Source organism: Limanda limanda, chromosome 4, assembly GCF_963576545.1.
Source record: "Limanda limanda chromosome 4, fLimLim1.1, whole genome shotgun sequence".
Taxonomy (NCBI): Eukaryota; Metazoa; Chordata; class Actinopteri; order Pleuronectiformes; family Pleuronectidae; genus Limanda; species Limanda limanda.
In genome coordinates, this window is record NC_083639.1 from 13303393 (window position 1) to 13447571 (window position 144179).

The 144179-nt window shown below is 41.9% G+C and overlaps 6 protein-coding genes and 1 non-coding gene across 10 annotated transcripts; 3 read left to right on the plus strand and 4 right to left on the minus strand.

Annotated features, from left to right (window-relative positions):
* Positions 1–8466: 8466 nt before the first annotated feature.
* LOC132999387 (vitamin D3 receptor B-like) lies at positions 8467–30438 on the minus strand. The gene is made up of 10 exons (XM_061069047.1): positions 29917–30438; positions 29592–29666; positions 18489–18636; positions 17426–17556; positions 15918–16114; positions 14910–15009; positions 14101–14281; positions 12224–12375; positions 10953–11069; positions 8467–10001 (listed from the first exon to the last, which is right to left on the minus strand). The coding sequence occupies exons 3-10, from the start codon at positions 18632–18634 to the stop codon at positions 9748–9750; spliced, it is 1278 nt and encodes a 425-aa protein (XP_060925030.1). The 5' UTR covers positions 18635–18636; positions 29592–29666; positions 29917–30438; the 3' UTR covers positions 8467–9747.
* Positions 30439–38557: 8119 nt separating this feature from the next.
* Positions 38558–38629, plus strand: trnaq-uug (transfer RNA glutamine (anticodon UUG)). Its single transcript has one exon. It is a non-coding gene; the product is annotated as a tRNA-Gln (tRNA).
* Positions 38630–40189: 1560 nt separating this feature from the next.
* LOC133000423 (tensin-2-like) lies at positions 40190–65542 on the minus strand. Its single transcript, XM_061070356.1, has 27 exons — positions 65417–65542; positions 59184–59289; positions 59010–59047; positions 49626–49658; positions 49461–49510; positions 49133–49316; positions 48894–48944; positions 48642–48764; positions 48492–48556; positions 48234–48317; positions 48030–48142; positions 47881–47941; positions 47528–47603; positions 47062–47191; positions 46140–46205; positions 45908–46024; positions 44365–45771; positions 44104–44254; positions 43170–44005; positions 42929–43060; positions 42335–42427; positions 42034–42111; positions 41770–41847; positions 41389–41557; positions 40846–40914; positions 40512–40541; positions 40190–40334 (listed from the first exon to the last, which is right to left on the minus strand). Exons 1-27 carry the CDS (start codon positions 65540–65542, stop codon positions 40190–40192), a joined length of 4611 nt encoding a protein of 1536 aa, XP_060926339.1.
* A 4141-nt stretch (positions 65543–69683) lies between these two features.
* Positions 69684–80267, minus strand: LOC133000424 (eukaryotic translation initiation factor 4B-like). Of its 3 annotated transcripts, XM_061070358.1 has the most exons (15): positions 80203–80267; positions 77672–77821; positions 76760–76965; positions 76008–76124; positions 75710–75764; positions 75341–75559; positions 74998–75132; positions 74618–74785; positions 74205–74508; positions 74011–74099; positions 73588–73843; positions 73422–73459; positions 71655–71784; positions 71200–71272; positions 69684–70211 (listed from the first exon to the last, which is right to left on the minus strand). In XM_061070358.1, exons 1-15 carry the CDS (start codon positions 80213–80215, stop codon positions 70143–70145), a joined length of 2022 nt encoding a protein of 673 aa, XP_060926341.1. In that variant the 5' UTR covers positions 80216–80267; the 3' UTR covers positions 69684–70142. The 3 variants fall into 3 exon arrangements, with proteins under 3 accessions (XP_060926341.1, XP_060926342.1, XP_060926343.1); XM_061070359.1 differs by lacking the exon at positions 71655–71784; XM_061070360.1 differs by lacking the exons at positions 71200–71272; positions 71655–71784.
* A 1624-nt stretch (positions 80268–81891) lies between these two features.
* LOC133000425 (keratin, type I cytoskeletal 18-like) lies at positions 81892–85664 on the minus strand. Of its 2 annotated transcripts, none has more exons than XR_009678195.1 (7): positions 85139–85664; positions 83752–83834; positions 83308–83464; positions 83044–83208; positions 82835–82960; positions 82330–82615; positions 81892–82196 (listed from the first exon to the last, which is right to left on the minus strand). XR_009678195.1 is itself a non-coding variant. In XM_061070361.1 (7 exons), the coding sequence occupies exons 1-7, from the start codon at positions 85601–85603 to the stop codon at positions 82157–82159; spliced, it is 1257 nt and encodes a 418-aa protein (XP_060926344.1). In that variant the 5' UTR covers positions 85604–85664; the 3' UTR covers positions 81892–82156. The 2 variants fall into 2 exon arrangements, 1 of the variants encoding a protein (XP_060926344.1); XM_061070361.1 differs by having other exon boundaries at positions 82395–82615.
* A 10244-nt stretch (positions 85665–95908) lies between these two features.
* Positions 95909–101766, plus strand: LOC132999648 (keratin, type II cytoskeletal 8-like). The gene is made up of 9 exons (XM_061069380.1): positions 95909–96407; positions 98025–98233; positions 98815–98875; positions 98981–99076; positions 99167–99331; positions 99556–99681; positions 99836–100056; positions 100160–100200; positions 100542–101766. The coding sequence occupies exons 1-9, from the start codon at positions 95970–95972 to the stop codon at positions 101210–101212; spliced, it is 2028 nt and encodes a 675-aa protein (XP_060925363.1). The 5' UTR covers positions 95909–95969; the 3' UTR covers positions 101213–101766.
* A 14725-nt stretch (positions 101767–116491) lies between these two features.
* On the plus strand, positions 116492–119748 carry LOC133000037 (intermediate filament protein ON3-like). Its single transcript, XM_061069893.1, has 9 exons — positions 116492–116884; positions 117936–118144; positions 118230–118290; positions 118395–118490; positions 118643–118807; positions 118895–119020; positions 119115–119335; positions 119427–119479; positions 119600–119748. The coding sequence occupies exons 1-9, from the start codon at positions 116492–116494 to the stop codon at positions 119746–119748; spliced, it is 1473 nt and encodes a 490-aa protein (XP_060925876.1).
* Positions 119749–144179: the final 24431 nt, after the last annotated feature.

Consider the following 144179-nt stretch of genomic DNA (forward strand, 5'->3'; position numbering starts at 1 on the left):
GCTGTTTGGATGGAAACCTGCAAAATAGCAGAAAAATGAATAGCTTTAAAAACAAATTCAGTTTATATGAAAGCTTTGACATTTGCAACAGAGGACATTTAAACCAATGATCAAATATGAAAATCACAAAACAGTAATAGGGCTAAGACAAACAGCTACTGTATAAGACACATATTTGTCCTGGGCAGAGTTCATCATTAATTATGACTTATAAACATTATAAATACTTGTGTAAACAGAAACTGTTTAATACGCAAACATCAGAAATCATCATTTATTCAGACATTCCATCTAAACGTCATCTATAATGTTATCAGGGCCATGATAGAAACCACATCACTGAAAAGGCTAAAAGGTGAATAACCCCAGTTATAAATATAGGGCACGGGAAAACACGGAGGAAATGTCTGGCTGTTAATGCGACTTTGCAGCCATTATTTTCCAAGGAGAACACTTCCTTAAACACACACTCATGCACACACTGCCCTCTTCCCTTTGCCTGGAAATTACGGAGGGGACAAGAACAACAGGGCATTGAAAGAAAAGAAAGCTGAGATGTTTTTCTTTCACCTTTTGGAACAATGTTCAGCTCAGGAGAAAGAGGATTACAAAAAAATAACGTCATTTCTGCCGCATTTTCCTCTTTTCTTTGTCTCGTTCTTATCTAATCTGTAAGGTGTGATCCCTTGATCGTGCACTAAATCCCAGCATGCTCTGCTTCTATTCACAGTGAAGGAGCGGCTTGTGCCTCATGAGCATAATCGGCCGGCTTGTTGATTTTCTGTAATTGTGTATTTTCTCTCGGTCTCCAGCAGCTCTGGGAGTGGAGCCTGAGGGCGGGCAGAGAAACATCCACGGGCCGTTCAGGCGTTCCTCACATTCTGGAGCAAAACCGCACAGTGGGTTCGGCCTTAATGATATTTGGATGACTTGCCTAAAAGGGCATCCAACATCCAATCTAGATAAGTGGGCACAGAATCACTAGAAACGAGGAAGAAAAGGTTCCTCTCTCTTTCGCCCCGTGGACTCAACGCATAGCATGAGCTTCCCATTACTGATCCCACTGCGTCCTTCTCTGCTTTGTCGTCTCATTGCGACTGGCTGTTATGTTTCAAATAAAACTCTCCGTCTCTGTCTCACACACACACACACACATGTACAAGAGATATGCACACAGAAAACAACCCGCCCTTGTTATTACTGGAAAGTCACAACTGGCGTCCCCCTGCAGGTGGCCCTGTGCCAGCTGAACAGTCATATCCCGAGCTGGGGCGCAAAAATAAAACAGTCCTTATTATGGTGGCAGGGGCATTTCTTTGAAAAACATACAGTTACATTTCGTACAGAGGGGGCGGCCTATCAGCGAGCATGTGCTGCTCAGAGCTGCAGTATCTGATAACACAAGGGCTCTACCCATACGTATTAATACCCTCCAAGGACAGAAATAAATGCCTGTGTGAGCCTTCCCATTGTTAATGTACACAAATGTGTGTGTCTATGTGTGTGTGTGTGTGTGTGTGTTTGTGTGACTGTATCTGGTACCCATGACCAGCCTCACACAAAAAACCCAACACAGTCACACAGTGTCTTCACGAGAAGCTGTCCCTGTGTGACTCTGGTCACTGAGCACAAAGTTGTGTATCGCCAGAGGAACCACGAACAACCAGAGGTGGAATTATGTGCTAAAATTATCTTTAACTATTTTTCTAATCGCGATAAACCATTACTTTCACAATCAAACAAAAACGTTAAATCTGCACTGACTGATTTTTGGGCTACTTGATTGGGACAAAACAAGCTGTAAGCACAACACTGACATATGCCTTATAAAGTTGTCGCACACATGTTAACAAACACTATTTAACCCGAGTTACATTATCATTCTTTTCGAGTCACGTCTCTCTACTCTGGCATTGACAAGGCTACTTTTTTACCCGCCTTTTAGCTCCGTTTTGGCCTCCACCATTTCCAATTAGAAATATCTGTCTCTTAAACATCTGAATGCCCCCCTGTGTTCACCAACTCTGTGTGTTTGTCATTCGATATGGATCAGATAGAGTACAGTGTGTTCTTGGAGCTTTTCTCTGTGGCTAACTGCTGTGGCTGTAAATAATGATAACAGCAAAGAGCAGAAAACACAACTTAGAACTGAAGGGAACCACAGCCCTGATCAGTAATTGTTGAATATTAAAACTTATAAATGAAACTTAATCAACCTAATTTCTAAAATCAAATCTTTTTTTATATTCTTACATAGCAGTCCACTTTTATTATGATACATTGATTTGACAGAAAATATATAATATTAGATTTCCTCAGCAGTGATGCAGCACCTGCAGAAAAATGCTTCTGTCCCCAGATTTAAAATAAAATAGGTTATTGTTCATGTCAAGCTGTATAAGTGAACTAAATAGCTTGGGCTCAAATCAGTGCCATTTGATTAAAGTAGAGAATAATAGGAATGGAACTTGGCCTGTTTCTTATTGGGACTGTTCCACATGTGGACGTCCCCAGTAAGGGACAATTGCTTCATCTTTGAACACCTGAAGGACGCATGAAACTGCATTTTGGCACTAATGCAGGAATGTGGAGCCACAGATACTAGGCTGTGGAAAACTACCGGGTGTACGGTTTCTTCTTGCTCTGCTGTGAGATAATGCAGCCAGAGAGCCCTCACCTAAGGGATGTTGCTGCAACCAGAGTCTCTCTTCCCTCCATCCAACCTCTTGCACAAACGGTTCAGCAGACTGCTCGAGCGCAAGCTTATCAGCAGGCAAAAGCAGGTCCTCCGCTTCATACTTCATACACAGGGCTGACAATAAACTGTCGCACGATGACTGGATTTTTCTGATAACCTTTTATATGTCCGCCCCGCACACCGCCGCCCGTGCAATCTTGTCCCATGCACGACCAACCGGAGAGATGTGAGCTGAGGTGAGCTCAAATCTCTTCAGACATATTGTATACATGTCAGATATGTCCTGATATGAGTCTGTTGTGTGTCTGTACACACACCACAACCCTGTGGTGAGGGGCCGTGCAGTGCAATCCAGATAAACTGTTCACGGCTGACCTCAGTGTTGAATCAGAGAGGTCATCAGGTCAATGAGGGTGTACTAGCACATATAATGGAAAACAGCGCCCTCTAGTGGCTAAATGATTTTAAAGGTATAAGAATAAAATAAGATACCAACATGGAGAGTGTGACAGAATAAACATAAGTCATACGTCCCAAAACACAATATGGAAGCCTAGTTCAGAAATGTATTTATTTGATATATCAATTCTATTGTCTGAATATCTGTGATTTACACTGTGATGTTACAATAGAGTCCATCTCTGCTAATGTTGCTAAGGAGATAAAAACTAAAAACATACCATTACATTGTAATACAGTGCACTGAGAACATGGCAACCTTAGAACCAACATTGTTTGTTTTCCCTTTGCTCCACAATCAATTCCCAGTCAAAAGCAAAAACTGAATTTTAGAAATCTCTTTTCAAATTTTTCAAATAAGAAAACTGAAATATCACATTGATCTAACTCTGACTCTTGACATTTGAAATGTAGCTCAGGTTCGTCTGATCATATTTTCTGAATGCACATTGATATATTATAGTATATTATATATTATATATTTATTTATATATATTTGAGAATATTATTAAACAACTTCCTTTGTTCTGAATGAGGTTCTGTCTCATCTTAGGCCATGTTGCACTGAAAACATTGTGATAAGTGCACAGTCTAGTTGATCTTTCTTCATACTTTCTACCATTTTATCATGATCAGATAAATCATTTTTAAGAAGTGTTACATTACCTCTGTGCAGTCCACTACTAATTATATTTAGGCTATTATTAGGGTGGATTCACATGGAAAAGATGTAATGCAAACAGTGCAGGGTTATTTCTACCGTACAGGATTACCTGGGTGCTCATGAATGACAAAAAGTAAACATTTGGTCATCACATGTCTACAAAATAAATCAAACTGAATTACAGATAAAAAAGAAAACACACAGAAGCTCACTGCTATGTACAACTGTTTATTTTTGATTTGCAAAACATCTGACAAAAATAACATTACATAAACACCAATTTATAATAGAAAAAAGAAGATCTTTGAAGGAAAAAAATGAGACAAAAGATAAATTGCAATTACAATAGAATTTAGGTGACTTTATTTTTGATAATTGCAGCCATGCTGACCTATACACAGGCAGTGTATGGCTAGTCGATTCATCATTATGCATGTGTTACAAACATTACATTAAGTGCTTTTTGTTGGTTCAGGCATTTCTTTTAATTGAATGTGGCATGATTTGGATTCACAATGCAGGGTTAGAATTCAATGCCTAATTCAAATTTTACTCTCGCTATTTTAAAAAAATAAAATCAATACACGTCTGACAGATTACTAAATTAGAAGCCGACCTCACACTCAGACAAGCCTCCCGTTCAAATTGAGCTGCGGATCATTTGTAGCCAGCTTCATTAAACACCCTCCCCTGCACTAAAAGGGTCATAGTATGGCACATAGCTCTGGGTCAATGGGACCATGGCCACATTGTTCCGTAGTATTCACTGATTCATAAAACTCTAATTTCATTCAGTGTTTACCTGAAGCAGTTTGACATTAATAGAAAGGAAAAAAAAAAGGTTTTATATAACCAAAGTGAGTAGTTGCTCTGTTAAAATGAAACACGGATCTGAATGGAATTAGTTTTTCACCCTATTAAGCATCACTAAGTTACGTTTTGTACGTGCGTGTATTTCTAAAGACACAATCTCCCAATGAGGTTGGTCGCGCCGCCGTCACTGGTGGGAGGGGGGGGCGGCAGACCTTTGCATGATGCCCACATCATGTAGTGTCAAATAACACACGACTAGGTGATGCTCGTGATAATAAAAGCAGCATTGCATGGATACTGAGGAGTTCACCCGTCTCCTGATTCCCCCTCGTTTGACCAAACATTGGCAGGGAATGATGAAGGTGTGGGAGCAGACTTTAGGACAGGAGGAGAGGTAAAGAGACAGAGAGGGCACAGAGGAAATGAGAGGCGAGGGGAAGGATCTACAGAGGAAAAGACCACGCTAACAGTACCGAGTGAAGCGCAAACACACCCCTCGTTTCTCCTGCTGCCACTAAGTCTTTCAGGCTGTTCCCTCCACGCAGCCGCATTCACTGCTGTTCCATTTGCCCTTAGTAACTATACGGACATCTACCTTATCTTTATAGTTCTTAAGGGCAAACTGGAGAGCTTTGCGGAGCAAGTGCGGCTGCGTAGAGGGGCACAGCAACGAGATCAATGACATCTGTTGCTGAGCACTACATAGATGTCCCAAAGACGGAGCAGAGGGACACAAATGCAGCAGAGGACGTCACTTGTGGAGTTAATGCAGCCTCATCCTAGCCAGTCTGAGCCCTGTTGGTCAGAGTGCAGGCACTATATTAAAAAAACACTCCTGGTATTTTGTGCGTAAAAAAAAAAAAAGGCAATGTTAAGTCTGAGAAGAAAAAAAATATACAAAAAAAACAAAAACAGAATGACTTCATTAGCTGGACTCTCCCAAAATCTGAGATATCTCTGAGGTAATCATTGAAGTATGACTCATTAGACAGCAATAAATACCAACATGAATACAAATATTACAAAAAGTAAAAACAGAGGCAAATGCTTAATACTGAAAAAAATCTGAGCTAAGAGAGGTAGGTATTTTAGGTAGATTATGGTGTACATCCATTGTGGACACTCCTTTTTTGTAAGAACTACATTAAATTGATTCCATTACAATCCCTGTCCTAATGGGAGGAACAAAATAATAAAAATAATAATGATAATAAAAAGAAAAAGATGGGAGAGAGCCGACTGATCTCTATGAAACGTTATACATGTTTCTAAAGACAGGATTTGTAATGGCAACGGTTATACAAAGAACATGTCTACTAGCATGATAAACTGTAAAGCTTGCTGGTGATAGTGTACCATGAGTTGCTGCAGGCATTGTTACTGTTGTTAAGTTGCCGATTTTGAGGAAATCTCCTCACGGATAGATCCTTCTCATTTGTAGTTTAAATTTCCACTGACATATGGTTTTCAAGGTCCAGTATTTTCACGAACACGACGCAGCGATTCAATTCATGGAGGCTGAGCAGGCGACCAGGGTGAAAAACTAACAAACAGGAAAACTGCAGGAATGTACCATATTTAGATTTAACCGTGTTATGGGGGAATTTAATGGGGAAAATGACAAGTTACATTTTCAGTCTAAAAAGCAAACAGGGAATTCCCTTGTTATGACGACGCCTAGAGTCAGAATTCCCCCAGCGCGTCACAAATGTACTTTTTCCAATCAGCAGCTATATGATGCATCCTCAACACTCTTTCCTGTTTGGTTTTCAACCCCTCCACCCCAAGAGCAACTCCTCTTTTTTTTATCCTATCATTATATGGCGGGAACTCTGCTCCCACTGTATTAATACACAAATCAACACTGCATCACTATCTCAAAAAAAGAAAGAAAAGAAAGTATAACATAATCAAACCGATGTCTACATACAAGAAGTATGTACTCAGAGAAAAATCAACATGGAAACTCTTCAAATCTTCAAAAGTCAGTGTTCAGTAACCAAGCACATCATACCCCTCATCAAACTAACATACTAACATACTATACATATGAGTGGTACTGCCTACAGACGCTCGAGACTCGACTCCGCAAAGTTCAATCGCAGCAGGGACATTGTGGGACATGTGTATATACACAAACACACACAATATAGTCCCAGTGATTTTCAGGAAGAAAATCAAACTTATAATGATTTCATCAATACAGAAACCTCCCCCCAAAAAAGCTGTCCATGCTATGCAGAGGCTCTGTGTAGAACCCAGACTGTCAGTGAATCCCAGTGATAGCTGATGATCACTGACAGCGAAGAGTTGGAATAAAGCCCCAGTGACAGAGACTGGACTTTAAAAAAAAAACCCAGAACAGATTAAAGCAGCAACTGTCATCTTCTCACAAAGCAGTTGTGAGAACACGTCACGTTGAGCTCGACAACAAAAATATGCACACCCTGCCACTTTCTCTCTTCCTCTAAGATCACAGAGTTACCCTGGGCTGTGGAGATGAAGGAAGCTCGAGTTCTGACACAGGAAGCCCGCGGGGCCAATCACAGGAACCGTTTTAACACACGTCTTCTGACACACGCAGCAAACACAAGACAAAGAATCTGTTAAGACTTTTGTGTCGTCTCTGAGAATTTTTTCATTTAAGCCAGGTTGCTTCACGTGAACAAAAAAACAAAAAACATCCAGCGCTCGGCACGGATTAGACTCAACGCTTCTTTGGGGGGAGTTGTCTTCATACGTATATAAAAAAAAAAGTCATATCGTCTCATTTTACTTTACCAGAATCCCATGTGTACGAAGCCGAACATTACTGGCCTCTAAACCTAAAAGAATTGAAATTCTCTCGGCAGTTTGGTTTACAAGCCATTTAGATGCTGTCTGATGAAGCATAAGCCAAAGATGACTGACAGCGGAGAGTATAGGCATATGAGTTCATATCATACACAAGCTTATCTTCGGAAAGCCATAGACAAATAGCATGAGTTTAGTAGATTATACAATGAGATTACCCAAGGCTGTGGAGTCATCGATTTGATGTACTGTAATGCATCAGGTGTATAACTAGCTCAGTGGTCTATATGGCTTATATTAGAGAGCAGCACGGTATGTTTAGCTTGTCCTCTTTCTGAAAAATTAAAATTAGTCTTATACGTCAAAACCCACCACAACACAAATAATAATCTGACTGAGTCGAATACACAAGCAATCCCATCTGAAGCAATTTGTAGGTCACTCTCACCAAACGACATTATCAAAGTCAAAACAAAGAGCATAGTGTTTTAGAACATCAGGATAATGAATCCAAAAAGGGTCAATATTGTATTTGCATATATATTTTAGAAAAAAATTTGCCTTGAGAAATATATGAGTAGCCCTATGTACAGCGACGGACATATTACATACAGTATACATATATGTTGTGATATGTATATCTATATATCTTTATGTATAGATACACATATACTTGGTATTTACACAATGCGGCCACTAGAGGGCTGCGCAGCATACATCATCAAACAGGAGGGCCTGGGTGTGAAGGTGCACGCACGCCTCCACCACAGCCAGGCCCCCGGACATTCTAGAAAATCCACTTCCCAGTCAGAAAAGAAAGGGGTGTGATATCTGTGGAGGTCTGAAGCAGCTTCCCAAGCCCCCCACCCCCCCCGCCCGCCGAGCTCAATGTTTACTGAGGAGGAACAATTCATGGAATTGTTTCTTTTTTAAGGTGAAGTAACGTAGAAAACACAATGAAAAGCAAACAACTGCCATTACATCTGTAGCTATGCCAATTCAGAGTAAGGTAATGCAGATATATACTGTTTCAACTAAGACAGGCCCCCCCGCCCCCTCCCCTGCTTTGGCCTCCGTTTACTATTCCAGTTAGATTTGGCATTTTAGCCCTTTAAAAATCTGTGATAATATAGATGCTGTATATCAATACATAGGCTTGAGTAAAAGGTGGTATAACAGTGCTTAGGATACATGTGGCAGCAATTAACTATATACAGGGAAACACACAATTTGAGCCAACAGGAGAGAAGAAGAATGAAAATCAGTTTCAAAAGAGAGAAACAAGCCATTATGCAGGCTTAGCTTGATTGACAGTTAGCAGTGAAAAAAGTAACTAACACACTTAGTGGCTAATTCTCACCTCAAAACCTGGCACCCCAAATTCCTATCAAAACCTGACTAAAATTACCGACTACGCTCTGACGGCGGTATAAACCTGTGTTATGACATTTTCCTTCATAGGCTGTGAGGCTAGTCAGACAACTCGCTCCCACGTCGAGAGGCTGCACGTGGGAAAGGACGCGCGGTGCGACACTTTTTTTGTTTGTTTTAGGTACTGGAAGCTTTTTTTGAGAAAGTAGTTGACCATACCCTTTGGTGAAAAGGTGAAAGGCAAGTGTTTGATTTGTATACAGAGTCATTTACATATGCTGCCTTTTGAGAGAAGCAAATGAAAAACAAAATACAGATATATATATATATTTATACATGTATACTTTTTTTCTTTTGAAAACATCCAAAAATGTCAAAGTAATGTGCAGGCACTGCTTTTGCACTGATAAACTGAAATGTCATCTGTACTGTATCTAAATTGATCCATGTAAAAGTTACTGTTTCACAGAGGTGATGTAAATATAAAACAACCCCAGTAAAACCAAGAGGTAGCTCAACTGAATGGCTAGATGAATAACTGAGTGTATGTATGTTGTATTGGTGTGTGCACGGCTTGTGCACTCTAAATGTCCTGGTTTTTGAAGCAGCTGTTTGTTGATTTTTATATACAGAAACAAATACTGTATATAGGCAGAAGTTGTATGTATAGGTTCATTTGTATTATATGAAGGTCCCTTGTTTACTGAGTCTCTTAACACCTGCTCGCTCTCCACACAACCTTGGCCTTTACACCAAGAGAGACTTCTTTAGACATGACACACACACATGAAACCACACACCCCACATGCACACACATACGCTCACACTCACACTCCCCCTCCACACCTCCATTAAGTCCACTCAGCACATTCTCAGCTCCCTCCCTCCATTTTTACCCCCAGGGGTCTCGTCTCCAGCTTCCCCTCGGAGGTTTGATCGAGGCGGGCATCTAGGAGACTTCGCTGCCGAACACTTCCAGCACCAGCGGGGTGAGCTGCATGCTGTGCTCCGGCCGGAAGGAGAGCGAGCGGTACTGCTTGGAGTGCTCCTCGTTGAGGCTGCGCAGGTCGGCCAGCTTCTGGATCATCTTGGCGTAGAGCAGCTGCCCGGCCGGGTGGTGAAGCTGGATGTAGGCCTGCAGGGTCTCAGACAGGCTGTCCTGGAGGGCTTCGATCCGTGCATGATCCTGCACACCTGGGCGGTCTACAGCAGAGGAGGAGACAGACTTGTGAAATTTGATGGTTCAAATAAAATGTTAAATATAACTACCACTCAGTAAAGGCCCAACAGTCCCTTAAATTCAATAAAGCTGCACCAAATGTCACACACTCATTAATATCATTCCCCTAAGTGTGTTGGATTTTTTTCATCCAGATCAATAAATCATTCTCTGAGAAAATGTAGCAAATGTAGAAAAACGTTCTATATCACAATGTTAATCCACCCCCTAATGTGGATCCTTCACGGATAGAGCTCTTCCCTGATCCTTCCACCAAGGTTCATTGAAATCCATTCAGCTGTTTTTGTGAAATCTTTCTTAAAAACATTAAAAAAAACAACCCAACAAACAACATATGGACAGGTGTAGAATTGAAACGCTTCTGTAAAACAAAGGATTTCAATATCTGTGTTGACTGTGCAATAATAATATTTATCCTGGAGTCCAGATGTAACTTAGATAATACTGTATGATCTCTGTGTTTGTATTTCTCTCATGCTGGTAAGCTAGCGTGCTAATTTTAGATCAGGCAAGGCACATCTATGTATTGTTAATGAGCTGCCTCATATACAGAGAGGGATGCAAATATACATTTGGTTACACATGCTTGCTTGCAGCTTGCATAACAATACATGTTTAATATATACACTGTATTTCCTGCAAATGGATACCATACACACAACTATGTGTTCACATAGAAGCTAATACCACGAAACATGAAACCCCTCTCCAAGCTTATGCCTGCACGTCACTGTGACAGATGGTAAAACTGCCTCATATATTATCGAACCAAAAGGTTTCAGTTGATCTTTTGCAATAAAAAACCCATAATGAACATATTCTCCACTTGGAGAAAAAAAAGAAAGGCACATGTGTTCACTCATGCACAATTCATGACGACCGCTCCCTCCTCCACACGTTCGGATGCACAGTACCTGGAGAAAGCAAGCAGATGGCCATCAGCATCACATGTTCCTCCTCCTGCAGGCCGAGCTTCTTCAGGCCCACCTGGAACTTCACCAGAGGCTCCAGCAGCTCCTCAGTGTGGCCCGCTGTGGAGGAAACAACACATCGTTAGTGCCTGCGCAGCGCGTACAACCGGCTCCACACTGTAACGCAAGAGAAAGGCCCTCCAGGGAATGTTAGCATCCCACTAACTCATTAATATTTCATTTGGCCTCATGGAATCATCTCTGGTGAGGATTTTCCTTTGAACGTGTTCTCAGGTCTCAGGTTTGTCGGGAAAATTTGAATAATGATCGATTTATATTCAATTTCTACGCAGGTTTGCTTTCATGTAGATGTGTAAATGAGAGCCACTCGAATACTGATCAGAAGTTTTCTTTGATGTTTATCATTGATGTGCCTCCATTTTGTTATGTTATGGCCGGTTATGAAGTGAACCGTGAGGCTTTCCGAGAACTGACAAGTTTTAGTCATTCTTATTGTATAATTGGCAATGGTCATGTAGAGTTATTTAATACAAGACAGTGATGCAGTTTAATTTGAAAAAGTTGGGGTGAACAGGACAGATTTTCTAGAAAAATATGTTTTTGAGTATCTCATAGAATAACTTTGATCAGTGCAGGGATGTTCTAAATGAAACACAGCTAAACCTAAAACTGCACTAGCACAAGCATTTCCTTATGAAAGTCTGAGGGAAAGGATCCCATGTGAAAGAGCATAAAATATGATGTCGTAAAACTTTTTTATTACCGCGCGAAAAAAACTCTGTATTAGGCTCATGTCTGATGTCATCGACATGTATTTTAGGACAGAGCGTGACAGAGCTGTCTCTCCTTGTCGAGACAGTGGTTGTTTTGTGTCGCAAGCAGGTCAGGAGTGACATTCTTTGCTTAATCCCAGAAAGAGGGGTTTCTTGTTTGAAAGCCACAACCACTAAGACTTCTGCGGATATGTTTTTTGAAGAAATACTTGCATTAGCATTCTTTGCCTACGGGTGTGCACACAGGCCCACAGGCAGTAACATTATCTGTCCTCTCACGCTAATGATCCTGTCACCTCCTTAATGCCTGGCCGCTTCCTTCGAGCTGTGATCAGAAGCGTTAATGTGTAACATGAGCATCTTTTCTTCAATTATCAGCTGAGCAGAATGAGTTGAGCCAGGCCCGAATGTGCACGGCCATAAACACTGGCATGTCGTCACAACAGCTAAACTGTACATGTGGCAGCGTTTCCCACTGACCTTTGGTGACATCACTGATCTGGTATTTAAAGTCAGGGGCACCGCAGCTCCATGACATGTCTTCCAGGTTGAAACTCTGATTTGAGCGCAGCATGATCACCTCGATGGCGCTGGACTTGAGCAGGGCAATCTGGTCTTCTGCAGTCAACTCCCTGCGGGGAAAGAATTCATCTTTTATGTTGGTGTATGATAGCTCTTAAAATAAACACAATAATCTCGTTGTCATCGTCAGACATGGCAGGAAACTGATACAGCAGCAAGTAAACAACAGCGAGAAAATTCAAACCTGGAACCTGCCCACTCTGCATAAATGTGTCAGTTTATCAGTTGTAGAATTCATTTCAAAGGATTGTGCTCATCAATGTTTTACCCACTACAGGTTCAAGTCCAGTCTCAGATGTTGTTAGATATACAGCAGGCAGAAAGAAAAAAACAAACCAAAATCTTTTTTTCTGTCTGCTTCCCCCGGTCGTGATGGACTAGCGTGTACAGATCTCTCATTTGATCAACATCAGTGAAACCGTTGCCGCTTTAAGCATCTTCACTGTCACAGTTAAAATCCAGCAATGTTATGAAATGTCTCTAAATGTTCATGATGTGAAACTAGTGGATTAGCAGGAGCCATGAGCTGGAACCTGCAGATCTCCAGGGGAGGTCTGTGGTGTTTTTCAGGGCTTTGGGAGCAGATCATAAGTGGAAGAACATTCCAATGGTAATCCGACCACGTCCATCACTCGCTGCGAGTGGGAATGACAACTTTCAGGATATACAGGCCCCGACTCGTTTTACTCTTGACTTTGAGGTGACCCCTGAGACACGGAGCTTTTGTCTCAGTCGAGACGCTGAGAGACAAACATGTGAGAGGGCAACGGTTGACATATGTCAGGGAGGAGGGTGGTGAGGCAACAATGAAAAAAAAACCTTGGGGCACCCTTACAATTTTAAGTTAGTAGTCACAAATAACGTGTTTGCTTTTTATCTGAGAGGTATTGCATTCTCCTGAATATCTCGGACTTTTAAGCAAAGATCACATGCTATCACATGGTCTGAAAAACTGTGAGATCACCAGATAAACAACTTGGCAGTGTACGTGCAAAGCAGGTTACTGTTCAGTGCTGTTCAGTACGAGAGGTCAGGCAATCACCTACTAACATACTTTATGGGCCAAATTTCAAGGAAACAACATGAACAGGGCATATATATAGGCTTGTCCAGTGAAGGAACAACATGACATAAAATAATTTTATGTCGCCTGACACAATGTGTCAGCTATCTGCAATAATAAGTCTATCAGTGATCTATGGCCTTTAGACCACAGCCATCACTGTGGCACAATATCGACTAATCAGGAAGAAAAACAAGTCGGTGTACAAAGTCTTCAGCAGACATTTAGGTAAAGAGTAACTCTGAGACATGCAAATAAAAAATACATCAGGTCTGAAAGTTCATCTCCTACATTTGGACAAAAAAAAAGATTTTGTCAGACTACAGCAGTACGTTGCAAGAGCTGCAGTATTCTGAATGCAACCAAAAAATACCTGATCAAAAGGAAGTTCTCTGCAAAACAGAGAATCAAATGTTCACCCTCTCAGTGTTATGTTGGCTATGAGCAGCAGTAGACTGCTAAATGAAAACTGAAAGTCAGGAAATGAACTTTCAATGCAAACAAGTCAAGAGTAAGACTGAAAACAGAGCTGACAACTCCCATTGATCTATAGTAATGCATAGTAAGTAATGTCTACTAACCAACATGTTTTTCTTGCCGACTTGTATAGGATATGTTGTTGGCCTGTGTGCCTACAAGTAAAATGTCCAGACGAGACATGCTGTTTCTGGGTGACATCAGTTATAAACAACACACATGCATGCAGACGCACCTGAACCCAGGGATCATCTTGGCAAATCCTATGACCTTTTGGATGCTGTAGGAGACCAGGTCAGCCAGGTGAGGCAGCATGGAGAAGCTGGAGCCTTCCTCCTCGCTGGAGTCAGGGCTGCTGCCCTGCTCCTGGTACATCATGAGCAGGTTGTTTAAGTTCACTTTGGTGTCTACTGACTCTGCAGCGGGCAGAGTGGAGACCAGGGAGGGAAAATATGAGACAAGAGGAGAGAAGAAAAGAGAGGAAAATGTTCACACACCAAGCCCAACAAAGTCATTCCTCCAGGAAAACACACAACCACACACGGTGTGCAGAAAGAACAGAGGGAAATTATGAACATGGAGAGGGGCCCTGCTGGCAGACAGGATGGTCTGAAAATACGTGAGTGTCAGGTCAGTAGAAGTCAGATGAAAGCTCAGATTACAGCTCTGGCATCATGTGAAGCAGGCAGAGCGAGATTGGGTTGTTTTGAGTCAATTGTGTGTGCTGAGTGTTGGAAGGAGGCCACGTGACCGCGTCCCTCGCTGTGTTTGCTCCATTAGTGATGGATGCATTAATGAGCTGATGTTTACTAGTGGTGGTGTCTGCAGGGTACAGGTTATTCACAGGATTTCCACTGGATTCTCAGTAAAGCAACATAACAGATTACATAAGCAAATATGCAAAGAGCTGAACTGGAAAAAAATAGCCGTCATAAGTCGAGTATTAACCCTTGATTCACTGGAGGAAAACAGTTTTATTATGAGAGTGATCAATCTGTGTTTTTCTGAGTGTAAAGTGAAGCGCTCACACTGTGTGTCTCTTACCTGGGGAGTGACTGAAGGAGTCAGAGGAGGCATCAGAGAGAGAGTGGAGGGACGCGGCTCTGCTGGCGCTACGCGTCACTGGACCCTCACGCACAGGAGGCTAGTCAGACAAGAAATACAGTCACTAAAGTTCTATCTGTAATATACATTTAAACTATATATAATCTAATTGCAATTTAGTGCAATTTTTACATATCTTATTTATCTATTCATTCAATATCTGTAATTTCATCCACTTGCCAACAATATCCCAACGTCTGTTCCACCCGTATTTATCAATTTATTCTTGAACCTATATTATTACAAATGTTTACTTTAACTTTCTACATCTTAGCTTAAATACCCACTCAGGAAACCATAGTATTATAAATAACGTTCCTGAGCCGGATGCTATTAAATTTCGTCCTACTGTGCACTTGTCTTGTGTGTGGTGTGAATGACAATAAAGTTCATTTTGATCTTGAAATAATGGAAACTATTAAGGTGAGGGTGATATTGGAACATTTACATACACAGTAAAAACAAGTATCTTCACAATGTCTATTAACATGCAAAGTTGAGTGTTCATTGTTGTGATTCTAATTTAAAAACAGAACCTGCCGCTTTGACGAATATCTGCTAGAGAAATGGGATTGAATTGCCCAATTTAAGTGTGGCCGTGTGTGAAATTTGTGCAGATGGAAACTAGAAAATGAAAGTCATAACAGAAATGGATTGAGGGACGGCTGGATGGGAGATTTGTGGAAAAGGAGTAAAGGTGATACAGAAGTAAATTCTTATGTGAGGAATCATAACAATGAAATGCTGCAAGTATCCCAGACAGGGAACCTCATGAAGATTTACAAATTCAAATAATATCAATATTGTTATTTTATGGGACATCAGCAGCAATACATTTGACAACACTCTTGTATCTTACATTCGTGTTTATGCCGTCTGTAATCCCATGTTTAAACACATGTTTTTGAGTTGATTTACGACAACAAATGGCCACATTGAGACACGCACCCTGAAGCGGCAGAAGTCAGAGTAGGAGTCGTCATATGTTTTGTGGTGCGCCTCCACCAGCGTGGCGATGACCTGACTTTGCTCATCAGTGAGCCGGGGCCGCCGGGCCTCCTTCTCCGCCTCGCGCTGGGCCTCCTCGTCCTTCCTTCGCTGAATAAGGTCCTTCTTCCTCTGCACTTCCTCATCTGTCAGAATAACTGTGGGGGGGGGGGGGGGGGGATCATAAGGAGTCAAAGAGGGAGAGAGGGTGTTGGAATTAGACAGCAAAAATACACTTTCAGGGAAAAAAACGGGATGAAGGAAACTGTTCTGTGTAAGAAGGACAATAATAAAACATTAGGCACAGGAAAACAAGGGGAATATACAAAAAGCGCGATGATGACAGAAGACTGGTGTAGCCTGGATACTGCTTAGACTTTAAAGCTTCTCGGCACATACTTGTCTTTAACATTGTGATGACAGCTATGTCAATGCGGTGCTGGGTGGAGGGGGGTTGTTATTCTCTGGAGGAAGAGAATGGGAGGGGACAGGTCCATATGGAGACCCCGCTGCATCGAACAAATGAACGCATTGTTTTTGCTCTGCCGGCTCCTTGTTGTTCTAGCCACTGAATTAGCTCATAGAGTCGGAGATAGGGAGAGAAGGAGAGAACTGGGTCTCAACAACATGCTTCTGTTTTTGCAACAGCGAGCGCTGATTCAGAACAGTATATCGCAGTGTCTGTGCCACTGCTCTTGCAGTGTTCCCAGAAACACCCAGGGGAAAAAACATTCGCCTGGAAGCGAGAGGCCTCTCGCTTAGAAGTGGCCGGCGGACAATATCCGGATATCAGGAGAAAACAAGAAAAGATGGACCTGCTATTTACAGACCATGAAAACAAACACGGCAGTGTGGAAAGACAGGGCCTCACTGGATTGTACATAACAGCAGGTGTTTAAACTTCAGATGGAGTATACTTACTGTACACAATGTGGGGAGGCTCAGGCTCCGGTAGTTCAAACAGAATGTGTAAACACTCTAATGGGGGCATAGACCCAGAGACACTGACCCCAGGCCAAAAATTACATAATATTTACAAGAGGGACAATAGGCCCCAAGAAACAGCGAAAAACAGTTGTGTAAATCGTACTTTTAATCCTAGAGAAGGAAACTAGATTGTAGGTCTAACAAGAAACACAGATGAAAATTACCATAATAAACATACAGTAGGTACAATGAACATGTAAACTGACTAAGTGGGAGGCTGATCCTGGGTCAGTTCAGGATACAACATTAACGCATATTCCGAACCTCCAGTTCACCAGAAAACTACTGGTCCAATTACTCAATCAGAGCAAAGTTTGCAAATGAATCATGGGATTTATGATAAGAGCCATAAACTGAACCCAAAGGGCCAAACAAGGACAGAGAGCATCAATAACTTCACTTATTGAATACATGCAGTAAATCACAAGGGTGTGAGGTTAAATTGTTGCCCTGAGGACATGTGGGTCACCTGTCATACTTACATTCTTTCATCATGCCAATGTCCACACAGCGCTTGAGCCGGCATGCCTGGCAGTGGCGCCTGTTGTCCTTGGTGATGGTGCAACTGCCGTTGAATGGACACGTGAATGAGGCCTTGCGCTTCATACTGCGCCTGAGAAAATCATGTCGAGTTTTTAAAAGACACAGAAACGCAGAAAAATAAAACTCTGCTTGAAACAGTGTTGACAACAGATGTGTGCATGTAATTAGTTTTTCACAAAAATCACAACCTGACAGCTTTGACACTGTTTTGCACAAACATAATAATCACGGTAGAGCTGGATAAATATTTTTAAGCCTTGAAGTGAGTGAAGCAGCGAACATATGGATGAGCGCCAAGGAATCTAGCGGTAAATGATGAATCTCGCCAAACAGTGATGCAAAGCACAATGATTTAGTCAGTGATGGAAATGTATGTTTGAACATTAGTACACAGATGTGAGCAAGCAAACACACACACGCTTGGTGAGAGTTCAAATAAGGGCCAGCTGTGAGGCGAGGAAGGAGATCACTACACATCCGTCTTTTTTATCCTCTCACTTTAAATATCAACTCTTCTGAGAGGAGCAGAAACAAACGAATGAATACATCAGACAACCCGTCAGCATCACGACCTGCTCCAGTTTTGTTTTGGTCTGAATTGGAAACGTGTGTTTCTCAACGAGCAGGTAGAGGCCAAGGCTTTAACTTCAGGGCTGAGCTCATTTGTATTCTCTACCTGGTGCCTGAGCGTCAGCATGGACAGTGATGTTGCCAGGTTGTCTGTGTGTGCGTGGGTGTGTGTGTAAAATCTTGCATAACCGTGGGTGGCAATCACATTTAATGGGTGTGCGAGAGTGTGGGTGGCCATTATATATGCAAGTTCCCATCCCCGTGTTTGTATGCTAACGTGTACATGTGTCAATAAGTTGGTCAATATACATATTTTTTTCATCTGGGTTGTATGCTCTATTGTGTTTTACACAGTCTACTTAGTGTGGGTTAGATATGTTAATATGTGTCTGCTTTGCATTGCATCTGGGACTTCACTTTTGCATTTCGTACCTGAAAAAACCTTTGCATCCCTCACAGGTCATGGCGTTAAAGTGGAAGCCGCTGGCTTTGTCCCCGCACACGCCGCAGATACGAGGCATGTTCCTGTCAAACTCCTCAGTGGCCAGAGAGGATGTACTCACAACCGTGGTTTCCATCACTGAACAGATAAGAAAGAGAGAGGGAGAAAAAACATTATTAAAGCAGCGCCAGGTTGTAGAAATGTTCAATTACTTTGCCACCAATAATCACAAAAAAGGAGACATTCTAAATCATGCTGCCAACCTCTAACACATGAAGTAAAATCTGAAAAGATTTTATTAAGTTATATCCGTTCAATGCTGCACTTCGCACGATATCATGCGGTTTTAAAAATGGATTTAAACTATTATGATTGTCTATGTAAAAAACCTTTGCAGAAGTGAGACGCATATCTTTTCATCTGTCTCCATGCCAACCAAACACTGCCCCTTCCTGCAGAACAGATTCCGTCCCGGTCTACCCTTTGGAGGTGAACTCTACTCCAGTGTTTTTGTCCAGGAGCAAGGAACCGGAGCCTTATGAATCGAGTGGAAAAACTCTTGATCCACTCCAAAAATTCTGGATCTGGGTTACAATTGATTACACAGCACTCCAAGTATCTATTTCGCTTAACAGCCTCATGAGAGGGAGGGAAAAAAATGCATGTCACCGCACGGCTAGCATCCTCATAAACAAACAATCACTGTCCTTTTCACAAAGCTCCTTTCTTATTCCTGTCTTTGCTTCCACTGTACAGTCAAAGCAAAGCAAATGATGGAGGCAGGCAGAGAAAGGGGAAGCGAGGACAACGAAACCGATAAAAACCCCAACAAACTCACAAATCAACAGCCAATACGGTGAGGGCCCATGCAGTTGAATAATTTAAACGAATTTGACAGAGCTTTCTATAATTCATGTGTAATTAATGAAACTCGGTTCTACCTCGAAATCGTGTACACACTCTTGTAAATTCAACAGAATAGATTTTTTCTCTTGTTGCTGTTTTTCTACAGCAGTGACCATCATCATGACCAGTGTGCCTTGAAAACAAATTCTGTTCCTGGACAATCCTATTAACGGGATATGTAGTCCTTATTAAAACAAAAGGTCAAAAGAAGAAAGGAAACAAGGGGCTTCAGTCATTGCCTCAGCGCTGCAGGCATCATGGACAGAGGTGGCTCAAGCATCTCCAGCATGTGGACGTCTTGTATCGCAGCACCACATGCTTCAATGCAGAACATCTGATACAACCACCAGTGTGGTACGCTCAAACAGTATGTATGCACGCAACTGGAAGTAGCACCAACTGGCAGCGAATACTTATGAAGGGAACTGAGCAGATGGGTCCGACAGACTTCTGATAAACGACAGAGCACGGAGAACCTTAGAAAGGCCGATGGGAAAACACTTGAGATCGTTTCGCTTTGCCTTTTCCGGTTCCGGAAGCAGTGAGTTCTAGCATGTTGATGTAAAGCAAAGCAGAGGAGTACATTTGTCAATATATAAAGAAAAAGAGATTGAGTTGGTTAAATCGACAGTGTTAAGTGTTTGCACTGCTTTGCAAGCCACAATAAATAAGAGAGACACACTTCAAACTCAAATGGCACTAAGTAGAACACATTCCTCTGCCAAGTCTGTGCAACAATCCCCTTAAATTCATTAAAGCAGCATCATATTTAACAAAGAGGTATCAGTCCTCTAAACGTGCCTGATTTTTTCAAATCAAGATCCATGAATCATTCCGAAAAATCAAGAAAATTGTGAAAAACATCCAATTTCTCCTTGTTATAGAAAGTTAAAAAATAAAATCCTGGATCCGTTCAGTAGTTTTTGTGTAATCATGACCCCAAACAAACATGCACACAACCCCCAACAAACTTTCTTTAGAGAAAGAAATATGGAGCTTAAGGGTAAGAGTCTGTGATGTAGCATGTGTGAGTGGTATGTTGTAAGTGCAAAACCAAACCAAAAGATGACACAAACAAATGATAACACAACCATAAGATAACGTAACAAGAACACAATGCTGGGCAGGTGGGGTTTAAATAATCTTGCGGAACATTGGCAAAATGTTCTATTATACAACCATTCCTCCTCAGCTCCAGCCAATAGAAACCCAGCAACAAAACAACATACAGCGGAACAGCGACAAGGGCCTGTGGCCTCTATAAATACATTTTAACTGAACTTAACAGAACATTTATAGCTGCTGCTGTGCTAAAATTGGTAGAAGCCATGTTCTGTTTTACTGTACAAACTGCCTCTAGTGACAGATTAGGTGATGGTGGGTCCTGAACCCTGCCATTTTGACCCCAACCCGCCCCAGTCTACTATTCTCCTTTCACACATCCGTGGTCTTGAGAGCAGAGGTAAAGTGCACATGTCGGGTCAAAGGTCTTCAAAAATGGCATACCAGTGGATAATTGCTTTAAAGTAATTCCTTGTCCTTATGACAGTGCTACAATAGAGTTTATCCAAAGACGAATCAAGATAAGGCCTCAAAGGCTATTTACTGTATGATAACAAACTTGCCATGCAGGTGATGAAATATGAATGGGCACAGGTTTTAGATTTCAAACACTCACGCTACGCTACCGCCCAGACCTATATAAAGCTTAGCACCAAAAGGAACAGAGTTGAATTGAACAGCAACTTGTTTAGTATCACGGTCGATTTTGTGGGAAAATCAACTCCCTTGTGCTGTTTCAACATGTGCTCCTAACCTTATCTGCCTTCTTTCTCCCAAGAAAATTATTATTTTGGTGGTTTAGTGGTGAGTGTGGTTGTGAGGGGCTGGCCCACGAACACGGAAATCATGGATCAGGTAATGTGAGATATCCTGAGGAAAAATAAAAAGGTCTGGCGTTGGGTTAAATTCTCATGTACAATGTTAAAACAAGGAGTACTTCAGTGCTGCAGGGCATTTTGACTGGTGCCAGACAACCAATCACTAAAGAGCTGTGATCCTACCGAAGCACTTAAAAGTAAAAGTATTTGGGAATTAAACCATTAAATCCTTTAGGCAGGTCGGACAAACTAGCCACAAAATACCTAATGCTACCATGTAGTGAAGTGTTACACAATATAATTAAGGACAGCCTTTTAGAAAGCATAACATTTGTTCTCCAACGTGCAGGCGGACTAATCCGAGCAGGCGTCAAGGTCATCACTCACTATGGAAAAACACCCAATCACCTTACTATATCATCAACTGATCAGTGAGGTCGCTCCTCTGTGATTGCATTCAGCCTTGACAGGCCATTACAGTAAATGCAGTCGTATCGAGAGAGCTCTAAATAATGCATCAGGTTATTAGACCAGATCTGTGCTCATTCCGGACTTGGACACGCAGAGCCAGGGAGATGGTTTTGAGCTTCGACTGAACATGTCGCTCCTGGGCGACACACATATACTGTGTACAGCGTTCAAAAGCATCGATCAGATCTGGCATTTTTGAATTAATGCAGATCAGAATACTACTCATCTTAGTGTGTCACACGGGCAGAAAGCCTAAGGACAAAGCAGGGACTCTGATTTCTAATTTGCTTACAAGGGACAGGCAAATGGATATTTTTTTGACCTTTACATTAACTTCTCTGGACCAGATTTGTCAAGCAACTACAGACACTTTCAGCATTTATTAGGATTTTTCTTCAATTTAATTAATACTAAGTAAAATTAAATATATATATATATATATATATATATAGCAATCTAATTAATGTTTAAAATATCTGAATTATGTTGACAACAAAAGACAGATGGCTGAGGATCTATTTCCAAGGAGGGTGCATTTGGTCGACTGGAAAAGAAAGAACCATAATATGCAGCTGTTAATAAGTAAGTTCATAAGATAAGGTTTATCAATGGCACTAAAAATGCACCCACTTTTAAGTCATATCTCCAATGTAAAATTCAGGTAGCTGCTATAAAAAATGCTTTTAATAAATTAGTATTAACTTTTATTTTATGACTTTTTTTCTATTAAGTTCCCTGATCCTGTATTGAAACATTTCTAACAGCACAGAAGCTACTGGGGTATAGTTTAAACTACAGGAGAACATGAAGAGCAATGAAATCTTTTTAAATAACCAATTTTTCATTAATAAGGGCAATGAAATTTACAAACATTGTTTGAATACAACATGTGCACCATTTTATTATTACAGCTTTACATGTGTTTAATACCTTAAGGAGGTAAGGACCCAACATATGATGCTGGCTAAATCCAATGATGCTTGTCACTGTTGTGACTGCTGCTGTTTTTTTTCCAGGTAACAATATCAAGGACAATAAGGATGGGAATTTCTTACAGCCTTGTTAATGAATGAACTTAACGGTTAACTTTCCAATGATACTAAAATCATAAATCGTGAGATAAAGAGAAGTGTGATCATAAAGTTAAAAAATAAATATTACAAGAAAATTGAAAGCTGAATATTTCTACATAAGATTTGAAAATGGTTATGATGTGCATCAACACATTAAAGAATCTGATACTGGGCGTTGAGATTGACTGTAACATTAGGTGTGTTTTAGTCAAAATGGATGATCACAGTCAGTGACTGGTGCAGGGTTGTTTGTACATTAAAGCAGAGTTACTGGGGGTATTTAAAGTAGTTCATCTCAGCCACATGACTCGTTTGAGTAGGAATAAGCTTCCACAAGCTTAGGGAGACAAACCTCTTGAACATGAACAATCTTTACGAGATCATTAGGATTGTCAGGTTTGGATTATGTTAAATATTATGAAATTCTTGACCTCAGACTTGCAAAATCAATAATTTTTTAAGTCTTTAGAATGCCCTGAACCGCAATAAGAAAATGTGTGTATTTATTTGTGTGTAGGTTGGTTTATGCATGAAATTCATTTTTACATTTGTTATGTTTTCATTCCACCCTGATTAACACTCTGATCTCAGTTTGTGCAAGATAAATTAACTTTATTATTACAATAAATAAAATAAACTACATTAGTGTTATCATTGCTAATGTAACCGTTTTGCAGAAGCACATATACTCTTGCTTCTGTTATCTTCTCACCACTTTGCTATTGAGAAGGTCATACATGTTTTCAATTACCACTCACTACACAGCGAGTATGGATATATTTTCATCCATCGCTCTGTGAATGGCCCGCTTGCTGTTTATAGTCACAGCGAGAAAGGAAATGCCAGCCAACGGGAGTGTGAGTAAAGAGATGCAGGAGAGACTGCAGCCAGGGAGGAGTGGGAAGGAGGGAACGCTGGCTGGAGAGATGGAGTAAAACCGATAGGAATATATACATAGATACAGCGAGTAGGGGAGGGGTGACCTCTTTCACAGTGACTTCTTTTGTCACAAAGATACGACAGAAAAATTGTGTGAGTAGAGGTTGCACGCAGCAGTGGGCCCGAGTGAGGCTGTCCACCCAAACAGTCTGTTTTTGTTATTTTAAAAAGCATGGCTAAAAATATGCAACTTCAATACACGTCTCATCTCTGACAGGCCCTCATTTTGAAAAGCATCAGTGGAAAAAGCAATTAGCTCTTCATGTAGTTGTGATTTATTTCTGGCGTTGCTGCTTCACTCCCATTTTTAAATAACGGAGACGATTTTGGCATGATATGTTGTTTGTGACCACGTTTCATTGTCACAGTGAAAACAGTGTTGATTGCCCGGCTAAATTTTAATATATTTGATATTTGTACATTTTGTCTTAACGTAGGTTTTTATTTGTAAGAAGCCTTCAGGCTCAAGGCTCATCTGTGCCACTTCCAACACATGGGGGTGGCACAAATGGGCGGGCCACATGAAACAACACCGCACCCTCCTGCTCAGCCAATAAATAAGTACGGGACAGTTATTCATTGTTTTTTATGGTTTGTTGTGGAGGATAAATAAAATCGAACTATTTGATATCTAAGGCAAATGTTCTCCTTTCTGTAATCTAATGATGATTGTCTGCATTCAGCAATAACATTTTGGTAGTAGGGAAAACACCCAATGTGATTTCAAAAAGCACAAGCTTACATCTTTAAATGTCTTGTATTGTTCAAACATATTCAATTACAGTAACATTAAATAGAAAAACCTCATAAGATAAATGTTTTAACTAGGAAATATTTCGCATTTTTGACTTAACTATTGATTCTAACTCATTTTCAATTGATTGAGTCATTCTTTTTAGGCTAATCATTTCCACTCCAATAAAAGGTACAATTTGTTACTGAATGAAGATTAGAATTGATCATATAGTGTAAAATAATCCCTTTCTGAATCAGTCAGTTGTAAAATAAATAACCATTGGACGCTAAAGACATGAAAAGGAGAAGCAGATGAGACGACTGGAGTTTGGCAAAGCGAGACATACGGCAGCGGTGGTTGATGAGCAAGAGATGAGGCCTGCTGTAATTATGTGCACCACCACAAACTGACTTTGCTTGCTGCAGCTTGTCATTTTAACTGGGTGGTGAAAGCTGCAAAATAAAGACATTACCCAAATGTCAGTGGCAGAGTTTGGCAAAATGGTCAGGGTGTTTCCCCTTCTTTTACCTCAACACACGAGCGGAGCAAGAACACATGCTACTAAGCATGCAGTGGAGCAGTGACTCATCTTTTCCTCTTTGATTTATTCACATCATGACATGCACGTGTCTCATGATCCCAGGACTGACGTTATAGTCGGTTCCAGGTTGGATTTAAAGACGTAAAATTGTCAAAAGTGTCAAAGCTTAAGAGTTGATAGGTCATCGATTCTGATAATAAATGGTCTGGCTGTTGGTGGTCTGGACTGAATTAAAAATCAACATGTCTGAAAAACCACTTAGCTTGTCATATGACAGAATGTCTTTAAAAAACAGAATATAACCTACACTACACAAACCTGGAGATGGTCCAATACCATTCCTCCCATTTTGATACCTGAAAGCTTTGAAATGAATGCATTTGAAAAAATAACTAATTTAATGTTTCATTCAGCTGTATGCTACTAACCCTAAAGTGTGGGTAACTATCATTGATGTATAGCCTGTATAGGCTCAGGTTAAACCCTTTGAAAAACAAATGCATATAGAGAATGAAAGCCATATAGAATAATTTTTATTATCTAAAAAAGCTTTTCAAAACACTACTTGCCATTGGCAGCACAGTGAAACTGCTGCTGTTATGCAGCAAAGAAGAAGTGATTTATGGGAAAAGAAAATGTGCAGTTTTTTGTGGGAGAAACTAATATACATTATAGACATGGAATCAGATAAGTCGCATACACACCGTTGCCCTACCCAGCATTTTCTGCAGTATTGGAGGCATTTCCGAGCATCTAATAAAAAGTCCAGTGATTAACACGTGTCCCAAATGGATGCCTCTAGCTGGCACCTTCTAATTAGCCAATATTAGATATCAATTGAATGAAGTCTTGACCATAAATGGTGTGAACCTGACAAACTGAGTTAAGTGCTAATGTGAGAGATAGTTACATTTTGTGTTGAGGTGTTGCATGAAGAAATCTGTGTTTCTGCAGCATTGACAGTATCAACAGGTCATCTGTGCTTCTGTAAGATATTCATAAAGACAGACCATGGCAGGAGTCCAGTGCCACTCATAAGGTCACTTATTCCCCTCGCATTTTCATTTCCAGCTGCAACCAAGTATGTTCTTATCAAACAGGAAAGTGGCCATTGTATTTTTTATTTTTTTTGCCATCAGGTGCCCTATTACTTCTAAAGGAGACATAAATGAGACCTCAGCCGTGAAAAAGATTTGGAGGGCGGCCCAGATGTTAGATTAACTTTCATCAAAGTCAATATCAAGCGATTATAAAAACCCACCCTCCACTGAGGCCCACCATCCAACAAACCTAATTAAGTGGTGCCATTAGTGCTCGGGTGCTGAAATGAAATGTGATTGAGGACAGGGCAAGATAAAACAAAGTGGGTAAAGAGGTGGATCTAGACAGCGCTTCAAGTAGTGATCATTTTAACTGCACACAGACGTGCAGAAGAGAGAAGGGAAAGCGGGAAATAAAAAACCTCTGGCATCACGTCCCAAGAATGTCAGCAATGGGCTTACAGACCACATCCCAACACATAAGAGTCAGAGTCGGAATCACATCCAGACCTATAACAGCACTGGAAGAAAGAGAGGGATCGCTGTGGAACGCCTAAGTGAGAGAAGGAGGCCCTCTCTGACAGTCCAATGAGCTCCCTCCATCAATATCACATGACGCAATCCCACAAATGGTTCTGAAATTGTTCCATGCTGCCAAAGGTTTCTCTTAAAGGAAAAAAAAAGAGGGAGAGTGGGAGAAAGATATAAAGGAGGGAGGGAGCGAGAGAGAGAGAGGGGAGAGAGCGAGAAGAGAGAGAGAGAGAGAGAGAGAGAGAGAGAGAGAGAGAGAGAGAGAGAGAGAGAGAGAGAGAGAGAGAGAGAGAGAGAGAGAGAGAGAGAGAGAGAGAGAGAGAGAGAGAGAGAGAGACGTTTTGGAGAGAGTTGGGAGGGAAAAGGGGGGAAAACATAAGACGATGTGTTTTACTGCATACCTCGGCCCGGGTCACTACGAGTACAGAAGAGACATAAAACAAATCAGATCTGGAATGACCCGGGCTGCACAGAGAACTGGGCCACAATAGAAATACATGATTCACACATATAGAAGCACATCTCAGGCCACAGCAGAGGCAGAGGTGAGGGTAAAGAGGAAACTTTTTAAAAGAAGAATGAAGGTGTGGTTCAAGGAAAAAAAAAGGACGATCAAAGCAAACAAGGTCTGAGATGAGTGAGAGGAGAAGTTTAATTCAAATCTGCTTGGTGTTCAACACAAAACAGACAATACATGCGGGAAACAGTAGATAGAGGATAGAGGGGATGGAACAATGGACAAAAAGAGACAATGCCGGCCCAACAACAACAAAGACAACAAACTGAGTCTGTAATGCAGCTAAACAAGTGGCTGAGCAGACTAGTCCAGTCCTGTCCCTTCGCTTCCCTCTCTCTCTCTCATTCACCTTCCTGCAGCCTCCACGGGTCTATTGCATGCTCTTTCCCTATGATCACAGGGAGCATATTACAGCAGCAGTAATAGCACATGACAAGGTGACCTGTGCCCCACACAGGATGGGCTAAACTGGGGTGGGAGGGGGTCCCATGTCCCGTGTCCAACCCTATGGTCTCTGCCGCGCTCTCCCCCCCTGCCCAGGCCCCAGCGCTGGCCTGCAAGGGGAGCGAGAGAGGCAGTGACGGCAACCTGCCCCCTTATGCTGGGCCCCTTGCTGGACTCTGGAGAGGGGAAAGAGACGAGGCAGGGAGAGGCCCACTCAAACACACACTCACCAAAAGTCCTGTTGATATCTGTGCTGAATTTGACAGAGAAAGTACATTCTCAAGCAACACGGAGCGGCTACGCACGGAAAGCCAAACGTGGACAGTTCCCGGACACACGACAGACATGTGGGTGAGGTGGATGCAAATGCACTTAACCCAAACACCAGAGTTATGTAATCGCCAATAATTGCTCGCTCCATTCCAGGAAATACAGGACAATAGTGACATTTGCATTTGTAAGAAATACCAAACTTTTGTACGGCAGAAAAACATGCACTTGTGCTTTCAAGTTCACACAATCAATTTTTACACAGATATCAATAAGGCATAAAGGGGGGGGGGACGGACACAAAAACACCCACTGTCCTGGATATCAAACAGTGACATACATTTTGCTTTTCCCAGAAGAATTTTCCTGCATCAGTCGTGCTCGTATACACAAACAAACATTACCTGTGTGATGTGTTTGGCTTCGATACCATCAACAACAGGAGGTAGAGGAGGACCGAAAAACATTAGGGGGAACTTAACACATCATTAGTCTCAAAAGGCAGCTGAACATATGTGGTAAACAGCACGTACATACAAGTGGGTCTTTACAGCGACGTACAGCAGCCTCTTTCTTTCTATAGGGTTACATGTGAGAGGAAGCAACCAATTACTGCAGTCACGAAAGGGGGGTAGGGGGGCCAGGTACTTCACTGTATAGGAGACATAATGGACTGTACCATCACCACGGCACACAGCTCCGTAAACAAGCGGCCATGGTTGTAGTCAATAAAGACCAACAAAGCTCATTTCGTACAGTTTCCCCATCGCATGTTTATAAACAAATGAACTGGGAAATGATTCAAACGCATGCTTGGCCTTCATGTGAACAAAGTCCCTGGCCCCTTCCCAAATAGTACAGGTTCTAGGAATATGTTTATATATTTATACTACTTGCTGTCAACTGTATTCCGATAGTTTAAGGGATAAGCAGCAGCGAGAGAAAAGCTGGAGCCTGTTTAAATTTCCGCCATGAGAGAGACAGGGCCCTTGTAGTAATTAATGATGTCACTATCAGCCCATGGCTCCGGTCAACGTGACTATGAAGTGCGTGGTTAAGGTTTATAAATACAAAAACTTTTAACTATCTCTACCATCAAATAATCTAGTATATGTATATAGTCAATTATAACACATTTCACTGCATATGCACATACCAATATACAACTAATTCTACCAGCCATACAACTGTGTGAGTAAGTGAAAGTGAATCCATAGATGCTCAGATAAGTGTAATTGCATAAAATCAGTGAGTTACAGTCTGTCAGTCTAACAGGTGAGCTTGTAGTAATACGAGTGATTTAGGTGGATTTTAAAAAAAAGCTATATTATACTTGATTAATTCGGGCTAAAACACACACTATACATACATCAATTGCATTCCATATATATATATACATATTTTTCAGCTCTGCAGACGACAAAACTTTTAAAAAACGTGTTCACATGCGTGTCGCAGTAAACCGTAAGTGCGTCACCAACCCTTTTTTTTTTAAAGTATTTACAGTTGCTGGTACGTGTACTCCTCGGGTTTCTTTTCTCCTGCGTGAAGGCACTGGCTGGAAGCAACACAACCCGAGGGACACACACACACATGTGAATTCAGCCGTACTACAAACCCCCATGTTTGACCTGAAAACAACAGGTTGTGATCGCACCCGAGAGCAACACAACAAAGTGCACATTTGGCAGGTGTTGGTTGGGTCGGGGGGTGGGGGGGGGGAATGAAGAAGACAAACATCTCACCTGCGGTTCTCGCATGCCCTCGTACACTAGGTGAGCCTGGAAAACCTCTGATCACTTCAGCCCGAGTTGTTGATCCTGTTCCACACAACACAGAGAGAAGGCATGTCGCAAGTCAGTGAGCGAGCGAGGGGCCTTTACCCCACTACCTGACCTGCTGCAGTGATGTTTACGTAACTCTCAACTAGTTTCACAGCAACACACACACACACACGGTGCTAATCACCACGCAGGATCTGGAGATTAAATTACACTTTTGTTCTCCCTCTTCACAACAGGCATTCCAATAACTCCACATTGGACTTTTCCGCATTTGGGAGTTCCATACCTCAGCTCAACTTTTCCCCATCGACACCGAGTTGTGTGTAAATCCTCTGGAGTCGTCGTGCGCCGTCGTCGTCTTCTTCATTCGCTGATAAAGTGTGTCCGCTCCATGTTGTTGTCCATGGGGCCAGCTCTGGGACCTCAGTTTCTTCTTCTTCTTCTTCGTGGGGCCAGTGAGAAGACGCTGTTGTACCCGACAGAAAAAAAACCTCAAGCAATGTGACTGGTGGCGGAGGAAGCGTCGGAGTCGTCCGCCCTAGCAGCAGCAGCAGCAGCAGCAGGCTGGTGGTAGCTAACGTTAGCGTGGCGGCGGCTCGAACCCTAGAACGCGGCCCCAAGTTCAAGCAGCTCCACTCGCCGCCCTGAGGAACCGAGGGAACCGAGGGCTAGTCCGACCGAGCCCGTCTGTCAGCAGCGGGGGGGGGAGGGCAACATGGAGGAACACTCTATCACACCTACGGTTGTCCGACGAGCAATAATATCCCTCCTTCTCCAGGACCCAAATAGATGGCCATTACTTTCTTTGTTATGCACCGCCCCCTTTTCTGAGGACCTCTACGGGAAAAGAGGGATTTCCCCCCCAGCCCCTTCGCTGGCCAATGGCGGACGAGGTGGGCCTGTCCCCCGCGTGGCGATTGGTGGCATTTCCGCCCTGCGCGGCTCTGATTGGCCGGCCGCGGTGCTCGTAGGGCGCGGCGACGCCCCTCTCGTACAGGGGTGTGTCGTGACGTCAGAGGTAACGAAGAGGTAAACAACTTTGACCGCGTGAGGTTTAAAGCAACACCCGTTCATTCCCCCGGATCTCTGAAGCAACGGGGGGGGGGGGCGAACACCATCCGCCTGACGTGGCGGCTCATTCGGGGGGGGGGGGGGGCTGTGCCCGTGACCCGCTGTTCTCTCTTTGTTCTGGGAGCAGAATGATACAAAAACACGAATAAACCACCACACCGTCGATGGTGCAGCAGTGGGAGCAGCAGTGGCAGCCGAGCGGTGGCCTAGATTGATAATTCACTGCATCGCCTCCATTCTGCCTTTGACGCTGCGCTGGTGTGCTCAGTGAGGCGGGTGGATCGGAGGGGTGTGTCCGCTCTGCAGCACTGTGGTAGGCTGAGAGGCGATGCCGCGGCATGGCGATGTTGCCATACATTTGCAATGCATGAGGAAACATGGCGTGTGTGTGTGAGCTATAAATAGGCGATTAAACAGATCCACCACTACAGCATCATGCTGACACGACGCACCATCCTCCTGGATGAAAAATACGCATCTTTCTTTCGCATCCACTCATTTGTGGCACTAACTTATAGCACTTTGTAGTTTTGCTTTATTTTTTGAAGGTATTGTGCTCTCTTAAGTCTTGTTTTTCTGGGTTTGCACCTTCGGGGTTGAATGCACTTATTGTAAGTCGCTTTGGATAAAAGCGTCAGCTGAATGTACAATGTGAATGTAAATTAAATGTATTCAAGCGCTCCTTCCGGTTATACATGTGCTCTTATAGGAGCTCTGCCATGTGCTGGAAATGGTGATGTGAGTTGTGCTGGGGCCCGGCGGAGGGAGAGAAGTGGGGTGAAGGTCAGGGGTGTGTCTATAATGTAAACACAGTAAAAGGCTACAGATATGAAGGGGAGAGAGAGAGAGGGCCCCATCCGGTCCCATGTATCCTCTTCCAACTAATAGTTATCCAGCCCTGCTGCAGGCTGAAAACATGAGGTACAACTGAACACATTGTACAGAGAAAACATGCTCTGCAGAGTCTTGTCTAGAAGTTGCTGTAGTATAACATGGTGTTCTAGCAATAAAAATGTATTCCTCCTGGCCTATTCACATGTTTTAAATAGCTTTTATGAATACAGTTTACAGTACAAATAAATTCCTCCATTTTATCTAAAAAAAACACACATTTCCAACTCAAAACAGCAATGCCATCATCAATCCTGAAGCAGGTTATAACTTTTAGCAAAAACACAAAGGCTAAATTGTCGACTGCTCTAACGACATTACAGACTACATGATCAAGCTAGAGTCCCTTGTTTCTGTTCGAATGTGGAACCGGAGCTGTGCTTTCTCACATGATAGTCATCCCCTGCATGGATCTAAACAGTCATCACAAGGTGCTGCAGAGAGTACACACAGTATATCTGAGCTTGGAATGTATTTTGAATGTCTTGTGTTATAACATAAAATGTAATTTCTGACGTTTACCTGGCCTATTCACATCTTTCTTTCTCGCATATAAAAGGATTGCTTTTATTCACAGTTTTACTATTGTACTTTTTCTATTCCAGCCAATCTTATCTGTTTGTTCTGTCTTGATATAATCTTAACCCCTGCTATGTTATTGCAATCATTGCAGTGCTGGGGCTGCTGTAAGTTCTACACTACTTCTCCTTTTACAATCCCTGCCAGCGCTGCCTTCTAGCGCCTTCAAAACTTTGCACAACATACATTCCCCAAATATTCCAGCTCATTCCACATTAGGCAGTTATGCAATTTGTACCCACGCTGTGGCTGAACATTACAAACTGCTCAACAATTAAGGTTACACCATAAAAACCCAGCATGCACGTGCAAATTTCTCTGTCTGCTACAAACTTTAAGTTTTATATCCCGGTTTGAATTCTGTCTCAAACTCAGACTCAACATATCCCGAGCCCTTAAGCACCTTAGACGTGTGTCATAATCTTATTAACTGTTGATTCATGTACAGTAACTGGTAGTAAAGTGTGTGGGTGTTAGGTGCATGCTCATGGAGAGTTGATCCTTGTCCTGTGGCTTGGGCGCTCTCCAAGTCTGGCACTTGCGCTGGATCAAGCTGTTCTGCTAACAGGGATTTATTTGGCTCCACAACACCCATGTCAGACATGTATCCGGGCCCAGCCATTTTGTGTCCTCAGATGCTCCGGCCCTTCCCACCTGAGCTGGCTTGCTGTTTGGAAACAGGAAGGAGGGTGGAAATATTTGACCCACTAAAACTGCACAAGCTTGTATTCGTGGCACTGGTGCAGAAATGTAAATAGCTTGACAGACAGGTCTCATCATGACACATGTCTTAAGGACAGCCTGATTTGTATCAAGTCTATTTCACAGTGTGAATGGACAATACGGGACAGGTGAACCTCACATATTAAAATGCACATCCAAGCAGTAATGTGGATGCAGCTTTAAAATACATCCATTTAAAGTGGAAAACTGGCCGCAATAATCAATCTACATTAATTATTGTAGCTTAAAATATTGAGGAAAATCATTTGTTGATGCAATGTTCTTTGTGAGTGAGATTAGACATGTGAGTATTGTGGGAAATACAGCATCAAATACTGTTGTAGGATGTATGATGTGTGCCACAATATGATGACATGAAGTAAATTAACATAGGGACAGTCTTGGCAGTGTGAGCCACAGAGGGAGGTGTGCCTCCACGATGAACCAAACATGTCCTACACATGTTACAGTAAACCAGCCAGTAGCACTCATTGTGTCCAGTAATATAGCGACCAAGGCCCTCAGGTGCACCCCCCCCCCCTCCCCATCTCAGCCCATATCCTGAGAGCATGAGGGTTGATAAGCGGGCAGATGTCCTGATGTGTACACTCAAACCTCGCCTGCTCCACTCTCTTATGTTCACTGCAATACCACACGCATTCCTGCTGCTCTGAAGAAACCAAGGATATCCTGCTGAAGGGACGACTGGTCTGTTCCACCCATATCTGTCATCATGAGCTCAGCTGTCAGGCTGCTGGTCGAAACCTACACAGACTCACTTCCTCCAGGCCAAACCAGATTCTCTGTAGATTGAATGGAGAAATTTGATCAGCTGTGGATGCCATCTTCTTAACCCCAACAATCCTGTTGATTACCGAGTTCATTTTAAATCCATCACGCTCACGGACCCTGTCTGAACATGTGCAACTGAACCCTGCGCTTGCTGACAGGCAGACTGCTGGTGGTGAAGACAAGCATTTCTGTCCCTCTTTTTCTCAGCACTGCGGACACCCGGGCCCACGCCAGTAGCCCCCTGCTCACGCTTAACAGTGGACCCGCACATTCTCACTGTCATCGGTTTGACAAAGACAACACACCACAGAAACTGAATCTTCATGGAAAACAAAGGAAAAATTATTTCTGGCTTTTATCAGTAGCCTGAAACATTATCCGCAGAAGATTAATCTATCAGTATTTCTTTTTTTGTATAAACATGAGCACATGATAGCAAGTTTTGTAACATTGAATATACCAGTTATTGTTAAAAAATAACAAGTTTTCTGTGGAAAAATATCCTATTGATCATGAATAGTAGTTTTAATCATGAAAACATGTAACCTGGTTTCACGTGGCGGTGAGGCCCTTTAATAGTTCGCCAGGAGGTGAATGAGATGATTGTAGACTTAGGGAAGCAGGCGACGAGGTGGAAGCGCCCTGAAACTCATCAATATACCTTAAGTGGAGCCTGTCAGCACTTTCCAGTTTCTCTGGGTCAGCGATAGGGGGTAATGTTAACACAGAAATCCAGCACGGCTCCACAGATCCTCAGCAGCATCCACATGTGCTGCACCGAGATTATCAGTAGCAGCTGCATCACCGTGTGGCGTCCGAGCTGCACCATCCTGGACTGTAAAGCTGTGCAGCAGGTGATCCAGACAGCATAGGTTCTCACAGGCAATGAACGGGATGTTTACCACAGGAAACACTCGAGGGAGGCCCACAAAATAATGCAGGACACACTCGTCCTGCCACCTCAAACCCTGTAGTCTTATACCCTCTGGAAAAACATGAACAAAATATTGTTTCCAGCTTTCGGCAGGTTCAGGACAGTGTCCAAATGTCCCTCATTCATTCATATCCTTTGTTTACTGTCTCCTACTGTCCTGAACTGTCCTTTTGGTTTATTTTTTTCCCCTTTCAACAATGATTAAAAAAGGTTTAATTGGTTGTCTTGTTTAATTTATTTTAATTATGTTGCTGGTACAGACATAACATATGTAAATGCAGAAATTAAAAGTACTGAGCTGAACTGTACTCTTCATAAAAATTAAATATCCACGAAAAATTGCAGTACCCCTAAAAAATTCCTGTCAATGTAGCGAAGTTTAACCCTTGTTCCAAAGTATAAGTTATGAAGTGTCATTTGATAAAAGAATTTATTCTCAAATAAAGCAGAAAATAAATTGGCCTGTAGTAGTTATGTTAAGACTCTGTTATAATATTAAATGGTTCAAATAAAAGCAACATATTTGGTTTTAAATACTATTAATGATGGGGGAGTTGTTGCTCAAATAAACAGTTGTCGCTTCTTGTCTTCAAAGATTTATGTTGCAGAAGATAAAGAGGATTGTTGAAATTCCTTTGTCTTCTTCAAATATTGACTCTAGAGACCAGTGGTTATTTTTCCTTTTTTTATAATTCCTCAGCAGATAGCCAAGACAGAGTGGACGCTGTTCCTGGACTCATACTGTTTTTTGAGTTATTGAAACCAGATATCGGATGTGCAACAGGACCAGCTCTCAGATTTAATGATGCAGTGAGACTGACAGTGATATTTCATTCACACACACAGAAATATTAAACCCTCCCACTGGCTCTACCAGTCTCTGCTGGGAGCTGCAACGTGGAGACCTTACTCACTGTATGAGGATCAGCGTGGTCCATCAGAGTTCCTCTAGTTCCCCCTTCTGGGAGGATGAGGGACACAAATCATGCCTTAAGTGGAGCAAACAAGCTTTAACAACACCACACAGCTGAATATCGCAGTGTGTTACAGTTTTCAAGATGGCACAGAGGAAGTCAGCCATGAATCACTGAGGGCCTGCCAATGAATGCAATGCAACCGGAGGAGCAAGTCCCAAGAGAATACATATTTTTGCAAACTTGCAAGAATGGTAATGTAGCCTATGATTACAAATCTAAAAATAGACTTTTTAAAACATCATTCCCAACGAGGAGGTTATTTTCACTTGTTTCCATTTGTTTGTTTGTTTATTTGTTTGTTTGTTAGACAGATTATGCAAAGGGATTAGCCAAGAGAGAACACATTACTTTCTTTAACGAGATATAGCTTTTTTATTTTTTTATTCACACTGCATTACCCAGGGAATAATACGTACAAAAGGGTTAGGATTGGCTGCAGCAAGATATACATAGGTTTGATTTGTAAAATGTTTTTAACCTTAATTGATTGCTCCATACATTTGTGATTGTAGAAAATAATTGTGTGTGCAGTATGTGTGTGTTTCCACAGTCCTCTCCGGCAGTGAGTTCAAAATCTCCTCAAGCAGAGTTGTTCTAGAGGTGAACCCAACATCACTGGGGTCAGGGGCGGCTCCTGGTACAGGCGACATAGGCGGTTGCCTCGGGTGAAATCCTCATCCTCTAACTCCGGGACGGACCGGAGGTAGAAGCGCCGCGAAAAGCGGTCCGCCTCATTTCCTCGGCCATGTTCGCACCGGTAGTGTAATGCTGGGAAGAACCGGGAAGCACCACGGCCACACACGCACAAGCACATAATCTCCTGTGGGGGTTGGGGGGCGGCTACAGGCTTGCGTAGGTCAGTCACCTGTGAATACCAGCATCATTTACCCCTGAACCAGCGCGGAGAAATGCGCTCCCTGGGCCGCAGGGATGAGCCAGCCCCACGCCACTACGCTGCCATGGGTGGAACCAGGACACAAGCGGACACAGGAGCTGGGTCCGAACTCATGGGTAAGTTTGGCAGGCTGTCGTGTTGGCAGGACTTAAACCACCTATTCATTGCACAATATCTAGTAATATGTACATCTAAAAACAAAAATGAACCATAACCATTTCAAATTAAATATATTTAAAACAATGAAATTAAATGAAATTAAAAAATTTAATTAAATTAAAAAAATTTAAAAAACTGCGCGCGCACATTCTTCGCAGAAGCCCTTTGCGCACATCCTGCGCAGAAGCCCACTGCGCAGGAATTGGGCGCACAGGTTTTTTTTAGAAATTTTATTTTATTTTTTTATTCATTTGATTTAATTTAACTTTTTTCTTTTTTTTTTATATTTAATTAATTTAAACTTACATAGTGTAATATATTTTGCAATTAATAGGTGATTGAAATCCTGCCAATTTTAAGAGTTCAGTATATTGAACTGCAGTTCTACCTGTTGAACAACTACCACTCTAAACACTAGGCCAAACCTCCTGAAAAAAAACCTGGGGTTTAAGTAATCTCACAACACACAGTAATACTTCAAATGTCTAAGGTTTTTTATAATAGAGGCGTTGGACTAGTGGCAGAAAATTAGACTATGGGCAGAAAAGGTCTCTGGTTCGTCTCTGGTTCGACTCCATGGAGAAACAAGAAAAAAACCAACCTGGACTGATCTGTCCAAAAATCTAAGAGGATTCTCCCTACCCAGTCTAGTGCCCCTGAGCAAGGCACTTTACTCCCCCAACATCTGCTCAGGGCGCCGTACACGGCTGCTCACTGCTCTGTGTGTCCTGCACCAGATGGGTTAAAAGCAGAGGTTAAATTTACCTACAATTGCATGAGTGTGCTTGTGCACGTCTGTGCATGTGTTTGGGACAAATAAATGTATCTTAATCTTAATAGATCAAACACCAAAAAGAGCATGGGTTTGCAGGTGGTTCCATGTGTTCAACCAGTTAATGAGATTTTCTTATTTGGTAAAAGTAGTCTGTCCTGGGCAGAAAGATGCATTGTTTCTTTGTCATTCAAGCCCTGGATTTGGATGGACTGCATGATATTAACACAAAAGACAAAAATAATTGAACTATAATAGTCTTAGAGCAAATTTAATACATCTTAGATACTATAGTTGTTGTAACACCTCAGTGAGGTCAGGGGCAAGCATTTATTCTGGGTCTTCGGGTGACACCCTGGACGCACAGTACAACATCGTCATTTTTTTGTGTGAGAGTCGGCATTGTGCATATACTCCTGCACACAGAAGAATTTCTGATTTCTCTACAGCAGACCAGGTGAAGACCACGCCTGTGACCTGGCAGTCAGCGCTTTTAAAGGAGTGGCAGAAGGAATCAGGTTGACAAGATGGCTTTTATTCTCTGTCCAAAAATTGAACAGGGTGATAGACTATTAAAAAAAGTTTCCTTTGATCCATGCAGGGGAGTGATGCGACGTGAAACCTCAAAGGCAGCATCTCTCTGGGCGCTTGCCTGCAACGCCTGGGTGTGTTGCCACAGGGGGGCGCTGCACTAGTTTTGGCTGTGTACAGGCTCGTCACTGGCAGGAAGAAGAAGAAGGAAAGGATGAATGCTGGATGATGCTCAGAGAAAGTTCAGACACTACGAGTCTTTTCTGCGATGACAGGAGTCTTGGCTGAGACATCGACTTGTGTGTTTGACTACAGAAATCTCCTGTCTTCCCACAGGTGGTCGACTTTCTGTACAAGTAGGTGGATGTGTGCGTTAAAAACGAGCCGAGTCTGGTTCCACTCTGTGACGCCGCTTCTGTCGCGTTACGTTTGGTTATCTGGGTCCGCTTTAGTTAGTTAGCTAACTAATATTAACGAAACACGGTTAGGTAAAGCTTCATAATCCTGAATTCAACAAAACATGTTGTAATGAAGTGATTGTAAAGACAGATCTTCCGGGTGTAGGAAGACTAAGTATCGTGAAGTTGCGGATGCACTACACGTGGTCCCATGGTGTAATGGTTAGCACTCTGGACTTTGAATCCAGCGATCCGAGTTCAAATCTCGGTGGGACCTCACCCTTTTGTGCATTTTCAGTCATTGTTTTAAAATTCACGATACACTGGCCTCCTCCTTTTCTTCAAAGATGGTGTCTATATTATCACGCTCGCTTTTGTGTTTCATTTGTGTGAAAGCTGACAGCATTCACTCTGTAGTTTTCTTTTTTATTATTGTGCATTTATTTAGGTTTCAGATGCGAACAACTCCTGCATACATGCGTCGACCAATTTTAAACATAGAAACCTCAAAATGTTCTGCTGGTTTGGTACATTTCTGTTGTAATATTTCTTCTATCAATTCCACAGACTCTTTGAAATGTGCAAGCATTTATGACATGGTCAGAACATGCCATTTCAGTGTGATTCAACAAAGTATTTCAGAACTCCGCATTGACGGCTGATTTTCTTTTTACTTATTTGATATTGTAAAAATGGGGGGAAATGTCATGATCGACAGCTGAGACTGACTCGGACCTGGATATCATGGCTTCACCCCCTGATCCCTATTGCGCAGATTCTGATTCCAAAATAACATACTCGGCTCAAAATGGCAGCGTTTGTATTTGAGGTATTTAGGCTTCATTTCTGGATAGTGGGGGAAAGCGGAGAAACGCCGTCGTCCATCTTTATTTAGTCAATAAGTTCAATACGAAAAGGAAATGGTTACCAACCAGTTTGCAAATAAGCACTGAAATATTTGACACAAATTTATTAAATGATGAAGCACACATTTGTAACTGATGTCCTTTTATTGCTTTTATTTTCTTTTCAAATATGACATAGCCTACACCACCCCCCACCCCCACCCCCACCCCTGAGGCCTTAAATATATTACTTCTTATACATATAAATCCATTATGAAAAAATTGTGCTGAAGTCATGTAAATAGTGTGTCAGTTTATAGAAAATGCAATAACTCATCAACAAAAAGACATTGATAAAAAACATCCCCTGCTTCCATGGCATTTTTACTTTTACAAAGTAAAGGGGTTCTGTAGAAAATATTCAATATAAATATTAAAGTCCTGTCCATGACTTTTTTAATTAGTTAATTCTGTGTTCTGGCTAACCTCCCTTTTACTTTCTCATGTGGTAGGTAACCACATTGTGTTATATCATCTACCTGTCTGTTTTAAATTGTAGGTAGGTTAATTATAATAAACTGCCTGTTGGTATAAAATTGCACCGTTTTTATTTTCAGTTTTTTTACACAACATCTTTCATTTAATCACTTTCTTTACCTTTCTCACCCTGCATTAGGAGCAAAATTGCTATTGCCCCACTTTTCACTTAAAACATGACCCTCACCTTCTAATGCGTCCATCGTCTCTCAAGCTTTGAGGGTTGATGTAGAGAAACTTAACCAGTAAGGACATTGTGGCAAATGGATTGTCGTGCAGTTTGTTATACATCATATAAACAGTTTGTAACATGAAAAAAAATGTCAGGTGTTTGAATCTCATTTGGCAAGTATGACAAAATGTTGGCTTTGGCTTATCAAACGATTCCTCTTTAGACTGGCATATAATCTCTTCCACATCCCCACTAGTCCAGCTTGTCAGATTCCTCTACTCTCTCATCTCCGCAGCTGAGGTCCCAGCATGACTTTGTTGATAAAGTTGACGATGGCGACAGCTGGCTGCTCGGGGTCCATCTCTGCAAACAGGTGACAGACGTTTTCTGTGGAACTGCCCGTCCGCCTGGCCACAAAGCCGAACATCCTGCAGAGAGAAAGCAGACAAGAGAAGTCGAACGCCTGGAGGGTAAAAGGTATTTGACACTGAAAAAAAACCCAGAGTAGAATATCTGATTGTTGTGAGTAATCGCCATGCAAAGTAGCACAATTTATAGCTGATATCACACAACCAAGAAGAACACACAGAGACACATGCACTTACTTGCTTGATGTGCTATCAGAGTTAGTCCACCTGAAGCACGGGCACCCAACGAGACACAGAGACAAAATGCAGGAAGACATGAATAACAAGGACAAGGAGACTGTTTTTATCAAACTAAGCAACAACTGGCATTTCTCATTCTCATTCACTTCTCAGAGTGAAAGAAAACAGACGAGCAGATAACAGACGGAACTTATATTCATAAAATATAAGTCAATACAGGATGAATGCTGCAGCAGCAGAAACCACACGTTTATAACGAAGATAATCAGCAGCAACATGTTCAAGCACAGGTTTGTTTTTTATTCAAATCAAAAAGGCTTTGTTTTTTTACCTCTTGTCTTGGGGGTCAAGGCTGCTGAAAGTGACAGTGTTGATTGGGTAGTGTCTCCTGAAGAACAGTCTGCAAACCACAATAACAAACATTATAGCTCATCTGTCTTTGGGTTTAGTTTTATGAACACTATCTGAAAGGATTTCTGTCAAACTGATGCCCACACTGTGTCATGCACCAGAAACTTGTTGCAATAACAAATACCACTTATTAAATAGAATAGCCAATAACCAACCATTTAACTGAATTAAATGTGTGGCAGATACTGGCTAACAAGTAGGATGGGGTAATAAAACAATATCAATATATTTTTCACTGATTGCAATAGGAAAAGTCTAATATAAATAGGATATAATGCTTATAAGATAAGATAAGCCAGATCAGATGGGCTTTATTGATCCTATGATGGGGAAATTCACTCGTTACAGCTACAGCCACATTTATCCTGACATTTATCGTTATCGACTGATCTGAACATGTTTATCTTGATATCATTTTGAACCAGCCCCACTACCAAGCAAGGCTGATGTGTCTGAGATGCACCTTCTTTTGCTGTCTGTCAGAGTGATCCCCTGAGAGGACACTTTAAAGTGGACCACCGTCGCCACTGGACGCAGGCTCAGAGCCAAAGTGCACTTGGTTGCCTTGGAAACTGCCTCCGGCCCCGTCAGTGATTCGGTCTCCACTGAGTTCAGGTAAAGCACGTTGCAGCCTGGGTTAACAAGCAGATTTGAACACTTACATAAGTCACATAAACATACAGTACAGTGTGTATTATTGGTCAGTGCTACATAAATATGAATCATCAGCAGTCTCTGCTGGTCAAATGAAAGAACTGCAACCAGCACTCAACATTAGATTCAGCATCTGTTGAAGTTCATCTGACAACAGAATCTTCAAAAACGAAACAAGCTCATGTAATACCTGCTCCTTGTTTGAGGAGGTCGGCTGCTGTGCTGGTGTGTGTTGCACTCTGCGTCTCTTGAAGTTCCCCGACCAGATCTGAAACATCAGAGTCTGTTAGATAACAGCACTGTCTCAATTGAGGATCCAGACTGTAGCTAATGTTACAACCTACTAGGCTTTGACTGGAAGTCATTTATATGTTCTCTTGTAGTAAATGTAGCTGAAAAGATCTGATATTTGATTTTGATTGTAAAAACAATGTATAAATGCGGCTGATTGGACCTTTTTCTGGGACGCGGAGGGCACAGGGTAGAGAGATGGGTGTAATTGAATGCTGGTACACCATGGCAGATAAACTTCCTGCAACAGAAGAAGGCAAAAAGAGAAAATAGGTTAAAAAATATAGATTTTGTATTCATGTATATAGTGCAGAGTAGGAAAAGGTAAAGAATAGAAAATAAGAGTCTGGAAGGAAGCAACTTCTTTCTAGTTCTTACTGGTTAAGACTCTCAGTGTCAGTATCTCACACAGAACTAAATATGTGAAATGCATTATGTCAGTAAGCGTCTACCACATCACTGACCGAAGTAGGACTCGTTCTGACAGCCCTTGATCTTCACTCCTCGTGGCCCAGTCTCGATGAGGAAATGTCTCACCAGCTGTTCCAGAGGATCTCCTGGGTGAGAGGAGAGAGGCAGCAATGAGGAAAAAATAAGGCTGACTGTCGTGCAACAGAGAACATGTCTTTGGGATGCATGATTCTGTTTGCAATAGAAGCCAGTGACAACATAAACCATACTGCCACTGCTTTTGTTTTTCATTTCATGCATGAACAGAATAAAACAGACGTACATGAATAGGTTGTATCCATCAATAACAATTTAATGCATGAGAATAATGAATATGAATGATGAAATACATTTTGGTAACTATGTCTTAAATAGGAGGCAAATAAACAAGGTAACATTAATTTGTCCCCCATTTGTAAATCACTTTGGATAAAGTGTCTCAAGGATTCATGTGGAAATGTTGTCAGGAAAACAATAGGCACTTAGAGAACTGAATGTGTGGATGTGATTTGTTTCCACTTGATTGAATTTCAGGAAACCTTTTAGGCCTCGGTGGAGGTATGAGCATTTTACCGAGTGCCTTCGTAGTACTAACAATACATTCATACCTTTGCTGCCATTGATGTTGGCATTAGGAGGGGGGGTGGCCACTTTGAGGGCCAGGCCGTACGCCCCCTGGAAGGAGTTACTGTCTCTGATAAGAAAGGTTCCGGGGTCCTTGTCCTTCAACACAGCTATAGCTATTGTAGAGAGGACAGGTAAAAAGTAAAATAACTCTCCAGTTATTACAGAAGACTGGATTACTTAGTAATGATAAATACAAACGTTTATTTTCTCAACAATCCTCACCTTGGTCTCTGGAGATGCCTGGTTTGTACCAGTATTTGGAACTATCCTGGACAAACTTAGCGTTAACCCTGACGTCTGCCTCGTCCTTGTAACTACACTGTGCAGACCCTTGTCTCTGCTGTCCCACAGCGGAGGAGAAACTCACATGGTGCGTTGGGGAGGGAGCTGAGGAGAGTCTCAGAAGAGAGTTGTGCGTGTTCAGGGACCCTGCGGAGGAGGAGAGGCGTTTCTTCTCCGGGAGTGGTGGCTGGATGGCGGGGATAGTGACTGCAGTGTACCCCGTGTACGGGACATGGGGGACATTCAGGATTGGGTAGTAATAGGACGCTAAGGGAAAAGTGGGCGTGGTATAACCGTCAGGAACAGGTGACGGAGGTTTGTTGTCAGCTGAGCTGTCTCGGTCTGGAGTCAGTCTATGGCCCGAGTCTGTCGCCATTGGAGAGTGCTGGGGAGAAGACGGCAGCTCTGGGGAGCCAATAAGAGAATTTGGGGAAGTGGAGGAGGGGCTAGAGCTGAGACTGGCAGACGAGTTCACAGCTACACTATCGGATGGAGTATCGCTGGGAAGAGCAGCACCATTGAGTTGCATTTGGATCGGAGTGATGATGACAGCAGTGTAACTTGAAGTATGTGACTTGGTAGATCCCTGGGGGCTTCCTGTGATCTTTGCTGCACCATCAGGACTTGCTATCGGCTCAATTGATGGCTGTGATGAGGTTATAAATATGCTTGAAGTTTGTGTTTCTGTTGCTGTTGTGCTTGTTTTGTTAACATTTGTGTTGGGTTCTTGCTGTGCAGGGGTTTCTTGGCTTTGAGGAGGGCTGTCAGCTGTTACACTGGGGACAAAACAGGAGAAAATTAGATAATTATCCACATATATGGATAAATGTTGTTTTTAGTATGAGTAGGAATCAAAAAAGGAAGTATAACCCACCTGTCTTCAGTGTGTGTGGGGCTGCTGCTGCCAATTATTGTGTAGTCATGATCAGAGTCCAGTCCAGGGGTGCTTGATGGGCCATTAGAGTCTGATTTACCCTCTGAATCCTGGGATACGTCCTCCTCTGCATCGGTTTTTGCCTTTTCCACTTTGAGAAGGGAGATGAAGTAAGATGATTGTATCATTCATAAAACAATCAGAAAAATGTGTGAAATAAGAAGTTTAAATAAAGCAATTATCACTGTATCCCTCATTCACCTTCAGCAAGCTGCTGTTCTCTGGATCTGGACGGCATCTCAGGCAGCCTGCCTCTCCCAGGAGACGGGCTGTTAGCAGGTAGAGGCGAGCCCGATCCAGAGTGGTATCCCGAGACGTAACCCCGGCTCTCGTGGCTCTCAGCCGGGGATGACTGATGAGAGCAGGGGCAGGAGTGGCGGGGTGGTGGAGGGGTGTGGTACCCACTGCTGGCTCCGTCCTGCACGTCCACCAGAGACTGGGGACCGTGGTAGGTCTGGTGGGGTGCGTGGCCAAATCTCGGCTGCTCCTGGTTTGGACCTTGATCCAAGGTGGAGTGGCAGACCCGGAACACAGGGGTGGGTGATTTGCACTGCCAAAACTCGGAATCTCTCACCAGCTCCCATGGATTTTCGTTTTCCCACAGCGTAGGCACCTCTCTTGGTGGTTGCACCCCTGCTCCTTGGGACCAGTGCGGGTTCTGTATTTGGTCGAGGTGAAACGGGTGGAATGTTCTGACTGAGTCGGACTGGTGCTCTCGCCTGCTGGAGCACTCTCGACAGAGGCAACCAGAGGACGGTGTTGGAGAGCTGAAGAACATTTCCCTGTAAGGGCTGGAGGGCAGTGACTGATGGGACAGATGAGTAGACGGGCTGTGGTTGGCATAATGGAAGAAGTGACACTCCTCCGCATTGCAGAGTCTGTTGCCGGGAGGTAGGGAGTTGCTGTGTGGGTGTGTGTGGTCAGGGGGAGAATAAGGGTAGTAGGGCCTGTGGAGACAGGGCAGGGGTGGGGGCGGAGGTGGTGGTGGATGTTCCCATGGCAAGTCTGGTAACAGATGGGCACTGTGGCGATGGCAGAGTTCCATATGAGCTGGATTGGTGGGAGGGGACACAGATTTGGTTGGTAAAGCAGGCAGCGTCTGACTCTTTGGATGAGTCTTAATGCTGTTGCAATGTCCGAGGCAACGACCATTAGAAAGGCAGGGCCCTCGCTCCCTCTCCCACCCCACATCGCCACACTTTGGTTTTCCACGACCACAACATGAGTGCTCTCGCCTCAAACCTCCTGAACTTACAGGCTCTCCGTCATCTAAAATAGCCGTCTCCCTATCCTTTTCTTTCCCTCGTGTCTTCTCTCTTGCTCTGTCTTCCCCATGTCCACTCCTCGACGCACGGTCAGTGTTTTCTCTTTCAGGGCTCTTTGTGGATGGAGAGGCATCTTGCAGATGATCAGTTGGTGGTGGAGAGCGACTGGAGTTACTGGTGTAGCTGGGAGGCTGGGGCTGGCTGGGAGTTTGGGGCTTCACTGTTGGGCTGCTGGTGAGGCATCCGTTGGTAGACGCTGGTGAAGCAGTCGAACCCGGCCCACGTCTCTTCCTCACCTGTGCGTACAGACTGCCATCCAGAGGGCCCTTCGTATGACAGATATCTGGGTGAAAGGAGAAGGGACTTAATACGCAGCTTACATACACCTGTGGGTTGGGTTAAGAGTCAGGCAAGCTGTTACTATGGTTATGGTTAGAGGTCATAGTGTGTGTGCATATGTGTGAGTATGTGTTTCTTACTCTCCATGCTGTCTTGGTGATGCAGGTTGAAGTTCTCATAAGAATCCCATCTGACCACAGAGTCTGAGGTCTTATAGTCCACTTTGATAGAGGCGTCATTCTGACGGCATTCTCGACCTTGAAAAACAGACGTTATGATGTGACGCACATGCAGATGAAATAAAGAAAGGGATTAGGAGCTTACAATGCACCACAAGATGCAGTGTGAGAGAAATTAAAGGATAATATTCACCTTTCATTTTTTCTGGCCCATTAGAGAAGATGAACTCGACTGTGGCATCGGGAGGGAACCTGTCATCTATAAACAGACGGATATACAGGCAGACTAAAATACCCAGAACAGAGAGAGTGATACAATGATAAGACAGGACATGAGTCAAGTAAACAGAGCGCGGCGCTTCAAAGAAACGCACCAGCCAAGATTTATTTTTACTTTCATGCGTGAGTGTGGGTAATATCATTTATACATTGACAGCACGGAGCACTTAGAGCAACTGTCAGGAGGCTGCTGCTTACTGAGCCGGGTTCAAGAATTAGTCTCATGTGATGTGACAGTCATTTGCTGTTTGTGTCAAAATGCCCCACAGTGGATTTCAGTGGCTCTTGAATTGTATTGATATCTTAACAGTAGAAATATACAGATTTCCAATTGTTCATTACTATGTTTAGATTCAATATTTATATAACACTGTAGTACAATGTATTCTACTTCAATGATATAGTGCTATAGTTACCTGTAGAGGCCATATTTTCATAGCTACTCAACCCATTTCCACAAAACTTGCAGGAAGAAGGGGAAATGGGCCAAGGAAGAACTAATTCACTCATTTCCCAGAGAGTATTTCATGGATCTTGATGGGAAAATTGGCCATATTTAGAGGACTGATGTCTATGAGTTTGTGGAATTTGGTGCATATCTAAATGAACATCTGGTTCTAGCGTATGGGGTTTTGTAGGCCAGTATGCTTTTTCAGGCCCTTCATGTAGATAATCTTTGGTGCCGACCTGATCAAAGGTGAAGAACCAGGAATTGTGCCATTCTAGTTTATGACTATACGTTTCCCTCTAATCCCTTCTGTGATTCCTTCATGTCTGTCCAAAACTGAAACTGACTTCTTAGTCCCTGCATTTTCAAACCATCCTCTATTTAATACCTGTGCAGGCCACGTCCAGTTCAGTCTTGCCAAACCACAGCTGGGCTCCGTGCACGGTGCAGGTGTGAAACTGGACTCTGAAGACCACCTCTCTCTCTGCTGCTTGACTCCGCCGGTGATAGCACTTCACCTGCAGAAAAGGAGGCATGTGTGAGTAACAGAGCTATAATTGTGATATTACATCATCATCTTTGAAAATAATCAAGCATGTTATAAAGTTCTAAAAGTGTATTAGTGTGATATTACATAATCATCTTTGAAAATAATCAAGCATGTTATAAAGTTCTAAAAGTGTATTACAGACCAAACATACAAAAATGTATGTAAAACTGAATGCAATAAGCAGGTATTAGGTAATAGCAGCAGATTTTTGCATTGTAAAGGATGTGCGTATATACCTAAGATTAGAATCAAAGTAAGATTTCTAATTAGAGACAAACAGTTCACAAGAAGCTTTTTTTCTCACCATAATGTCCCCCTTCAATAACAGTGCAGGCTCCATAGTCACACACAGCTTCCTCGCCCTGGAGCTCTGAGGATCACTGCACACACACACACACACACACACACACACACACAGTGTAAAAAACACAGCCACAGAACCACATATAAACCCAGTCAAAAACATGTCTCAGTCGAGTAAAACACTGGCAAACAACATTCACTTTAACGTAAGCACAGACCAGCCTACACCTAAACACAGACACCGGCCTGTATAGACAAGATCTGTCAAAGGGACAGAGGGAGGGAAAGACGTCTGCCCGCAGGACATGAACCAAAAACCCAGGGGTACAACCCGACAACTGACCATGTACTTACTAGACGCCTGAGGTGTAGACCAGCTGTAGAGACTGATAGATCTTCAGGAAAGGAAAGAAACCTGCAAGAAATTAAGATTAGTGTCTTTTGCCTTTGACATTGTTAAACAATTTCTGTTCTAACAAGCCTTTACTTCATATAACACTGACCTCCTCTTGTCTGGAAGTTTGGTAACGAGGGAATGACGATCTGGTGGAGGAACAGAGCACTGCTGTTCATTTTGATGGTGCCTGACAGCAGGCCGCTAAAGTAGTAGATGTACCTGAAAATACATGAGGTGAAGAAACAATGTGATGACGGCAGCTTCTCAAGAAGTGGTGTATGGAGGAGAAGGAGGAGGAAAGATGTCCGACCTGTTCTGAGAGGGCTGTAGCGCGGAGGACACTTTGTCTTCGCAGAACTTCCTCATGGCCAGTGTGGTGAGAGCCTGGTCCGCTCTGTGGGCACAAACACACACATATTAATGGATCTGATACAGATTTGTGTAAGAAAAAAGATGCAATGTACGAGGCAGGGATTGCTCCTGCATCTTTCATGGCAGGAGTATTGCCAGGATCATGGATAATTGATTTTTACACGTGTCTTGTCACATTAGTAATAATTGAGATTACCCAGCGGATATCTTGCTGTAGTGCATGTAGGCCGACACGATCACCCCCGTCTTCCCTTTGTTTCCCTGTCGGAACACAGATCAGGATAACTATGATTTTTTCCTCCACTTAACAGCAAACTACATTGATGTGGACTTAGGCTGTATAAACCTTGCAGTGGAGGACCACTACGTTACTGGGGTCAGAGGTCAGCCAAGTCTCCATTGCCTTACAGACGGCACAGATCCTGTCCAGGGGGGGGGCGTGAAGATCAGGCCAGCCATAGTCCTGCACCTATGAAGAAGCAGAGGAAAATACAGTGAGTTTGTTAAACTTATCAATACAAAGTGATCTCATAGTTTATGCATCTCATTCGTGTCTCAGTAACATGTTATCTTTTCATACAGATTTCAAAATATGTACCTTTTGGTTGAGTTTGGTGATGTCATGTCTCTTTTCTGATAAATTCAGTAGCTGAAAAAGGCAGAGATATGACAGATTTCAGAAGATATCACACATAAAACTTCTCAAATGTAATCATCTGAATTTTTACCCTTAAAAACTCTTAAATACATTACATAGGTCTTGTTTCCATTGTAGCCATTACTTAATTTAATCCTTTTTACGATACAAATTGCAACCACTTTAGTTCGATCACTGACCAGAAACTTGTCTTGGTGCTTGGATTTCAGCATAGAGGCCACTTCCTGGAGGTTCCTGCGGTAGCGCTGTTCCTCCAGGTCTGGCAGGAAGAAGACGGAGATGATCCTCTCTGTGATGTAGGTGAGGTCAAAGTCGTAGTGGCACTCCATCACATGCTCCATCACTAGCTCCACACTTTTACTCCTGGACATTGAGAGAAGTTGTGCTTTCAGTGCAGCCAAAACATCCATGGGAGATAAAGATTGACAAGATCTGTGTCCATAATGTTGATTTTACTTTTTCACATATCAAATATAATTTTCTTCTTGTCTTGTTGATTTGTCTTACCTCGGTAAGGAGCCTCTTTTCTTCTGGGATGTAGATTTAGTGGAGCCTCTCTGAGGAACGAATGTTAAAGAGTAACTATGCTGCAGTTATTGATCACTTTATTGATCACTTTATAAATTACTATTAATTTAAACTACTTCCTAACAAGTGCATGTACAAATTTACCAGATCTGATGTTGAGGTGCAGGTGGGAGACACCTGAAAGGAAGACAGGAGAATATGGTTAGTTTGTCCAGCAGCCACACAAACCTATGCACACACATACATACACACAAACACACACTGGGAATGAACCAACACACGCCAGGTCATGTGTTTGGTTTAATGCTCTTGGTCCTGCTCCAGCAGCACAAATTAAGAAAGGGAGGGATGGAGGGAGGGATGAAGAGCTGCTCGAGAGGATGGTGAGATCCGTTCCTACTCTCCTCCTGCAGCTGGGGCTGTCGGCGCTGATTCTCATTCCACATGTCACATTATTTCAGACACACACACAAACACACACTCACACAAAGTTCTCCCTTCACAAACTGTGGAACAACCAGCTGGTTTGAAATGTGTTGACCAGACATTAGAAAAAGCAGAAGACCTCAGAATAGAGTGAGATACTCAATAAAAATGATTGATTGTGTTTTTTTCTTTCTTTGTCTCGTAAAGAAGAGTGAGTTGGGAGAGATTGATCAAGTTTACTGGAGGACGACTCGACATGTGGCGTGCAGTTCTTCTCTGCTGGTGAGCCAACAGCCAAAACCACAGACACACACGTAAACAGAGAGAGACAGAGAGAGAGAGAGAGAGAGAGAGAGAGAGAGAGAGAGGTCATGCAAACAGACTACAGCCAATATGCTACAAATAGACCTGATCAGGTTTCAGTGGCTTCCTCTGCTCTGGATTGTTTATCATGAGGATAATAGAGCTGAAGTGATGTGTCAGTCAGGGCATGTGTTACTTTATAGTGCTCATTTGATGGTGTCACAAGGTAAAGTTTAGCCTGGGTGCCAGACGAACTTAGCCCCGCCCACAACATTTTTTGGTCGGGAAGTTCGGTCTGGAGTCGCTCCGTTGGCGAGAAATTATCTCCGAACACAAGCTGTTCGGACCAATCAAATTGTCAGGGCGGGCTTTATGCGATGATGGACAGATGATCAACAGTTACGTCATCAACTACGTCATCAAAGAGCGCTTGGGTTGGCTTTGTTTTCCACAAACATGCCTGCCGCTGGAGAGCTGAGATGTGTAGATGCTGCCATTGAGTCTGTAAGTTCTCCGTGTATCCTTAAATTCCTTTTAAAACACCTGCAAAAATCGTTCTTCATCTTCTTCTTCTACTTCTTCCAGCGTGCGTGCAGTCGAGTTCTGTTGACAACAACTATGCGTCGCTCAACATACGTCACATACTACGTTGCTCTGATTGATTGTAGGTCTATCCAATTGAGCGAAGAGGCCTTTTTTTTCCTGGTGCGGTTGAAACACGCCCCATAATCACAGCCCAATGGAGCGGACTCATATTCTGACTAGAATCATGAGTAAAGTAAAGTTAGTAATTTATGATGAAAACATCACGCTTATAAATTACACCACTATAACAATCTAAAGGAATGAGCCAAGAAATGGTTTAAAAACATTACGGCACAGCTACATGTATATGTGCGCTGACTGTAAACCCTGGCAGGTGACACCTTGTCAACCTTTGACCTTTGAACCATCCCACCAGGATGACTGACAGCTGAACTGCCCTCCGTGGCTGAGAGCTGGCCCGTGCTGACAGGTGTCAGACAACAGGTTAACAAGTCAAATGCCTGACAATCACAATGATCTACGACTGAAAAGCCCCAGGACAACAACAGCAGTCACAGATTTTATACCTTCTTCCATCAGATCTTCTATTGGATTAAAGCACTACTTTGTAAACTGTCCCTGCTCTGACACTCAGAATAACTATCAAAATAGAATGTAATAAACTCAAATGCAGCTCATACTAATTACAAGTGATTCTCAAGTGTTTCAGTTCCAGCTCCAGCGGAATTAAATTTTGGGATTGTTTGATTTCCTCTTGACAGTCGAGGTTGATTTGTTTTTGAAGTCATCATGCCAACGTTACAAAACTGGGTCAACCAATAATTCATTAATTTTAATACCATGCTGCTTATTAACTACCATTTATTTCTCTAGAGAAACAGAACAAGACAGATTACCATGAAGCTCTGGAAAGGTGTTATGGGTTAGAAAATAATCCATTAACTATTGGTGCGGATCAAGAATTTTGTATCACTTTTTTTAACCTTGTGCGATTTCCCAGGAAATAATTCATAGATCTAGATCAATAAAGTCAGGCACATCTGAACTTCTGAACCATAACATTTGATTTTGTTTATTAAAATATACTCCAAAAAGCTTTGTAATGTGTTTTCTATGGAATGAAACCAAAGCTTTCTTTGTTATAACACACACAGAGTTGGTGATACATGAAATGGAGAGAGGGGGCCACAGTAGAGGGACATAAACAGACATGTGATCTATAGAGGGATGAGTTAAGGGAGGAGTGCAGAGAAAAGGACAGGCTGTAATTGGTTACAACACAGCAACATATGCTGCAGCTGAACTGTCGATATGATGTGGCCAATATTCATCACTGACATGCCTCATTAAAAAAAGGACTTTTTGAATCATGAGTGGTCTCTGAACAACTTCTGAGTTGATCATCTCTCTTCACATGCTGTACCACACGCTGCTGATCTCTACTTCCCTGTGTTAGTGTACATGGGCGCATCATAAACATGTAATAAAACCTACTGTAGGAAATGAACTGGCAATCAAGCCCCAGGGAAGAACCCGTCTCTTAATAGCCTTAATAATAGGGAAGTAGATAAAGTGGTCGACTCCAGGAAGGAACCGTAGGAGACAGATGCAACACGTGAACCCGTATTAACACAAACATGCAGACAAAAGAAGAGCAGGGCTGAACCTAGAGGCAGAGAGCAATGACATGCAGCATAAAGGCAGAGGAGGAGGACGGTAGAGTCAACAGGAAGCAATTTGCAACAGGATGTCAGCGCTGGTCAACCTGGGTTTACACATACAAACACACACACACACATGCAGGGTGTATACACATGTTTTGGGTAGCTCCTGCCAGCCTCAGGCTCTTCATTAATACATGCGGTGTGTACACTGGAGCCACTGGGAAAGAAGCCATCTGGTTCAGTTTGTCTTGTTCATCAGCTTGCATTTACTGAGGTGCCAGTGACAGCACTCCATCCGGCCCCCAGGGACAGACTGACTGAGTGACTGTAAGTGGACTGGATGCCTTGTGTGTTCAGTGGCTGGGCTCGCCTTGTTCATTAAGTGCACTTGTCATTCCTCCTTTTCATTCCTTGTCTGTGGAATGAATGTGAAACTGCAGAAGCAGCCACTGGACTTTGCTGTGCATGAAGTCAGCTGGTGCTTGATATATGATGAACTGCTTCAAGAAGAACAAGGGAAAGCAACTTAACAGGCCAGACAACTAGTCTTCAGTCAGTCCCTGAAGCAGGAATATGAAGCCACTGCCAGCAGACAGCTAGCTTAGCTTAGCATAAAGACAGCGGTTAAGTGGATAGACCGAACAGTGATCACCTACTTTGAGAAATGCTCTGATTCCAGGAGTAAATTCCCCATACATATTCTCTATTGGGTTTTCTGAGAATATGTATAAAAACGATTTAAAGTCTGAATCCAGGCCGACCAGCTCGTGATCATAAAACATTTAAACCGGGGCAAAGCTAATGTTTGAAATAACAAAAAAAAGGCAAAGGTACAAGATCCTGTGCGACATTACTTTAAGAGTGAAGGAACTACACATCCCATAAACCATTGCCATACTAGAAAGAAATCATGATTGTTCTGTGGTAAACGTTATGTAACGCTTTCATGATTTCCGTGGTTGTGATGAACATTTCCACTATTGCACCTGAGGATTGTGGGTAGTGTTGTATTTCTCCTTGACATTTTGATACATAAAACATTGTTTCACGATCTTGTAGCCTGTGATTACTCTACATTGGATGCTTAAGAAATTATGGCTTTATTCAGATAATAAATGATTTTCTACTTCTGGAGCCGTGCAGTTGAGATCTATACTTGTGTGAGCAGTGGACAGGGTATTTACTTACTTCTGACGTGCCTATTATTTCCATTATCTATTTGATCCCAGCTCCTATTAGGTGAGAGGTGGGGTAAACCCTGGACAGATTGGCAGTGCATCACGGAGCTGACAGTGACATTCATACCTACAAATTTAAATCTCAGATTAACCCAACCCCAATCTGCGTGTCTGTTGGAGGAAGCTGGAGAAAACCCACACAAAGATGCAAACAGAAAGAATGTGTGTGTGCACCAAGCTGGGATACAAACAGGAAATCTACTGATCTGATCGGGCCAATCAAATTTGACATGAATCTGCTCTCAGCCTTTAGGATTCATCTTCCTTGAGAGATTCCTAGCTGTCAGTCCCCTCCACAACACAGCGGCTGTGACACAGGTCTCAAACGTTCTCACTGCTACATCTTGAATCATTGAATCACTCCTATTCCAGGGAGAGAAAATCCAACACAGAGCTTTGCCGGAGTCAGTTACGAGGTAGCGGAATATAAATGTGAGCCTTTGAGACACAGGCGTAGTCAGTGTGCCATCATAGAAGGACTGACTTTCATTCTAACACTATGTCACGCTGTGGAGAGGGAGAAGTGAGTAAGCTTTCCCATTTCAACCTGGAAAGGAAAAATGAACTGTGGCTTATTCAAAGTTCCATAGTCTCATTAAAAGACTGATGCACTGAAGTCCACTGAAAGCTAAATAAAACTCTGAACTTCTTTTTGCGTAGGTTGAATATTTTCACCAGGGCAGCAGAGGGCAAATTTAGAAGTGGTTATTATTTTGGAGGACTCACATTAAAAATTCCCCTTCATTTCTTGTGTCATCGCTCTACTTCACCATCTTCTCTCCTCATCTTTGAAGCCTTGTTTCACCATCTCCTACCCCCTTAATGCTGCCACTCCCCTCCACTTCCTCCTCTCCTACTACTTGACACCCTCTCCCTCACTTGACTCTCAGTGCCTTTGGACAGGGTAGTCATTTCTGCCGTGAGATACAAGTATTTGCTCCCCTTGGATAAACAACGTCTGATGACAAACAAGCCCTTGATAAGCACCACCCAGAGCTGGGGCAAGTTGCTATGTAACTGGCCTGGAGAGGCCTGGAGAGAAATGGAGAGAAGGGGAACAAGAGGAAGCACAGACAAAGGTCTAAAGGCAACAGACAAATTGTCTGGGGAGCAGAGACAGACAGAGCTTAGAAGAAAAAGGGAAGACAGGAAGAGGAAAGAGGAGAGGCAAGCAGAGAGAAAGTGAGAGCGTGCGCTGGATGGGAGAGAGATGTCAACAGCTGAACATGCCTGCTGACCAGTGACACAGAGCAGAGAGATTTCACTGAGCTATTTTGATAAAGCTCCTTATTTTAGACCAAACGTCTCTCAGAACACTCAAGGGCTCATTTTGTATAATTGTCCATCAGTCATCTCACAAATCCACTTTCTGCCTTTGCTGCAGCAGCAGCCCGACAACAGCAGGACAATATGTGTGTGCGTGTGTGTGTGTGCTTTGTCGTTGTAATACTTCATTGCTAAAAAAAGGCCAATAAAGCAGTTAAATTAAATCAACCATGATAGTTATCTGGATGAAGTGCATCATGCCAGCAGTGGTTATAAAAGGAAACAACAATGTGACACTAATAAGTCACCACCTTAATCAAGTTACACAGATGTTCAGCTGATGGGATTGTCTGTCCACATCTACCTCAAAGGCAGTCCTAGTGTGTTGTTTTGTATTAATCTCTCTATTGTCTCTGTTTTTACCTTCCTATTGACCTGCAAGGAGCTAGGACAACATGTTCCCCATGGAGCAACACAAACAACTGAGAAGGTTGCAAAACATGACTTGCTTAGAGCACCTGATAGAGGAGAAGAAACAGAGCCTCACAACTTCTGGACAGCATTGCTGAATTTATATTAGCAAAAAGTGTCTAGCAACTTTGCAGTAAAGTTTGTTTATCTGCAGGTTACAGCCTCAGTAGCACCTTAGGACAAACTGACAACATTAATATATAAATATATAGTATACGCAATAACGTGAGCATACAAGCACATGGTCCTTATAGCATCATAATCAATTCATAGATCAGCATGAAACATTAGCAGAACAGCTGGTGTATATGAGCAGGGAACTGTTACCATCTGTTCTTCACTACACAACATCAACATCCATCAGATGATGATGATGGGGAAGCTGAGTGTGTCTGCAGTGCAGCCATTTGTCTCTGTCAGGTGCCCTTTTGGACAGAGATGATATGCACAACATACAACACAGATGGTGTATACACAGCGTTGTAATAGACCCAGTGAATAGATGCTGCAGGAAATTGGATTGTGACATCACATCATTCAATCTAACCCCACAACATCTCATGTTTCCAGGGATGTACAGTATATAGTTTGGTATATAACTGGGTTGTTGGTTGGCTACAGTTTCCATAATCTGCTGACCTGGACCTAGAGACGACTAACTCATTAAAAAGTAAATCTTTCAAATTCACTCTGTCCCATTAAAAATTAAAATCTGTGTATTTTTTTGTAGGTCACAGCAGGAGTCTGCACTTCATTTTCTGCACTTGCCTTAATCACATCACACTCAATGAAATCCTTTTTCTGGGCAAATCAAGAGCACCCTGGCTACAACTCTAATGGAATAATTTGTACAATCACATGCTGCGTTATCGAAGCAAACACTGTGGAAAGGGGTTTAAGAACGTAAGATTGCAAGTCGGAAGAAAATTAAAAGTCACAACTGACGTGCTGAGTACATAGGAATGAAGTAAACCAAATAAATAGAGCACAGAGCGTGTTTTTACCTCTGAACAAGCAGCTTCAGTCTGTCCCTCTGCCTCTGAGTAGTCCTGTTCCCTGACTATCACACACCACCTCCCTCTCTCTCTCTCTCGCTTTCTTACAAACTCTGCTCGATCCCTCTCACGACTCACTTTACCACCCTCCCTCTCTCATGATAACACACACACATACACACACAAACACTGAGCCGGCAGCGCATGCAGCACATAACTTTCCCCTCTCGCTCTGCCCGTGTCATACGCACAGAGACGTTAAAGCCAAGAGTACTTTGCCTCGCACATGTGCAGCACAGCACAGACATCAATAGCCCGCATGCAGACACCGGGCAGCCCTGCACAGTCACAGGGCGCTGATGCCCACTGACCTTTTCAGTGGCCCGAGGCTGAGCGAGAGATGACAAGAGGCAGAATAAAAGTGGCAGCGGGGTAGCGTTGGATGGAGAGATAGTGCTTAGGGGACAACAGGAAGAGAGAGATGATGCAGAAGGGATGCAAAAAACTAATTGGAACTGTAGTAGTGACTGTTATGGAGATGGCAGACACACTGATGAAAGAAATGTTTGAACAGAATAAAAAGATGGGAGAGGGAGGGAGGGATTTTAAAACATTGGAAAACAAATCAATACAGAGATGAGAGGTACAAAGATGATGACAAGAGGAATAAGAAAGAAAGCAATATGTTGACATTTGACGAAGCACATAGAAAAACAGAAATAGCATGACATGAAGCCTTGCAGCCATTATTATTTATACATACCCCGAAATGGACTGATTACACACACGCACAAACACGCACACACATTAACACACACACACACACACACATAAACACAGTATGCCTTCCCAGCTGCTTCTCACTTATTTGTGTCCTCCGACTGATCACCCACTGGAAGGCATCTATGGCACTCTTGTTATTTTCTATATTTACCCGCTCAGACTTCCCCTATGCAGATTGATCATCATCCCGTGTGACAATGTCCACTCCAATCCAAGGCCTCTGCAGCCAGCGAGTTGTTTTTGGCCGTATCGCTGTGGTGACCGGGGGGGACGAGGATGACAAAAATAATAATCCTCTTTTAATGCATGCTGCTAAGGCACAGCAGCTGGTAGGGCCCAATCATACACCATTACGGTGTGTGTGGGTGTGTGTTTGTGAGTGGAAGAGGAGGAGGCAGGAACACCCAGCCCCCCACCCCCACCCCCGCCCCGCTCCTCATAAATCCTGCAGGATTGGATCTGACCTGATGAGCCAAATAATAAAGGCAATGGGTCCCTCTGCGTGACACAGAGCAAGTGTGCAGTGTGTGTGTTTGTGTTTTGCTGTTGGACAGTGCAGTTACAGCAAGGTCATGAGCTCAGTCTGTGTTGTGTGATGCTGAGCTACTGTGAGCAGGGTCACATGAGAGAGGAGGCTGCCAATGCTCTGACATAAGCAGATGTGGACAGAGAGAGAGAGAGATAGAGAGAGAGGTCGGCTCTATTGCACAGTGCAATGACAGAGACTCCCCTCCTGGTGCAAAAACAACAAAGATCAAGCACCTTTACTAAAACCCAATCTTTTGACATGCACACAGTCTGAACTATCAGAGCAACTGTCTGTGGAGGAAACTGTATCTCTGCCTCCTTCACCCCCAAGTTTAAAATGTTTTAATTTTACTGTAATATGGTGATGTGAAACAATTTCTCTTTGTTCCCACTGACAACAACACCTGACCAATGATGCAGTGAATTAAAAAATTAAGCTCCTTTGTAGCTGCACTTGAAATATGTCTATATGAGCTAAATTAAATTAACACTTTGAGTTACTGAAACGTGTTTCATTTCACCCTCCTTGAAATCTTGAATTTTATCATAATTTTCCATTAGGGTCATAAAATAATTTTTCTTATCATTTGCTTTTAAATCATTTGCTTTAAAATGTATCTATATTTCAAATGTACTCATCATCAACTCACCACTACTTACTTTCTTATATTGTACTGGATTTGGCTGCAATGCTGTTTACCTCTCAAACTCCAAAAGTGCATCTGCATATTGAGTGAATGAGTGAATTCTCATTTTTCTGTGAACTATACCTTTAAGGGGGCGGATGCTTAATTTTTGCACTTGAGCATTGAGAATTGTTTTTTTTTCTTGTGAATTTCTTGAGAAATAATTCATGGATGAATGTCCCCAAAATGTTGACCTATTCCTTCCAACCTGCACTTACAAAACATTATCCTCACTAATCCCTGCCAGTTGTATTCAGGACTGACAGCTCACCTTAGAATACTCCTCACACACAATGCTAATGAGAAGTTGTGCATTATATAAAATATAGGATATTTTAATAAGAAAAAATGCATCTAATCCATCTGCAATACAAACTCACTTCATACATGGACTACCTGGCTGTTTGGGGTCCTGCTATACCACGTTAGCACATGACTGAATTAATCATAGTGACCTGGCTGGTTGTTGTTCAGGGGGGAGGCCTTCCTCAACCAGACATCTAGGTCAGTGCACATGGCTTACTGCGCTTAGGTCTCACGTCACATTAACATGGCAGCCCAACAACCTCTGTCACAGGAGCACAGTTTCCTCAGGTCAGAGGGACATGAATATAACGCTTACCTTTGCTTCACAAGTCTTGTGAACTGCAGCCTTGCAATCTGCAAAGAGGAGGGAGAGAGAGGACAAATCGGATTTGACATCAGGGTGAGCTGAGGCCTATGATGGTGTGTGAATGGGTGATTGCTGTTCGTGCTCTGGGTCTGCCACCTGACCCGACTGAGATGTCCCACTCACCCTTGCAGAAAGACCCGGGGTTGTCGATGTTCTGCTTGCACACATCACACACGCGTCTCCTCTTGAAGCTCCTCTCTGTGAAGTCATGGCTCCCAGCTTTGGCGAGCTGCAGACACACAGGAGAGTGAAATCTGATCATCCACATGCAGCATGAAAAGAGGGATTCAAGAGGTGGAGACAATGATTGCTACTGCCAAAGGAAGTCAGAAGAAGGCTTTTAGATAGATCAACACCAACCGTCATGCAATATTTTCTTTGTTTTAGCCATTTTCTTGATGCTTTCTAAGGCATGTGATCTCAGCATTGATCCAAACGAAGCACTGCACGTCCACGGTCCCCTGCATGGCTGCTGCCTGTGTAGATCTACTCTGGCTCAGTGACACACCAGCGTGATCACTGGTATCCTACGCCTGCTGTTCTTTCAGTTTCCTCCACTAAAAACACCTGTCATATCATGCTGTGTTTCAAGGCATCCTGTTTATCATCTTTTTTTTTACTTGTCCTTATTCTGTCACAGTTTGTGCGACCAAGAGGATAAATGATAATCAGTTTCCAGTGCTACGAGCCATCATGATCGCAAGTCACTGAATAAACATAGTTGGAATCTGTCATATCCATAGATTGTGTATAAAGATGGACACATTTAGCCAAAGTTACTCGATCGACACCTGGTGGCTGGCTGCAATATGGTTCATAAATCCCATATGAGCTTTTTGTGGGCAAAGCAAGAAAAGAGCCAAAGGTAAATTTGAAACACACAGACTTACTCTAACGGTTTTTGTGTCTCATAATGGGAAAGGAAGCACACTGACTGTAGACACACACACACACACACACACACACACACACACACACACACACACACACACACACACACACATGGATTTGTCTTTTTATAAACCAATACTCAATTCCTCCAGTGAAACCAGTGTAAATAAATAGGACAATGTTTATATAAAGTTAAGCTTATCCCAAAGTGACGCCTTCAGAGCTGCAGTCAACCATTAGATATTTTACAGCAGAGAGGGTGAGTGGAAACATCAAGTGGGAGGTGGTGTCTGGACTGAGTGTGTGTGTGTTTGTGTGTGTGTGGGTGTGTGAGTCAATGGAAGAGAGGTGGAGTGCCACAAACAACATACCTGCTCACACTGCTGTTTCTTTTTCCTGTTTTCTTTTCCTGACTTAATGCATTTTTCCGATCTTTAAAAAAAACATTTTTTCAGCTCTGGCCCTTTTTTGCTTTTTCCAATCCCCGACTTTTTCCAAACAGGAGCAGCATTGAATGTTACTCTGAGAGGTGACGGTGCCTGTTCACCACCTTTCATACACTTTCACAACCAAACACTCACTGACTCACTGACTCTCTGACATCTCTCTCATTTCTCCATCTTGAATGGTGAGTGGAAGAAACCGTACACTCACAATATGTATTATGAAACAGCTGTGTCTCTCAAGTGGAGCGTATGCAGACTTTATCCTTTATTAATGGGAATGTATAATGTATAATTATGATTTATGTTGCTCTACCTTGAGCTTAGCGTGGTTACATAATGTGACCGTAATGCGGTGGCTTGGCTCCGACTACACCTCACAACACACAACAAAATCCAACAGCATTTTTTTAGTTGCTTTTTTAAAAACAGTTAATATTTTTTCCATTAACATTGTTTAATCCACTTACAGATGTACTTTTAGATGACATCTTTTTGCCTTTTTTTAGATTTTTTTCACTTTTAGGCTATCATATCATCCATCTTTATAAAGCGTACAGTCAATGAGTTTTATGTGCACATTATTGTGTAGGCTAAAGGTGAGTTAGATAACCTAAGTCTGTTTTATATATGTAGGTGAGATGTTGGTTTGATAACTGTGGACAGTTAGCAACTAAGCAAGTTAACATATTCAGAAAAATGTTAAACATGTTCTTTGAAAATATTCCAACATGATTGTTTGTAACTGTAGAGGGGTAACAAAGGTGTTAGAGTATAATGAGAATATTATCATAAACCATACTTTGATTCTTAAGACGTGAAGAATATTCATATTAATGTTTAAAGTTTAATTATGGTAAAGGGTCTATTCGGATCCAGCAGGGTGTTTCAAATAGTTCAGTTTTTAATGAGTTAAGTTGTGCGTTCATTTTTTGTAATTTTCATGTCGCACTTACCACAAAAACACCCTCAGTTGTAAAAACTGTGTTTATTTTGGTCACTGACCTGGACTGACAATGATGTTGTAATTATTGATCTTATAATCAAACCAGCAGAGTAACAAGCCACTGGACTATTGACATATGTCCTCTGCTGATATGATGAATGGCTGCTGCTATAAACTGAGGCACCCACTTCATTTGTTAAATCTGTGTGTGTGTGTATGCTTGTGTGAGAGAGAGAGAGTGAAGGGATTTAAGGAGAGAATTGATGAACCTGACAAAAAGGGGTCAAACGAGGGGAGGAGTGGATCATCAACCCACCTCACTATTACAATTTCAAATGGTATTACATAAGTCATGGAGGGGGAATCGATTCAACTTATATAATGACCAACAGAGCCGCTGTCCCTTTATAACCCTGACCAGAGTTCACCTGCAGGACAGTAACAACACTGAGAGGCTGGTTAGATTCCAATCATTGTAAAGAATCACTTCTACATCCAGAATAATAAAGCAGCATGAAGTAATGCAATGATTTAGGAGAGAGAGACCAAGGAGAGAGAGAGAGAGATGTTGATGTTTAAAATTCCATTTATATACCATCCATGCATCCATCCATCCATCGAATATCTATGCCATTTATTCATGAAGTGTCGCGGGGGAGCGGGAGCCAAGGTACAACATGAACAGGTGTTCAATGCATGACAAGGCCAACATGCAGAGACTAACAACCATTCACACTCACATCAATGGCCAATTAACCTAAGCAGCATGTCTTAGACTGTGAGAGGAAGCCTTACTACCTGGAGCAAACACACAGACACATGGGAAGAACATCCAGTCCACATGTCTACACCTGTGAACATTCCAACCATGATAAATGTACATTGGATTAAAAAAAAAAAACACCATAAAACATAAGTATAGTCACAGTTTTTTGGCATGTCACTATTTAATATTGAGTTGTTTTTCCATGTTGTGCCAAATAAAGTCCCCACTTATATGTCTTTTATACACCACACATCCTCTGCATTTACGGCTCATCATTTACAGAGCAGTCCCTCTCTATACTGAAAATACTGTGAATTATCTCAATAGACAAACATCTCAGACAGAAAATATAACTTTTCATTTTGGACAAAAAAATAATTTCATAACATCCACAGTCAGTCCTCACTGACTTTGTTTATCTCGTAATGCCAGTGTGTTAGTTTGAAGTTGAAATCTTTTGAGAGTGCAGAATGAGTCAAGGGCACCTCTCAGTGGTGAAGCAGTATCAGTGCAGCTCAGGCTCAGACTCACTAACGTAGTCAGAAACTATACATGCAGATCCTCTTGGTTTCATGTACATTTCTTCTGATTCTACTTATTGTTAAAAATATTGTTATTTAAAGAAAACCAAAAACCTAATTAGATTCTTCGACTTAATTTCCTTAACTTTGAAAACATGGTTATTTATTTAGTTGCCTATTATATTCACATTTCACTTTAAACTTGTGTGAGAACGTTTTCACTTGTATAAACATGGACTCTCTTTCCTAATGTGATTGCTGAAAGGTGATGAAAAGATGGGAATTTCTTGTGTTTTACAAAAAAAACAGTACATTAGTTTCTAACCACAAAATGTGAAGGGGATTTTTGGGTAATTGTCTGTCAAATGATGAAAAATGAGACGAAAGAGAATCATTACATTTAAACCCGACACAGATGACATGACTCATTATTCTCTGAGTGTAATGGTGCACTGACACTATTTTTCCAGTGGTTCTTTTCCTCCATTTCACACTAAGTCGACCCGTGAACAGTGGAGGATCAGAGGGAGAGAAAACAACAGCAAAACACAAAACATATCACAGAGCAATTTAATAGCTGAATATTCTCAATGAGAAACTTTTTAATGTTGACAATGACAGCATTAGGTTGACGTTAGATAAACCTGAGCATTTGACTCAGTTGTTGAGGATTCTTGACTTTGTAGAAGACGGTTCAGGGGATCAGGACGTTGTGTCCACCAGCGTTCATGTACGTTCAGCAGCAGTTTGGTTGAGTGGATGTTCGGTCTCCCGTGACTATCAGCAGTGTTGCAGCATTGCGTTGCAGTATTACAGGAACCCCACCCTACCCAGATATTTTGCAGCCAAAGTCTGTGTCATTCTCCAAGCATCTCTGACCACTGCAGAGAGCCCGCAGCTCTTCTCACATGGAGACGAGGAGCGGGTCGGACACCAGTGAAGAAGAATAATGGCGTTCTTTATGACTGTGGCTGCACGCGCTGTTTATTACTTTGAGAACAGCAGCAGAGGCGGTTTGAGGGTGTTACTCCAAAACAACTCATATGAACTGATACAGAGCATTTAGAAAAACTACGTGATATAATTACAGATAGATGATCCTGATTATTAGTGTCATTACCATGGTGATGCACCAAACATACATGCACTTTCACAAATCATAAATGTAATGGTATGTGTTCACTGTGCTAATGCATTGAAATGGTTAAAATGTACAGCTGCAACACACACACACACACACACACACTGTAAATGAACACAGGCTAAACACCTCGTCTGTTTTTTTCAATGACACCTCACAAGTGATGACATGCTGGAGCGCAGGAGTGACAAACTGTAGCTCTTTGTGACACACACACACGTACACACACACACAACCTCACATATGATCTGGCTAGGAAGGGACGGGAGCAGGTGGCAGGCCAGGGGTATGTTCCAGTCCTGGCAGGGTATTTATAACCTGCATGAGCAGAGACTGTCACCTCCAAACACTCATGAAAATGCTGAAAATAGGTGCGGGAATGAGTGTGTGTGTGTGTGTGTGTGTGTGTGAGAGAGAGAGAGAGAGAGAGAGAGAGAGAGAGAGAGAGAGAGAGAGACAGAGACAGAGACAGAGAGAGAGAGAGAGATTATAAACAACCTACAGAAAGAAGAACTCCTGGAGAGTTCACATGTATGACACATTTCATTCCTCTTCACTGCAGAGTCCACCCTTTCAGTTGGGACCATTCTGTCATAGTTTGGAAAAGACACACACAAAAAAAAACACACACACACACACTTGCACATACACACACACACACACACACACACACACACACACACACAATAAGGACTTCAGGGGATTTGAAGCCACATGTGATCTGTGTAATGTTTTTGTTCCACCAAGATGGAACAAATGACCCTTTGGAGTTCTCTTGCTCTTTGTTTTACAACTTTGACATACAGCATGTCCAGCATGTGTGATTTAGTCTGGCATGTGAGAATGCACACATTCTAGTGCGTACCACTTAAACCTCAGACGCTTTTTATTTTAGACTCTACAAACGTCCTCCAGGGGCTTTACATGCGTAGCAATGCGGCTTGCTCCTAAATCCATGCATGTTCCTAAATAGAGGCAGCAGACTGGGCGACGGCGGTTCGAAACCGGACAGTAACTAAAACCACTTCCTCTTGAACCTTGACACCTCAGGGACATGATTAACTGCTATCAAGTAGACAGTCGGCCGCTGCGCTGGGAATGTGATTTTTTCCAACCCCTCTCATTGCTCATGCTTCGTTTGTGTGACAAATTTCTTTCTGAATATTGACACCGGCTCATATCCAAACATTAGCCGCACATGCAAACCATGCTCGATGTGCAGGTGTAAAAAGGACCCACAAAACACGCTCAGACTTCGGTATGCGAGCATGAGATGCTTCTGTTCTTAAGCACAGACGAAATATTTGAGACAGAACCGCTTTGGATCTAATTTGGTAATTTCCTGGATTCTTTTGGTTGACTTCTATTACTCGTATGCGATGAGTGTCGGATCGAATAATTCAACCAAGTCCAGCTCCTCCTCCTGAGTCGAATATGTCCGAACATCCTGGAGCATAGATTCAGTCAAAATTGTCCAAGTTTGAAGATTCTTAATTGCCATTGTATAGCTGCAGACTACAGCACAACAAAAATGAACACTACGAGTCAAAGCCAAACTTTTATCTCCAAAATATAAAAGCCATTATGGACATGACCTCTGTGTTAACCAGCATGTTTACAGTAGACCGGAGAGCAGGCATTCACTCACCTCAGCCAGATGGAGGATTTCAGGATGTACCTCAGGCTCTGCCGTCACGGGGATTCCTCCGTTGTCACCACCAAGCCCATGTGTCTTCATCCGGCCAGTGCCCGGGCTGCTGTGAACGCACCCCATACTTCCAGCAGACACCTAGTTCTCTTCTCAACCTTGTATCCTTGATTTCCTCAGCTCTTATCCGCTGATTCCAGACAAGTGCTTTTGGCCCCAGGAGGTCGCTCCTCTCCTCCGATCCCTCTCCACGTCGTGAAGGGCCCCCTTATGTTGTCAGTGTCTCCTCCAGCATGCTCCCTTCTTCCCCCAGTGACTCCTCGCCACCACCCCCTGCCCTTCTCTCTGACAGCTCGTCCTGCCTTGAAATCCACTCCAGATAACCCCCCCACCCACACCACACGAACCCACCAAGACGTGAAACCCAGCACAGACCCTCACCTCCTCACGCACCCTCTCCTCTTACACTCTCCCCCTGTCCCTTTGCTCCCTGGCTTCCCTCACTCTGAAAGCATGCAAGCACACACTCACCACCTCCCCTCTCTCACCCTCGCCAATACCTCCTTCCCTCCTCTCCAGCCTCGACAGACCCTCAAATGTCTTGCACGCCGCTCTCTCCTGCTCTGCACTTACAGACCCTCCAGTCTTCCCCTCTCTCCTGCTCCATCAGTCTCCCCTTGCTGTCTCTCCATGGGGGAGAAGGGGGCAGCTGTTTTGGCTTGCTGATGTCAGGCCCTTCCCCTCTCCCTTGGCTTCACTTCAGCCCCTCTCACTCTCCTCTTACGCACAGGGGAGTAATCAGATAGAGCCTCTTTCACACACTGAAATTCTCTAGACTCTAGACTTGACATGAGAATGACTTGATAGTTTTGATCTCACTTTTCCTGTCTCCTCCCACCCCTCATATTGTTTTTTTAGTTTTTTTTAAGTTAACAACTCGAGAAAATAGGCCCAAGGTTGAGACTTCCTTTGGTCAATCAGGATCTCTTATATCACCACATCTGTCCCAGATGTAACAATCCCAGATGGAATGAACTCCACAGCCGTGACTGACAGGACACATGACACCATCATTAACGTCCTGTTTTTATTCCCTCAGTTGCACGCTGCTGAAATGAAAACAATGATGGTCTCTGTGCTTAAAACTTACATCCTCTCTCCCCTCGTCAAATTCCTTTATACAGTTCTCTCTCTCTCTCTCTCTCTTTCTGTGAGACACATAACTGTATTTCCTCAAACTGGGTTCACACGACAAAATGCTGCTTTAAGCTGCAGGGTTTTTTAGGGTTGTGAGGGGAAAATCTCCCAACAATAAGCTCTTTCTGAAGCCATGTTTTTAGCCCCCAGTTAGACGATACAAAGCAGCCTTTGGTTTAAATAAAGTGAGACAAATCCGCCACCGCTAGCTTAATGAGGTGACAAACCATCGACATGCGGCCGTAAGTGAGGACCTTTAGCTATTACAAACCTACCTCTGTGTTAACGCTCCAGAGATCTGCGGACGAGGGTAGATGTCCATAATGCACACACACACACACACTGATGACATTACAATGACTTACATTGATTTCCTTGGAGCTTAATCTGACCCCAACCATTAATTTGTGCATTAACCTTAAATTTAACATGAACCTAAATCTAACCTTAAAACATGTCCGCATCCTTAAAACTAATAATTTACATTACGAGGACTTGCTTTTTGTCCATATGAGGAAGACAAGTCCCCACAAAGTCCCCACAATGTTCCTGTGTAAAACAATTTAGGTCCCCACAACATGAGTAATACCTGGACCACACACACACACACCCCCACACACACACTGGCCTACTGTCCTGATTTCACAGGTATATAACCTGTACAGTGCTATGACAGATTTTCCTAAAACATCATGTTTGGGTCTAAAGAACAGACCCTCCCACTCAGGTTGGGACTTGAAGGACCCTCCTGTGTGAATCAGCTGCTGATTCATGTTAACAGGGGTGGGTCAGTGGGGGGGCAACACAACAAAACCCCAGGATGCCGCCGTTTTATTCACTGAGACAGTTTATTACCTTGTAGTGACGCAAAAGGACTTTGATGATCCAAACATTGGGACAGTTTCCTGTGTGCATGCTCGCAGCTCAACTCTAGGGCTGCCGATGCCTGTTGGTTCATCAGCTGCTTTGTTTCAGACTGAAATATCACAACAACTATTCATTGTTTTCCAATGAATTTCTCTGAAGAGCTTCATGGTTCCTAGATGATGAACCCGTCTGACTCTGGTCATCCCAACTGTTCCTTTAGTTTCACCAGTAGGTGGACATGTGCGTTCCTGAATCACATCAGGTTGATGTTCATGTCATCAGACTACATGTACAAACATATTGAGCCTTTTTGAGTATGCTAGTAGAAAGAACCTTAAAAAAATTAAAACTCTACTTAACATGAGGACATAGCTCGTTATTTTTAGTTTTTCTTATTTCTTTTACCCAATGTTTTTTAGATTGGGTGAATCAAGGTGGTGGACTTAACATAAAGCTGCTCATTCCAGTCACACATGATAAAATGATGCTGAAGCATTTGTTTTTAGCTCTGTGATAGTTGTGTTTAGGGCTGAGCAATATGACCAATAAATATGTCAAAATAAAAATGTTCATTTCAGTAATTATCATGGAAAACGTCACATTATCATTTTTTTTTACATTTAAAGTCTGGTATCTGCTCCTGAGTGAAGGTTGTGCTTTTAATCTCTTTATGAGCAGAGAATAACAAACAGCAAAACATTTTGCAAATCTGAGGTAGATCCATGTAGTGTTTCTCCTCACTGTGCTGCCACCGTGCACATATACAAATTTAATGAATAAATATTGGACATTTTAATGTTGACTCTTATTTTAAAATCCTGTTGTTTTATTGCCCTGCCCTATGTTAATTTAAATCAAATGAATTGTCATATAAATCTGTAGATGTGAATGCATAAATGTTATATGACCTTATGAAATTAAGTCCCAGTTCACAAGGGTGGTTGATTCTTAACGCTGATAGTCACTTCTTCTGACTCACACACTTTCTATCTCCTGGAAAGCCACAAGAGTTAATAGCTGACAACAAACCCAGTCAAAAAATGGACATTATAAATGTCAGCGACCTCCCACTAGTTTATTGAGTCTAATTGTTCCATGACACATAACATTGATGGTCACCTTTGATACAACATTGTCCAAAACACACACACACACACCTGCTGCAGCTCAATGTTCCTTTTACTGTCAGTCTCTACTATGCTGATGTCGGCTGTTCAGAGGTCCTCAGGAGTCTTATTCTGCAGTGTGTGTGTGTGTGTGTGTGTGTGTGCGTGCGTGCGTGCGTGCGTGCGTGCGTGAGTGAGTGAGTGAGTGTGGGTGGGTCGTGGAGCTCAGCAGGATCCTGACCAGCTGTCACCAGGAGCCAGGCCCTCAGCAGGAGGCTGTGACTGTAGAAACACTGAGGTAATGTTCTGCCCCACAGACCACACCCGGAGAACCATTAGCAGAGGAAAGATACTTTGTTTTTCTTTCTGATATTGCAACTCGCTACAATCCGACTTACTAAATCTAAAATGGCGTACTGTCACCAAAAGTGTGTAAGGCCTCAGCAGGTGAGGAGTTCACAGTCTGGCCTGTCTGTGAACATTTAACTAGTAGAGACAATCACAAAATGTACTTCAAATGTCTCTAAATTCGTTTTTGGCCTATGGCTAAAAAAACACATACTATTTTAATGTGTAATGACTCCCAATTCATTGCAAATTGAAAGAGAAGTTGACAATCTCATGGAAACCCCCACAGACCAGACTTTCCCCAAATATTTTGATTTCTTCACTTGAGGAACAGAGAGTGATTTTGACAGCTGCAGAGAATCTTTAAGACGGCAGGAGTTGATATCATGATGAGCTTTTAATGAATATGATTATTTCATCAGGAGGTGGAGAGAAATAGACACATTATAACTGACGGCACTTGAGGATCATGTTGCTGCTGCTTTTCTTTCAGCGTCGACATGAAAATCAGTCCTGCAGAACTGTCTTATAAATTACACTCCTCTCTTCTAATGATCTGTCAATCAGTTCAGCTCGAAAGAAGAAATTCAATCAATGGTTTGCTGAGTGGTGAATACATGACTCATGAAAGTATTTTAATTAGTGATCAGGTCTCACATTCATGCCTGTTAGTAGTGGAAGACAGGATTCGCTTGATTATTTTCATGAATTAATTTGTTAGATTTAAAGGAATGAATAAAAAGGCTTGATGAATCGTTAGACATTTAATCTACAGGGATTATGACAGACAAAAACAAAGAGGTTCCACTTAATGAAGCTACATCTTTTGTCTTGTGCTCCGACTTGTATCCCACAAATGCACAAATTCATTGAATTCCCCCACTTTTTCCATTTATTTATTACAATTAATTCAATGTCATCTATCATTTTCCATGTGTCATCTATTCCATTTTTCCATTTTAAAACAAGTCCAGTATGTGACTATTCTTTAGAACCGAATAAGTCCTGAAGGTGGGGCAGGAGGAGCAAGGGAGGGAGGGGGGTTCAAAGCAGAGGACGGGTTTGTAGGTGGAAAGGAAGGAAGGGTGGAGGAAGTGAGGTCTTCCCAGGAGATTTATCATAATAAACTATGTGAGATTAAATTTGTTCTGCATTCATCAGTTTCTCCTCTTTCTTGCTTATTCGGGAAGCGTCGTCATTGACGCAAACTATTCAACGTCCTCGCTGTCTTCTCCGTCCATTAGCAAAGCAGCGTACTTACTGGCTGAGCTGAATTTCTGAAAGAGAAACAAAGAACCTGGATCAGAAAAGTATGTTTGTTGGACAGTAGTGGCCAATACATGTTGTGTTCTTGAGGAGCATGAAACAACACTATGGTGGCGCCCAACTAAATTGAATGTTGGGGATTGCTGCGTATGCAAATTAGGGTGTAAATAAATATGGCAAATTTAGATATTGAATTTTTATTAGATGTCATTATCAAAGCCTTATGAAAAAAGGGTTGATATTCTACAGTGCAACCATAAACTATTGAAAATCTCTATAAAACCCAAACACAACTAAATATACAGAACTTGAATTAAAAATGTTTGTTAAAGGTCCAGCGTGTATGATTTAAGTGAAAGGGATCTATTGGCAGAAATTGATTATAAAGTAATCCTAGTGATGTTTTCACTAGTGTTTCATCTAAATTGTACAAATTGTTTCTTTAGCCTATAATGGGACCTTTATATTCAAATACTTTATATTTACATCGGGAGCGGGTACTCTGTGGAAGCCATTGTGTTTTTCTCTAGAAAAACTTGAAACTTAACACCTTTTGAGTTTTTATGACAACTGAAGGCTACCACAGGTCTCCCTCATGTTTGGAAGGGAGGATGAGGGGTAATCAGCTGCAACATGAAACTCCAGCACTAGATGTCACAACATTCTACACACTGAACCTTTAAATAAGCTTTAAACATAAATGCACATCTTTTATGCATTTCTTATCGAAAATTAAAGTTTTGATATCAGCAAAAACAAATGCAAATACTGATGTGTCTTTGAAAGGCTCATGTCCAGGGATTTGAATTGACCAACTGATAAATCGGGCCGGGTAAACGATTTTATGAGGGTGGGCTTCTTATCTAGTTCACAGGAGGATATTTTTTCTAAAATCTACAGTGTACAAGGGAGAGACTCAAGGCATCGTGGACACTCTCAACTGACGGTGGTGGGGGGGTATTTCAGTCAGATTTTGGTGTCACTCAGGTAAGGACTTACAGGGGTTGGGGCTCCTTCGTATCTCTTTGGCTCTGGAGGTGGTCTGGAGTCTCGGTCTCTTCTGTTATCCTTTCTACAATCAGAACGAACACTAATGTTAACTTATTGGATGGGCCAGACAAGGGAAAGTTTTCCCTTTCTGAGAATCCTCAATCCAGCAGTTAAAAAAGACTACGCTTATTTTCATGATCTGAACATTATCATGACGAAGGGCAAAATTCTGAAATGTTACTGCTGAGGTTTCCTGCACTACACCAAGGGGATTGTAACTATTTGGTGTAAAAAGGAAAAACATTAAACATGCTTATGTCCTTGTTTCCCTAGTGGCCACAATACCAGGAACAATTCATGCATCAGCAGTTACAGAACTGAGCAACGGCCACTCTTTACAGATGCCCAGTGAATGTCCTCCCTGCCCTCAGTGATCAGGAGTTGCCAAGCTTTGAATGGCTGACCTGTCTGCCTCCTTTCTTGGGTCTCTGTTTGGCCCCTGTCCATGGCCCCGCCCTGCTTCAGGCCCTGCAGGCCCCCCTCTTGCCCGCGGGGGCCCCCGGTCCCGACGCACACCGTCAGCCTTGTTCTCATCTTAAAGGAGAAGCCAGACATGTAAGTAAAGGGAAGTTGTTGGACTTGATATAGTCGACTATACCTCACACCACACTGCAGTCAAAAGCCACTGGGTTGGATTCAAAAGTTGTTAGTCACTGGTGAGGTCCACCACTGCTTGAATGCAAGTGGAGTCTGTGCGACAGAAGATGATTCTCGGAAATTTGATACTGGCTCACGCTATACCAGAGATTTCCAAACAATTGGTTAAAGAAAGACCAGTTCTGATACATCAATGCAGATAATGGACCTTCTGCATAATTCTAGACCAGATATCGTTTATGTTTAAGTCAGAATTATGGTAGATTTGCATATGGTGCATATTTAGTACCATACTCATCACTTCAGATTTTCCCATGACAACAGACTAATGTTCTGCATATTTTAGTGCGCCCCTTTACACTGAGGTGGAAGATGATCCTGTGACCTGCTCTTTACTCAATGACAGTTTGTTCAGTGTGAAATGTAATTATAACAGCTGCTCTAACACCTGATGCGGAGGAGCTTGACTTTGTGAAAAAAGACTGAAAATCTCTGATGCAACTTATCACTTGAAATGTATAATGAGGATTGAGGCTGTTAAATATTCAACTTTACAAGTTAGATTCCTGTCACCTCCTCTGGACCACAGGAGTTTTAACGCCACCTTCATTTCTGCGTTTCAGGGTGAATGATCATGAAAAGAAGTGAGTGAGAAAAGGTCCTAATGAGAGAAATTCAATCTGGTGCAGCCACACTCAACTGGAGCAAAGTGCTCAATCATCAAGGAAAAGAAACGAGGACACTGCGTAGATTGTGGACAACAGTCCCAAATGCAATTTTATATATGGGCAATCAGATGTTTAAAAAAAAAAATTACACTTTCAGATACAATCTACACAGGTTGAGTAGAGAACGTTTTAGGTTAGGCGTGGAGCTGTAGAAATAGCGGTGCCAGTTTTTGCGCATGCCAAAACATTGGTTTAATATCTCAAAAACGATTGTATGGGCTGCTGTGTCATTTGTCACTGAGCCAAATAAAAGGTCAAACATTTCCACTCATCCAACACTTCATGACAGAACGTCGCTAAAATCCATAATAGACTTCCCATCAGCTCTAAAATCGGATGTTTAATATGCTCACATTACAATGTCACCATACTACACATTGTTAGCATGAAAACATCAACAGCTGTGGACATGCATGCTGTCATGAGCTTTTAATCTCAAAGAACTGCAGAGGCTAATGAGAAGAGTCTGAGACGTCCTAAAAAGGCCACCGTACACAGAATATACTGTTTTGATAAACATAACATGGCTTTTCCACTAGTGTCAAATTGTTTTGCCGAATTGGTGGTGAGAATAAAAAAAAACAGCAATTTTGTGTGATGCCCCTTACAGTATCGCAGGCTGACATATTGTCTTGATCAAATTTAAAGTCCCATTATCTCATAGCTTTGCAGATGTATGCAAGTGTTTGTGTTTACAGAAATATCTTCCCTCCTCAGCTTCCTGTGTTTTTGTTGAGTCCTTTTATAGTTGCACTGTCTCTTGGTTGTTCAATTGCATTCAAGCTTAATGTGGGGTTTGGTTAGGGTGAAATTCCACTGTGCCTAGCACTCATCAGTCGTCCTTACCCTTTCCAGATTCTCTTTCATCCGCAGAACTTGAGGAGCTTTAAAAAGAAAGTGAGGACAATCAGAAAGAGGAATTAGGACACTTATAGCCTGTGACAGAAAATTTGTGTGGGTGAAAACATTTAGCTTTTTAGATCAAAGTTTCTGTTCCCAGCTCTATTCTCACCTGAGCTTGGGAGGAGTTGATCCACTTGGGGAGACAGGAGAGACTGGAGGTCGTCCTTCCCCCTCACTAGAGCCTGTGTTGACTCTCTTGGCCCAGGCGTTCTCCTTGGGAGGAGGTGCAGGCATCACCTTCAGGGGCTCCTTGGAGGAGGTTGTAGAGGGGGGTTGTGAGGGTGGCACAGGGGAGGAGGGTTCAGCTTCTCTCCCACTGAAAACCTCATTCTCACCGGAGCGATCATTATCTCCACACCGAGACCCTGATAGTAGAAAGAAAGGGACACAATTTTAAGTTGGGACAGACAGAATAAAAGTCGAAAACAGGACACAATCATGTGTAATTGCAAAACAGTCTCTTCCTGTTTACAAGTGAAATACAGATTGCTAAAAGAAAGCTATACAAAAATGAAATTTAGAGTTATCTTACCCCTTCCAGAGGTGCTTCCTGGCTGTGAAGACTCACTTGCTGTGCGAGATCGCTCAGTATGAGTTTCCTCAGTGCGCCAGCTTGGGTCTCTGAAAACAATGAAAAAGGAAGTTTTTAAAAAAGCACCATGAAAGATATCTGCAATTTCTTTTTTATATACTTTGTTTTTAAAACCATCCATGTCATTCCCTGACCTGTCTCGCATCTTCCCCGGTCCCCGGCCTCTGTCGTCTTCCAGCTGCCTCTGCAGTCGTTCTTCCTCCTTCTTCAGCCTCTCCTCTACCTCCCTTTCCTTAGAAGCTGTGTCAACAGGCTTGGCAGCGCCAAAGATGGATGAGGACCTGCTGCCGGAGCTTGGAGCAGCAGCGGGGGGAGTACCACCACCACCACCACCACCACCACCACCACCACCACCACCACCACCAGCAGCAGCAGCAGCAGCAGCCTCCTCTTGCACACTGCGGGGCTTAAGGTTCAGCTTGGGTCTCTGCACAGGAGCTAGAGTGGGCACAGCACAGGATTATTATAGTTTTTTTTTTTCAAGAATATAAAAATTGGATATGTGGCAACTATAATGCTAAAGCTAACACCAACACTGAACTCTTACCTCTGTCGTCCTGCCTCTCCTCCCGTTTCTCATACTTGTCATCACGGTCGCCATAGCGATCCTTGCTCCCATAGCGATCACCGCTACCCCGATTATCATCATAGTCACGGCGGTAGCCGGTGCCAAAGGCACGACGACTACCTCCACTGCCACCACTAGAGTCAAAACCTGACAGGATGGAAAGGACACAAGGAACTTGAAAAGATGAGAAAAGGAAATGCTGCCAAAAGCACGATTAAGATTGCAGCTAAACAATCCGGAGGTCGGTTTAATCAATTATTCCATTAGGGTGGGAATGCATTGTTTTTTTTTTAAACTCTTTTACATATTTCTTTAGATTTTAAAAAAGACAGCAACCAAAGAAATGCACGACTACTCACCACCTCTGTCGTAATCTCTGCGGTCCCGGTCGTCATAACGATCTCGGTAGCGGTCTCTTCCTCCTTCAAAAGCACTACCACCGTCACGTCGTGGTCCATCTCTGAAACGATCAGACTCGTAACGGTCCCGTGATCCTGCAAAACAATAAAATGGAAGAAAAATATCAATCACATATCCTTTTCCAATGAACTGCCAATTACCTCAATGGCCTGACGTAATATATCTACAATCTGGTTAGACTGGAATTAACTTCTATTAACTTCTATCCAAAACTGCATCTACATAATTATTAGAAATGAAAAAGGTAAAGTTGAAGCACAAACAAAACCATTTCCAACTCACTCTCTCCAAAGGCATCACTCTTGGGAGGTCCAAAATCATTATCTCTCTTGGGGGGGCCAAAATCATTATCTCTCTTGGGGGGTCCAAAGGAATCATCTCTCTTGGGGGGTCCATCATCATCGGAACTTGGCCGAGCCCTCCAGTCAGTGTCCGTCTTATCGGGACCCAGGTCTGACATCCGTCCACCCCTGTCTCTGCCTCCCATACCACTGTCTCTCTCTGAAGTACGAAAAGGGGACATCAAGTTTAATTATAGAATATGTAGTCTGATGTGTGTACTTCTATTCGATCAATTACTCCAAAGAAAAGGAGGAGCCCTGCAGCATCCAAAGGACAGAAAAAGCCACACAAATATAAGTTAGCATGTACCTTTATCATTCGACTGGTCTGCAATATCCACACGAATCCTTCGGTTGCCCAAGTTCTGTTGATCAGATAAAGGAAACAAATTGTTTTTCGATTCTTTGATTACACTTTTTTGAAGAAGAAAAACTGACTCATCTAAAAGTATAAATTATGAAACTATACAATTGTAATGCAATACAGCTAAAAAAATACTACTCTAAGATTTTATTGTGTAATTAAATTATGGGAAACTTGTACAGACATGACAAAAGTAAAATCAAAATGCAGAGACTTGAAATCATTTTTTGCTGCATCATCTCACCTCCTCATTGAGACTGAGGGCCCTCAAGAGGGAATCCACATCGTCAAATTCAGCATAACCAAAGCCCTTCAGCCTCTCTGGGTTACTGGGCTCTCGAGGCAGACGCACTGCACTGATCTGAAGATGAAGACAGAATAAGAAAACAGAATGTGCTGATCTGGACTCAGCACTGTACAGTTCACTGCTACATATCCAGGATATCTCAAGAGCACTATGAGGATACAAAATCTGGAAGAGATGGGCTGACTTAGGGATGGAGGACATTCCAAAGTCCTGTGTTCAATTTCTGTCATTCCCATAGATAAGAAGGGGTCAGGTCATTTAAGATCAGATGAGCTCAGTTATTAAGTCACTAATTTTTAAGCAATATGTCCTGAGATATGATGAGCCACCTGCAGACGAGACAGAAGTAATATAGGTAATATTTTATCTAAAAACTGGATGTTTTATGGATACTCAGACCGTTTGGCTGTTGCTATAAAAGGACACTGATCACCTTGGCCTTTGGAGGCTCTGTTATCTGTGAAAAAACTATTTTTCCTTAACATTCCTGGCTAAATGGGGAAAATGGTAATTGTTACTAGATGTTATTTTTCAGGTTACAGGTGCTATATGGCACAATAGAGACTAACTGAAACTGTCTCTTGTGTTTTCCTGACTGTGCTGCCTTGCAAAACAAAGAGAAGCAGTAACTGTTACCACCAAGTGCTATCTGTTATAGCCTGCACACTGCATGCGTTTGTTACACCTACTGCCAAGCCGCGGAAGAAATCTTTGATGGACTCTTCGGAGACTTCATAGGGCAGGTTGCCCAGGAAGGCTGTGTACGGCGGGCTACGGGGCAGTCGAGACCGGTCGACGTTGGGTTCGCGAGCTGAGCGAGGTGCTGTGGGCAGGGCGGAGCGGTCAATTGCCGATGACCGGTATGACTCTTCCTCTGTGTGCCACGAAGTCGAGACTGGAGAGAAAAACCAGTGTCACACAAGGCATAACAAGCAATTATTTTCATTATCAAATAATCTTTATAATAGTTTGATAAATCACTCCTTAAATATTTGAGAATTACGACAAAAACAACTTTGTAGGATGCAAGCAAGTCCCACAAGCAACCGCAGAAAGCAAAAGTGAAAAAAAAAAAAATCACTGAATGTGTCAAAAAACTAGTACGAGATTGATAATATGGGGTTTTGGTGATGTAACTTCTAGGCAACCAATCTATAACATCAAACTGCCAACCCAAATCTGCACAAAAGTATGAGTGAATTCCTTAAAAAACAACAACATTGAGTTTCAGTTGACATATGGAGCTCAACTGTAATCAAATTATTACCAACTCTGGCTGAACTTGTTAGACTCAAGTTTAACATTGAAAAAAACAGAACAGCCGACGGGAAAGTTTAACAGTGACATCACTTGAATCTAACCAGTCTTCATCAACATGTATTTCAGGTAGTGGTGGACATGAAACACAAGTATCACCCTTATATCAGCAGAGACTCTGATGTGTTGTCATACCTAAACTGAAATTGTGGAGTTTAGCTAGTTGCACTGCATTCCCCTCTATTCCACCTGACATCTATTTTACTGCTCTACGCCTAAGGGCGAACAGACACTTTTTTTTTTTATTCAGTCAAATGTTACACTATATAGAGTATTTCACTCACCATCTCCTTCCAGGTCGTCAGTCTCATCAGCCCAGCTAGTTGACTTTGCCGGGTAGCTGGGCGGCGCAGGGTTGTTATTGCCTCCGCTGTTGTCCTCTGCCAGGAAGTCAGTCAGAGTGAGGGTCTTCCCCTTCTTATTCTTCTTCTTAGCTAAGGGGTGACGAACAGACACATTATGGTCAACCATGATGAACGATGCCAAGTGATGGATTTTTTTATGATCCCTTCACTGTCTTGTAGTAGTGATGTGTCGAACAACTATGATTATTTATTTAAAGATTCAATTGGAAAAATAAAGATTCCTTTGATCTTTGACCACTGACACAGTCCCTGCAGGAGTGGAGTTTTTTTATTTACGGCTCAGCATTAAGGGATTCGTGGTCCATTGATATCCCCGATACAGAACATTGTGTTTTAATGGCGTGTAATCAAACTTTGACGCCACGGTCACACCGTGTAACGAAAAAATGTATCTTGCCGTTAGTTTGTATCTCCATCTTGTTGTGATGACACTCATCTCAATTTGAAGTTGATCTGATGTAAGCCCTGGGACAAGTACCTCAAAGTAAAAATGTGGAATATGGCAAATGGCCACTAAATACAAAATAGCAGGCTTCCTGTTGCGTTTTTCCCATTGCACTTAAAGACTTTTTTGTTTGTCTGGTCATGATACACCCGTGTGTCGATTTTTGTGAAGATCGGTCAATGTGAACATGTTCCAGGGGTCTCGGGGGGCACCGTTGAGCCATTTTGCGACGCCCATTGAAAATTCCTCCAGAATACGTACATTTTCACCACTTTCAGCAAATTTTGGTAAGAATTTGAGCATGTTTAAGCCCTCAAAAAAGCCAATTCATTACCAGGAAAAATAATAATCCTTACAATTTCAATAGGGCCTCACGTCTGTCGGTGCCTTTCAGTACTTGGGCCCTAAATAGACAATAATGCTGTGAAATGCAACACAAAAACAGTCTTAGTTTAAAAAGACTTGTGTGTGTCCACTGTTGTTGACAGCACCATCTCTACAACAAACAAGATGTAGTCCAGCCAAGCCAGATAAGGAGACTGCAGAGTGTATGCGATAACAAACAGACTTATTCCTCTGGTGGAAAGCACAACACACAAGGAGTGGTCTGCACATCCAACTGACAGCGTGCAGGCCCCCCCGAGAAGGCTCATCTCTGTTCAGCTTCAGGAGGAAAGTTGTGTTATCTTATAACTACAAGGATGAATGGATGTGTTCTAAAATAAATCCTGTATAAACTGCACAACATTCCTCATGGTGTGCATTTGAATGATAATCTGTTGTTAGGTGGTCCCTAACAACAGTTTATGTAGGATTGCTGCTATTTATTTTATAACACACACACCTCATAGACCAGCCCTAGTTTGTTTTAATCTGAGGCAGAACAAGGAGGGGAGCTATACAGATGGCTGTGAGCTTTATTCTGAAAATCCAAGCTGTCAGGACATTTTATATACGTCGTTAAAAAACCTGCACGCACACAGGGAGCAGCACAAAGTGTTCCTGAGAAAATAATGCGAAGTCATTGCTTACATTAAACACAGGCCTAGCTACCCGGCCTCGACTGCGAGCAGATGAACGAAAAACAAGCCCTGTGTAGCATCCTTCTTGGTGCTACGCTAACATGCAGCATTAGCCCGTTGGAAGCTGCGTAACGTTCACTTTAGGGAGTTGCAGATAAAGCAACATGGGCTGCTAGCTTAATGTTTGGGCTAACCAAACTGGATGAGTGCTTGCTGTGTGCAGAGGTCGCTTTTGTCTTTATGTGGGCTTAGTCAGCGAAGGACTGCTGACGGGGGAAGTATCCCTGATTAGCTAGCTAGGTTTTAGGGCCTAGTAGCGCACGATGCAGCGCCAGGCTCCAAGTGCGCCATCAGCGGGGCTACACGGGGCCGACCGGCCGGAGAGGAGGGCGAGCTCGGAGTAGTCGAACCACCAGGGGAGGTGTTTGGGAGTCGTCCCACACCGGGCCCAGGGGCCACATTTCACCCGCCACAGACGCGAGGAGAGCCGGGGCTGCACACGTGGGGAGCCTCCTCGGCAGCCCGGGTGCTCGGCTCGACCCCTCCTCCACACAACGCGCCTGCGCCCGGTGCCTTTCTGCTGTGAGCGCCACGGCGAGCTCCGCCACAGACACACAATGTGCCAGCTCTATACACACACTAACACACATTTCCTGACGTGTCACACGCTTCACAATATGCCCTGTGTCACATGCTAACGTATGCTAACACCGCGGGAACAGTAGCCCCCGGGAAGAACGGCACGTTAGAGTCGGTTTAACTGCTCGGAATGTGCTAGTCGGTTCGTCCCTTCCTCCAGCAGCCGCTATCCCTACCGGGCCCCAAAACAACCAGCAAACCCGTTTACACGACCGGGACACCGACACGGATCGACAAGGCGATGTCTTAACAACCTCTAAACGTAACATGTTCAAATATATCGGCGTATAAACCGCTGAAATCCCCACCGGCCGACCAAGATCGTTCACCCACATAAACCTCACCTGACGCCGCCATGTTGGAGAGCGAGTTCGTAGTAATTCCCGGATGAAGGCGTCAGAGGTTTATTATCGGGAGCGCGCATCGTGCACAGCGGGGCCTGTCTGTCTCCTCCCTTGTTTGCTCACTGACCCACATCTGCCCAGTGGCTGCTGTTTCATAACTTTACTTCATATCTGTCACTGTTGTTCCTCTTTACTTCCCTTATCTCTTTTGGAATATTTTCATCGCATCCAGCAGAGTGCACTGCAAATATACAGATATTTTACAGGTTTCATATGCCATTTTTTTTTTTAAAGAATTTAAATCTCTACAAAAACTTAGTAGAAAGATCTGTTTAAGAGATGTAACTGTATTGTGAAACTCTTCCATGAAACTGATCAAATTAGATCTTCTATCTCACCCAGTCTTCTTCAACTTTTGGCCTCCTTCCACTTCACTGACCTTGTCTCTCATTTAAATCCCATCTGTTGTTCATCAGATATTTTACCATCTCAACTTGTTCAGTAGGTTTCAGTAAAATATGTTATTAAAGCCACGGGTAACAGCAGTTTAATAAATGTTGCTGGCTCTCTTGCCTTTGAACATGCAATTGTGCAACCTCTTCTAAGAATGCAAGAATGCTTATTAATGTCACTGGATCCCAGTGACATTAATAACTACAGGCCTGACTCAAAACAGCGATATATTTCTAAGATTAAAAAAAAAGTGGTCATCTATCAGGTCCCACTCTAGTCCCAGTCCAGTTTTAGAGCTAAGCACAGAATCAACCCTTCTAATTATTGACTGTGGTTTTCGTGCCATTTTAGTTTAGCTACACCCTACCGCAACTTTTGGCAATATTGACCAAAACATTCTTCTTTAACTTGTAGGTCGCAGTTGGTTTTTCCAGTATTAAAATAGTTTGCCAAATATCAAAGATACAGGTTCTTTTCAGTTTAAATAGGAAAGTGCACCTCATCATCTGTACCCATAAAATGTGGAAGACCTCAAGGCTCAATTTAAGGCCCAGTTTAATTAAAATTTTATGGCTCTATTTTTCAGTAGCATATAAGCAGAGAACCCACAGCTTTATTAGGGCTTAAGTTTAAGCTTATAATGAATTACAATCGATTAGTAATCTCTTTAACTGCTAAGATGACATCAATACTCCCCTTACCCTTTAAACCCTAATTATTTTTATGAAAAAATACTTGTTTTTTCTGATATTGTTACTTCACTGTTGCTCAGAAATATCTTAGTCTCTTTCTTCCCTTTCAGTTATACTACTACACAGCATCTTCCACTCCATATACAAAGGATTGTTATTTTACAACGTAATAAATGTCGCACCTGCACCCGCACCTGCAGATATGCCTCTATTGGAAAGACAATATTCGCATGCTTTTATGGGACATTTGCAAAAAATATAAGAGACATATAGGGTTGTAATATTTCCGGACTGTGAGACTCATTTGGAAGTTCTCATGCTTTCTTGTAGTTAAACAAATTAAGGCAGCTTAAAGCATGAAAGACTACAACAACAGTATATCATTTGTAATAACATATCTTTTTAAAGTTGTGGATCTTCTGTCAACATAAATGAATTACTCAAGTAGTGGATGCTATGATAGTACATTAAGTATGACAAAAACATATAAAGAAAAATAAAACGCACATATTTTCATTATGTACCAAAACACAAGAATCATGGCTGTGGGTCAACAAGTGGTTTTATTTTATTTTACTGACCAGTGGCAGGCAGCGGTTGCTGTTATAACAGCTCTGCATGTTTTATTGTGGTGTGGAAGAATGCCTTTATTCAGAGTTACACAAATCATTCACGATTTTACACTGCATGTGGTCTCGGTTCAAAAATTGTTTCAGTTGATTGGATCAGCAGGACATTTTTCCCATTATTTTTAATTGTGGGTCACTTTGATTTCATCGATGGGGTGGTCCCAGATCCTTGGTTCCAAATTAGAATGTGTCCGCCAGCTCGTCCACTGCATCCTGGAGCCTGTGCCAAACAAAAAGGAAAAATTTCACTTTCAAAATATTCACGTTGAATTGGTCATGGGGCACTCTGCCTCACTTCATGATGTTGTTATACGTGACCATGCAAACTGATAACAAGTGACTTTAGTATTCACCTCCACCACCATCACCACTTTGCCTCGATCAGTTTTTTTTCTGCTGCCCCACTTTGAACTCTTACTTGAAGTCTCCACCATCCAGCAGCGTCTTGTAAGTCGCAATCTCTGCCTCCAGTTTCATCTTCATGTTTAGGAGCGCCTCATAGTCCTGGGTCTGTTGCTGAATGTTTGCTCGCAAGTTAGTCAGCTCCTCTTCCAGACGAATAATAAAGCCATTGTACTTCTCCATTTCCATGTTGTTTCGTTGCTCTGTGTTGCGTAGTGTGTCCTCCAGGGAGGATTTCTGATAAAGGATAAAAGAGAAAGTTTATGGGCAAGCAAGTCTATTTCAGGAGAACATGGGAAAGTTAACACAAAAAAATGTTTAACGATTGAAATAGGTAATATGTAGTCGTGAGTGTATTTTAAGGTAGACAGTTATTGCAAGAAGAATTTAGATATAACGAGAAGATTTGATTATTTGCAAATAAGTAAAGACAGGATATAATCGTAAAATGCTTACCAAGCTCTGTTGGGATGCAAGTTCAATTTCAAGGGTCTGTAACTGTCTGCCTAAGTCACCCATCTCCATCTGGGCCCCCTGGAGAGCTTCTGTGTTCTGTGATACCTGCACCTGTACATCTGAAATCTGACAAAGAGACAGGAAAATGAGTTATCCCCCCAAAAAATGTTCACCAAAATGTCATGATTGCCCTTTCAACATCACATTACCTGATTTTCATGCCAACATTTGAGGTCCTCCGCATTCTTCACAGCGATCTTCTCGTAGTTGGACCTCACGTCCGCCATTAACTGGGACAGGTCTTGACCTTTAGGAGCGTCTACGTCCACTTGCACGCCGGAATGGGAGATCTGACTCCTCATCTCCATCACCTCCTACAGGACAGACAGGGGAGGGCAGAAATAGAGAATTGAAAAAATGTGTTTAAAGACCTCTGGCTCTACTCAAGTGTGCTGATGATCCCATTAACTCACATTCTCATGGTTCTTCTTCAGGAAAAGGAGCTCGTCCTTCACAGCTTCAATCTCACTCTCGATGTTCATCCTGGTCATGTTGGTGTCATCAATGACTTTCTTTAGGCCAACAATGTCAGCCTCCACAGACTGGCGGATTCCCATCTCATTGTCAAACCTGTGGGAGTGTGCAGACACAAACTGTATAAGAGACACAACCAGCTCTTGTTCACACTGCACTGTGTGGTGCAATGTTTCTAGAGCCACAGCTGAGTAGATACAGCCCTGCTATTGTAGAAACCTCATTCTACCAGACGTTATAGATACTACACCACATGAACTGTACAAAATCTGTATGGACTTCTGCTATCACTCTGTTTGTACAGGATGTAGAGAGTCAGCTTTGATTTGTAATTCATATAAAACAAGATAGACTGCATTGAAATGTAATATAAGACAACTTACTTTACTTTAAAGTCGTCGGCAGCAAGACGGGCATTGTCCATCTGGAGCACAAAACGAGCATTCTCCGATATTTTGTCAAAGATCTGCGGAGAAAAAAGAAATTTTGACAAAATTATCTTTATGTGGTACCTGCATTTTTGTAAATGGTTAAAAAGAATCCCTTTTTGTAACAAAGAACACCTTTTCTCACTTTATATTGTGAATTCCCCTCCTTTTTCACTCAGCTAAAGAATTGAACATGTGATTCGAATCAGTATTTCCATTGTGTAACAAAAGCAACCCTAAGATTCAGGTTTCACATCAGGACCACAGCCCAATTTAATCCTTCGTGTATCATAGAGTGAGAAAAAAGAGGAACCACAAACTGAAGAACAGGAAAAGAGGATGTTCTCGTGCCAACCCTGAATCTGGTTTGTTTTAGCATTGTTGGAAAGAAGGGTTTCCTGTTTGACGAGTCATAAAGAGAATTTTTCTTCTCTCAAATTTCCACCCAGCTGCACTTTTTCTCTCTGTATACATGTGTTTATATGTGGAAAATTCTTTGGGAATGGGCGTTTTTCTGAGTCTGTAATTTTTTGATGGTATCCTGAATCAGAGGAAATGGGAGATACAAGTCCCTTTATGTTTCGAGACAAAGTGCCAACATCAGTGTGTCAGTCTGTAACACTGAAGAAGTGGGGTTTGGAGAAGAATGTGACATTTGACTCGAGCTGACTAGAGCTGATTGTTATACAACCAGTGGACATGCATTCACTCATGTGCGCATACACATACACACACACTCTCCTGCTGGTAGTCCCAGAGCCTTTGTGTGTGTGTGTGTGTGTGTGTGCGTGTGTCATTACCACACATCTGTTTCACATTGAGGTCCTCCTACAGCAGAGCATGCATGCAGAATCAGTCTTTCCACGTATGGGACCATTTGAAATGCTTTTGTCTGGTGTAGGTAGTTTGGGAGCTTTTCAGTCTGTATCTCACGATGAAGCCCTCGTGCTGGTGATTCATCAGAGGAATATCTGGCTGGTTTGTGGCACGAATGAGTTTTTACAGGGGGGAGGGTGAAAAGCTTGGCAACCACACCCTTCATTCTGTTGCCTGAAATTTGATCATCTACAAAAGAAAACTGTGACTCTCACTGTAACCGGCCCCCATCTTGGTTTTCCAACTTCAGTCTTTAGATAAATTATTAACACACTGATGTTATTTACTGGCATGAGGGCTGTCACATGCTCTCATTGATTCATCTCAGACACACTAATCCTCACTTATCTAGTTGTCTGTCTGAACTAGCTTTGACAAAGATTTTCACTCAACATTTTTTAGATAAAACCTCCTACTCAACCTCCGCCTGTTCATTTTATTGATCTTTCATTATTTCCATGCTCACCTGTTGTCGTAGGTCTTCGATGATGGGTTGATACTTGGAGTAGTCTTTGATGTCGGGTCCTCCCTTCTCCAGGGCGTCCCTGATCTTCATCTCCAGCTCCTGGTTGGCCTGCTCCAGGTTCCTCACCGTCTCCAGGTAATTGGCCAGGCGATCGTTGAGGTTTTGCATGGCCCCCTTCTCGTTGCCCTGTATCCCAGCACCACCACCGCCTCCGCTTGCCATGGATGCACCAGCACCACCAAAACCTGCACCCTGACCTCCACCCATTCTGTTGCTCAGCTTGTAGGCGCTCGAAGAAGAGGTTACTGGTCCAGCGGAACGCAGTGAAGCTGCTGAGCCATAGGAGATGCGGGTGCCTTGTCCACCAGCACCACCATAAAGGCTGGCACTGCTGTACTGGGGAGAAGAGCGGGTCATGGAGATGTGGGGAGACGATCTAGTCGTGCGGGTTGATCTGAAGCTCATTTTGGAGAAGTTGAGGCGCCTCAAGGAATGAAGTGAAAAATGAGATGTGGAAGCTCGCTGCTGGCCGGCTCAGAAAGTGACGCTGGCAGTGGGAAGTGGGGAACTTTATACTCTTGCTTCTCCCTCAATCACAGCTGGTCTCTCAGACCCTGCCCACTTCAACTTCGGCCCAGTCTTCCTGTCCTGCTCCCCCTCCCTGCTCTCATTCACTCACATGTTCCCCTTTTTTTTCAACATACACTGTGTTTTTCGTCTCCAAGGAGACGTTTGAGGCATTTGTCTGCTGTGGAAGCACTTAAAACAATCTCATTCAAACAACCACAGCAAATCAGTTTAACTGGCTGAGCTTTAGCGATCACATAAACAGCAGTTCACAGCAAAGGAAAGAAAGCCGTGGCAGACATGTTGTCCAGCATAAAATACACACTTTGTTGAGAAGAGAAGCTCGAAAAAGATTAAAACTAAATGTTAAATGCTAGAATAGTCTTCACAAATTTAGGCTAACTTTGCATGCCTGAAGACAAATTCCTTTGGTTTGCCCATAAAAGGCACGATGCCTACCACTTGCTGCATAGTTTCTAAGGTTGTGGTCACATACGCTCCAAAATAGAGATATTTTGCCAGCCTTCGTATCTAGACTAAACTAAAAGCAAGATACAGCAGCTACAGCACAGATTCTTTTAAAACAGAGAGCAAGGACTTATTTTTCCCTCTGGTCTATTCTTTTAAAGTGTAACATCATCAAGGAAACATTATCTTTAGCATTACATTGAACTCTTTGTCAGAATAACAACAATCAAATTTCAACTCAGTCAAAAGGGTGTACCGTATGTAACAATGAAACCCGCAGCCTTCAAAGAAAAACTAGGCTTCAACTTCACCCAAAGGGTAGATTGTTAACTGATACCTGAATCAGAAAACAATCGTAAGGAAAGAAAAGCTGCCCTCATTCACAGAACACGACGAACTGAACACGTCACTTCTATTGAGGAGTTTGCACAATTTACTTTAAAGCCTTATCTTTGGTGATCATGAGAACTAGGTTTGATATTTAAGTATGAAAAGATGTTTTGTCTTTTTTTGGATGCTTTGTGAACAACAAAAAAAAACAGAACAATTAAAGCAGGAGTCATTATTTAATTTCCCATCATTTTTTTAAAAGAAAAGGTAGACAAAGGCCATATGTTAAAATTTAAAAATTCACTCAAGCATCTTGGCTCTGAATGAGGTTTTATTTCCAACCATACCAACTCACCTGAAAATGTAATTCACCTGACCACTTGCGTAAACTGGGCATACACACGCCAGTGTACACAGGAATTCTTTGAATAAAAGCTTGTCTCATGTAAACAGTTGTATTATTGTAAAATTAAGAATTTCACCGTGTAACAGCTGGTAGAAACGACAACAGGGACACACCTGGCATTAACATATAGTTTTTGTGATCCGATCACAAGTGGACAGATCTGAGTGTGTGTCTTCACACTTAAAATGTGGCCCCATGTCTCGTGCTCGGATCTCAGAACGGATCCCACCTCTGTTACGGCTGTATGTGGCCCTGTGCTCTGTCCCTGTTTTCCTCTCGTCTCGCCTCTAGCTCCACCCTGATTAAACCAGTCATCAATGAGCACCTGGCCAGTGAATTGAGGTTCTTTAAATAATACTGTCAGGATCGAAAGGGAGGCTTCCAGTGTGGGAACTTCCGGTTCTGCTGTGCCTCAGCCTGGGATTTCAACATTGTATGTGTAGTTAGTCATTTGATGTTAATAAATCCCAAGGTTCGGCTGTTTTTAAAGTACTTCTTTTGATGATTCGTGTCAGTAGTGGTCACTGATCTTACATGTTGTTTTCCCAATTGGACCACATAATCGTGGGGCTTAACACCTCCTTGCTCCATACAACCAAAACACGTCCATCATTCTTGTTCATGACGATCAAGTAAAGTTGTTTTTACCCAGTGGTATTACACATCTTTCTCCACTGTGAAAGATTTTAACAATTAAAAAATATATATATATTGATCATTATGTGGTGATCAGTGTTATTGTGGCAGGGGTCAAAAACAAATCAAGGAGAAGAGAATTTGTTTTGGGTTCATAGTGGAACTGCAGCGGGTCAGGGGACGACAACTGAGTGGGTGGTCCTTCCTTCATGTGGCCCAGCACTCATTCATATTGCTAAATGACCTGGACCACCTCCGAATGTGGACTGGTGTGATTGGATCTTAATCCTGAGTGCTTTCGCAACTGTAGTTAGAACTGTCCACTTGAGATTGCATTAGAAAAATCACATGTTAACACCAGGTGTGTACAGGGCTAAGGACAGCAACGCTTGTAATTGATTATCCATGTTGCATTCTTCACTGTTAACTAAGGCGAATGCTGGTTGTTTGCATGTGATAGGGGCCTGATGAATCATCATTTCCAAACATCTCTGTTGGGCCACTCCAAAACTAAAACACAACACGGATCTTTCAAACTTATCATGGGCCAGTATAAACAGAAGGGGGACGGCTGTATACAGTACAGAGTCCCATAGTGAAGTTATTTATTCCCCTATGATCCCGCTTATTAACTTAATTTTGATTATCGCTTAATTTAAAAATAAACTCAAATGGGGCTGTTTGGCAATAGTCAGTATTAACTGCAAGTTTGCAATGCATGTACCCAAATTCACAACTTGATCCTTTTCAGAGTTGTATTTTGCTTTGGGTTTTCTGCTTTTTATATAACCACGTGCATTGGGATATACAAGGCAAATGAGACGAAAGGGGAAATAATTGATTTGCCTCGGTGTGCAGTGTTCTGACCCTGGAAAGGTTTATCTGAGGCTGAAGTTGTGGTCGTAGAGGATTTCCATGCTGGCCCCCAGAGAATTGCACAATAACACCAAATGATCCAGCCCCCAGGAGGGAAGCTGTACAAGTCTCCAACCCACTCCTGAATTCCAGTACAATCTGTAGTTCTCCCCTCTCCTGATCTTACCTCATTGTTGATCAAGTTTCACTGTTTCTCACATTCACTTTGCATTTATTCACCAATGTCTTTCAGTAATACTCAATGAGAAGGAAAAACAGCATACGGGAGGTCGCAAGAAGCAAAGGGAACGCCAATGAGTCTGGCATGTGATGAGGACAGGCAGAAGAAGAGGAACCATGAATTAAATCAGTGTGAGTCATGCCTCATGACAGTCCTGTTTGTTTGAACGTTGTGTTGGCAACATTTTTAACCTCACCCACAACGACCTGAAAAACAAGAAACGTACAAAAAGATAGAGGAACTTAACTTGATTAATACATATTACATATTTATGACAAATGTACCGCTTTTAAAATGAGAGGGATTTTCTGTGCATATGGAGATTGTTTTGATACCATACAATTTATTATTTTCCATAAATAAAATCTTAACCACACACATCTTCTACCAGATAAGAAAACAAAAAAAGAAGTGGGACAGAGGAGAAGCTCGAGTCTGTGAGTCATAGTTACACACAGCAGGAAGCTGCTGGGAACTAACCCAGGAGTTTATATGCCTCCCAAGTCTTGGACAACGTCAGATTATTACCGCTCTCAGCCTGCTGCGAACTTAAATGAACTCCCCTCCCCTTCCTCATTCTCCAGCTTCACTGCAGACTGAGAGCTCTCACACTTGTATACAAAGCTACAAATGTCTGTTTGCAAAGATGCATATTCATACTTGTGTGCACCCTGACAGACGCAGGAAGGAATGTGGAAGTGAGTGTAAGTGTGATGCATTCATAATCATTTCCTTACGTTCTTCCCTCCTCTCTTCACTCCCTCATTGATTTACCCAACATCAATGAAAGCCAGGCTAAGAGCCAATTTGTTTAACTTTTATATGAATCTATTTTCAAGTTTAATGCCCAGGACATTTGGAAAAGTGAAAGGGTCACACATCAGGGGTTAGCGAAATGTGTCAAATAAGAGACTGTTTCTCTGTGGGATGTCATGTCCATTTCTAGCAGCAAGTTATTTCACAGGAAGACATAAATGGAGCAGTGAGTCAGAACTGGAGCAATGCAGAATCACCTATACTCTCATTTCTTCATGTGGAGACGAGATTCATTTAATTTCAGGAAGTAAGACCTTCAGTGCAGGATACACTTTTTAGGTATCTGGATACACTATAAGTCAAATTCCTCTTTTTTTTTTTTAAATATTAAATGTGCATGTGCAAATGTCTCGGGGAAAAGCAAACAATAGTAAAAGACAGAGAACATAGCTCAGATGAACAGTTCAGGGATCCCCAGACTTTGTATTCCCTGGGGACCTTGAACTTCTGTGGCAAATATCAGACCAGTCCATCCAATAGCTTTCAAGAGATTTCTCCCCAAAGCAAAATCATTTACTATAGAGGAAAGAAACGGGGGATCCCCACAGTCAGAAGTTGCAAAACTTGCATTAAAAAAGTTTGAGTCCTGCAGGTCTAAAGGATGCTGAAGTAATCTGTCTTACCACTAGGTGGCTGTGGTAGGCTGTTTAAGATTTAACACTTACTTTGCACCTAAACAACAGTAAAGCAAACTTTTGGTGCATATATGAAAATGACCCTTTGTCAGTTTCTGTTTAGAGGGGTATATCTTTATATTCTGAATTATCTCAGTTTTCTTAATTCAGCCCGCATTTTCAAATCTGCTCCCATTTTTTTATCCGCAGCCAGATACTTCATCGGGAAATGTCTTTTCACTGTTAAACTTTTCATTGTTTTCTAATCTCTCACTGCAGATCAAACCTCAATTCCAATAAAGTAGAAGTAGTGGTGATGAAAGCAAAAAATCTACTTTCACCAAGAGTAAAGAGTTCAGAATGAACAGAATGAGCCAGGCTGCAATTTATAATATAATGCATATTTTAGACCACAACATGTAAAAACATTTTTAACGTTAGGTTAGACTTGGGTTAAGCCTACAGCAATGCTAGCAACATGTAAAAAATGGAATTGGCACCTTTTTTGTGAAAAAAGAGAAGCTGAAGAGCTGCATGTGGAGCTGTGCCTTGCTGAACCCTGCCCTCTGATTCTAATGTCGACCATGATTGTCTATACAATACTTCCAGATACTTCAGACCAGACCAAAGTTGTGGATCGACTGACTGAGCAAGGTTGTCATCCATCCAAAAAGACTCAAGTTTAATGAAGTAGATTTGCTGATGTTCTATGAGACAATATATATGTGTGTTTACTATATGTGATGCCACTCCTGTGTAGTTTCTAGGGCTGCTCAACATTCACTTCCATCTTCCAGTCAGTAGAGGGTGTGAATCTCAAAGCATCAAACTTGCACTGTGAGACGCATGTTGCAGTCGGCTCACAGCTGCAGTTTCTAACCACACCTTGCACTGTTTTCTAAGAGTTAACTGCATTTAGTTTCTGTAACACAGGGCTCTGAGTGTAGACTTCATTCATGTGTCATGGAGGTTATCAGTTTACACACCTTCTTCCACTGAGTGCAGCGGGAGGTCAATTATATAGCTGATATATCTGATAGCTTTAAAGGTAGGTAGGAAGAGAGACAGGTTTGTTGGTAGGTAGGTCATAAAGTAGGCAGGTAGGAAGGAAAGTAGGCAGGTAGGTAGGTGGGTGGGAAGCTAGGTAGGTAGGTCAGAAGGTGGGGAGGCAAGTATGTTTGTAGCACTATTTCCTCAAATTTGTTGACTTTACTATAATATTGAGTGGAAGCCTGTTGCCCTAAACTATTTAAGTTTTTACTCCAGGTATAACTAAAGAGGTCAAGTTGTATTAACATAAAACGTTAATTAATGCAGAGCACATATTCAAGTTTACATTAACCATCTTCACTCAAAATCATTAGTTAACATAAATTATTTCTTAGTTGAAACAATTATAATTTTAAATTTAGGCGAGATTGCTAAATCCATATAAGTCTTGAAAGTTCCCCATCAAAAATGTTCCCTCAATGATGATCTTTATTGAGGCTGAACTGAGATGCAGGGAAGATCCCAGCACAGCACCTTCATGCTCAACAAGGAGCTACCTAATGTCAATATGGTTGGACGAGTCATCATCATCAGAGTCCTTAGATAAGAAGATAATCATAAGAACACAATGGCATTTCTCATTAAATCAATATCACAAATGTTAGCAATATAGCCAAAAAAAGTAGAAAAAAGTTTAATAGTGTAAATATCGAACAGTTTGAGCTCAACAACCTATCCAGCCTCAGTGGACTGGGGTACTAAGAGAAGGGGAATATTTTGGCAGATTAAAGACCACGATTTTCACATGAAAAGTGGCACAATATCTTATTCTTTTAATTGTATGTTTTAAAGTATGCCCAAATGGTTCAACAAATAATTATACAAGTTCATCATTAAGGCTTTATAATACTTTCAGATACTCAAGAAGTAGAAGTGAAGAAGTCTGTCGGGGTTGTCACCAAGACAGAGTAAAATGACACAAGTTAGATAGCTATATGGACAAGAAATTAATGGTTTATTAACGCACAATTTGGATTCGATTGCACAATTACGAAAGTAGAACTTTTCGGTAAATGTCACGTGACACTGTGATGGCCCCTGGCGCCCCCTTGAGGTACGATATTGGAGTGAACTGTCTGTCAGTTCTGCAGGTGGCTGATTGATTTGATCTGCAGCACCTGTGGCCCTTTGTGTGAAAGTTACATAAGCTCTGCCTGCAGACTCAGTCTCTTGCGACTCCTCTCCCCGGGCACATCATGTTCCATTTGGGATTTGTTCTTTTAGGTTGTCTTCATGTTTTCTTTACGCCTGTTGAACATTTGCAGCCACACCCTTCACTCACGCCCACCCTACACCACTGACATTACTGACTTCAACATTTCCTTTGTTAACTCTTGACTTGGCATGTTCAATTGGGTTGATATGGTTGATAAATAAAATATACTGTACTTTAACTAGTATACTGATGTGTCTACCTTTTTGAGGCGGCCACTTGAGCTGGATCATGACAACATAAGCTGTGAAACAATGCAAGTGCATGATGGGTATGCACCAACCTTGTTCTCTTGTAAGAAATGTGAATAGCTGCCCAACGTTCCCTCTTTTGGATCAAAATATTTTAATAGGACGCGGACTGTATCCATCAATGCTTCCATAGAATTTCTGCTTTAGGGTCTTGCCCCCAATCCTGTTGAACTCCATGTCCACCTGAACAATAAACTGAGAAAGTTACAGTATTACATTGCAATTAGTATCTGCTCAAGTTGTTTCCTTTCCACTCCACCTGTATAGTAGATTTGTCTCAATACCATCCTGCAGCTCTACAATCACAGTCATTTGATGTTAAAATTGTGAGGAGTTCGTTAACGACCCTCATTGTTTCCTCCACAAGCAACTAAAATGATTAATATCCAACCCAACTTGAACTCTTCTGCAAAACTCCACTAATCCCCTTTATGACCAAGTCCTTTGAAAAGTTAATTGAAACTGATAATGCCATGTATGCAACAAATCACAGTGCACATTTTGAATCTGTATGAACAGTGAGTTTGAGCCCCAAGCACAGGCTACATGCATGCTAACATCATGCTAACACATGCTGTTGGCAGCCGTCTCTACGCCCACAGAAAATATATTGCTTAAGTCAGCTTTACACAAGTTCCATTTGGTGTTGATGCTTTCAAACTCACACAGCTCCCATGCAGTCAAGTACCCCTGTTGGACACAGCAGCCACAGGCACCTCAACTGGAATGTGTCCTAACTTGTTGCCAGGCAGAAATCAAATAATCTCCTCCCCTCCTTCACAGTAAAGCAACATGTTAGGTAACCTCTGCCTAACATGATCATTAACACTGTATGTTACAGCTGAATAATGCAAACAAACAATTTTTTTTAGTAATGACATACTGTTCTACAAAACTTTGCAGAATAATTAATTAAAAGTTTATTTAAAATAAAATCTGGATTCAGTAGGTAGGTAGGTAGGTAGGTAGGTAGGTAGGTAGGCAGGTAGGTAGGTAGGTAGGTAGGTAGGTAGGTAGGTAGGTAGGTAGGTAGGTAGGTAGGTAGGTAGGTAGGTAGGGGGGCAGATGCAAGGGTGGCTAGGTAGGTAGATATATTGGTTGGTAGGTAAGTCAGAAGGTAGGTAGGTAGCCAGCCATGTTATAAACATGAAGATGTGTGCAGGAGTGATGACATCTATACCATTTCTTGATTTATGCATCTACTTTTAACTTCCTGTGCACCATAAAGTATCCCATCCTGTTGCTAAATGTGCACTCAGTCTGTCGGTGATTGTGAAAAAGGTTTGTTTCTTATCTTTGCTAATTGTCCTCTCTCATATCCTCTAACAACTAATCTTCCCTCCACCCCTCTTCTCCAGCTTGTAGCATGTATGTGTGTCTCTCAGCACATTCCAAACTTGATGTGTCATATAGCAGCTTCATACAAACCAAAACATCCCCTCTTAAGAGACTGAAGGCCGGTGGTTGATGTTTTTGTAAATGACCCCCCTCACACTCATGCACAAAGAATGACGAGTGGTCTCCTGTGGAGTAAAAGAGCTTTTAACCATGTGTCAACCATCAAAGAAGAATGAAGGCAGCTCTGTTCAAAAGTTTGTATGAGAGAGTGAGTTACTGAGACGACAAATCTGGCCGACCTGGACTTATATGGTTGCTTCCAAGTTTAGCACAGCAGCATCATTGTGAAGAGTCACGTCACTGCTTGAGGCAAATCAAGAAAATATGAATTTTTGGATTGGTATAAAAAAGTGCATGTACCTGTCAGGTTTTTTAAATCACATTTAGTTGCCATGCAGCAGAGAACCCTGGGATTTGGGCCTTTTCAATAGCTGGTAGTTTTTTCCCCAAAACCATTTAAAACTTGGAAAAGAAAAGAATAGAGGTGTTGTGTGGAAACGTTGGAGCCTGAGAGGCCAAGTGGGTGTTTCTCTGGTACAATCCAAGCATCAGCCATGAAACTGCTCAGAAAAGATCATGAGTCATGAATCTGTCATCTGTGTCAAGCCAAGCCCGAATCATGATTTCCACAGTTTGAGGTGATCTATCTATCTATCTATCTATCTATCTATCTATCTATCTATCTATCTATCTATCTATCTATCTATCTATCTATCTATCTATCTATCTATCTATCTATCTATCTATCTATCTATCTATCTATCTATCTATCTATCTATCTATCTATCTATCTATCTATCTATCTATCTATCTATCTATCTATCTATCTATCTATCTATCTATCTATCTATCTATCTATCTATCTATGCAGCTATGTAGCTGTCTATCTTGTGCAGTCTGAGTATTTGGCTTTATGGGTACGTATCAGTACTTTTATGGCTGTGTAAAACTCCTCTTGGCGTCCAATGGAAAATATAAAAAACAAACTCTGTTTGCTCTTTACTCGGCTGATACCGAAGGAATGTTCATCAATAATCTGTGTGTGTGTGTGTGTGTGTGTGTGTGTGTGTGTGTGTGTGTGTGTGTGTGTGTGTGTGTGTGTGTGTGTGTGTGTGTGTGTGTGTGTGTGTGTGTGTGTGTGTGTGTGTGTGTGTGTGTGTGTGTGTGTGTGTGTGTGTGTGTGTGTTAGCAGGGTTTGGTCTGCTGATCATAGATCCAGCAAACAGCAAAAGGCAGTATTTTTTTTCTTCCCTTGAAGTCTTAGCTGTAAAGGTCCAGTTTACTTGTATTTGCTTTTTTTAAAAGGTTGTAAAGATAAATAGATAGTGAAATGTATTCAGTGGGTAATATTGGTTCTCCTATATTTACGAGACCGACAGTCCCTGCCCACAAACACGTAAAGACCGTCCCACAGGTCAACTGCAATTTACTGTGCAATATATCACATCTGTGAGACTTGTAGCAAAGGAGAGGAGAAGGTGATAAAATCATCTGCTTGTTCATTATACCTCAGGTTTGACTTGCTGTGTGTGCATGTACCGAGTCTATGTTTTTGTACAACGTGGAGGAACATTGTTTGTCTCCCTGTTTAAAGGAGAGTGTGTCATTATGATATAAAGCATGGAAAATAAAGTTTGCCAAACACGGTTAAAGTGGACGAAACTCAGAGCTTTCCAGTATTTCTGCAAGGGTTTTATAGAAACTGGCACGGTGACTCTTATGTAATCCCTTTTTTTTCTTCCACCATGGTTTGTGCGCTGTAAATGTGTAACATGATGCAATGATTTTCTTCCCTGACAATCCCTCACCCCCCCCCCTCCATCCTTCACTCCCCTGCCGAGAAAGGCAGCCAATGGCACCTCAGCAGGGGCCCTCCCCTGCTCTGATATATAGCACATTGAGTACCAGAGAGGTTCTATCTGACTGGCTGTCCTTTTCTCAGCAGAGTCTCTCACCAACTCAGTGCTACAGACTCCCTCTTTAACCATGTCCGTCAGAGCCATGAAGACCACCACTTACTCCACTGCGTCTTCTCACAGGGGCCCATCTCAAGGCTTCAGCAGCAGGTCCTACTCTGGCTATGGTGGTGCCAGTCAGAGCAATGCTGTCCGCAGCTCCTACGGGGGAGTGGGCAGCTGTGGTGCCAGTGTGGTTGCCGGGGGGTTTAAGGTGGCCGGTGGGTATGTTGCTGGGGGTTCTTCGCAAAGAGGTGGCGGGGTAGAGTTTGGCTATATGGGATTTGGTGGAGGTATGGGAGGTGGCATGGCCAATGAGCTGGTGGCCCCCATCACATCAGTGACTGTGAACAAGAGCCTGCTGGCGCCGCTGAACCTGGAGATTGACCCCAACATCCAGGTTGTCCGCACCCAGGAGAAGGAGCAGATCAAGGGCCTCAACAACCGCTTTGCCTCCTTCATTGACAAGGTCAGTCCATATTATAGATCAGTGCCACTCTGCCAGAAGTTTTTTATATCAGTGCCACAGGAGGGAAACTACAACAACCAGCACATATGCATGATGCTATGTCCTCTACTCACAAACAACTATCAAGCTCAGAGTAAAAAATAACTCAGGAACCTCAGCGGAAATGAATGCACTGCAAGCCAAAGGAGCTCAAGGTAAAAGATGGACAAAATTCTCAATGGGGATCTTGTTGAGACAATCCCTAATAAAAATCGTACATTCAGTCCTCTAACAGCTAAGCACTGAGATCTCATGTAGGAGAGTGACTGTTATGAGAAATTATTCATCCTCCTAATATGTTAAGATTGTTGGACACAGATAAGAGGATCAACCTGTCTACACAGTACATGCACGGCTGTTGTGAGGAGCAGAATGATTTTGCCTGAAGGTATACTGTGCAGCCACATGTGAGCAATAACTTGCAACAGAGAGTTTCAGAAAATAGAGAAAAGGACAGATGTATTCTTGAACTTTATGTCATTAATACACTCTAACACTCTGGTTTTGCATTTTCTAATATGTTTTTGTGAGTTTTTGAATTTCATTGAGTGGATGGTCACAAACTGTGCAAACTTTTACAGAAGAAAAGGGGAGTGGCAGGATGAAGGTTTTCATAAGATACGCGTGGTACATTCAAGAGATCATCAGTGCAGCAAAATAATTATCTGCAAACAAAATATTTTCAATCCGAATAAGACCTACTTCATGGGGCTGTAACAGTCAAGAAATGCATTTTCAAGAAATCTATTTTCTTGACTTTAGCATAAATCCTTTTTCTACACCCACCATCAAACAGAGATTGCAGAGTTGCCAGACACATCTTATTCATGGAGAGACAGCAGCTCGCCTGTTCTCTTATTAAGATTAATCAGATTCTTCTGTTATCTGTCATGGTTACCCATAAACCATTTCTATTGTTTAGGGGGCTACCAGCAGTGATGCAAGTTAACCTGCAAATCAATCACGGCAAGGGGAATTTTTCAGAGTCTTAAAACAAAGCTCTCTGCCACTCCCCAACACACATGCCTTATTGATATGACACATGCACACAAAGAACTGCATGTCTCCCGTCATGTTTGCCGAGTGGAAGCGGAACCCAACCCAGGGTCAGGGTGCTGAATAGGAAATTCGTAAAGGGGCGTGCCATGTCACAATTGGGGAACAGTGCCACATTGTGTTGAAACACAGAAGTATGGGTCAGAATTTGGTGATCAATTATTGATGTGACATCCAGAGGTTTCTGTAGGTCGGAGAAGTTCAGTCAGCTTTCTTCTAGTTCTCTTGTTTCTTTGTCCATGTCTCTAGGCAAACAAAGTGAGGCCATTGGTATTTTCTGAGTCACTCCTGCCCTCTTTGCATTCAATGAGACCCTCCATCCTATTTAAAGATTAAGTGTTGAAGTCTTTATGTGAAATAAAGAAATATATATTCAGTATCTGTATCAATTCTTTAATTGATGAGACTGGTGAGGTCCATGTCATCAAACAAATATGAAACTTGGACAATGTCAATGAAGCAAAGTTACAGAGGTGCTCATTTGACTTTTTCTATACTCTTCACACGTCTCTCTCTTTGCAGGTACGTTTCTTGGAGCAGCAAAACAAAATGCTGGAGACTAAGTGGAAACTTCTGCAGGAACAGACAACGTCTCGCTCCAACATCGACAGCATGTTCGAAGCTTACATCGCCAACCTGCGCAAGCAGCTCGACAACATGGGTTATGAAAAAGTCAAGCTGGAATCTGACCTGCATCACATGAAGGGCCTGGTCGAGGACTTCAAAAACAAGTGAGTGGAGATGAATCTGAACCAAACATCTCATTTAAAGTAAATGGAAATATCCTGTCTATAGCCTGACCAACAGATTTAGACTAATACAACATGAATATTCAGCCGTTATAAATTTGTAAGGATATTTAGATTTTCAGTAGATTTTTTTTACACAAACATGAACTAATAAATTCGACACCAACCCCACTGATACAAACTTGACAGGATTGTTTCACAATGTAAAATTGTACTTTTCTGTGCTCTCTGGTGGACAAACTATGTAATGACGATACAGTTTCTAAGTTTCTCAAACCTAATTTACCATTCGTCTGCTGGAATTTAATGTTCCTTATTGGTTTGCTTATACATAGATACTGATATATCTGCAATAAAAAGGTAATACCAGTCTAACACTAAAGCATTCTTTGGTTTGAATATTTGAGTCAGTGTAGATGCCACATTCATGCATTGTACTGTCTTTATATCTAAATTTACCTAGGGTTATATTCAAATTCAAGAAAAGGTACTTTCTGATGCCTTGACTTTTTTAATAATAAAAAAAGACAGCCATTTATGAAAAAAAAAATTCTGTTTTCCAGGTATGAAGATGAGATTGAAAAGCGCAATGAATGTGAGAACAACTTTGTCCTCATGAAGAAGGTCTGTTCTGTTTCTTGATCTTGAAATAATATGATTAGTCTTTGAGCACAATGAGCCCACACAATGGCAACTTTCCTCTCAGTGTCGTCTTTCTTTCCTCTGCAGGAAACAGATGCAGCCTACATGATTAAAGCGGACCTGGAAGCCCAACTGGACGGGCTCTCTGATCAGATTGAATTCTTGAGGCAGATCTACAATGCAGTAATAACTTACATTTATTTTGATTCTTAAAATCTTCCAAAATCTGTCTTTGCATGTCTGTTCATCTTCGTTACATGTTTTACCATATAGGAAATCAATGAGCTCCAGGGCCAGATCAAGGACACATCCGTTGTGGTCGAGATGGACAACAGCCGTAACCTTGACATGGACGCCATTGTCGCTGAGGTGCGCGCCCAGTATGAGGATATCGCAAACCGCAGCAGAGCAGAAGCTGAGTCGTGGTACCAGACCAAGGTGAGACCTGATCCCCAACTACAACAGCATGCTGTTGATCGATCTGGCTGCTGTAGAACGACCCTCTTATGTCTTTTCTTTTTCAGCCCCCTTGGCAAAAACTTACTGCAACTTTTTTTCTCATTTCTCATAAGTCTCATGTGAACAGAAACTAAACTAAAAGATACCCAAGTTATAATGATGCCTTTTCATGTGTGAGCCTGACTTGTTCCTTTCTGTACCAGTACACAGAGATGCAGAACTCAGCCAGCCAACATGGTGACAACGTGAAATCAACAAAGGCAGAGATCGCTGAAATTAACCGCAGGATAATGAGGCTCCAGTCTGAAATTGACATGGTTAAAGCACAAGTGAGGAACACAGATTTCAGTATCATATATTTTGACATGTTTCACAGTAAAGGGGCTTTGTTAGATAACTTTTTTTTATTTCTGAATGAGTTAGAAAAACATGTCCTAATAAAGACATTACATTCAACCTCACTTTTTCAATCTCCACTCTTAGAGAATCAATTTGGAGACTCAGATCGCAGAGGCCGAGGAGCGTGGTGAGCTGGCAGTGAAGGATGCTAAGCTCCGCATTAGAGAGCTAGAGGAGGCTCTGCAGAGAGCCAAGCAGGACATGGCCAATCAAGTCCGCCAGTACCAGGAACTGATGAATGTGAAGCTGGCCCTGGACATTGAGATCGCCACCTACAGGAAGCTGCTGGAGGGAGAGGAGGACAGGTAAGATGTCTGTCAGAGCAAGTAATGAAAACGGCATCTTTTATTTTTTACTTTGTCTCATGGTATTTTGCTTTTTCTTGTCTCGCTCTATTTGTCTCCACAGGTTAGCAACAGGAATCAAGATCAATGTAGCAAAACAGACATGTAAGTTGTGTTTCACAGATGCTTTTGCCATTTTATAGGATAAAAACATATGAAAAACTGAGAAGCGAAGACTGTGATGTGATATCCATGTGTAAAGAGGAGTGTGTTAAAAGGAAAGAGCTATGGTGCATTCGAAGGGCAAGTCCAGTTTATGGGAGTAAACATAATGTACATGTAATGTGTCAGTGGCCATATTATTTCTGACATTAGAAAAACTTTCCCAGAGCCTTTGCTGATACAAAAAGATATAAAATAAGTTCTAATGTGCAGACAATTACATTTAAATATCAACTCTATTGGCACCTGTTTTTATTGTCCATGCTAATCTTTACCTTTTCCAGCTGGGAACTACAGTGCCTACGGTCAAGAGAGCTACCGCACCCCAGTCTACACCAGCTGCTCCTTTGGAGGAGTCAAAGCCAGCAGCTCCTTTGGAGGAGTCAATGCCAGCAGCTCCTTTGGAGGAGTCAATGCCAGCAGCTCCTTTGGAGGAGTCAATGCCAGCAGCTCCTTTGGAGGAGTCAATGCCAGCAGCTCCTTTGGAGGAGTCAATGCCAGCAGCTCCTTTGGAGGAGTCAATGCCAGCAGCTCCTTTGGAGGAGTCAATGCCAGCAGCTCCTTTGGAGGAGTCAAAGCCAGCAGCGGTTCCATCACTGCCCTGGAGGGAGGAGCGGTGAAGAGCACCACGATCACCAAGACAGAAACCGTGGTGATCAAGACAGAGGTGGAGGAGAAGAAGACAGAGGTGCAAGAGAAGGAGACGGAGGTGGAGGAGAAGAAGACAGAGGTGGAGGAGATGAAGACAGAGGTGGAGGAGAAGAAGACAGAGGTGGAGGAGACGAAGACAGATGTGGAGGAGAAGAAGGAGGAGCAGGCGGTGATCGAGGAGCCGGCTACAGTGGAGCAGAAGGAGCAGGAACATGTGGAGGACGAGCCTGAACCTGTGGCTGAGGCTGTGGCTGAGGCTGAGGCTGAGGCTGAGGCTGAGGCTAAGGCTGAGGCTGATGAGTGATGAGCTCTGGTTTAATGTTTTTGTCCTTGGTTGTTAAGAATAAACACTGCTTTTTCTTCCAGTTTTTTAATGGTAGATTCGCCAAAGTGCCTTCACTCAATACACAGACAAAACTTTCAGTCAGCTAACTTTGATGAAGAGGTGATAGCTGATGAGATTTTATTCTGGTCTCTGGAAACTTGTGAAGGCTGAGAAATTCTGTGTGTGTGCGTTTTATTATTGTAACTGTGGTCTTACTGCACCACACATGTTAAGCCAACAGGTGGCAGTGCTGTATTTGTTTTCCTCTGCTGTTTCCTTTTATCGTTTGAAGAACAGGTAGCACTGTAAAAACTGTAATTCAAATTAAATAAAATTTAATTTGAGCACTTTGGAGTAAAATAAAACATCACCATGCTAAACTCCTAAAACTGCTGTATCCAAACAGTAACATATAATCAAATGCTCTTCATGACTTCTACTTAGAAATACTTTTGTAGTTTTTCAGTGTGCTGCTGCTGCTGCAAAACCTGAGGTCCTGTTTGGTCAACAATAAATCTTCTTTAAAAAGTAAATTACATTGTGGTCTTTTGTATTTTGATGTAAAATTTCCACAAACATTGAAATATTTCAAGTACTCTAACACTTAATGAGGAAATGAAAAGCCCATTTGCAGAAACATATTAAATGGATACATTTAAAGATAATTATCAGCCTGAGATAATTTTTTATGTGGGTTTCACTAGGACAACAAACACATCCAAAAAAAAATAATTTTACTTTTAAAACAGTTCTAAAGAGAAAATGATCTTGATGGAAAGATGATTTTCCACTCTCGACAAGTCTCAGGCTGCCTCGGTCTATAGGTACATGCTCCAGGACTTTCGCTTGAACAGCCTGACATAATTCAAAGCACATGCATTCTTAAAAAATGTCAGGAAATTATATTTTTTTAGCACATACAGAACAAAGCAATCAACCTTTTAGTTAAACTCAACAAGGCTAAGAATTATATGGAGGAGATGGTGTGAGAAACCGATGAGGACTTTTTGATTTATAGTGTTAAGTTATGTCATTTTCTCTGACAGTGAATGCTTTCTTTAGGGGCCCTTTCCGCCCTGGAGGAACAGGTTTGAACATGAAGAATGAGTGGTGGTGCCGCACCTAAGGCCGTACAAGGGCTTGTGAAGTAAGAGACAGAAACCTGCAGAAATTCCGCCCAACGTTTGTTGCTTTCAACAGATGTCTGGCAGCTGACTTTTACCTGACTGTGACTTGGGTCTGAACACTTATATAACATATATATATAATTAACATATTTTGTTAATAACCATACAAATGTTCTTGACAATAGGTGACCTGTGGTGACAGTGAAAGCTGAAAACCTTACCTATGGTCTCAGCATGCTCATCATGTACAGATTGAGCAGTAAAGCTGTGGTGACCAACTCTGACTCTGCTTTGACGGAATTAAAAATAATAATGCATTAAAAAAAAAGAGACACATGCTTATTTGTCCTTTTGAGAAGATTTACACCGCTTTTGTATCCGTCTAGACCTTAATATAGGCCTAAGGCTACAACCTGGAGAACGCTAGCTTAGCGTAGCACAAAGAGTGGAGAGGGAGCAACAGCTAGCATGGCCCTGTCCGAAAGTTAACATCTCTTGAGCTCAGTAATTGACATGTTCAACATCTTGCCCATCAACACATCAATACTTACATACTTACATTTATGAGCATTTTACCCACAGCGGTGGCCATGTTGATTTGTTAAAAACTTTATAGCCGCTACATTTAATGTAGCTATAGTTTGTTAGCTTTGTCCCTGGCACGGCATAAAGTTTGGCATGGAGTTTATGCTCTGCAGTAAAATTCATATTTCCTAGTTTTGACTTTGTCTCCTTTATTTACCATTTGAGGTTGAGCCTGAACCTTTAAAGTGTCATGTCCGAGCTCATTTGATTGTTTGCGTTGCTGTGGAACATGCTCAGCTGACGGAACTGTAATGCAGACATTTCCATGCTGCCAGTAGGTCAGCTGTTTATAATAGTTGCATATTCACTCATCATAACATTGCAGGTGTTCATTCACTGACAGTTTTCCAGTCTGCACAGAGGAGTCCCTTCAGATGACATCGAACCAGGATCTCTTTGGCTCTGCTGAACGAATGAGAACCATTGAGCCCTGATGTTGCTTTAACATGAAGCACTGAGAATGCTGTAGGCCTTTGTGTTGTAAAACTTAAAAAGGCAAAAAATGTGTTATATTATGTTGTGCTATTTCTACTTTAAATTGCATTGATTATATAAAGAAACTTGCCTTACCTAACAAATACATGCTGTAGGGAAAAAGCTTACAGATATTTTAGTGCACGGAGTGAGTACATGTTGAAAAGAGTAAAAAAAAATTATGTAATTGTCTGCATTCCTGCTTGATTGATTGATTGATGGGAGGACACATGAACTCTCAGTCACCATTCGAAAACTCAGGGTGAACAATACACCTTGCTGTCAGTTTTACCTTTAAGTTATGTAATATACACATCAGCCTCTGTCCAATTATAGTATGGGAGACTTCCCCACGGCCACCTGCAGAGTAAAGACGTTCACACCTCAATGAGAAAAGAAAATCCAGTAATGCTCTTGGCTCAGTCTTCTGCCTGCAGGCGAATGCGGTAACACTGCACCTGTCCTTGTGTGTGCGCGTGTGGGTGAATGCGTGCATGCATGTGTCTGCTTAGGTGTCTATGCATTCGTGCATTTGTTCATGTGTGTGCATGCGTGTGTGTATGTGCGAGTGTAGGTGTGTGTGTGTGTGTGCATGCGTGCATGTCTGTCAGTGTGTGGTTGTAAGTGTGCGCAGGCCAGTTTATTATAAAAGTTTCCTTGGAAGACTCTTCAGCCCTTATTAATTAAAACTCAAACAATGCTTTTGATTTGTAGGTGCAGGCTTGTGTGTGGCAGATTGCAATACACAGTGTTTGATTACAGAAACATCCCACAGGAGCACAGTGAACACTGAGCTGGAAGTGAGTGTGGCTTTGGTTGCCAGGTGCTTCACAACTTGTCTCACTGTGTACGGTAACAAATGTCAATCCTATACTCAAGTAATTCATCATTCGACTTCACTGCCAAGAACAAGACACATTGACCTGCATAAACTATTAGGTGTATGTTGTCCCACCAGGTATTCAGGCAATCATGTAAACTGTCTGATTTAATAGCCTCTGAACATTAAAACTACACCAGCGGCAATACGATTATTCACTGCATCAATTTGTCTAATCCAGGATTTGTCTATACAGGGCTTGATATATAAATGGTACAAGACTGACAAGTGTTTTAACACCATGAAAAAGAAAAAGTCTTTGCTCTCTCAACTTGACAAACTGGTCTGAATTCCTCTGCTGGGTTAGAGCGAAGGTGACCGACGGCTGGAGGATTAAAATCAGTGGAGTATTTAGCATGGTGATTCCTGCTAAAGGTGTGCCCATTTTTCTCTATTAAAACCAACAACAGATGTTGCTTTCTGAAAATGTCAGTCTCTTCAGATTGTTCTGCACGACAATCATATCTCATTTGAAAATAAAGAAAGAAATTTACTCGCAACACCCTGACAGGTACATCCTCCTTCAGAATAAGGGCCACATGATGAGAACTGTCCCTCTAGGGGGGTGTAGAACTGTTCTGAATAATCATTTAAGTAGAGACGAAATCTAAAATGTTGGTGTCCTGATGACTGTCCACGGTCACTGTAAAAGAAAATCTCTTATTCCGAAAAAGGATTCATCTGTTGAAGCAACTCTATGTAATTTTTACATAGCAGCAGCGCCATCTGCAGCCACACGTGGTGATTCATTCTGTTGGGCTGTGAGTGATTTAGTGGTTTTCCTGCTTATCAGGAGCTCTGATGACTGAACAGAGGATAGTACCCATGATCACTGGCTTCCTGAATGAGAAGAGTAAACACTGCAGCAAATAAACCAAACTCTATTTAGTGGTCTACGTATATTTTTAAAGTTTGCTTGCTGAGTATTGCAGATAAATCTCGATTTTAATGACTGTTAGATCTTGTTATTAACTGATCTACACTGCAGCATTTCTCTTAAACTTGCTGGTCCTGATTCTGCTGCGTCTATCATTCAGTTACACACCTCTCACAGGCGATCGTCTCTGCTCACTAGAGTTATATTGAGCAACACAAGATTTTCAGGATGAGGAGTGGGAATCAAAGCAGCACCATTCTCCAACATCCAAAAACGTATCTTAAAGCACTTATTTTAAGGTTAACAAATGCATAGTGTTGCTTTAATCCCTACCTCGTACAGTTTCTAAACTGAGTATGTTTACGCGATCAAAGCAGAAGTAAAATCTAAAATCAAATTCAAAAATTGGACTAAGAAAGTTAGAGATCTGTCTTGACTGGACCAGCCCTTCTCAAATCTAACATACACAACATGTTTTGTGATCTTATTCTATTTGTAAAATGAGTTCTTAAGTACTTTCAAGAGCATCTTCGATCCTCAATTATTCCTACAACACATTAAAACATACAACATTAAAGAGCCTGTGATGTAATAGTCAGCATATGAGACTCCATCACACAATATTATCTGTTCTTCTTTGTTTTTGCATTGGTCAAATTAGAAACAAAACCCTACCTGGAAGGAAACGTACCAATGTGTTTTATTAGTGAGGCTTAGGAGCCATTCAAATACAAAACACTGGAATATGTAGTGCAGCTGATAAATTCGCAAAAGGAATGTCAAAGTCAATAGATGCACTTTGGCAACAAGAGCAATATAATAAGCAATAGATATGGAAAGTCAGAAAGACATCCAGTATCACATAAAAACTTGCAACAATCAGGTCATTCATCGGCACCACCGAAGTACCACATCGAGTAAGGCAGGTCCTGCAGGTCCCCTCTTTGTTTCTACGACCTGTCAGTGGAGTTAACTGGTTTAGCAATGCTATCTGTCTGTCTCCTCTCAATCTGACTGACAGGTCATTCAGCCCCTACAGGGTATCGCCTGAAGGAAGGTGTGGAAAGTTGTTTTGTTGAATTTACTGCATATCTCGGGGGCAGCCAGCGGCTTGGGGAAGCTGTCAGCTGGTTTGGTTCCAGTTTTGTATCTAAGCTATGATCTGACAGGGCGGAGCTGCCCTGAGCACTGGGTGTGTAGCTCCAGCTGGTAGATCGTATCAAACCACAGAGAGGTTACTTGGAATCACAAGAAAACAGTATGTTGATGAAATGGATTGATCGGCTGTCATTCCTCCGGTATGATAATTCCACAGTGGAAAAGTCATATCATATCTTTGTTCTTCATATTTTGTCCTTTTCAGTCCCTCATGTCTTAGAAATTAGATTTTTGTTGTATTGCAGCATACATGTTTCCTTGGTGTCTTTTGACACGGTGTGTTTGCAATGTCAAATATTTTCTCTGTTCAATTTTATGCCAACAGAAAACGCTCTCTCAACAAAAGCTGTTGTGTTAAAATGACAGCAGGTGACATTAATAATACACTGAGAGTGACACTTCAGGGTGCAGCCCATTCATTGCTGCAGGTAACACAGCCACTGATGTTTATTGGCCTGAACATGCTATGAAATCTATGCACAGAACTAAACAACTCTGGGTTTGTCCATTTTGTGATCTATGCGTAAATCACTCAAACACACAAAAACTTTTACTACTATCTGTTTTTTACACATAACTTTTACTGCTAAGAATTCAGGGGTGTGTCAAACCAATTCTTCTGGTCCTGCATGAAGGTTTTCATGTAAAAACTGACAGATTTAGTTGGATGATTGATTTGTTTTTACACAATTCCATGATTCTTTTAGATTTATACCAAGTTGTAATTAAGACATTGTTTTAAAAATGTACCAAGAAATTACACCCAGTATTTTGTGTATTTACTTAGGTTTCTGTAGAAAGAACGATGTTTATTTTGTTACCTCCACTCTTTTCATCCTTTTAGTTTTTCAACCATTTGTCTGTTTGTCTGATTGTCAGCAGGGTTATGCTGGAATAAATGAAGATATTTCCGCAGAATTTGGTGGCAAACTTTAAGGCAGGGTTCAGTGGGCTTTTAGATAAGGGATCATGATTCAACATGACTCATGTCTTTTACACCTCTTTGTTTGCTGTTATTTTACAGTGTGAGTTTCTAAAAGTTTGCTGATCTGTTCTTTCAGACCTTATTTGGGTAAAGTGTCACACTGTGGAGACTGGAGTGCTGATACGTTGCACTGTCCGGGCCTCCTGTAGGTAGAATGTGGTTTACAAGCACAAATCAATCATCTTCTACAATCAAATGTGGAACTGTGGAAGTGTGCAAGGTGTAAAAGGGTGGAGTGACATGAACTCACTTTTCTTTACCTGTTCAAACATGCAAGTATGCAAGTATGTGCCAAGGAGTCTGCTCTTAAAGGCTTCAATTATTTCCCCCAGTGTTTCTTTTACGGTTTATATTGTCTCATTTACACCATATTACATAAACTTAACATTTATTACACAACTTATCAAGGCAGTTTTAATGATCCGACCAAACACACACACACACACACACACACACACACACACACACACACACCCACACAGGGATTTATATAGGTGGTGAGTAAATTTAATGACATGATAGTGGTTGCTAGGCACAGCAGCAACAATAACAGACAGTTGTAACACATCGTCAGAATTAATTGTGGGAAAATAATTTGTCGTCGGATAACAGGAAACAGGCATATTCAAACAGATATTTTTCTCTATATACGGAACGTTTTTGTGTGTGATATTTTTCATATCATTTGTTTTACCCCAAAAAGTCCTACTCTAGAGCAAAAAAACAAAACAAAAACCACCTTAAATACATTCAACATGACGTGTATTGGCTATATGACATCGGCATGGTGTACATGCTTCCAAATACAATGTCAAACATCCATATTACTGCACATCTGACATAATCAGCCAAATCATCGTCATGTCATGTCTGTTACTCTTCCAGATTTAATGGGAGGACCGGCCGCAAGAACCAACAGGTCGGACACTCGCTGTAGGAGCAACTGTGATATATGAGCAGCTACAACTGATTGGGAGACAGATTCTCAGTTTATTTTAAGAGCTACATCTGTATATACAACTGAATTCTATTCCAGCAGGTGATATATGAGAAGGCATGAGTGCACCACTGTGTGCTGCACCGAGTCACAGTGGAGGCGGTGTGTTGCTGACACCCCAGATTGATTGGATGGGTGGTGTCCCAGGAATGTATTCACTGCCGGCAGAACACACAGACCTGCTGAGACAATTGCCTCTGTGTAATCTAGACGGTCCAGCACTAATATAAAGTTTATTTCTCTGGTCCAACTAACCTAAGCAGGTTTTTGGACCAAAAAGAGCTCCCGTGTGCTTTGTATTGGTCTGGGCATTCAAACTTGGTAGTGAGGCGCATTCAGTTCTGAATAATCCTTAGAAGGATCCTACGTAGGATTCTCTGTATCAGGGAACATTAAAATCTGTGCAAAATGGCATGTTCACATATCAAAAGCTGTTTTCAGACATGAAACGCGGCAAATGTACAGGAAAATGTCCGGAGCATTCAGTGGGGGTGAAGGGTGGCATCTGAGCAGAGCATGCAGTCAGGACGTGACGTATAAATTCCACAGCACAGATCTCATGTACTTGTGCACATCAACTCGGGCGTCGCCCCTTTTCGCCAGAATCTCTCGAATCTCATTGTCTTGCCAAGGTGACATATTTGTCGGCTTCTTCTACGTGTGTGGTTCCTCTTTTTTAACCGTGAGATATCATTTTTTTCTTACGTTTTGGCATCATGTGTTAGAAACACCTGCTCACTTTACAGACTTGCTCCTGCTGTAGGGCTCAATCTATCGTTTTCTGGATTATTCATTAGGGGGTCGAGGGAACATTTCCTTAAAATCTCTGGAGCTTACAAACTTGGACATCTGCTTTTTCACACACAGCCCATCACTATATTTGAGAAAAGCATTCAACGGTTTTGACAAAAGTCCAGTCAACATTGCTGCTCACTGAGCTGTACCACTGCCTACATTACAACCTGCCCATAAAATCCACAGGTTTTGTCAAAGAAATCTGTTTGCTCACATTCTTTTGGTTAGTTGTGAAACTGACTCATATTAATCCTCTTGTCAGCACAGAGAAAACTGGTGTTGCCCAATGTTGCACGGCTGTTTGAGAAAAAGAAAACACACTCAAGAAACCAGGCAATCCGAGACATTGTACATGACCTAATTTAAAAGCAGGTGTTTTCAACCTCCCACTCACACAAGAAAACCACTTGGTTGCTAGGGTTTATTTTCAGCCAGACCACTTTCATGAACTTCCCTGTCTGAGGGTGAGTCATCCCGTCAGACAGCAGTTTCTGCGAGCGTTCCCATGCCTGACCACAATCACAGCGAGGCGGCGAGTATGTGTGTATGGGCTAGTGGCGAGGTGCTAAAGTCCAGAATTGTAAAGTAATATCTCCTCGTGCTTTTTAAACAAACAGTGCGAATGTGTATGGGAGTGTGTTGACTTTGTAGAGGCAGTACTTACAGTACTCCGAAATGCAGCGGTGCTTATTCTAGTGGAACATGTAGAGTTTCATGAGATTGTTATGTAAACTAATCCCACTTATCTACACATCCATTGTAGGTTAGCCACATTCACTTCACTTGGCCCCCACACAGTGTTTCCATGCAACATTTGCAGCCACTGTGTTGTAAGGGTGTGTACCTTTTGCTAGGCCTAGATTAAAATGCAATCCAACTCCACTCCCTCGCGATGAACACACCCACAACCTAACGAGGGTGCCAGAACAAGCACGGAGGGGTGTGTTTGCGTGTCAAAAGGCTACAGATTCTTCTCTTTTGTGTGCATGTCCACGATGAATAGTCCGGTTATACTCAGTCGGATATGATGACTTTGAACCTCATGACTTTTCTCAATGAAGCTGTAACGTAGCGCGAGGGGAAAAAAGCTTGATGTACACTGAACAGAAATATTGAACAGAAATGTCGGATATGCAGAAACTTGATCTTCCTCCACCTCAGAGCTGCGTGTCCCTGACAGTTAAAGTGACCATTCAAGTGGGAGACTCAGGAATAAAACCCTCTACACGGACATAATGCTGGAACAATAAAGGATTTAATACATATTTCAGTCTAAAAGTTTATAACTATTGTACCACAGCAACCCTGTAAAAAGTGATCCTTAGTGGCAAAGCACCGATACTCAAAGAGGCCAGTTTAACCAGTCACTATGCTGGTTGAAGGAATTCCTCACATTCCATGAATCCTCACGACAATGTTTCTCTATGATTAAAGATGATTAAACAATACTTATCTCCGTCAAGGAGGTTAAGTCTCACCCCTGTCCATTTGTTATGTCTGTTAGTTAGCAAGATTACATGAAAACAACTGAATAGATTTCCACAGAACATGGTGGAAGGGTGTGGTATGGGTCAGGGAAGAACCTGTTAAATGTTGGTGCAGATTCAGTTAAATTATGATTTTATTAATAAATGGGTGGACAGCATAATAGAAGTATAAAAACAAACAAACCCCAAAATGTATATATGCAATGAGTTTGTAAATTAACAAAATATTTCATATTTAGGGAACTGATATCAGAGTGTGTGATATTTGGTTCACTTTGATTGCAGTTAAGGGGACTGTCGGGCCTTGGTGGAGGAATGTGCTCTACTGAGTGTCATTATACTTATTATTATATAGTAGCTTTAATTCATAAATATGGAAGGCAGAGTAATACTTAATATAATACTCTATTATATACTTCAGTTTATTTGATGGCTATGCATTTTATGGGATTCTCTGGAAAGCAGAGGAAAGTTTCTACACCTCCTAGTAACTAAAACATTTTTAAGTGCAGTGGTTGTGGAACTTTTTCATAATAAGACATGGGTACTAAAGCATCTCTGAAATTCAACTGTTTTTGAAGGCCTTAGATTTAAATATTATTCTCTGTTTTATCTTTAAGTGAGAGTTGGTTTCACATGTTGATGACTATCACACTTTCACGGTCTGGGGCTTCCTCTGACAAGAATGTGCTCCACCCAAACACAGTGCACATCAGTTATGAAGGTGATAGGACAGACATAGACTAAGAAGATTTGCAACAACTCTGTTCTTCTAAATTCATGTAGGGTACATGTGATGCTTGTTGTTATAAGTACGTAGTAGTGGGTGTCGTAGTAGTAGTAGAGCTCTTGTTTTATTATAGTAGTAGAAATAGCTGGATAATAATTACTGCCCAGTCCTGTTTCACCTGACTGATGCATTGACAACACAGAGTGTTTTATGTAACGTGTGTAAACTAAAGAAAGGAATTTAAATAAACTTGAAACAAAGGTAAATCCTCCCAAGGCCGGGGAGGCTGGAGCTGTTCTGCGGGTTTCAGAGTCCAGAGGCGAAGCGGTAAAAATAGAAAAAGAAAGCTAAGACAAAGCACCTAAGGCAAGAGACAGGAGGAAATTTAAATGCCTGACAGGTGGAATCCAGAAGTCTTTGGGTGTGTAGTTACTAACTAACTGGAGTGTGACTTGAGTCGCATACTTCTGTCTAAACTTGAAACTTCTGTTTGAATTTGAGTCACAGAGACCGATCCGAGCATCTCTCTGAACCCCAGCCCGATGTGGCTTATGTGAGCAGCAGCACTTGCATTGTGTCACACTGTCACACAGTTGATGTTTCCATAGTAACAGATTATCTTGATTAGACATGTGGGCACCTGCCAAACATGACACATTATCTCCACTCCACACTTCAACAACCAGTGTGTCTCTCAAGAGACTAAAGAAAGATGTAAAATTCCTTGAACACACAAAAGCTACCCAGCAAGTTTAGTGATGGATTTATCAGCGCACACTGTTTTTTCTTGAAACTGAGCATTGGCAACATTTACAGTGTGTCTTATGCACAGGTGTCAAGGGATGCCCCGAGCAAGATGGTGAAAAACTTATGTCTGGTTATGTCACACATAACAATATTCAGGTGTTGCAAAGAAGCAGAACAGAAACGCTATTCACTGCAGCACACCAAGTGTAAATTTATATCATCTTATGTCGAGCAGAAGTCCAACAGTTTGACCTTTGACCTGAATTGGCTTTCAAAATTAACTTCTAGCCTTAGCCACAAGGACTCAAACCACAATGTTTGATTCCTCCTGCCGAACAGTGCCTGTAGTTTTGGGACCACCAACCACTGAAAAGTGCAGTAATCTTTATAATGAGAGGTTAAGGCACTGTAACTCGACTATTATACCTCCCTCTGTTTGATATCAACAGACTGTTCTTGCTGGCACTGTCTTATCACGCCCTGCATTGACATTCTCAGTCACCTGAGAATCTCACATATCGCACTAATGCTCGAGAATCAGAGTCATCAAATGTGCGCTGACGACCACAAATTCTGACCCTATTCACTGGCGTCCTCCCCATCAATCTCAGAGCAGATGCCACTTTAATCACCACTCATATTAAAACTCCAGCCATGACCTGGAATCTGTGCCCACACAAGCAGCCCTCTTTTCCCTCACAGGCTTTTTTATACTTCTCTACTTCTTAATTAGGTTTTCTCCTTTAACTTGTCAATCGTATACATGACAAACACGAGGTGCAGACTTCTCTGAGTCTCTGACTAAACAGACTGAGAATGACTTTCACTCACACAGAAACTCATTCCTTGTAATGCTGAACAAGTCTGAAGAATTTCGGTTTTCAGCCTGCCTGCTGGTTCCGATGCTCAAGCAGTGTGGCCGGCCAAACGACCCCTCCCACCTTGTAAAAATGCCCACGCCTAGTTTACACGTACTGCAGAGGCACAATTTAACATACACATATGAAATTACATCACTTCATAAGACATTTTGTTGATTTTAAGTCAGTTCTAGTTAAACATTTTGATTAAAAAAACAAAAGCGAAGAAATAGCGCATGAAACCGAATTGTTTCATGGTTTCTTTTCCATTTCCTGATTAACTATCAATGCAGACAACTTAACAAACTTTGATCTGATGTGACTTTATGACTTCACTGAGATGCCAAGTATCAGGAAGGTAAATCCTATCTGTGTGGTTGTTGAAGCAACATGAGAGCAACTGGAGAATGTGAGCGGCCGAAGGGGTTGGAAACACTTTCACTGACTTTCCTTTAAAAGCTGAGTAAAGTGTTGGTTCATGATTCTGACACTGTAATTGTCCAATTCCTTTACTTTAAATCAGCTAGAATTATCAACTGAACATGGTTATAGGTGACTAGTGGTTAGGTATGAGTTGGTCATGGTTAAGGTAAAGGATAAGGTTTTGGTTAGGCTGTCTACAATGAATGGAAGTCAATAAAAAGTCCTAATAAGGATAATTCATCAAACCTCTGTGTCTGTATGTGTGTGTGTGTGTGTGTGTATGCAGGTGTGTGAGCCACCTGTAAATTCTTATGTGTTTTTACAGACATCTTTTGCAGATTTTTATCCTTTGAGTTTTACTACAATAAAGTCATGATGATTTCCTGTTTGAAACTGCTTTAGGAAACAATGTAAACACATGAAAAAATTGTTTCAGCATTGCTGCACACTGCATCAGCTAATAATCTTCATCCTGCCGAATGTACTCGCACACAGGCACACATTTTGAAATATTATAAAATTTCACAAACCACTGCAAAAAAAGCAAGATGCCCCTTGTCGTCACACACATAACTTTTACTCGGAATATGAGGTTTTGAACGTTGACTTGCTCCATGTACTGCTCAAATTGACTTGAATTGACTTGGCTTGAATTCATGACCTTATGACGGAAATGACCAATTACATTTCAAACAAAGCACTTAATGATTGTGTTCCTTGTCCAGCCGGTTTTCAGATTACATCAGCAGCATTTCATCTGAATTCTTTGCTGCCCTACTGTAACCCCCCGCACACTTAATACGTGTTTATCAAACTTTTCAATCGCGTGACTGTTCAGGACTCTTGTTCAGCTGTGGTTCAGCAGAGAGATACAGGTGTCTCTGATTGTTTGTCTGTGTGCATGTACATGAAAGCATTTGTCTGTGTGAGAATGTCAAAGGTCAAACAATTATCTTTTTTGCATATGTTAAAAATTTAATAAAAAAGCACATAACTGGCACATAAATTCTCCTCTAATAGCAGTCGGACAGCAGAGATTTGAGCTTTAGAGTAAAGTTCCACACCATGGTAGAAATTGGAGGCATGTGCATGTGAAGAATGGGAAGAATGAAAAAGAATGCAGGCCTCACCTACACCAAAGGTACAGGGGGAAGAAACAAGTGCTGCAGTGTTTGATTGTGGAACAACTTGGGTGTGGTGAAATGTATCCAGAGAGAAAACAACCCACTAAATCTGTGGTCAGTAATGTGCATCAGTGATTCATGTGCACAATTGTTTCCATCAAAACAAGAATGCTCTAGCAACACATAGCACTATGCATGATAATGCGCATAAAGTCAAGCAGATGGTTTCTGTGAGGGATCTAGTCTGCAGCATTGATTACAGTGTAGTTGCTTGTTGTTATAACAAGACTTTAATAAGACATTACTCTGCCTAAGGCATTTGTTTGATTAATGAAAGGTTCACAAACCAGTTAGAAGTTGAGGAGATGATTGTGGATAACTTTAGTTTAGATGTGGACAGTTGCAGATTGAGTTTATAGTAAGTTGTCGGATAGAAACAAAGTCATTTCAGTCCTGGAGGGAAGAGACATTGTGTATCATTACCTTTAAAAACAGCAGCCGTGGTCAGTTGTTTAAAGAGATTAACTTTTGCAGTTAAAAGTTGCAAAAAATGAAAGTGCTGGTGTAATAGTTTAAACATGACCGGCTGCTTCAGACATGCACTGATCCAGATGACTCCAGATAATCTCTGTACAAAAAATGACCAAAAACCAAACAAACAAATATCTCAGGACAAAAAAGCGGTGCCATACACATAAAACCAACAAGAATGTCAAGAAAGCTTTTGGTGAGTGTCTTATTACATAAATACCAAACAATTAACAAACTTTTATGCAGCATGCTCCTTTGGAAAAAGCTTCCTGGATTATAATGGTGGTTGCGTTGACATCTAAACAGCATTTTTAATTGTAGATAATTCACGTGAAGCAAAACAAATTGTTTTACATTGTACATGTCTGAATTAATAATAGCATCTAAATAATACTTAATAATAACTTTTTTGAGCTGATATTGATATTAATAATCCTGGCTTGTTTCTATCAATATGGCAAAGATGATTTCAACTGTGTAGCTCTGATAAATATTAATAATATTTTGTTTTATATGAAATGTTCACATCTAAAAGTTAAATGAAATATAGCGGAGAAAGTAGATGGATAGATAGATATTCTTTATTGGCCATACAGAAAATGAATAAATGAATGAAATAGATAAGACACCGCGATACAAAAACCTTTTCTAAAGAGAACTGTTCTAAAAAAAGCAAACCTGATTCTAAAAGACATTTGAGAGGAAAAGCAATGCATATGATCAGAGATTTTAATGGTGGATCCAGTATGGCGGATTCTGTATCGTGCTGACTGATCGTGATAATAATGGCTCTGAAATGTAGAATAAAAGTTTGATGTACCAATTCTCAATTCAAGAACCTTTATCCTCAAATACACAGTAACAACAGGCATTGCACTGTACAATGAAATTCTCACTTTGTTGGTTAACTTGAAGCTACATTTTTTAGCACAGGTCAAATGTTTAATTCCTCTGTGGAAATGTTTGTGCAGACAGTTGAGTAAATTCAGTGCAGTGTATTTATGTATTTTGAGAATGTTTTTTTTTTTTTTTTTTTTTATTTAACGTCACGTGTTTGTGACTGTAATTTGTTGTATATTTGACCACAATGGATGTTTTAAATGTAAAAGATTTTATAACAATAAACTTTCCTTACATAATCACATGTTGACTCTGCTTCACTAGCACCCTCTCTCCCTTCCTCCTCGGCTTGTCCTGCTGCAGGGTGTGTCCCTGCTTATCTGCTGACTATCTCTCCCTACCTGTTTTACAGGAACGGCCACTCCTGTCATACATGGCCGGAGGCGTGTAAGCCGAGGCGGAGAGGAGGCTGGCCGGCAAAAGTGAGAGTACAGGTTCAAGTGGCTGAGGAGGGTCCTCCCACTGGCTCGACGCAGACATAAAAGCAGGCAGAGACTGCAGCAAGACACTCAGAGGGACTTGACTCACCTTTTGAAGCCTGCTCATTTTCAGTCTGTTGCACAGCTCAAGAACCGACAATGTCTTCCAACTACAGACAGACAGCATCTCTCCATGGCTACGGAAACAGCAGCAGGAGGTCCACTGCCGCACCAGGAGGCAGCAGCTACACCATCTCGAAGAGATCCAGCTATGGCGTTGGTTCGGCTCCAAGTGCCAACTTTAGTAGTGGCAGTGCTTTTGGCTATGGTTCCAGCCAGGGGGGTGGCAGTTATGGCGGCTTTGGTTCCAGCCAAGGTGGTGGCAGTTATGGCGGTGGCATGATGCAGCAACAGATCACCGCTGTCTCTGTCAACTCGAGCCTGCTGGCCCCACTGAACCTGGAGATTGACCCCAACATCCACATTGTCCGCACCCATGAGAAGGACCAGATCAAGGGCCTCAACAACCGCTTCGCCTCCTTCATCGACAAGGTTGGTTTCTGAGAGCTCTGTGTGACTCTCTTATGTCTGAAGTGCAGTTAACTGTAGGCCTCACTGTTTTAGAACTGACATCCTTCATCCTGCTTTTCTTTACTTCTAACAGCTGTCGAAAGTACCCTCTCGAAAGCTGTGGTTGCCTCTCTGCCCACTAGTTAAACATGGGTGGGGATTATATTGCAATAACTTGCCAATCCCTCACTTGGCAGACTGCTAGAGATCATAGATATGTCTACACTCTGCCCACAGAGTCCAAAGTCTGCTGTTTGCACTCCTCACCTTTTCACCTGGTTGTTATGGGCAACATTAACACGAAGCTAAAAATCTGCTCTTACTCAATTTAATACAAAAAAAGTCACACGGTCTGCACCTCTTTAGCTTTTCTGTGGAGGGGGACTCTTTCTATTCTTGGACAAAAACTCTGAAAACAAAGCTTTCCTTCCCAACACTGTTCTGCTTTGTCTTCTGCGGTTTATCTGCCACACCTTGTTTTGTTTTTTTATGGCTGCAGCAACTGTGTGGCTTAATAGTACAGTAGAGCATTTATGATGAGTCATGGCAAAACAACCCATGTAGTATTTGAAACATTTAAAGCCACATACTGTACACATGTTGCCAAAACATCTGGGCAGAACTCACACTGTCAATTGATGTAAGAAAGAAAAATTTAAACTATGCAGTCTATGAATGGCTTTTCCTATTACAGCTGCTTGAACAGTGTATGCACAAAGAAATGGCTTCCGGAGTTACAATTGTTGTGACTCTGGGTGTGGCTGTCCAGATATGCAGCTATCAAGGCAGGCATGCTGATAAAGTTGAGGCATTTAAAGACCAGATACCACAATGGACACACCCTGAAAATCCTTTTCAGGCTGATCCTCTTCTTTAATAATGATTAGAATCTTTTAATCACCATTGAGTCAAACACAACTCAGTTTTATATCACCAGTCAAACAACAATCTCCATTTATTCAGTTTTAAAAATACAATAAAAAAAGTTTTAGAGCAACATGTGACGATCCTCTCTGGGTTTTTACCCGCACAGGTCAGATTCTTGGAGCAGCAGAACAAGATGCTGGAGACCAAATGGAGCCTCCTGCAGGACCAGACCACCACCCGCTCCAACATCGACAGCATGTTCGAGGCCTACATCTCCAACCTGCGCAGACAGCTCGATGGGCTGGGCAACGAGAAAGTCAAGCTGGATGGAGAGCTCAAGAACATGCAAGGCCTGGTTGAGGACTTCAAGAGGAAGTGAGTTTGAACATTGCCCTAAGATATAATAGACAGATGTTCGAAACAAAGAGATGTACTCACATGTCGCCTTGTGTTCCAACAGGTACGAGGATGAAATCAACAAGCGTGCAGGTGCAGAGAACGAGTTTGTGCTCCTGAAGAAGGTGCGAAAACATCAAGATGCTCCTTTAGAATTTAAAAAAGAAAAACGGGATATTTATGGCCTCCAGTTATAACAGTGCCTGTTTGTACATAATTTCCTTTCCAGGATGTCGATGCTGCCTATATGAACAAGGTTGAGCTCGAGGCCAGGGCTGATGCTCTTCAGGACGAGATCAACTTCCTCAGAGCTGTCTATGAGGCTGTATGTATTATCTATTATGTCTAATTCACTTTATTTATATCATTATTACAATAAAAACACTTGAGTTACAGCTTATGATCAGGCAGATGCTGTACAAAGCAGCAAAAATAGGTAAATAATTGTCTTTTTTACATCAACCTTTGTTTCTGTAGGAGCTTCGCGAGCTGCAGGGCCAGATCAAGGACACCTCTGTCGTTGTGGAGATGGACAACAGCCGTAACCTGGACATGGACTCCATTGTTGCTGAAGTGCGCGCTCAGTATGAGGATATTGCCAACCGCAGCAGAGCTGAAGCAGAGTCCTGGTACAAACAGAAGGTGTGTGAAAAGCAAAGATCATGTTAATCCCCATGTAGTCCCCTCCTCTGTCTTCTGAATAATCATCACGTTTCTTATTTTGAATAGTACGAGGAGATGCAGTCGTCAGCCGGACAGTATGGTGATGACCTGCGCTCAACCAAGACTGAGATCGCTGAGCTGAACCGCATGATCGCCCGTCTTCAGAATGAGATCGAGTCTGTCAAAGCACAGGTACATTTCAGGAGCCTTTGCGGGAACACGCCTTATCATGAAGCCACTTCATTGTGTAAGATGTGCAGTTAGTAAATCCAATGTTTGTCCACAGAGGGTAAACCTTGAGGCTCAGATCGCAGAGGCCGAGGAACGTGGTGAGCTGGCAGTGAAGGACGCCAAGCTCCGCATCAGGGACCTGGAGGATGCTCTGCAGAGAGCCAAGCAGGACATGGCCCGCCAGGTGCGTGAATACCAGGAGCTGATGAACGTCAAGCTGGCCCTGGACATCGAAATCGCCACCTACAGGAAACTGCTGGAAGGAGAGGAGGACAGGTGGGATACACTTGAATCTTTAACACTTTGTGGCTGTAGCATCACTTTCAACTCTGAATGAAACACTAACTGAACTTCCTTACACCATTAGAATCAACAGTGGAGGCTCCTCCGCAACCATTCACGTGCAGCAAAGCTCTGGAGGTAAGTGTCAGATTTTAAACATCATCATCGTCATAAGTGACACCCAATCAAAGACACCACACTGAGTCATGGATGAATGAATGCTAACACTTCCTGTCTTTTTTGTTTTTCCTGCTCCAGGAACCCTCAACTCCAGCATGTCTGGTGGTTTTGGTGGTGGATACAGCAGTGGTAGCTATGGTGGTGGATACAGCAGTGGTGGTTATGGACAAGGTGGCATGGTCACCAAGACCTCATCATCATCAACCAGCAGCAGGAGAGCCTATTAAAAAAGGAGAGTCGTCCCTCTTCCCCTTCAGAAACTTTTGAAATTCATCAAGCTGTGGTCCTTCAGGGTGCTAAGCAATACTGTTAATAATGTTTGACCAGTGGGTTGAATATCCCAAAAAATCAAATTCCTTGAAACACATTTATAAAATTGTTTTACACTGCCATCATGTGTTTTAAGGATCACTGGTTGTTTTTCTTACTAAGTACTTCAGCATGATTTAACAAGAGTTTCTGAAGGTAAATGTTAAACACACAAGGCCCAGGTCATTTAGCAAGATGAAACTTGTTTTGTTTTGTGCAGTGACGTAAGAAAAATGTCAAAAATTACACTGGTGTTGAAACTAAGCAAGGAAACAGAGAACAGTAAAAGTCAGGGCTCTGTACAATTCTGATATCAATAATAAGAGCAAGTCATTGACTCATTCTAATCACGACAGAATAGGAGAATTATACATTTGTGTGAGGTGACACGTATACATTTATACTTTGAAGTTGTGTCACTGGCTTATTCCCTTTTACTGCTCTGTAAAATGTTTCCCTGCTTAGTTTTTGCCTTTCCTTGCCTTCAAGCTAAAACTAGGTTGAAACCGGATTTATTTTGTAAAAGCCTTCGCATCAGCAACATGAATCTGAATAAAATACATCTGAGAACCAAAGAAATTGACTCTTTCTCATTATTGTTGTGATAAATGAAAGAAACAGCGGGATGTCTACTTCAAGCTTTAACAGGAGGATGAGATTTTCTCACTGAGCTTTCACTTGGTGGCAGTGGTGTGCCATTTTTACACCCCCTGCTTGGTTTTGCATTCCCCTGCGCTTTATCAGGAACATCACACTTGTACTAGGCAGGGTCTCCTTCTGCTCAAAACATAGCTCTGTCGCCTGGATTCCACAAGATGTCGGAAACATTGCTTTAGAGATCTTGGTAAATGATTAGATGATCTCGTCACATAATCTCTGCAGAGTTTCCCGGTTCTAACACATCCCAAACACGCTTCAGATGTAGTGACTGGTGTTCAATTTGAAAGGATTTTTGCTTTCCGAGATGTTCACATGTAGAGAGGTTCCTCGTTATGTCCTTGTTGAGTGTAGTGATCATCGAGAATAAGATATCTAGGGCGTTGCATTAAAGCCGGTTTCAGATGTGGGCTCTGGTGAATGTCTGCATGATTGATCTGCAGTTTGCCTTTCACACATGAACAATGGAGCAGGAGATTCTCAGATAAGTTAACAATAACACAGAAATCTCCGGACTGTTCAGGTGAGGAGTGGCGCAAAAGGCGGAAGCAGGATGTAACATATTAATTACACTTAATTACATCAACAGGGACATTGGCCTTTATCATGAAAAGCTCTCTTTATTTGTGTTCTCTTTTATTGAACTCAAATTTGTGTCACATGTTAGAAACGTCATCATCATACCCACTCACTTGCGGTGAATCCTGTGGAGGAGCTCATTCAGACATTCTCTGGAGTTTATACCAGGGGGCTGGACACTCCAGAGAAAGTCCTGAGAAGCCTCTCACTCAGACATTTGCATTCACACATACAGCCCCTCTACAGAATGTTAGAATAAAGATTATCCACAGTTGAGTGCATGCAGCTTTAGAGTAGTGGCCCCCAGCGTCTGCAGTTCCACTTGATGAACTTAAGATAAAGGCTCCTTACATCACAAGGTGTCCGAGGAGGATATCTGCACGTTGGAGACCCAGAGGTGTGGGAGGCTTCTGTAGCTTGACAACTACTTTACAAAAAAATCTCTTATAATAGGCAACTGTACAGTTACTAAAATGACAATTTCAAGTTTGTTAGAGAATTATTTAGGGGCAAGCCTCTGGGGGGCGGGTGAAGTGTGACTGGATCTGTAATCACAGAGGAGGAAGAGGGCTGAAGAGATAAACCTTCATTATAACTGCTAATAAACCATGTGTCCATCATTCATGCCAAGTGTATGTGCATGTGTTACTGTAAGCAGCCACCATACAGATTCAGCAGTACACACTGACAGAGATTCCTTCAGACTAATAGGGCCCTTATTCTCTTAAAAAGATTGGAGGGTGTGTCTACGGAAGGTATTTTTACAAGCCTGCAAAATACATGCCTTTGTGCTAAGATATTGTGTTTGTCTGGTGTATTTTTAAAAGTGCACTCTAAAGGCACCTGTTGGCAGATTGATCATCTCCGCCCGAGGCTCAGAATGCTGGCAGCGGTCACACAGTACATTTTTGAATTTGGTTCCAATGAAATTAAAGTTTGGTTGAGTCATTATAATAAGATTAGATGAGATTAGATTCAACGTTATTGTCATTGCATAAAGTACTTAGACAACGAAATGCAGTTTAGCATCTAATGATGCCAAGCACACGCCATTCATGTTCCCGCGAAACCAGTTGCATCACCGCTAGACAGCAATTACAAGTAATGCATCATTTCCTACCTGCAGGCACTCCTGCTGTTCACACAAATATTGCATTTCTCCTGCAGAGAAACAAGTGCTCTCATTCAAACTCAGACCTGTTGTCACTCATAAGCCACTTTTCCACTGGTCCAAAAACCCTCCAACACACTGTAAGGTCAGATGGATACTAAGAGCTTTCACTCCTGGGTCAAATCACTCTGCAGACAACACAGGATTTTACCGACTCCAATCGAAAGCGACAGAGACATTACACCTGTTTGACAGGCTTATTCCTTTTTTTCTTCTTCTTTTCTTTAATTTGGCAGTCTTATCACTGATGCTGCACTTTTTCTGCTTGACATTATGACACAAATTGAATTTCCAGGTGTCGGTGCATCAACATGAAACATGAACATGCCACAGAAATATTTTCTTCATATCAAGCAAGATGCAACACTGGATGGGGAACGAGGTGAGAGACTTTTCAGGTCGAACCTGACTCACCGGGGCGGGAAGCACAGAAAGGGACAATCCCCTGCTGGCAAGGGGACAGGAGTCGCCCGCCTGCATGGGTTTAACCACGTATATATGTACATTTTGTTAGAAAAGAGGGATTACTTGAAAACCAAACAAGAAGCATATTTTTGCATCACTTTAGCTGCAGGATAATTTGTGTTTCTTCACATGAGCCACGCGATCAAACACAAACCCTGAACCTCCACCCATTTTCCTCTGGAAAAGAGGAGAGGAGGACTACTAGCTGAAGTGACTACAATTGCTGTGTTGTACCTGTTGTGGAAATGTCGCAGAAGCCAGCTTCGTTTTGTGAGACCATCGGGAGGCGCCAATAGCTTGGGTGATATTACCATCTCGTTCATGGAAGTTTAGCACTACCTGGGGCTGACCAGTGGCCAGTTTGATGACCTACTAGCTAGGATGTGTCTGTCGTGACAGTCTCAACGCTGATTGGCTTTCCTGACATTGCATCATGATTTTTCTTTTTGTGGCTGAAATTCAAATATTTCAACTTGATTGGATGAAGCGTATAATGTGAATTTCCCATCTTTGAGTCTATCACATCCCATCATTCAAGTGTCATCTATCCATGTCTTTGCTGGCTGCTGTTGTGAACGCACAATTAGAAAGTTCAATCTCCTTCAGAGTGAATTTGTTGTGATGTTTTGCTTGGCTGTAAACCACTAGAGCTCTCATTAACTGGCCCCTGATTATATTGAGAGTCCTAACACCCTTGATACAGAATAGGAGGCAGTAATGAACATGTATCTGTAATTGAGTCAGGCTCTATAATGTTGTGCTTGGCAGCACAAAGGGGAGCAGGTGATTACACACCCAGAGAAGCTGATGTTTAATGGTCTATAGGCAGTTTGTCCTTGAAGAGGATCACTGGCCTTATTGTTCTATGTTTAACCATTTCTCTGTGTCCGCGGCACCAGACAATATATCTCAGAAAACAGGTAATGTGCCCCCTCTGAAAAGAGCTACAGCCTTACAGGAGAGTGCACATAATAAATAAAGCTTTTACTGCAGGGTGAATAACATATATTATTTAATTTCTGTCCTGCCATACGTGTTAATCTCATGCAGAAGAATATTCAAATGCTTAAACAAACACAGAAGACTGGTTCGTTTCTATGTACACAGTTGATGTAATCCTGCAGGCTTGTAACATGGTGGCTGGACGCAAACCTGCAGTGTGTGGTTTAGAGGATAATATGAATGAAATAGTGGGAAAGTCTGAGCAAAGGACCAACAGCACCATCGAGAGGAACAAACACACATTTCACATTATAGAACCCCATCATAAACAATGAATTGACATATGTAAAGTCAAGCACACAACAAATAAAGCATTGGAGTAGACACACAGACATACCTTTTTGTAACAGAAGCCACCACTACGACAAAAGCAACATTCCATAATTCAATCAGGAGAAAAAATAGTTAATTAGAAAGAAATTGAATGTATTGTTAACCGGAGGAACAGACTTTGGTGTTTAGACCCCAGTGGGCGGTAGGACAGTATGGAGACAGTCCTGTGCTTTGGGTCCTTTGGATATGGAGACTTCCTCCTGGAGCCTGGACACTAGTGTTGGTGATGAGGAATGGAGGACGAAGACTGGACATCTGATGAGGGCTTCTAATTTGGACGGTTTGAAGGAAGAGGACAGGATAGCTGATTTATATTAAAAAACTAATATTTAACTGTGTAACACCTGCCTGCAAAGACCACAGGGTCAACAACGCTTGCAATTGATTATCCATGTTGCGTTCTACACTGGTAGCCAAGCTGATGCCAGCTGTTTTCTTCTGGAAGGCGGTCATGTGATAGAAGCGTGATGAATCCTCATGCCAGAAAAGACCCAGTCAGCAAGCGATTTGTCTGTTTGTCTGTCTACATCATTGTTTCTCAACATCTCTGTTTCTGCTCATCCCGACTGAAACACAGCCCCAGAGTTTGTTGATAGAATGAACTTTAATTTCTTCTTGGATTTAATTATTCAGGATTTTTCAGTGTTTGCATTCAAACCGGTAATGTGACATAAAGTAGAGCAGTGAGGTAGTTGAGTGGACTTAGGCCTAGGTTAGTTAGATTCAATGCCCTGCGGAAAACTGCTTGAGGAGGCTTAATTTAACTGAAACAAACAAACACACACTCACACAAAAACACACACACACACACACACACACACACACATACACACACACACACACAAACACACAACCACACACACACACACAAACACACAAGGCAAACAAAAAACTATAGGCAACACAATGATATAAGTGACAGAGTTCTAACCCAGTAACATATTAATGAATAAGATTTGTTAAACTAAATTTAACAAACTATATCATCACATTTGATAACTTCAATTTGAAAAAACGTAATCAATTTGTGTATCACTTACTTACATGTTTTTTATCTTTGTAATTTTTTTATTGTAAGAACATGAATTAATCATAATAACTTGATATGTTGATGTGCTTATTCATGATAATATCTCTAAAACAAAGCTAGAGAAAAATACTGTTGAATTCAAATAGTAGTTTGTTTCTTAGTATTCAACAAGAGCAACATAATTGTGAAATTACTTTAGGAAAAAGAATAAACTAAAAAGCGTCAAAAACTCACTGCAGGCCAAACTAAATACAGTCAGCTTTGACTGTTTAGTTTACTTTTACATGTTTGTCAGTTATTTCCATTTTAGAGTGTCAACAGGTTTTATATGAACAAACAAACTCTAAAATGCTGTAGACTATTTATTCAGTCACTTTACTTTAAGATTTTTCAGCCTGAAATATTCTTGTGGATCTGTTTTCAGATAAACCTGCAAGTGAGCATGAGATCTCAATCACGGCAGAGCCGAGCAGAGTTTATTAGGAGGCTGGGTGTCCAATAGCAAATGACCTTTGCTTTCGTTGCCCTTACGGCTGCATGTAGAAGTAAAAATAATTAGCTATTGAATGGCGGTACAGGAGGGTGGGGAGGAAGTGACTGGATGAAATCCTCAGGAGTGATGGAAAAGACCCTAACCTTAACCCCCTCACCACGATCAATAAACATTACACCTTTCACAAACTCCGACACCTGGATCGATGCTGGTGAATCTCAGCAGCCGCGACTGGGATCACCTACGAGTCATATGGAGCAGGTCAGATCGCTTAGTGTCTTTGTCAAGGGTAATGAGGTGTGTGTGTGTGTGTGTGTGTGTGTGTGTGTGTGTGTGTGTGTGTGTGTGTGTGTGTGTGTGTGTGTGTGTGTGTGTGTGTGTGTGTGTGTGTGTGTGTGTGTCAGGCTAAGCCATGACTACTTTTTATTAAAGAAATATTGAATCATTTATGAATTCATGATGATTAAGTTGATGGACACATGCAGTATCTACCATTATAGAATGTCCTGACATTATTTAGTACGAACAAACAGTGGAATGTGCTGAGGGACGTAGGTGGTTCAACAGAATCAACTCTACATTTTATTTGGAGAGATTATTCCCACCCATCCGGCCCAGGTTCACTCTCACTCTTCGGCTGCACCACAACCTCCTGTAACGCTCAGTCACACCAGAGAAGTGGCACAAAGGAGTTTATTACTGAGTTCTTTGCAAAACAGCTCATGTGTTCATTTCCACAGTTTTGCACTGTCCTGTATTTACCTTATTTTGTATACAGCATATCAAAGCTGAGCGGACTTTCACCGATTCTTTTTGAACAAACTGATTTTAGTTCATGATTGCTCTGAAGTAAATGCTGGTGTAACAGAGGTCTTATTATTATCTATTATCTCTAGAGTTTGGCAACATCAGAATTTCCTGCACAGTTTCACTCAACTCTAATCTGTGCAGAGCAAAAACAGCTCTTTGCGTGTGTGGGTGGTCTGAAGGTTATTTTGAGGCTGACTCATCAACATGTTTTCATTTTTCTGTATCAGTGAAAGACACGAGATGACAGTCTTTTGTTGCGTGTGTTTTGCGTGAGCTCCAGTGGGACCTCTGGGTTGTTACCTCCTTCAGGGAGACTATGTTTTAATATTTTTTTGTCTGTCGGCAGGATAATGAAATTATCTATTACATTTTTTATTTTTGTTTGTGAATTTCTCAAGAAATAATGCAGAGATCTTGATGGAAAAAATGCATATGTAGAGTGTAAAAATGAATGAACAAAAGACATTTAGTGTGAATCCAGATAATGATCCATAGGTGTCTGATCTTAACAAATTAATGTGTGTGCTCTGTATTGTATGTTGAGGTGATAGCATGAGTTTACATGTGTTCGTGCAGAACAATACTCTGTTAAATGTAGTGTTTACATTTTCTGTACTAATGAGTCTCTAGTGACCTTCACAATTCAAATAATGGTGTGGATTTAAATCTTAAAAATTGGCTTTTTTGTGGTCATCAGCGTCATTCTCTGCATTTTATCAGTGCTAAATTACTAAAAGCGATGACTGCTCATTTTAGCATTGCACTGTGTGATGTTTGCAGTATGGCTCCTGCAGGAAAACATTTAGTTCCATTGAAATTAACAGATGAAGTGAAGTAAAATATCAGAATCTGTGTGTGTGTTTGTGTGCAGGCCGGTTAAAAACTGAGAGTTTTCTGCAGCCTGTAGGAAATGAATAGATGCGTGAGATAATCAAAGAGACTAAAAGACATCAAACAGCCACAAAAAGAACCGGCTCTACAATACATTCACATATGCAAATTGAGTAAAGCTCTTATCGAACCAAGGGCACTTTGAAAAATATGTACTTTCAAAGGAAATTGCTGTTGCGCTGCATTTAAAGGTGTTGGACCTCAGGTGTGTTATTCCATTGTCTAGTGGTGCTGCAAAATAAGGTACGTGTGTAATGTCACAGCACATTAACCCACACAGCCGACGGCAGCTGAGTGATAGGCTGCCTGGAGTTAGCGCAGCAGTTCTGTGCCCTCCAGCTGACGTGTTGTAGCTCTTGTCCAGTGTTCAGACACGCCGGCTCTTAAACACCGGGAGATTTACAGTGATGTCGGCTGTGCTCTTGCAGCTCTGGCCTCAGGAACGTGACATTTTTAAGGAGCTCTTTGTTGCAACATGTATAAACAGTGTATACATTTTCGTTTCTCCCTGTCGACATCTTTGACTTACTCACTCTCCTTGCCCTTTCGGTTCAGTTTTGTTGCATGTTGAGTGATACTTTCGTTGCCGCTGCAGATGCTCGCCATGCACTAACCCCGCTGAGTGTTTGCCCACGTGTCCTGCAGCGATATTTCTCTGCTCTGTGGGCCCTGTCTGCGTCCGCGGTGACAAGGCGGTGCGTTTGAGTGATGGTGCTTTGAGGCGGGACAGACTGATGTGAGGAGACAGATTGCCTATGCCAGGGCTGCGACACCAACCTATTCACCTGATGGGAAATGATAGATGAACGGGCTAATTTTAAACCTTGTGAACTACATTCCTGTTATCGGAGGCAGTGATGGGTAACTGGGGCACAGCTGGAGGGTCCAGATAAGACCTGCTCTCATCTGTGTCTCCACGCCAGCCATGTCCTTTCACCTGCCCCACGCTGCAAAATCTTTAATAAAGACGAGGTGATAATGATTGATCGGTCTGACTGCAGAGTGGTGAGTACAGGTTCTTGTGGTGGTGCAGTTGGGTGGTGGTAGGCATATCACTGAGGTTTGCCAGAACAAGTAATACCACCATCATGGTGGCACGCTAATGAGGGCATTTATTTCAAATCACTTATGTGTCATAGCACCAAGTCCGAACCTAGTAGTGTAGTTTATGTCCCATTGTTTACATATGATCAACTTAGTGTTGGTTCCACATTACAATTAAGGGAGCACACAAAAGACTTGTGACTGAGTGTTGTCAGTTTGGCAGGTGGTGGTCTTCATGTTTGGATGGAGAACCTGATCATTTCGTTTCAATTTCATTGCCGCTGTATATGATCTATAGTATCACTGCCGGCATCAGCACCTTCAGGCCCAGTCTGAATGTTTAAAGTTAACGTCCTTGTTAAACATTATAACATCAGAGGTGAAAACTGCAAGACGTCCTGTGAGCTGCTTTCACATCTTTTGTTTAATGATGTCTTAACACTTCATTTTTTGTTAGTGTTGAGGGCAGATCAAAAGGTCCATTCAGGCAAACATACCAAATCTAAAGGTTTGTTAATCACAAGGGATAAACTGTTAATCTGCAGCTGTGTAATCACCCTGATAAAGTGGTTGAAAGAGAAAAAAAGTTGGGTAATACAGAATAGTTTCAGAGCGTGGCTCCTGTACACAGTGTTATCTGAGTCCTTGTGGTAGTACAGTTGAGTGTTTACCCTTTAATCATTGCACCTTTCACATACAGACCCTGCAGTGCAACACCTCAGCACAAGGAGCTGAGCTATGAGCCACTGCCAAGTCAAACTCTTTTAATTGGATCACACGCAAGTGAAGATGTTAAGGAGCGATATGAACATTTCACCACGGCCAGCACTGTAGTGGACATCAGCCAAATGCATTTGCAGTGCTGGCAGTGTACTCTGGCCTATTTCATGGACCTCAGACGTGTACTAATGATGCTGCAGAGAAGAATGTCTTAAAACAGCCAGAGAACTATTTTTTAAGGGTGAACTAAATAACTTAATTTATATTATTTCTGCTTTAAAAACTGTAATGCTGCTCATTTGGTCTCTTGAATACAAGGACAATTGATCGTTAAGATTGATAATGATTTTTTTCCCCAGAATTGACCAAAGATAGAAGCCCTCATCTTTATCAGAAGCCGTTTGAGGTTAAAAGGTTAAAAGGTTAAAAATGTAACCTTTGAGGTCTTCCCCATCATCCCAACTTAACCAAGGATGTTATAAATGTACAAGGTTAAATGTTAATATTTCAATATAAATCATCAATATTTGACTATGTTATTTTCTATGACCAAGAACACACATTGTTAAAACCATAGCTATAGCAGCAGCTTGAACACTCTTATTTAGTGACTGATAAAGTTTGAGCCTTGAAGTATATTATTCCCAGCATTGGATTCGACCGCCACCATGGATTTCCCTAATACAAGTGTGGATGAAGAAAAGTTTTTAAATGCAATGAGTATTGATGTGATATGCCCTGGGACCCTGTGTAAAGTGGCTATCTGGACTCATTATCAGACAAATCAATGAGGCTGCTGATGTTGATTGGTGCCTTTGACTTTGCAATCTATTGCGTGAAAATCTATTGAAACCTGGAGCAACAGTGGCAACAGACCATGCATACGAATCTAAGTGAGTGGAAAGCAATAGAAAAGGAAACTGTGCTTTGTTAACTTTTAATGAGATCTTACTTTAGTTTTTAGCTTATTGGGGGAAAGTTATAGAACTGAGGGAAACGGGACATGTTTCTAAAATATCGTTTCAGTATTTTAGCATAAAAGTGTCAGTAACACAGTGATGATGACTTGTGTTGTAAGGAAAATATTATCTGTAACACCACATGGAGTTTGACAATGAAGATAAAAGTAATTCATTGTGTAGTGGCCGTTCCACTCCGTTCCAATATGACGGCCACTTGATTTTGTCTGAGGGAGTATTTGTAACAGCTGACTCGTGTCCACATACTAGCCAGGCCCGACCCTGCGTGACAACCCGCTGTTCCACGAACACATGAGGCGGGTTAATCTTGAAGTGAGGTATTTTATTCAAGTTGGTGTGGCTGTAAGCCTTACAGCACCTGATATTCCCAGGCAGTCTTCACGTCAATGTCACTCAAGATTGCACGCATGTTTCACGTTAAATTCACGGTCAAAACTTGTTGGAGTCAACTCCTGCAGACTCCTTAAACTCACCAATCTTCTTGCGCGTCACTTAACCAGCCCCGCTGGCTCACCACCCCCCTGATATCAAGAACCGCCTTACGGCTTCATGAAACTGTTGCAAAAAACATAAACAGTGCTCAACTGTACAACACTTAAACTTCAAACCTGGATAATATAAGAAATTATAAACCAACATAAATATTTAACTATACACACACATACTGCGTAATGGCTCTTACACATTGGGTTGATTCTACAAAACCGTATGAATAAGTGAACTTATACTACTTATACAAGTCATTAGATATCTTACGAAAAGTTATGCATTATTTTTGGGGTATAATTCTACAAAGGTCCAGCAACACGACGAACCAAATCTCAAGCCAAATGGTAAACATCCCCATTTTCTTGGTGGAACTGGATAATGTTATTCTACTTAAGAAAGTTTCTGCATTGCCGGTGTGGTTCAGTCAATTTCTTGAAATGCACCCACTTTAGCTACATGGTCCAAGCATATAGCTGCTGTGTTTCAACGAAACTCTGTAGTCCAGGTACCTCTTTTCCAAATTTTAACAAAGAAATTTCTTCTTCAAATGCATAAGACACAGGGATAGTAAGCGCAGTAAGTCCATCCAGTAGTGTGGGTAGGAATAAAAGCGCGGTCAATGTACTCTTAAAACTCCAACTCCATTCAATGATCTAACAAACACAGGCAGCACATTAAGCCGTTTGTCACAACTCCCGCCTGTCTTAACATTTTTAATTGTCTTATCTTATTTTTTGTATATACTAATCGTCATGTCATTTCAGGATTCAGCCACTCCCCCCTGCTCTGCAGTTCCTCGTTCCACAAATCCCATTACCTGGCCCACCCACAGACGCACCTGCTTTCCATCAAATCATTAGTCACCCAGTGTATCTACCTGCCCATTTCCTCTGTTCTCTGCCAGATCGCCTAGTGTGTTTTCCCCTTGCCTTCCAGCGTTATCTCCTGACCAAGTCTTCTGCCTGATCTCCTTTGTGACCTGCCTGCTGCACCCTGGACTCCCGTTTTGCCTGCTCCCTATACCGGATTCGTTTGCCTTCTCTGACTGACTGCTTGGCTTCTGACCCCTGATCTGTTATTAAACAAGAACTTTGCTATTCCCAAGACTGCTCCAGTGTCGTGCTTTTGGGTTCACGCTTGCCATTTTGCCCACCCTGACAGCATTTAACCAACCAGAAACCACTACAGTCATAACTGATTCTTAAGAATCATTAAGCTTAAGGGTACCTATGGTACTGTTTATCCTCAGCAAATCAAAAAATTAAAATAATGCAATTATTTTACTAATATTTTTTATATGGCTCTAACATTAATCAAAATACATTTTGATGTGAAAATACTCACATATTTGATTTCCAAGCCATCAAAGTAGTAAATTCAAATAATGAATTATCCTAAAATGAACAAACAACACTAAAGAAGAATACATAGATGATTTGCTCAGTGCACTTACTAGTTCACTCAAAACCTTTCAGAATCACTCCTCAGGTGAGTCGGGTGTGTGATGGCAATGGAAGATTTTGTCGTGCATGTGCTGATAAAAAGTCTCCCTCCGTTTATTAAGGCCCCCCAGACACCTGGCTCTGTCCAGTTCCTCCCTGTGTCTGATCACCAGAGCACAACCTCGGCGATCGCCCGCTCACCAACAGCTGACATGGTGTTTAAGGGAGAAGAATGAGCACTGCCCATATCAGATAAAAGATATCCTACAGAGGAGGAATGGGTAATAGGTATGGTTTATCATTTTGCCCTCTTTCTTGTTAAGATTTTTTTCACGGCAGCCGATGAGAATAAAAACCTCCCCTGGTCATCTTCTCATACTCGACACTGACAAACACAGAGGGAGATTCACAAGTAACATTTCACTGTGGTGACAAAGTAGGGAAAGCAGACACAGACAGGAAGTAAAGTAAGAGACAGACACACAAGAAAATAAGATGCAAAGTTTGTAAAACTAACAAATCCTGATCTTCAGAATTGAGTCCATTTGTTTGAGACCACTTTGAAGAATATTCAGTCAGTGAAAACCTGATTGTCCTGTCCCCATTCATAAACGCACACAATCCTTTAAACTGCTTTTGGAGACTGTTTTTTGAAGAAGACTCATGTTATGGCAGAGGATAAATCTTTGTAGAGCAAACAAAATCCCATTTTGTGGTCTTTCTGAGGTGGTTAAAGACTAATGGGATGTCAGCAACCATCAGATCAGCCTGGCTCATGACCCAGGGTCAAAACAAGGAGCTTTACTTGAAACACCATCCCTGTGCTTTCACAGCAGCTTTTAAGAGTTACTTCCCCTCCGTCTATAAAGAACATGCTGGTTTTAACAATCTAAATTGAAAACTGCTGGAGGGGAAAATGATAGTGTGTCACAGACAGGGAGGTGCCAGTGGTGGAGGGGGCCGTAAAGAGGCAGCGACAGGCTGACGTGTTGGCACCCATCAGAGCAAAAATGATTACCTCAGTTAGGAGGAAACAGACGAGAGGAGAGGGGGAGACAAACATGCACAGCTTAAACCTTTCATCTATTTATGCTGATACGTTATTTTGGGGGATAAAATATGTGCACAGCTTCAAAGACTAAAACTAAGCAATTCAAGCATTTTCCATTCAAACACTTGTGTGATACACTCAGTGGATGCATCAGTAGTTTGGATAGTTTAATGCAAATAGTCAACAGCAGAGAAGTCTGTTCACTTGTCACTACTCTCAGGGTGTTAGTGAGTAAAGGGACGCACATCACCAACAGTGCGGATGTATTGAGCAGTCAGAACAATAATATTCAGAGCAAACAGAGCGGCGTGCGGCTACAGCAGGAGGATCACAAGGACTGTCAGGTGTCAGGGAAATCTCCAGGGACACCTAGTGGACAGGTGTGGTACAATAAGGCTGGAGAGTAACATCCTACAGAACAAACTAACAGCAAACAGTGTACACTATACAATCGTTTTCATACGATTTCATACGATTCATTCATTAATTTAATTTAATTTTTTACAAATAACACAGGATCAACTGAAGGCAAAACCTCATCCATCACCTATACTGCTTCTCCTTCAAGGGTTGTGAGGGGGCTGGAGCCAATCCCTGCTGACATTGGCAGCCAGCGCCAGACAGAACCTTGTACCAGGGGAGTAATCTGTGCATCTGATGGCTGTTTGCTGATTACTCCTCAGGTTTAAGAGGCAGCAGCAGAGCTGCCACAGGGAGAGGAGCACAGAGACATTGTAAGAGACACGGCAGAAGAGCTGCCACAGAGGAGGAACCGGAGGAGAGACTGTTCTGTAGAGACGAAAAGGACACATGAACAGGAGAGAGCTAAGCTGCCATAACAATGTATGTTTGCTAATTTTTTGGAGAAAATAAAGAATGTTAAAAAGTGAGTTGTTCGTTTCTGGTTGCTGTGGGGAGACCCCGGTGGCATCATCTATTGCCACAGTGGCACCCAATGTGGGGCTCAATGCAGCCAAAGACGCTGACCTGCAGGCCAGGATGGCACTGGTACGAGTGGCAGAGGAATACATGGCCATGTACTGGGAGCAGGCAGCCAGGAGCAGACAGCAGCTGATCTCCAGAGCAGGCGGAGAGGTGGGCAACACTGCTGGCCCCTTCCTGTTCCTACCTGCCACTATTATTATAGTAATAATAATTTAATAATTTTTTTACATGAGACTAGCAACACATTTAACTGTTTTACACCTGCATGGAGGCACACATGCACGTGATGGGTTCCAGTAGGGAAGCTGTGAATAGACGACGCTGCAATTAGCCACAACAGTGAAGATTGATTGTAATGAAACAGGTGTTTGCTTTAGTAAATTAACAAAACTGTGAGGACTTGGAGACACTGGCTTGGTTTTCCTCTGAGTAGTATTTAGTTTGTTTTGACAGCATCTGAAGTCAGCACCCAAAACAAACTTATTTACCCCCAGAACCTGAGTAAATCTTTTCATTAATCAATATCAGATCATATATCAAATGAAGATCAATTTAAATCAGAGAATAGTTTTGTGAAATCCATATCGGTGTCCAACCAGAAATCAGGAAATTCTGGGTGATTGAAATAAAAATGATTGGCAGATTCAAATGTCAGAGAATACAGATGACCAATTGGCTGGACAGAGTAAAAACCCACCCACTTCTAGATCCAAGCCGTAAGTAATGCATTTATTGCTTCCCCTGTTTGCTGTTTCAAGGCGAGACCGAAAACATCTCTCTGAAAAAAGTGCAAATGCAAATGGCATGAAGGTTGCCACAGTCACTCAGACACAAGGAGGCTTCACTTTTGTGGCAGGCTTAGCATCGCTTGATGAAGGCTACAGGATTGGCATATTGTGTTTTTTTGTTTCTGTTGTGTCTGGCCTCAGTTTGTTTGTCTTGAATACTCTTGATCTCAAAATTCACTTTTTCCAACTTATTATTCCAAAGATTTATTAGTTTATTTTGTTTACTTTGTTTGTGGGCTTCTCTGCCTTCACAAATTTGTGAGAAGCCTCTACCTTTCCCCTCTATACTTCATCTGTCACTTTTCCAGGGTAAACACACTTTCCAGTTATGAATTTACATATTCAAAACCTGCTTAAAATTATGGAACTGGGGCACAGCAGGTTAAATCCCTATTCCCTAAAAAGCTGTCCCATATGCTTTACTTGCAACCTTTCATGAGACATCTTTTCCTGTCTCATTTCTGAAGCCGTGCCAGTTCCTGATGGCGGCTGCACAGCTGCATCGTACGTCACTAGGCTGTAACAGCTCTGTGGGCGCAGATTATGTGGTGTAATGTTCAAACAATAAGGGTGCAATTCAAGCTTTGGCTGTGAAGCTGACCCTCTCTCTGTGACAAGCCCACAGCACAGGCAGCAGCACTTGCAAGCTGCTCAGGTAATAAAAAGCATAAACTATGAGGGGAAATGTGACAGAATTAAAGATAATTTCGCTGGACAGCCCCTCTTTCTGCTCAGATCCACCCGGCTGCATTGAGCTTCTGCATCCACAGGGACCGACTGCTGCTTTGTGATCGTGCGCAAGTATAGAAAATGCATTTGTTCTCCTCCAGCCACAGAACATCGGTCATACAGACAGTCCCGGTCCACCAGGAGTTCACCCGCCTCTGGCCAACTCTCATGGAGGTCTCCGCTTCATGAAAGGTGTGAAAATAATTGCACTTTTTTCCGATTCGCACCATAAGTGTGTGCGTGCGTGTGTGTGCGTGAGAGAGAGAGAGAAGAGAGAGACTTTAGCCATGAGTTGTGTTGAAAAAATCCAAAACAGAAATGTATGTTCTGCAACAAAATTAACCTGAGCTGAAAGGTAGCAGCCGGTCTTACTTTACCCAGTGTAATACAGTCAGAAATTACCCTGTAACATCACAATACGTTTTATTTAATCTTTATTTCTATCTAATCTTTCTTGCTGATACAGCAATCTCTACATAAGATGTCTTCACCACTAGTGTGTATTTATCAGGTCCTCATATCAATGCCACAGACGAGAGAAGCTGAATCTGACAGGATGGAGGAAACCTTATTTAACTCTCACAGGCTCAGGTCATGTTTGAGCCGAGTTAATATGAAGCAGACACACAAATAATAAACACATTACTCTTAAAGGGACTGTACTTGGGTAAGGCCAGGAACACAGAGGGGCCAATTGCTTATGCAACATTCATATAACTCCTGATTGAGTATGGTGCACATTTATGTTTTCATTTGTTTGCTTTTAGCCCTATATCTCTGAGCAGAGCTACACATCTTTGAAAATATCTTGAAAATCATTCCATGTTGCAGCACATTGTGTTCTTCAAAAATCTTCAAAAGAAAAACTGTAGTTTATAGTTATTATTGTAACTAAGTGACTTATTTCATTAAAAATAACAAGACTGCTGACAGTACAGAGGCACCTTAGGGTTCAATTAAAAGTAAGCCATGCATGTGCCCCCCCGGCCCCTCCCCAGGATCGATCCCTGCCCAATGTGAATGTTGATCACATCAGATAACGACTCAATGTATGTAAACTCATACTCGTCAATATGTTTTGCCTCTTGCTCTCCACACAGACTGTTTATCTGCGGGCAATCAAAGCCTGCTCACACATGATTGGTCAAACTGGAAAGGGAAACATGAATCTTGTCCCTCGCCTACAGATTCTGTACATCCACATGCAGAATGTTAATAGAGATGAGAGTAAGGGTAATTAGATTGTGACAAACCCAGATAAATGCAGAGTGTTCTGAGCAACAGCTGCAGTGGACCACTGCTTTACTGGTTTCCCTCTCTGCCACTCTGCATCTCAATGATACTTGGAGCTCACTCAGTATTCAACAATCAGCAGCTCGTGGGGACTCATCTCTGTGGCTTATTAATAGTGCAGACGCAGAGCTCCATAAGCATACAGTATATCTTATGAATAACCTTTAACTGAAAAAGACAACACTTTAATTGCTGGGTATGGGTGTCCTTACCTGCACGTCTGCTCTTGAATACAAATGCAATGTGGTGCTTGGCGTTGACATTGGTTTTCTCCTGTGATGCACTGAAGCATCAGTTTAATCACAATGAGCTGAGAGGTGAGGTTTCTGTTTATCTTAGCACAACTTGCAGTGACCATCCAAATAAGTCAGTTTCATGATATTTTGGGAAATTACTCCTTTCTGACCCCTGTGCCCTGACTGTGGAGGCACTTTACCTAGCTTAGTAGAGTTTCCCTATTAAGCCATACGTTTTTAGTTTTTAAAAAAGATTAAAGGCTACATTATCTCTAATTATTTTACTTCTAAGTCACTATTGAGTGCATGAGTGCCCTCATGTAGGAAGGGGTGGGTAGGTGGGATGGGATGGTGATCATTAAGGGCATGGCTGATTGTATCATGCAGCACTATCCTGCTATGACATGCAATGACAAAATAATAAAAAGCTTATTTAAAAATAGTTATAATTATTAACTTAATGAATGAGAAATCCTGACATTTGTTAATTTTACAGAGAGCAAATTACAATTTTCCAATTTCATCCTCTATTCATAAAAAAAAATTATTTATATAAATATATATTGTCCTTGAAGCTCCATTATTTGACCTAGCCACTAGGGGTCTCTCAATCAAAACAATAGCAGAAGACCTATTGATGTTTTGAGCATCATGGGATCTTTTATCTTCATAACCATCTAATGAAAAGCTGCCTGATGCAACTCGGGCACAAATCATGTTCGGGGTTGATGCAAACGTATTCAAGTTTTATTCATGTCACGAGTCAAACAGTAATGAACAATTGTGATCCATAACAGGTGACCAATACAAGCAGTGAAGAAAAAGACAGAAAAACAGCAGACTCGCTAAAGGCTCGCAGTATATTCACTCTTTATAAGTCATCTGCCTCTGAAATTTCACCAGAGACGTGCAAAGCCGCGAGTTCAGCAGATAAAATGCAATTAAAAGGCGACTAAAGTGAAAAGTCCCATTACCTTGAATGGAATTATCTGGGTCTGAAATCGTTGGAATCCTTCTGAATGATGCAAGTACACAAGTCGACTAAATATATAAAATTTTAATTACATTTTTCATCTTTCAATTAAATTGTATCACCTCTTAGCAAGAAAGAACGTACGCATATTTTATGATTTAATTATGTCTGAGCCTTTTATGATGTGAGCTGTCTGTGACCTGAATCTTGTATGACCCTTCTCTTATTTTGATGACCTTCATATCAGTTTCATGACCTTGATATAACTAATTGCTGCATGTGTACATCCTGGCTAAACCACTGACTTATAGCGAACCTAGCTAACCCAACTAACTAACCGCTATCCGCTGAGCTGCAGTTTCACACAGACACAAAGCCTTTCACAATTTATGTATTTGTTGAGATAAAGATAAAAAACTATTTATTTCACTAAGCCTACAAAATGGATTTCAGACAGCAGGGGAAATAATGGAAATTTAAGGTTCTCATTCCTGTTTCGACAATCTGAACAGAATATCAAACTAAACATTTCGTAGATCGCTCAGTGTACACTTTCATTCTTTTCGTGCTCCCCCTTCCTCTGAGCATGAAGGATACCCGATTTAAATTCCCCCTGACTGTACAATCCCACACCCCATGATCCCTCCCTCCAGTATTAATGGCTGCGGCTCCAGGCAGCCCGGCCTCCATTAGTGACACTGATTAACCCCATGGAATCTAGCTGTTTGCCGCTTGATGTGGCCGGACAGGCGATGGGGCCTGTGAATGGGCCAATGGAGGAGAAAGGCCTGAGAGGACTTGTTAAAATGCATGAGTTTCATCACATCTTACTGAGGTGCATTTGCTGATTGAAACAGAGGTGTACAAGAAAGTAACTGAATGGGATTTGGTATTGGATTTTCACCTCAGCATTGACCAGCCTGCCAATTAGCTATAATTTAAACGGTGCACCACAAATGTGTTCCGTCTACGGCTGGAAACGGGCACAGGTTCATGTTTGAAACACAAATTAAATTCCTTTTTTCCTCAAGGGAAAGAGAAATTGTTGCTTTGATGGATAGTTGTATAATACAATGGGTATTTAATTTCATCTACAGTCAACAAGTGATCCATCTTGGCTCATACATCTGATTAATGTCTCAAGTTGAGGCCTCAAGTTGTGTTTGATTGTAACGATTGATCAGCCAATAGCCATGCTGTCTACATACCGTAACATAAGATATGTCTTTATTTAGAGGGGCATCACAATCAACACAGTGGCTAGTGGAGTGAATTAAAAATAGATACTACAAACAAAATAAAAAATATAAGTGTTAGGGTTGACAGCTAGGAGTTAGAGCAGCGCCCTGGTAGGTGGGATTGGAGAGCTCCCGGCCTTTATTACTACAGGTGCCGGCAATTACTACTTCTTTGTCTGATGCCTGGCCGATGTTGACTGCTGTGTTTGTGCAGGTAAGGGAGACTGGGAGAAAGAGATGTTTTATTTTTCTGCTTGAAATCGATTGAGGTGTCTTGTAGTACATTCAGTTGGGTGGCTGTGTCCCGACCCCGGTTTCTGTGGCTCCATGTTTGAGAGAAGATTCAGAGTTCCCCTTTTGTTGTTTGAGCCACAGTACAGAGTCAGCCATCCATTGTCGCTGTAAATTAAGGCGAGGCAGGAAGTCAACACAGGAGGGAGACTAGAGACAGGAGGGAAGTAAGAGGTAATAAGGTAAGACATTTCAAAGGGATACAGAAAATAATGAACTCAAGGTCCAAACATACAAAACCAAAGTTCAAACATAGAGAGATAACTAGTCTGAAAACGGAATATGAGAGTTGCAATTCAAAAATAAATTCAGCAGAAAGGCGTTCAACAATGAGCCACTGGTACACAGTTAAGACAAAAATAGAGAGATTAAGTTAGCACGTTTTTATTTCATTTCCACTGTAAAAGTAGACCAGCTTTACCACACAAAGAATACTGACACTGGAAATATATTAAATGTTTGAGAGTATAGCAGCTACAACCACACAGCTCATTCTGGTGTTGAGGTTGTTAGATTAAAGTAAATTAATTGGTAAATTCAGGGAGTTTGGAGATTGGTTTTATAAAAAATAACTTAATATATAATGCACTGTATAGGTTAGCAGTTGGTAAAAGTTCATTGAAAGCTCATATACCCTCAGACACACCATCATGTGGCTTAGACTGCTACCTTAGCCACTTCCTGTGGACTTTTATGCTTACAACACGGTGTAAATTACCTTGTTTCAAGTCCAATATGAATATCGGGGCTTGCGGACACTACAGGGGCTTGAATCTACACGAGCAATATGGAGGCATGCTGTGTTTTTTCGGTTGTTTTATTACGGCTGAAGTCTCGGTACTTCAATTGTATAAAATTCTTCTGTAACAAAGTTTACCCCTGTTCTGTGGACTCAAACACTTCACCCATCTCTCCATCGGCATAGTGGTGAGTAGATAAGAGAATTAAAACATTTCTGTGAACTATCCCATTAATGGTTAACAATGTGTGAAAGAGATTTAGATGTAAGATGTGTAATAATTCGTAAACAGAGGAGTAAGATAAAAAAGTGAATATGTCAGCTATGGTTGGAGGATAATTGAACATCAATTACTTGAGATCCACAAGTGACAGCCCAAATGTAGAAGAACTTTATATTTTTCCTTCACTTTTCAGATTCTTCTTCCCTCTTTCTCTACTCGTTCTGTCTTTTATTCCCTTCAAGGTTAAGTGCACCAGAACTCCAGCTCCACTGATAGCCAGTGACAGCCACAGCAGGAAGTGTCGGCCCAGACTCATACAAATTAGACACGCTTGAAAAAACCCGCAAATGATCTCTCACACCACGTGTTGCCTGCCACTTCAAATGAAAAAGATCCCCATCATCACCACACTGCTACACACAAGCACACAAACACAGACACATACACACACAAACACACACACACACACACACACACAAACAAAAACACACATGATGAATAGTGGATGAAGTGCACTACCACTTAATCATGTTTTTTTCAATGCATGTGGAAGCATTTGACTGAAAACAAATTGTATCACAAAGGATTAAGTCACAAGTGACAGCTACACTAAATATGAAACCTTTACTTCTCAACTTGAGAATATTTGAGACTCACATGTGCCGTATTTTATATTAGTCACCTTAAGGCGATTTCACAACATGTCAACATTCTGTCAACAACACATAATATTGATTAATGCCGGCTGGGTTGGTAAAATTACAACCTCCATCATTCAAATACAAACGATGACCTGCAACCACTTCCTGTGGATCAGAATCTGAAAACAGAAGGAAACAACTTTATCTGGAGTTAAAAAAAATGTTAAGTTTAGACATCAATAGTTTTCCCATATATTAGTATAATCCATAATGCATTTATCTCAGTATACGTTATTTATGATTTGAAAATAATTTTGTTTGGTTGATACTGAACATTATTATTAAGTAGTTGATATTGAAAGTAGAGTATTAATCAGACATGATCTGTGTGGTTTAGTTATAACTTGATCTTTTTTTAAATCATATAAACTCAATTTGACTTTTCTGGGGGGAAAAAAGATCATAGTGATTTAGCGTGTTTAATGACCAGCTCCACACATGTTATGAATACGCTTCAGCTACCAATCAAAAAAATTGCATAAGAGCATTTGATGATGTCATGGAACAGCTTGGGATCATGAGAGTAATTGTTTTTGTCACCATTGTCGATGAAATTCTACCTGACTCGACTCAGGCATGAATCATTTTCACAGACTAGGTAATTTATGTATGTATTTATTCCTTTATAAAGTTTATTTCAACAATTGTGCTATTTTTTAATTCTGGAAATCATTTAAAATAGAGTAGTAGTCAAAGAGCTCATGGTTTTCTTTTACTCTCACCTCCTCCTCTCTCCTTTTCGCAGTCTTCGTTTTCAGCAGTAGGATACAAATATCAAATCACATTCAACGTTTGCATTATTCAGCCAGGGTCACACACATTATATCCATTTGAATGGATATACATTTGGAGCTCTCCTGCAGTATTTTCTAAGACTCACTTACAGGAATGACATGGTGGGGAATTGAGAGGTGGAAGGTGCGCTCCTCAATGCCCTGGAGAGCAGTCCTGACTTATTTTATCTCAAATGAGCAGATCAGACGACAGCTGATGGATTGCTCAGTTGTGTGAGAGATTTTCAGCTCCGCTGGCTGTCTACTAGGTAACTCATGTTGTAGATTTGCACTTGCATACAAATTGGCCTGATTTTTATGTTCCACTGAATGTTTTAATCCTGAAAAAGATTGACTGGACTGTTCTTTTGCTGAATCCTGTCTATCTGCTAAATACTGTAAAAGCTTTGTAGATGTTTTAACAACCACTGGTGCAAGTAGGATTTCTCCCTGTACTGATGGTCAATCAGAGTGTAATAGAGAGTCAGTGTGTTTGTATGGGAGAGAGGGGGAGTAAGGAAAAGAGTGCTGTCCTCCTGTTCTTTTCAAATGCCATTTCAACTTTTGTCAATAAATTGCGGATACCTAAAATACCATGATACCATACAATGTTAGCAGCATTAACTATATTATGCTCTCCGGCACAAACAAATCTATCTGCACATGCAGCACTGGAATGGGGAATCCAGAATTGACATCTTATTTAAGAGAAGTGTTTTTTACCGTCTTTTGGTTTAAAAGTGATGCATCACCCATCATAACCATACAAATCGCCTGAGTGCATCTGCTGAACCAAAGGGAAATAATAACAACCACAAATCACTAATCAATACCATGAACTACTCACACTTTGTCTGGCTCCTAATTGTACACAGTTTCTTTTATGATAATTCAGTTTGTTGTCATGGCATTGGTTAGGGGTTGGACTCTCTGCAGCATCAGCAGCACTAGAGATTGCAGGAGAAAACTCTGAAGCTGAGAGGAGGATGAATTATGAAATACCAAACTAAAGTGAATCCAGCTAGAGCTGATGGTAAACCAGATAGCAGCTCTAGATAGTAGAAAGACAAACAATGAAGACATTTTCTGATGGATCTATGAATATTGTTTGCTCAGCAATGAAAGACGGCTAATCGTTGCAGGGACTTGAGTCTAACATAGTTTTTTTCCAGTCTTGGAAAGGCATCACAATTCCCTGTTGTCGCGCTCTTATATTAGCAGCTGCTACAATAACTGCAGATCAACCTGTGATTGCAGTCTTTATATGAGAGACTTCTGCGGAGCAAAAGCCACAGAACGAGCTGCTTGGGATGCAGACAGACACACAGTATTCCAATTGAGGCATCACACTGTGATCCCCAGCTCCTAATCCGTGGTGTTCATGGTCACGGCAGCACAGGAATGTGCTTCTCATAGCAACAGAGTGATTACGGTTTCTGAAACATCTCAGAATTATATTCTGTGTCACGGACAGACAAACTCATCATTTGAATTAGACTCGGACTCATTCTGTGGCTCCCTTCTCCTTCAAATGCTGCTATCGTTTTGTTAACACCGCTCCCAGTGGTTTCTTTACCTTCCTTATATTGTCTACGTAATTTCATCATGTATGCATTTCTTTTCTGCTTGGCCCTCAGAAAGCTGTTGTTGCTTTTAATGGCATCAAAGACAACTATGTGTTAATCCATTTGGTAAAGGGATCACAAACAGATGCTCTGAGTGCTCATTGGAGACTGTGTGTTTCTCTCAATAAACCATGTGTTAAGTGTCTGAAAAACCACCTTTAAGCTCTTGGGGTTGGCGAAATTGGATCAACCTAACCACAGTAAATCTTAAACAACCATGTAAACTACATGTTGTCTGCTATCACTTCTGGAGATAATGCTAAATGACATGCAATTGGTTCTGTAGAGAGGGTTGCACACTTCCGGTGAGACATAAAAGCAGGAAAGCATCCTCTCTGGTTTGTCAGATAACATTTTCTCTATATGTTCATTATCGCTGAATTTTGAATAAGTGCATAATCCAAGTTATATTTCAAAAAATGCCCCAATATCCCTGTGAGGCTCAAGCAGAAAAAGAAACAGGAGTTTTTAAATGCAGAGCTTTTAAACTTTTATGAGCAAACCTGTAAAGTGTCACACACAGGACTTTACACTCAATACTTAATACTCAATCATGAGCACATCCGATATATGAATGTTGCTTCTTAGACGTTATACCATGTTATGGCTCCTTGTGCTCACACACCAATGGAGTGAAC

What these genes read in the sequence shown, in the direction of transcription:
- LOC132999387 (XM_061069047.1), bottom strand. Translation starts at nt 18,634, where the DNA reads ATGGAAACCACGGTTGTGAGTACATCCTCTCTGGCCACTGAGGAGTTT. An exon ending in CTGACTTCTGCCGCTTCAGG is followed by an intron (nt 15,010 to 15,917) that starts GTGCGTGTCTCA and finishes TTGTCTGACTAG; the next exon opens with CCTCCTGTGCGTGAGGGTCC. An exon ending in CATCTGCTTGCTTTCTCCAG is followed by an intron (nt 10,002 to 10,952) that starts GTACTGTGCATC and finishes CCTCTGCTGTAG; the next exon opens with ACCGCCCAGGTGTGCAGGAT.
- LOC133000423 (XM_061070356.1), bottom strand. Translation starts at nt 65,542, where the DNA reads ATGGGGTGCGTTCACAGCAGCCCGGGCACTGGCCGGATGAAGACACAT. An exon ending in AAATCCTCCATCTGGCTGAG is followed by an intron (nt 59,290 to 65,416) that starts GTGAGTGAATGC and finishes GTGTGTCTGCAG; the next exon opens with CTCGCCAAAGCTGGGAGCCA. An exon ending in AGCACCAAGACAAGTTTCTG is followed by an intron (nt 48,945 to 49,132) that starts GTCAGTGATCGA and finishes TGCCTTTTTCAG; the next exon opens with CTACTGAATTTATCAGAAAA.
- LOC133000424 (XM_061070358.1), bottom strand. An exon ending in TGACGACCTGGAAGGAGATG is followed by an intron (nt 76,966 to 77,671) that starts GTGAGTGAAATA and finishes TTTTCTCTCCAG; the next exon opens with TCTCGACTTCGTGGCACACA. An exon ending in GAGTGATGCCTTTGGAGAGA is followed by an intron (nt 75,133 to 75,340) that starts GTGAGTTGGAAA and finishes ATTGTTTTGCAG; the next exon opens with GATCACGGGACCGTTACGAG.
- LOC133000425 (XM_061070361.1), bottom strand. Translation starts at nt 85,603, where the DNA reads ATGAGCTTCAGATCAACCCGCACGACTAGATCGTCTCCCCACATCTCC. An exon ending in GCCGACGACTTTAAAGTAAA is followed by an intron (nt 83,465 to 83,751) that starts GTAAGTTGTCTT and finishes ACACTCCCACAG; the next exon opens with GTTTGACAATGAGATGGGAA. An exon ending in AATGTTGGCATGAAAATCAG is followed by an intron (nt 82,961 to 83,043) that starts GTAATGTGATGT and finishes TCTCTTTGTCAG; the next exon opens with ATTTCAGATGTACAGGTGCA.
- LOC132999648 (XM_061069380.1), top strand. Translation starts at nt 95,970, where the DNA reads ATGTCCGTCAGAGCCATGAAGACCACCACTTACTCCACTGCGTCTTCT. An exon ending in TGAGGCAGATCTACAATGCA is followed by an intron (nt 99,077 to 99,166) that starts GTAATAACTTAC and finishes TTTACCATATAG; the next exon opens with GAAATCAATGAGCTCCAGGG. An exon ending in TTGACATGGTTAAAGCACAA is followed by an intron (nt 99,682 to 99,835) that starts GTGAGGAACACA and finishes CTCCACTCTTAG; the next exon opens with AGAATCAATTTGGAGACTCA.
- LOC133000037 (XM_061069893.1), top strand. Translation starts at nt 116,492, where the DNA reads ATGTCTTCCAACTACAGACAGACAGCATCTCTCCATGGCTACGGAAAC. An exon ending in AGTCCTGGTACAAACAGAAG is followed by an intron (nt 118,808 to 118,894) that starts GTGTGTGAAAAG and finishes TATTTTGAATAG; the next exon opens with TACGAGGAGATGCAGTCGTC. An exon ending in TCGAGTCTGTCAAAGCACAG is followed by an intron (nt 119,021 to 119,114) that starts GTACATTTCAGG and finishes GTTTGTCCACAG; the next exon opens with AGGGTAAACCTTGAGGCTCA.